Source organism: Blennius ocellaris, assembly GCF_963422515.1.
Source record: "Blennius ocellaris genome assembly, chromosome: 1".
Taxonomy (NCBI): domain Eukaryota; kingdom Metazoa; phylum Chordata; class Actinopteri; order Blenniiformes; family Blenniidae; genus Blennius; species Blennius ocellaris.
Genome location: NC_137650.1, coordinates 9,878,072 through 10,022,250, shown reverse-complemented (window position 1 = coordinate 10,022,250; position 144,179 = coordinate 9,878,072). Strand labels below are relative to the sequence as shown.

Here is a 144,179-nt window from a genome sequence, read left to right as displayed (position 1 = left end):
TGAAACATTTACTAGGTAGTATAATTACAAACTGCTGACATATTCACTGATTATCAGCAGTTACACTTTGTGAAAATATGACTCGTATTAGATGATGCACTCAAATTGAGCTTTGATTGTATTAACGTTTGTGACTCTCCGAAAGTCTGAATACTTTAACTCCACACCTGCTCAGGATCCATTTATACGTTCATTCAGTGGTTTATAAAGCTGCACATTTTAAAAGATTCCCGTGGCCTTTCCATTGTTCTCTATGCTTTCACTGCGGTCCGTGTAAACTGAAGAGTAAGAGAAGGCTGGAAACATAATTGAAAGGTGATGTTTTTCAGAGGAGTGAAATATTGCCCTTTTTATTTTCCAATCTGTTCTTGAAACAATGGCAATGAATGTCATTCCAACTGCTATTACCAATTTCATCAATTTAAACCTTCATTTGTACATTGTGAGAGGTGCTGACATGGCCCCCGACTTAATGTCAATGCTGATTTTGATGGATTATGCTGGAAAAACTCATGTTTTATGGCACGTCTTTGTTGTAGGTCATATTTTCTCTTATTTGTGAAAAATGTTAATGCTGCATTCCCCATCTAAAACAGCGTATAGTATTATTTTACACTACACAGTCTTAATTTCAGATGCCTCTCTCACAGTGGATCTATTTGTTTAAAGTCATAGCCCTTCTCTATTTCTCTTTTTTTGTATGCAAAGCCAGTCAGGGATATTGATTGGTACTGAAGTGGTATATTAATCTCTGCTTGTTTAATATACACCCACTTGCAGCCGCTTGTTCTAAAAAAGATATATCTTTGCCGAGACAGCCAGTCGAATGGAGGAAAAATGATGAGGGAGTGGCTAGCTAAATAGTAAGACCATGTAGTGGCTGTCAGCCGGTAAGAGCGGCTCTGCGCTCAACGATTCTGAGCTGAATAGCTGGAGGCAGGGCATCAGAATCAGGTCAGTCTGTTTACTGATCAGCCCTGAGCCTCCCGAGAGCCAGTGGGCTCACGGTGCTGTGCAGCGAGTGTTTTCAGAGCCGCAGTATAGGTGCCCACCGCCCTGAGCCAGAAGCAGCAGAATTTATAAATGCAATGACCATATCTCCAAAAAAAAAAAAGTTGATATTCAGGCCTGTAAATATGATGTTCACTACATAGTATCTGCAGTGCTGTAGGCGGCCATCAATCCAAACCGCTTGTTCACGTGCAAATGTACCACAAGTGCATTATTCGGTCCAAATTATAAGAACACTGTGGCGCCGCAACCTGTTTAGCATCGTAGCGCTGTCGAAATGTTTGACAGAATACAATTGGTATTGTGATATGCAGTGATGAATTTCACATTAAAGTCAAGTTTATGTATTGAAAGGTAATAAAAAGCTATAGGCAACCTTTCTCGGTGTACAAGCTGTGATGTGATTATACACACTACGAAATAGTGGAAACTCGAGGCAATATTTAACATATGGAAAGCATCAACCGCAGAAGAGGAATTCTGAATGGAATATTAAGTTTCTTGGTACGAAAGAATGAAAAAAGTTGCATATTTGTTGCTGCGGCTGCTTGTAGTTTACTTGGGTTTTTTCTTAAATGACAGGAATAATGTTAGTGATGATGATGATGCTGTTCAGTAGTGGGTTTTTTTCGTACTATAATGACTGAATAATTTGCAACAAAGCATTGCAGTGCTGTAAATGACACAAAAGTTTTATGCAGCCTTGACACACGTTCTTCAGCATATTAATACAGGATCAGGTTCAGCAATCATTTTGTCATCAGACATCAAGCTCATGAGTTGCAGAAGAAGCAACTCGAAGAAGAGCAACACATCTGTGAAGGAACCGATCGAGAAGCCGTATGAGTGTTCCAGATGTTTAGAAAACTCTTTCATGAATGTGTCACAGCCCAGTGAGAGAAGGGCTTAAATAAAGCACGTTGCCACCATATGAGGATTGTTTTAGCTTGTATTGAAAAGAGTAAATATTATTTCATGACAGACTTGGAAGAGTGACACGTTTACGTCTCACAAGGTGCTACAATAAATACTGTTATTTCAGTATTTAATTAACCGAGCCCACATTGGAACTGGTTTAACATCGGGTAAGAGCTATATACAAACACGCGGTGTTGTATAAACAGCATGTGTCCATGAGAGGCTTGGAGCCCATTTTATATTGTGAGTTCAGCACAGCTGCAGATAAAGGTTTCAATTTATACATTTTGCTGCAAGTTATATTTGGCAGTAATTGATAATACAGTGAACCTTCCTGGTAAAACAGTCGCATCAAGTAATCTCATAAGTGTGTGTGTGTGTGTGTGTGTGTGTGTGTGTGTGTGTGTGTGTCCCCTGTGTGCGAGAAGGTGCTGATTATTCCTATTAGATTCGTGTTGTGTTTCAGGCAGAGTAACAGCAGTGTCATCTGCCAATGTTATTTCATGCTCGGTTGGGTGTGAATCAATTTCATTCCAGGGAACAATTACTGAAGATTGCAGATTTTTTTTTTTTTTCCCCATCCTTCCAATCATAACATTTGAATCAAATCATTGTGCGCTGCTCAACATACAGAGCCAGACTCAAAACACATCAGCCGCCGCGATCATGTGATTTCTGTGACAGGCCATCTTGGAGAGAAAGGCAGTTGTTTTGCAAACAGCCATGTTTGTTTCAGTGACCGCCCCCCCCCCCCCATAATTTAAAAACTTCAGCAGAAATATTTTTTCCCTATTTTCCCTGGGTCAGTAAATACCTCTCCTGACCTCAGTGAACTCCGACTCGGAGCGTTTACATTGTAGGGGCAGTGAAGTCAAACAATACATGGGATTGATGAGAGATGAGCCTTACACATTTTCCCTTTACTCGCATAAAGAATGCTGGCCTCCTGCGCGATGGACAGGAAATCTGGATTTCGAGGGTCCACTTGCGCCGGCGCTGACAGTTATTTCCAGCCGAAGAATTGGAATGAGGCAGGCTGGGAGAAGGGCGGGCGGCATGTGGAGCCATGCGGAGCCATGCTTCAACAGTTAAAGAGGCTGATCAGTTTGAGGCTGTGCAGCTTCCACCAAACGTGGAAGGTGTCATTCAAGCCCAGCTACCTCTAACTGGAGGAAAAGGTCCATCCATGGATCACTGAACAACACAGACAGGCAGGCCCTCTTCAATTAGAAGTGGCTGCAATGCATCCGCCCCATCTTCCTCCAGCTTTTAGTTGGATGGATGTAGTGTGCAGGGTTAGGATCAAGGTGAATATAATTAAACCGCCAAAGCTTTAAGGACACACGAGTGTTTAAAGTTGTTTTCTTTTCTAAAGTGGATTTGGCGTGATTCCCAGTGAATTTCTATAATGCATCAAATCTCACCTGGTTAGACTTTGCATTTAATTTTTTTTTTATATTTTTCATTTTGATACACTCCATCGTTGTTAGTGCTTTCTCAACTTATACATTTCATTCTTATTTGATTCATTGTTTGTCATTTTTATTTAGTGATGGCACACAATTGATTGATCCTTATTCATCTCAAAGGAAATTCATGTGCAAATCATCCAACTAAAACATCCAACTATTGTCCGTCTTTGGTGAAAATGCTTGAACTGTAGCCTGCGTTTCCCGTTCTTACCCGACAGCAGCCACACCCAGTGTGTCTTCTACCGTTATAGCCCATCAGCTTCAAGGTTCAATGTGTTGTGTGGTCAGAGGTGCTCTTCTTGTTTGCAACCAGTGGTTATTTGACTTAGTTGGATTTCTTTAATCTTAAAACAATTGCCACACTTCTCTGACAGCAACAAGGCATCAGTGGGTATTTAGTTTTTTGCACACCATACTCAGTACAAACTGCTGATCGATTGAGATTTCCACATACTGCCATCGGTGTGGTTTACAAAGTTGGTTTAAATCCTACTTGCAAAATCGTGACTAGTCTATGTCAATAGCTGATTATGAATCTGGGCCAATTAAAATCACTTGTGGGATTCCTCAAGGCTCCATCCTTGGGCCTCTTATATTGGGCTCAGATCATGGAACAATACAACATCTCTTATCATAATTATATAAATGACACACAGTTCTATACATCAGTGTCAGTGAATGGCCACGCCCCCTTATACTGGCTGAGGAAACCCATACATGAAATTAATCAGTGGATGTGCCAGAACGTTTTACAACTCAACCCAGAGAAAACTTTAACCTTTTTTCTTTGGGGCCAAAAACGACTAAAGGTCAGTGCTCATCTTGACTCGTTGGGTACGACCGAAAAGTCCCTCCTCAACCCTTATCTATCAACTTTCACGTCACCCCGGAAGTGTTTTCTGTAGTGGCCACGATAAGGGCTGTCCAAATTCTCAATAAGCAAAGAAAAGGAGGCTCATTGCTTCCTTTAGCATAGGAACCACTGATTATGCTTCCCCACAATTCCTTGTGGTGACAACATTTTAAAGGGTCCCACTCATCCGAGCGTTTACGGAAAATCACGATGGGGCTTAAAAGGATTATGTAAGTTACCAAAGCAATACTCTGCATTGAACAACTTTAAATCATCTATAACCCAAATGTGCTTTTTGGAGTCCATTTTCAGAAACTTCTAGTTCTTTTCCCCACCACAATACAGGTCACTAACTTGTGCCACCATTGCATTATTATGACATCACTAAGTGAGAGTCCAGTCTGACCGCCACACTAACGTGATCACCTTTCAGTAACTACATTAGGAAGCCTCCTAACACCTTCCCTTAAGCCCATGATGTCATCCAGGAGGTTAAGGTAAAGTCGATAGATAAGGAGAAAGGAGGGACTTTTCAGACATACCCCATGTGACTCAGGACATCAACTCAAGCCTGAAATCTGGTGTGGTTTACACAGCGTCCCCAGAGTTGGAAACAAACAAGGTGAAGCAGCTTTTGGTTGATCTTGATCGATTGAAGTCAAAAATCATGGAAAGTCAGAAGTTCTGTTTCCCTGGATTGTGCCCAACCGAAACACCACTCTCAACATCATAACACTACAAAAGCAGCTGCAATGTTTTGTTGTGTATTAAAGACTTTTTTTTTTAATACTTTTTATGGCGGCATCAGACACATTTTCTGGGATATTCTCCATCTATGTAAATCCTGACAGCATCAAAGAAATACTAGTAAACCCTTCATGGTATTTCTATCGTCTTCTCCCTTATGTACCCAGGAATTGGCTGATGTCGACATGATAGTTGATATTTCAGTTGACTGAGGGTGTGTTCACATTTGTCAAGTCTGATCTAGTTTAAACAAAACCTTGGTATGATTTCTACAGAAATGTAAACATTCCCTTTTGCACTCTTGTGCACATCAAACAATTTGACGGGGTTGAAAAATACTGTATTTCTCCATCTGCCTTACTAATGTCTTGTGCCGCGGTTGCATTGACATCTAATGGAGGTGTGTACACAGTACGGACCACTAAACATGGTGTGACGGACTTTGTAAGCGCCATCGTCCTAACTTTTAACCCTATAATTATTGAACATCGCAGACAAACTCCTATCCTGTTTCAAATCATTTTGCTTCCAGGTTGTTCCCTCAGTGAGGTCTAAAGGCCTTTCCATGCTCTCTGCCTATACTTGTACACCGAGTACGCGTGACGTCAAAACCATCATACGCACCGACCCCCTCTGCCACCGTGCACAGCCCAAATTTTGTGACCGCGCGACCTGTGCACGCCGATTGCACATGCACCAGATCCTACTGGATGTTTGTGTGAGGAAATCCTCCGTCTCCCCGTCTGAACAATCACAATTTAAAAAGCAAGTAAGAGCCAGATGGCTCCAAACTCCTGAAATGACCACATGAACCACTTTAGGAAAGGTGGAGAATGTTGAGCAGCAGAAGTGGAGATATTTTCGGGATTGTTACGTTATGGAACGAGCACGAAAGTGAACCAAGAGTGTAGTATGGTTGCAATCACGTGCAGACTTGCAGCCTGCGCATGGTCTGCAGACACGCCTTGCCGAGAGCATGGGAAGGCTTTAAACTCGTAATAATCACATGAAAATCTAACAGGCATCAGTTACATGGAGGATGACACAGCATTAATGTGAATTAGCAGAATAAACATTGCAGCAGCTGTCTAGTATCTGTTTTGTTCACATCTTTTAGTTTAAATGCAAACATTCAACTATTTGCCTGATTGCAAACAATTGTCATTTAAAACTTCTATGTTTATGTTGACTCACATTGTCTTCTATGATTGGTTTAATGTGAGATACACAACAAACAAAAACATTCATTTGAACTTGTCCTGAATAAATTCCTTTAAATTCCCAGCATATAGATCACATTAATGCATCAGACAAAGTCCCATTTGGGAAGTGGCTTCGAACATAAGCAGACTAAGGGCTGTAAGGCATGAATAAATTGGGAGTTTTTAGCATCAATGCTGGGCATGTAGCTACGACCAATGCTGAGGTTGTATCTAGTGATATATCAATAACAGAGACGTGAATAAAATGTCTTTGATTGTTAAAAAAAAAAAAAAAAAAAAGATCAAAAAGCTAATAAATACTTCCAGTAGTTTTTTCATTTCTAAGACATGTTTTCATTGTTGGAATATTATTGAGTTATGAAGTACTGTTCAATCACATGCCGAACGTTTCAGTTACCAATGTCATGGATAAAATGCCTGCAATTAAATCTTGTCTGAAACGGAGAGAGGAGCCGTAAATTGTGACTCTGCCTGCCACACAGATTATCAGTGTTAGCATCATGTCTTCCTTTTGTCACAGAGGGACACCTGGGAGAGGGTATGCACACAGCGTACGCTGATTTCTGCCTTTCATGCCTTGTGAACGACTCATCCCTTTCCCGTCTGTATCATACAGATACTTAGCTGCTTCAGACGAGGCCACAATCATCAAGCCCGGACTCAGATTTTTCATTCAGGTCTTCTCCAATATCAAATTGACAAAGGGAGAAGCAACGGTTTCTGAGAAAGGTACAAGAGCGTGAAAAGCGCTGCAAACGGTAAAAGAAGCAGAGTCGATGGATGCAACAGTGGGGATGTGCTATGTGTTGTATTGTTCGGCACATCAACCTTCCACCCACACTTTGCAGATCTAAACAGACACCTTGCTTGTTGTTCGTTGTGTTGCCACAGCAATATTTCTATTTATCCTGTGAGACAGCTATACAAATAGATGAAGTGCAACAACATGACATTTTCTGTACTTCAATTACTTTGCGGGGCCGGGCCACGTGGGTTAAAAGCCAACAAACCATAACTTTCCCTGACATTTCCTCCCCCCACAGTGACCATTGATGGATTCTCCCTGACAAAGCATTCATTATCGCAGAGAACAGAGAGTGCACTAAAATCTCTTCTCTTTTCTTCTCCCCTCCATCCTCTGCCTCCCTGTCCAAATCGAGATGAACTCGGCTGCAGAAGCAGAAAGGGCTTCACACACACGCACGCATATATACACACACATACACACACACCGTCAGGAGGCAAAAGCATTGAATCGCTGCAGGATATTCACTGGCAATCAAAAAGTATATCCTTATTGGAGGGCAGCAATTATGGTGAAGTGGGCAGAGGGGCATATCAAATGGAAACAACTGTTCTGTGCCAGCTCACATTTGATCCCGCTACAATGAGAGAGCTCGCTATGGAAATGAGCTACAATGGTATGCCAGTGAAGATTAACTCCCTTTTATCATTTATCTCAGAGTTCAGTGCACTGAAGCTCAGCGGTCCAAGATGCATCGAGTCACCACACGTGACAGGCAGAGCCACAAACCACCCCCCCACCCTCCCTAAAAAAATAAAAAAACCCTCTTCTGTAAAAGGTGCAGAGAAAAACGTAGCATGCAGACGGACAGCTTGGAAGGTGAAACACTATACATCTATATACACATAGATGTAAAGATGGAGTACAAACGGTGTAAAACCTCCCCTTCTGCTGCTTTGTTTAATGCAATCATTTAGCAGTTAAATGTACACAAGAGAACAATGTACATGTCCAAGATCGTGTCTCAATCAGCTTTTTGTACACGTGTATAGACACATGCACTAGCGCGCGTGCATGCAGCTTCTCCTCCCGGGCAGGGGACTGATTGTCGGATAGCATTAGCATTCCTGTCCAATCCTGATAGAGGCAACACAGGAATCAGGCTCACTTCAAGAGGCTCACATCACAGACAGAAACGCATCCATTCACGGTGGACAGGCTAATAAATAAAAGAGTAACCCCGTGGCAGTAACAAGCCTATAAAGTATAGCTATGTTTTACAAGTGAATGAGACGGACGGCCGAGAAAGATGGTTACCTTGCCAGAGTGGGGCACTCGGTACTTTACAAGGCTGAGAGGAGTGCAGCGTCTCACTGCGACGCTGCACTCTGCTGCAGATTCACTCTGCTTCATCATGATAGGAAAATCTTAGTGTTACAGCGTGACTTATCATGTTTACCCTGTGGAGATGACACACATTCAGGTGATGCACATTTTTTTTTTCCCCAAGATAGGAACTGAATTAGAGATGCCAATCACGTGCAAGCCGCCTTAATAAATCATTTGCTTCTTTTAAGCTTAGACGCACAAACATGTATTTAAATTAACAACACAGCATGATGTGGACCATGTAGATACATCAATCTAATCTTGGGTGACTTGTTGGGTACAGAAGTGGCCGTGTTGTACATTTGATTCCTTTTTAGTCCATAAAATATAGAAGAATAGTCAATATGTTTCTATCATAAGGCAACACTGATAAGCAAAAGACATTTTTGTTTGTTTAATGAACGTTTAATGACCGATAAAGCAGTCGAAACCTGGACACCATAATCCCGGGGCACTCCATGTGTCCCTTTACCTCTACTTGACTGGCCCTCAGGGTGCCACTGTGAAATCATGAATCAAATAACAATTACCGTTATTATTGGCTTTATTCCATCTAATATGGTCACATTTATCTAGGTTATTGGTCATTGATAAATGATTAGTTAGGTGTAGCACCTTGGCCAGCAGAGATAGCAACCATTGTCACCATTACCTTGTGAAATATGTGTTTCTTAGTGGAAATGCTTTTTAAATTTACTTGTTTACTCAACTTGAAATGTAGAAATATATCATATCTTATTATGATTTTCACACGAAGACTGGGACTGAGAAAAAGTGATGCAGATCAACAGCAGCTCAAAAATAAATTATATATAAGCATGCATTTTATCAGGCTTATTCTTATTGAGAATAAATTCTAATCAAATTATTTTTCGACCCCCAATAGTCCTGTTAATTTCTCAAGTGGCCCTTTGGGATAATTACTTGGCCTCCCATAATCTATTGGCTGGATTTCTGGCAAGACATTGTTTTGCTGTTGTTTTTGTAGTTTTCTTTCTCCAAAGATCCTTTATTCAGTTAGCTTCAATATGACTGGCATTGTCCATTTGTGGTGATTAAAAACTGTGGTCTCTATCCTGCGTTGTTTGGATCTAAACTAATAACAGTATTGTTTTCTTTACAATGTCAGAGCACTGCCGACCTTAAATCTGGTTGAAACGTCTCAAGGTGGGATGAGATGGCCGTCTTAACTACAAAGTTAACCTCCTAAAACAAAGTGCGTATGTCTGTCCGCCACTGACTGTGAACGTGTGCTTTTCAGTTTTTCTGTCAAGATGCTTCGTGTTTTATTTGTAGAAGAAAAGAAAAAAACCTTTTGGAATTTGGATTATCTTTGACCTAGATAAGAATATTTTTGAAACAACTGAACAGTCAGGACTCTGTCAGTCTCCTGTGTGTTTGTTTGTGTCAGTAAATAAAAAATAAAACAAAAACAGTCTTCATTTTCTTAGAGAGTGTTTCCGAGATAAAGAGCTGCTGCACCTTGTTATTTAAGGTTAGGTGACTGTTAAGAGGCTGATATGTGCGGCGTCACTGCAGCTTTCAAAGTCATCAATAAATCAGTTCTTATATTTGGAGTAAACACGATCTAGCGTGTGTTCTGACTGGTTGAGGCAGTGAAGAGTTCTCCAAGAGTTTGAAAACCACTAGTTTACTGTTTACATGGACTTTTTAATATGGATCAACAGCATGGGGCTTCTCGACATGTTTGCATATTCTATTAACATTATATAAATCACACAGGTACTTGGAGACCTCCAGCAGTCCAGGTTTTTCTCACAAATGTGTTCGTTTCTTGTTTGTAGGAATCTTCCCTCAGTGTGTAGCTGGACAAATATTAACTCTTAACTTGTGAAAACCAAATTCAACATATCATTTATACCTGATATTGAACCAAGCTGTTCCATTGTCTTATGTCAAATGTTATGTTTTGCAACTCCTTTGTAATTTCTTTGTTATATTTAGGATGCACCAAATGCAGCAAGCTCTTAAAGGGAGCGTGAGGCGGTGCCTTCATTAGTTTATGTAATGTCGGCCCCAAATGGCTGGCCATTTGCTCGAGGTTGTGTGCTGTCAACAGTATGTGTAACACTCAGTGTGAGGGTTGAAGTCAAGCCATAACCAACTAAAAAATACTGGAAAAAACACACACATGCACCATCAGGATCAGACTGTTGAATCCCACAAGAGGCAAACAGTAACTGCACATGAAAGTAACTGAACCAGAAGTAGAGAGAGGGATGTAGAAATTGCCACGAGGCTCCAGTCTGGCTGTCATGCCACATCCACGCCTGGTGGACACAACACCACTGAATGAAATGACTCCATGTCAGCCCCAACATATGCACGTCAAGCCTCTGGATCAAAACGCATCTGGTGGATGCAGGCTTTTACATTTACCCCGCGTCTGTTTCGCGGCGAAAACCTAAATCAGGAGAGATTGCATGAGACGTCCGGCCTCCCAGTGTGATCCACCGACACTGCAATCAGCAGCGCGCAATGCAAATATAAACACATTAGCTTCAATTAGAGTCTGGCCGGTGCCGTTAACCCATCAAATGAAGTACATGTCATGTTGGACGTGATCCAGCTGGTTGCTGTGGAGTTGTTGGCTCTGCAGCAGGATGGGGGCCAGTACTGCATGTGCCGCTCTGGACATGTCGATTAGTTTTCAAACGAGATCAATCTCAATGTGTGCATTCACGTCTGTGGTGAAGATCTGTATGAGCGCGTGCAGGCACACTGACCAAATGCTCACGAGGGTTGGCGTTTGATTCTCATGGTATAGAGAAGAGGAGTTTATGTTTGTCTACGTTGGTTTGGGGTCGTGTGTGAGGTTTCTGTTTGTATAAATGCATGGCCATGCACTCTTGTGTCACTGCAACCATGTGTCACATCTAACATATGCTTACAAGCTTCTCTGCCTGAGGACGGCAGACTGAGCCTTGGCACACGGCAGGACTCTGCGTGAGGGATAATCCGGGGGGACAACATGGATCTCAGGCCCCGGGGGCTTCGGGGATCGACCCGGGGCCTCACAAGGCTGCGGATCTGTTTGTGCCTTTACTGTCAGGGTCTTGTCTGCTCACTGGCTGTGTCGCCTCAATGTTGTAGGGTTTCATCATCGATGTGGACATGTGGGAAAAAAAAATGCAGCAGTATACTACACTAAAATGTGCGTTGAGTTTTATTCATCATTAATCATTATTTTTTAGTGATAACAGGGTTATTGGTTGATATCCTTTTAGTACAAATCAACTGTCCGTGACGGCGTATAACACATATTTACAATCAGAAATACAAAATTGGACATTCTTAAAACACATACTTGAACACTGCCTCATCCCAACATTCTTTTTGCAGTTTAATGTGAAAAGGCTCTTTTTTCCTACATTTAAAAAAGCAACTTCAGATTTCCATGCCCATCGCATTACAATTGTGAAATGACTTTCAATGAATAAACACGTTTTATATGATGATGCCTTTGTGCTTCAGTATTCCTACTCCTATTTCCACTTTCAAATAACAAATCTCTTTTTTATTTCTTGGACCCAATCTTAGAAGGTACAATCATGCAATTTTTTTTTTAACCCCAATTCCAGGTGTTTCTTTATTTCTCACCCAAAGCCTTTCAGAAGGAGAAATGTTGTTGATTTGAGGTTTTTCTTGTTAAGGTTTCCTTAATATTATATTGTGGGATTGATGTGACTCTGAAATCGTTTGTCAACATAATGTGCATAGAAACATCTAGTTTAGAATGTCGGATTTTATGATGTATAGAGCAAATGTTGATATTACAATGATGATAAATGTGCATTGTGTCCGGTCGTACTTTAGAGTGAATAATAATTTGAGTCTTAAAGAATGTGATGGGTCAAGCCACTGTGAAAAATTTTGTTGCAATAATGTCCACATGTCTGAGTGGAAGCATTCGACAGAGACACTGTCATCAGTAACAACTCAACTATAAGACGCCTGGCTCATATCCTACATCTGTTAGCATTTTCATGACACTGGTCACAGTCAGACTGCTCCCGAGTTACCAGGGCTGACATGGACCAGCGGCTCTTCAGCCCACGTTAGAACAGAAGACGCCTCCAGACATCCCAGTCCCTCTCTGCCTCTCTGTCCACAATTTATGAAGACACCTCAGGCTGGCTCATCCACAGCTCCAATCATACTTCTTATCTGTTTGGACCCTGAGGAGGAAACATTCAGGTTAGCTGTCAGGTTTAAGGCTCCCAGTCTATGATTGCATTACAGCTCCCGTCACCCGATGCCACAACTCTGATTCCACTCATGTGGTGATTTAGAAAACAGGTTGTAAGGCAGGAATAAAGGTTCACTTGAATCCAATGTGGAGCTTCATCCACACAGGAGTCCGATGATGAGGAAAACACAGGAAATTAACTCACATTTTAGCCAAGTATCAGCATGCTCCATCTTGTTTTTGTCAAAATAAACATTACAGTTGCAGTGGTTTACACAGATAAAGTGGTGGACGATGGTAGATGGGACCTGTGAGCTCCGTGCAGCCCTTTGCTGCTAATCTTAGTGCTTAAAAAGAAAGTTTGGTGGGAGCAGGCGAGTAATGGAGGGAGGATGATCAATAAAGACTGGCCATAAAGATGGCCAGAGTCAGCACAAGCTGGTGCTTAATAGATAACAGTTTAATGGACAGAGTACTTTTAGGTATTGTGATGGGAATGTGTATTTTACTAAATTTCAATGTGAAGCCAAATGTTTAGAACAGCGAATAATATGTCTGTCAACACCAGAGATTCTCAAACTGTGGTACGCAACCTCTCTCTAGTGGAACATGAAGGCAAGTCATATATATAATTTAATCAAAATGTAATTAAACCAAAGTTATCAAAATAGTACAATACCTAGAATGAAAAAATTAAAACATGAAATTCATATTTAAAAGTACACAAGTCCAGAGCTAAATGTGTAAGCCTGCGCAGCTGTATGTTCAGGTCAGCCATAGTGGAGAGATCAATATTTTCTCAGGTGGTACACATTGAAAAGTTTAAAAACCCACTTATGTACACAATCTCGACCTGGATCATACATTCAGGAAATATTACACCACATTTACAAAGTGCTTTGAAGCTTGCAGGGTGTGGTTTGGGTGGAGTTTTGCCTTTGTTGTGGTTGGATGTAGTTGGTGTGAAACGTTCAGCTCAGGTTTCCTGAACAAGACGTGGCTCAACTCCACTGATTTGTCAATAAATCTTCCATTTGCTGGGTCGGGCTCATTACCGATCATGATCCAAGAGTGATTGCTGCGGTTGCAGCACCCTGACAACCATTTGTAGGGCTCGTCATTATTATGTACCACGTCCCTCCAGTCATCTGCCGCCTGAACGTGGTGGGGTTGAAGGCTGAATGCTGTACAGTACGTCCTGTTCACGCGGCTGACCTGACCTGCTCGCAAGTGCCGCTGATAGTGATCCCTGTCTATTGTAATGAGGAAACATTGATTAATGTCTTGTGGTGAATCGCAAACATCATAGTTTGGGTCATGTTAATGGTTATACTATTTTTGCATATCCAATTGATTGAAAGTATTAAAGTCAGTTTTACTCAGGGGCCTCATACAGTCCAATTTGATCACAATTGGGCCACATTAGTTATAATATAACCTGAAAATGTTGACAGTGCACTTTTTACAAAAATTAAGATCCCATGTTTGTTAAAAATAAATAAGTGGGTTACAGAGTGCAGCGGAATCCAAACTAATACATGCATGGCTGTCATCTATACACGCCACTGTGATCTAGCAACTTGTGCGGGTTATGACCCGTCTGCCCATTGTACACAAGTGGTGTAGGCATTGGGTGGATGGATGGATGTTTGTGAGAGGGACAATATATCAACATCTAGCAGCCAAATTCCCCAACTCAAGAATGGCAAGGCAAACTTAAAAACAAATCATGGAATCATCAGTCCTCCAAACTGTTAAATCTCAAACATGATTGAAATACGTGACTAATATGATCTTCACTGAAGCTTGTTTTTCCAGAATATCACACTCCAGACATTATGCTATGAGAATGGAGTAGAGTGAAGTGACCAAATCCTGGATTCAACCAAAACGTGACAAAACAAACTTTTGTTTTGTTCAACAGCAGCACTGACATCACAACTTGACAACTACCCCCTGTGCTCCACCTCTGCAAAGACAAAGGAAAAGGAACCTCCTCAAGTCTTTTCTCATTGTCCTTTTATCCCCCGAGCTTCTGATTGGCTGGCGAATCAGGCAGAGCTCTGTGATCAACTCACAGGTGATTTCAATCTCTGTTCCAATGGAGCTGAGGAACACTCAACTGTTAAACAACACACACATCCTTTCATTTTTCAAATCCAAATAAACCTAATTACATTTTGCGAACATAAAAATAAATATTAAAAGAATATGCATGCCATGCAACAAACTTGGAAACCCCTTTTCAATTTTCAAATATTAATATTGATGTGAGGGTTTCACTTTCCTTTCACTGCCACATCAACACTACAAAGCCAAACTATCAGTAGACCAGTGGCTCCATGACAAACAGAATAAAAGTAGTAAAGTAAAGCCTGTATTTTTCAACAAAAACCATTGTGCTGTAGAATACACCTTAAGTGTTTTGTTGACATATTCAAAGAATCCAGCAGCATAAAGCTCAATCCACAAATGTCCACAATATCCCATCAACATGTACTTGTAAGTAGCAAGACAACACTGGGCGAATAGTTCTGTAAAATTCTTGAGCTACAGATCTTTCTGAGAGTCTATGTATACTTCTTTATATCCTCACAGCATTGTTTAGTTTGGCAGTTTTAGTTTAGGTTTCTTCTTCCAAGTATTTTGTACATTTTCCTTCATAGGGTTAATATTTGATATCTTTTTGCTTCACAAGTTTAGTAGCTCTGCTGGCTGCTTTTGGCAGGTGGGTCATGTTTGACATCTCCAAGTTAGAACAAAATAAATATCTATTGAGAGCCACCTGTACCTCATACATATTTTCTGTAGTATTGTTTCTGTTTTCTTTGATTGGAGTTGAGTCCCGTCTTGTTTCTGCCTTCCGTTGAGGCTTGAATTGATCTTGTTTCCAGAGTGCAATGAACCCTTCCCCAGCAAGCCCTCAAATGTCACAGTCGCAGCCTCAGCAGATCTCTTGGCCAACGGACACAATGTATGACGCGTGGGGCTTTTGCTGCTGTAATGTGCAAACATTACTGTTTGAGCCGTTCTGGCTTCGGCTCGCATTCGTCTCTCTGCCTCTCCAAACTTGGAGAGCGGCACCCAAAGCTGTGTGCAGTTACACGTCTCTAATCCTGTAATTACTGGCCCATCAGTGCCTAGTAAAACCATAATTGGAACCAGCTGTCTATTTGTTTTGTCTTTTCCTCTCCCAGTCTGCACCATGACCAATCTGACATTTGCAAATGCATCTCTGGACCTCCAATAGAGCCTGTGCTTTTTAACGAGTGGGGACGAGTTTCTGGTCCAAATTGTATTTGTCGACAACCATGAGCCAGCACAGACTCTGTGTGTGTGTGTGTGTGTGTGTGTGTGTGTGTGTGTGTGTGTGTGTGTGTGTGTGTGTGTTGGGGGGTTTTTTTTTGGGGGGGGGGGGGAAATCAAGTACGGCAACCTTGTCTCAAATATCCCATGATTCCACAGGGTGCAGCATTTGGCTGAGTATCAGATAGACAAGAGGTCCAGCTGTGCGAGAAGCCAAAACAACAGATCTGGCAGGAAATACGTGAAATTGATGATCAGACCGAGCAACAAACACATGCATGTGCTGAAAGGGAGATATGAAGGTTACGAGAAATCAAACTGACAGAAGAGCGGACAAGGCAGAGACAGAATGGCATTGTATTCATGAAAACATTTACTCATTTTGAAGCAAAATAATAAACACATTTGCTCAAAATAATGCTTGACTGCATTCATCATGGGTTATTTCAGATTTACAGAAGATACGAAAAACAAACTGGCCCAGTATACTGTGAAAAACAAAAAGCACCATTTGCATGAAAACTAATATCTATGAAAACCATCAACTAATTTTTAGAGCTCCATTAACTGTATGTGCTCATAAATCCATGTATCATTTTTGTCCGCATGCATATACTTATGATGAAAGACTTGTATTTTCCTGCCAGGATTCAATATGCATATATTTTTCAACTGGTTGATTCCTGGTAGTAACATCAATACATGTACATATTTCTCATAGCTAATGATGGGAAACCAAAAGTCTCGCTCATAACAAAAAAAAAAAATGGCCTTTTACATATACCCGGGTATTTGAAAAAACAGTGATATTTCTCTGCATTGGGCCGTGCATTTATGCATATACTCAGCTACGACTCACCACAAACGAATGATTCCTGAAAACTCCGGCCACACTGAAGATCTGGATAAACTCTGTCTCCAGTTGCATCTAAAGGGAGGTAGATGGAGATTTACGTCACAATTCGTGACGTGGTGTTTTCCCCTAGGATTCTGATTGGCTATTGAGGCTTCATGCTTCTCGCTACACTGCCCCCTGCAGGTTTGGCATGCTCATAGCAGCTCTGAACGAAGTGTATATGCGGTATGACTACGTTGATTTTTTTAATTTTTATTTTTTTGACATGGAGAGTTAAATGTCAGTCTTTGTAAAAAAAATACAGTCATGTGTAAACGTGGCCTTAGGCTTCTTGACTTCTTTTTTTTCTACTTTATTTTGAACATACAAATATATTCAAAAAAAAGAAGGAAAAGAGAAACATTTAAATTTAAATGATAAAAAAAACCCAAGAAAACAATGAAACAACACATCCCACTTGATCCACATTTGTATGTCAAAAAGGAGTAGGAAGAAATACAAAAAAAAAATGATTAACTCCAACCCCTCAAACACTCAGTGACATAATTTAACACCAGCACAGAAGTTTGTGATAAACTATGGTACTTTTAAACTATGGTAGTTTTCTCTATTAAACAAACAGACTGAGATAAACTGTTGTATTTGTCAAGTACAAATCCCTTATGTTTTTTTTTAAATTGACATATTTGATGATTGTTTTATCTGAATGCTTAATCTGTTCCACTGCTTTACTCGTCGTTAAAGTAAAGTCGTAAAAGTCGTGCAGTCGTACACACTTTAGGCACCACACTTCCTCTCATGTGTGATTGCCGCTCGACGCCCTGATGTCTTTCACCTGTGCCTGAGTGTGAGATTGTCTTCACCTGCTGGCTGAGGTACATAATGGCCGTCGTCTATGTGTTCAGCTTGTTGGTTTGTCTGTGTTTCTGTGTTCTGCATATCTGAGCTTTCCAGAGTCTCATCAGAATCTCCTGTTTGATTTTTTGGGGGTTTTTCATGCTAGACTGAGGCCATGTTTACACGTACCTGGGTATCTGAGTAAACTGTGATATTTCTCTGCATTTGGGCCGTGCATTTACACATAAACGTAGCTACGACTCACCACAAATCATGGTTGTTGAGTCTTGGCATGCTTATAGTAGCTCTGAACCCGCTGTATGTGTGGGTCAGTGTAAATGAAGATATTGTTTTTAAACATAGAGAGGGAAATATCCCTTTTTGAAAAAAAATGGGTACGCGTAAACGTGGCCTGAAATGAACTCCTCTTTCCTGACATCATTGGAAAGAAGATTTTAAATCTTTGGTGTGGAGCATATGTGATCAGCATTCTGGATCCCAACAAGATCACTGATATTTGCAACCAAACAGAAAAGAGCTAAAATGCTGAAACTGGCACTTTAAGTGACTCAGTTCTGCCAGCAGAGACTTAAGAGTTTAATTTCACATAGTGCCCCGTTAAATGTGAGGCACTTTGCACTGATATTTCCTGGCGCTCTGTGAGGTGTTCTTGTAAAAGAGGTTGAGTTAACATGTAAAGCACACTGGCACCTTCATTTTAGAAGATGAAGGCGGGTAACCTGAGAAGCCTCTGCTCAAACATAGAACTGTGTCTCATCTTTTATACAAGTTTTTTCCAGAATCTCACCCATCCAGCATTCCTTCAATATGATGACTCTCGGTGCATATCAACATAAACTGATGCAAGTTTATTTTCTTGCAGTGTTGAGACTCCAACTCGAGTATAAACACAAGCAAATACTTGATGTTTTGATTGTCCCCTCCAACCGCGGGCACTAATGGATGCTCCTCGCAGCAACACACCAACCTTCATTTTCATTTTGTTTTTGCTTGTGAAGGTCACGGTTTTCTATCCCTCCCCTTCTCTGTATACATTACATTTCACCGTCTATTGCTTCATTCCCATCTAATGACTCGCAGACTCCACTGTCTGATTTGCCAAAAATGAAAGCAGACATGACAGACTAAACGACTTCAATTCTACTCGGGGAGTACGACTCTGCAAACCCTCGGCTGATAAACAGCCAGCGGAGGAGCGAGTGGTGCTATCAAGGAAAATACAATCATGATGCAATAAAGCTGCACAAAAGGCACGATTAAAGTTGTTTATGCCATATAAAAAGAAGGCAGTTATTTCATTTCTGAATTGTGCTTTTATAAAATTGCAATTCGTCAAGAACCGCTCGTGATTCTAAGAGGTGTTATTGCTCACTAATGCTGCTTTGTTGCATCTGCTGTTGCGTTCAGGAGGAAATATGGGGCCACACAGATTCTGTTTAATAACATTTTCTTCACTTTATTGGAAAAACACGTTTGTTTTGACTGCTGATGTTATCAGTCGCACTGATCTTTAATATCTTCAGGAGATTAACTAACGTACATATTGGATTAGGATTTTTAAATAACCTTTTCATGAGAGTCAATACTCGAAAGATGAGTGCGTTTCTGCCTCTGTAAGGTGACCTGAAAGGTGCCTCCAAATGTATATTATTATTATTTCTTCAACAAAAAGCCTTTTTGATTCTTATTTATGCTCATAAGACAGAGGGTAATCTCAGTGCTGACCCTGCAGTGTCACAAAAGAAGTTCTGTCTTGATGCCCTGTGCAACAATGAGAGATAATTGTTCTGCTTATCACAAATTCAATGATATCACCCTTTAGGGTTTGCAGTGTTCCTTCACAGTATTAGGTACCTTCAGCCAGCACTGCCGCGGGGCTCATATTTGAAATGCTACAAATGTTGTAACAACACACAATAATTTAATAGGTTTCTGACTGCCAATCCCAGGAGCCAGCGCAAGACAGGAAGAGAGGGAGAGAAAAGCTATTCTAATGTGTGTTTGGCTCCTTTCCCTTGACTCGGCTGCAACTAGCACTGATAGGAGTGATGGTTTTTATACGTATCTCTCTCTCTGAGTGGCGGCAGATGTTCTGCATTCTCCAGCAGCGCTCCGTTCCAGGGGGAAATCAGGGAAAACTACGTACTATAAAATTAAACCACTGACACTTCACCGGCCCTGAAACCAAATAGGGCCCGGAGCATTGGCAAGCTGGAGCGAATCCATCATTTCTCATTTTTAGAGGGTTCCATCTGCGCTAACTTTCATTAACATGGGCTGTATCTGCAGTGAACTGCTCGACAAAAGATAAACACTTCACTTCGTATTCACCGGCTCCCATTGTGTTTTGATTTCGCACGAAAAAAAATAAACTAAACGTATAGAAACAGGTGAAGAAGCGAACTTTATCTGTGCAAGACGGCCAGCAAGTCCTTACATTCGTGTGCGTTTCCACTTGGTCCTTCCAAAGAGACGGCCAACGTTGAAAATGTGCACGCTCCAGTTGGAGGAGATATTTCTGGCTCTGCACTGTGCAGATGGTAGAAATGATTTCCTGGATGACTCATTTCAGTTTTATTGTAACTCCACATCCCAGAGATGATTTGTTGCTCTTTATAACGGGATCCAAAAAAAACAACTTGGTGGTTGGCAAAATCGACTCATCTCACACACACACACACACACACACACACGCGCACACACGCGAGCAAGCAAGCAAGCGTGGAAAAGTTTCAGACACCAAACATAAAGTGGAGACTATTTTAATGAATAACAACGCATTTTCAGTCATCGTTTGAATCTATACACGGTAAAGAAGAATAAACAAACCTCGTGGGCACAATTGCGCAGCGTTTGGCTGTGTGGAGCGTCTTGGAGAACTCCTCTGTTGATTTATTCTGTGACAGTGGCTCCTGTTTCCTGGTGGAATGGTGGCTGACTCCAGGATGTTGAGATTAGGGCTCCGAGGAGGCTGCACCATCAGCAGCAGGACTGCTGATCATTGTTGTGTCTAATCACGGTTCTTTATGACAGTGTGGACAAGCCAGGCGCTTCCCTAACGTCTTACATAATGACATCGAGAATGAGTATTTTATTTACTGTTTGTCATTTGGAGATGTGATTGATTGGGAACAGAAATAGGCTTCTGGATAATTCAGTTTATTATTTGATTGAGCTGTTTTGTTTGTAGATTTACTAGTTTCTGATGTTACCTGCCAGTGAAAAAGCCCTCTTTAGGCACATTGGATCAGACATTTCTGCAGACTTGTTTCACTGTATATACTCATCAAAGAGCTTTCCTTCCATCAACAGCAATGTTTGCTCTGAATTAACAAGACAGGAGCATACCGGTATGAAGAATTCTGCTTGTTTTTTTTTATTGCATTGAAGTCATTCTGAGTCAAAACAGATGCATAAATCTGAAGTTTAACATGGATTCCAGCTGTACTTCACCAGTTAATGCTGCACTCGTGTGCTTCTCCAGTTTTTACCATCTGTGAATCTGCTCTTTGGAGGACTGTTTATATTCATGTGAATTCATTCATTTGTAAGATTGCAAAAAAGAAACGCGTCAATTCTAAGTGATGAGGCTTCATGATGACAAGTGTAATTTTGTATAGTGACAGTAGTTCACACAAAATCAGTGAAACACAAGTTTTGTAGCTGAAGTCACCGTGCCTGCATTTTAACTTGAATTGTATGATTTCATCTGCCAGTGGAATTATCCAAAACCGAAGCCACAAAGCATTGTAAAACAGTCTCTCGTTGGACATGGATGTAGTACTGTCTTAGTCATAAAAAGCAAAGTCAACCACAGGAAAAGAAAGAAAGAAATCAGGCCATAAGCATGGTTCACTTGCCCAATGTGAAGGCCTTTAGTTTGGTTTATTGAAGAATATTATGAGAAAAATCAATCAGATGATGTATTTTCTTAGTGGTAATAATTAAAAATAAAAAGTTCTGTGGCTTAGGATGATCTTGTGTGGAGTTAAGCTCCATATTGGTTTGGTTTATCATCATTTTGCAACACACACAAGTTACATGTTTGTGAAATTCGTTTTAAATCTAAGAAAAAAGACTTTGGTTTAAGCAGGAGTTTTATACTTCACTGTCAACGAGTTATACTATCCAGCAAAAGCCCAACCTCTTGAAAACGCAGACTCATTCACCTTCTTTCCTACTTCCATGCTTTCAATTCTTTCTTTCTTAGCCCTAATTCTAAATGTTACTGCTTGATCTACTTCTGGATGCTGGAAGGAAGTCAAAGGTCTCAATACACATGAAGAAAAAAAGTTTTTTGAATAGAAGCTAATCAAAAAGCACTTTAACACAGTCTGGTGAATTTAAGGAACTTGATCATGAACATGAGTAGGGTTAAGGAAAAAAAAGAAAAATCACTTATTTTCTATATTCATGGTTTCTGATGTAAAGCCTTTTGAATGTCGTTAAGTCTGTTGAAGCACAAATCAACAAGGTAAAGCAAAGTGCTGCTCATCGAGCAAAAGCGGTAACTTTTGGTTTTCACTCATTATAAGATCTTATAAGAGCTATTTTCTAGTAGTTTGATACTTGACCTGTAGCTGTTGTTTTTGCACAAACGCTTTCTTCAACATTGAACTTGCAATGTTTTTTAATAAAATCATTCTTCACCCTCCACATATTTATTTCAAAACCATGTTTGGAAGAAGCTTCCTTCTGACGTGTGCATGTCAGAGCTGTGCTTTAAAAATGCCTCATTCTCCATTGTGGCTTCATACATTTATTTACCCTTTATTTTCAAAATAAATATCGATTGTGTAATGTCCTTTCACAAGGTCATTTGGATTTTAGTTACCATGTTAGATCATTTATATTTTGAGTGTTCTACATTGTAATCCGTTAGCCTCCGTAGCTGCCCCCTCCTTTAACCGCTGACTCCCGGCTGAACCAGGATGAGGGGATTAGACCTCGGGCATTATGGAAATAGTCCCGATCAAAAGAGAACCAGCAATGGTCAGACTGTTCATGCAGGTAGACTGGTGGAACAAAGCCTTTTTAATTACCCTTTTAATTGCCCCTTTAACAGTATGAATTAGCATTTTAATGATGGGTGTGTAATTAGGGTGGAAAAGGCTACGAGAGCTGCAGGCTGCTAATAATGCTTCTCAGCTCAGAGATCACAGCAACAGGAGACGAGAGCAGCTGCACCTGAGCACTGACACAGACACACACACACACACACACACTGCACCACTCGGCCAACAATGAGCAGATGCTACACGTATACACACATCAGAGCCTCTTGCACAAAAGGACACATACACATATCTATGGGCTGCATGCACACAATCACTAAGCAGCGACTGGGGTGAACAATAGGGGGACAGCCAGTAACAGAAGTAACACAGTTGGTGACAAACATTTTTGTACACACATACACACGCACACACACAGCTCCATGCCAAATCTCCAAAAGGCTGATTAAATCATTAAACCGATCATTAAAACTATTAGAGTGATTATATCATCAGTTACCACTGTGCATCAGTGCCCACACCTGATGATTTTCTTTGGCATGGTGCTACAATGGGGACAATAACCATACAACATGAAAACAATCATGCATGCAGGCACTCGCGCGTATCCAAAAGTAGGTTGTAGAAATATCCACTGTGCCACTGTGAGGACCTTGGCAATTCCACCGTTTCCATCCATCTCCCTGTAACAGCTTGTGTGCAGAGTGAAGGATGGTAAAGGATGAGAGCAGTTTGGATAAAGGCTTTCCAGCTAATTAAAAGACTAACGTAGCTTCCAAATGACCATTAGGATTCATTTGGCTCGTACGCAAAAAAAGGCAAAGATGTACATCTCCTCGCGAAAACGAACATCGACTCCTATAAATCAAGGTGCTCTCTGTGCCCGTCATACATTCACCCGTGTTTACACAGTAGAGCGAATTGTTGGACTGCACACAGGATGAAACATCAAAGGCATCTCAGTAATAGTCTGATCTCGAGAGGGATTGTAGTTCCTTTTCATATGAATATGTAATAAATCTGCCTGTAGGGGAGACAATACAGGCAGTAATTATGTGGTCTAATGGCACTAAATGGAAAAGTGCAAATATGGCGGTAAACCTATAAGAGCTCATATATCGTGAATCCAAAGCTGTCTTTTGTCGGTCTCACCTTAGACTTCAGTTTCCAGCTTTGGAACACTTGTTCAAATGATTACATTGAAATCAAACTATGGATGAAACCATTCTGACCAAGACACAAAAGGCCTGTGACTTCTGGCAGCCCCTCCAAGCCGCCCCAGATTAGCGCCTGCTATTATTTACGATAAGCCATTGACTTCGCGCTATAGCAGTGACACACATTGTTTTTTTTCATAGTCCCAAAAGACATGAAGCCTGACACACAGCCTGTTGTTTGTGAGAAACGTGTAATCAGAAACCCTTATCCAGCTAACCCCGTCGTGATGGCGGCTACCTCTTTCACAGGCAACAAACTCGCTCGCATTGAGCACTTTAGCCAGAGTCAAAACAGAAAGTAGAACAGAAGGCTGCCATTGTGCTGGGCTGCTTGTAGGAGACAAAGGAATAGGTCCTTGGTTTGCTCTGGACGGCTGTTCTAATTATTGTTTTTTTTTTCTCCCCTCCAGAGATTAGGTCAAATTCCTCATGGCCCATTTCCGTAAATAGGACAGCAAACTACAGACAAACAAGCACGCTGGTTAAATGGCATCTATTCAGCATCAACCCCCCCAGGAGTTTTTGTTTTTAAACTCAAGTTCCTATGATCAAATTCAAACAAACAAATGTAGACTCACATAGAGAGATACCAATAATGAAATAATCTTCAAATTTCAGCCTTTCATAAGAGTTTTGACTTGGGAACTGTAGAGCAGATTCCTCTTTGTTTTCCCTGGAGGCATGCAGGACTGTGGTATGATGACACAGCGGGCAATAATGCCATTAGCAGACTATTACAGTTTTTTGATGTGCGTAAAGCAGCCCCTCTACAGATGGTTTAGTAATGTTCAGGGGTATTAAGCCTGTTGTCATGGTGAACACAAAGGCTCCAGCTAACTGTCGGGGAAAATGATTGTGATAATAAGCCTTTCTTCCCCTAATGGATTTGTTTCCAGTGATGTCAAATGTTAAGCACCAAAGCGAAAAAACAAGGTGTCAAACCAAAGGAGAGAGTACAGTACATACATCCCAGTGCATTTGCTTCATTTCCCGTTTAATATTTCTTAAACATAGTAACATGCACAACTCTTCAAGGATTCTCATGCTTTTTCTGTCCTCGCATGCAGGCGGAAGGTCAGATGCAGCTGCAGGCTTTGTCTCACTTTGTAAGAGGTCAAGTCCTGATCCAAGACTTCTGGGATGGAGGTGTGATCGGGTGTGACTGCGCGTGACGAGAGCAGAACCAAGGGTTCGGGTTTGACTGTCGTACATCGTGAAGTATCCATGTTCTGTAACGATGGGCCGCTCTCATCGCTCCAACTTGTAGATGTGCATATTAGTGGAGAAGAGAAGGTGGGGTAATGCCACAAATACATGTTGTGAATACTCTAACATCATGTTGTGTCACTTAATTTGCCCAAACAGTCAATTGTCCTTTTGAAATGATCAATCTTACCCTTAATAAGATCACGCCATCATAAACATGCAGTTTTTACCAAAAGCATTTGCGTCAAACTCGAGGCCTGCGGGCCAAATGTGGCCCTCCACATTATTTTATGTGTCCCATGAGGGCTTAAAGGTGTGATTGTCTCAAAATAAATATCATATGGATCCCAATAGACATGCAATACAGGAGAGCAAGCCTTGGGGTGTGCATCTATTGGGAATATGTGAGCACAGGTTCAAACATTCTATAAAATATGGTAATTACATGAGCCTTTGTTGACATGGAAGTAGTTCTGCACTTGTGCATATCCAGATTAAGATGTTCCCCTGTGCCGACCCATGTTCCACCCAACAGTAGACAACCCCCAGCGAGAAACCTCACATGGCAGCCAACACCCCCACCCCGTTGACCATAGACATTCCCCACAATGCATGCTGATTGCATAATTTTTATAATACTAAAGATGTAAATTTGCAGTTTTGCTACAATCTGGCACATTTACAATTTATGTACAATTTGTTTGATTGTTCACTGTCCCGATCAAATGAATAAATAAATTATATATACATAGTACATTTGAAGATTGCAGTGTATCAACATTAATGCAATTTTCAACAAGTAGAATTGAGAAATACAAATGATCACAAAATGTCCAGGAAGAGAAAAATTGATGCAGATGGAGGCTGTTTCATGAACGATGAGAAGGCGAATACATGTTTGTGCTTCAAGGACAAAAAACGGTTTGTCTTTTGTGTTCTGAGGCGTGTCGGTTGTCAAAGAGACAATATAAGTCCACATCTTGACACCAAGCATTGAGGTAAGTATTCCAAAGTTAGACTGAACAGAGCAACTCGCAAATGTATTTTTTATATTCATGCAAATGCTTATTGAATATTTGTAATATGAATTGGTAATAAAGTAAGTTATTTAAAATTGAGTAGTAGTTATATACAATTGTAGTGTGTATTACAGGGTGACACCCCATGTAATATACACTACAATTGTTGCGGTACTGCCAAATATTGATAAAGTACTGTAAAATGTCAAATTACTGAGAGACAGTTTCCAGTGAACAATGGAAGAGCATCAACAACACCCCAGGCAGGCAGTCAGTCGCTCCCATGGCTACAGGCTCTACATTCACGGCATTCATTTTAAAACAACTTTCATAAAGCAAACCAATCAACCATCCAGCCAACATGTGTCCAAGGGAAGCAGGACAAGTAAACAAATTAGCTGAAAACTCAGTGTTTAGCCTCCTCATAGCCAGCCAACATCACCAATAATTATGTTACATCTTATCTTGTATCTTATATTGAATTATCCTGTAGTATTAGTTGTTGTTACAGCTATTGAAGTGTGGTTGATGTTCATTAGAAGTATTTTCAGTTGTGTTTATATATACTGTTTTGAAATCATAAATTCAGTCATTTCTGGTGTTTTGAACTATCAGTGCCAGTGTTTATATCATTATTCTTGTAACATCTTTGGCTTTAAAGTGACTGAGAACCTCATTCTAATATTCAACGCTTTTTCCATCTCTAGAATGGACATTTCCAAGGAAATGTTTAATATCTTGGATGAAAACCCCAGGATGGACCCAGTCCTGCTTCCCGAGGAGGGACAAGATCCTCTGACAGAGTATGTGTTTACACATTCTGTTGTTTTTAATTCATGCTGTATTCTTGAAGTTGCCCTCTGTTTATTGACTCCATCAAAACATCTCTTAACACATTTAAACTCTGAGAAATGTTTTAGTTTAAGAATACTGAAAAACTCCAAATACATTCATGTTTAAACTAAGAGAGTGAGAAAATATATATTTAACAGTGCATTTTTACTCAGCAATAGTTGTTGTTAGTTATTTAATTGTGGTTTATGTTTATTAAAATATTTTCAATTTTGTTTATATTTACTTTAAAACCAAACATGTTAACATGAATTTATGATTTAACAGCAGTGACTGTGAATCTCATTCTAATATTCAATGCTTTTTCCAGCTCTAGAATGAACTTCTTCAAAGTTCTGGAGGATCTTGTTGACACATATCACCCAGCAGATCCTCTGGCAGAGTACGTTTACACATTCTGTTGTTTTTATTTCATGCTGCACTCTTTAAGTTATATTTAACACTGAGTTTTTGCTCAGCATCAGTTGTCGGTTATTTAACTGTAGTTTATGTTTGTTAGAAGTGTGATCAGTTGTGTTTCTATACACTGCTGTGAACGAAATCATAAATTCAGTCATTTCTAATGTCAAGAACTGTGAGTTCCAGTGTTTGCATCATTATTCTTGTAACTGTTTTTACTTTAAGGCGACTGAACGTCTTCCTAATGTTCAATGCTCTTTCTGTCTCCAGAACGGACATTGATGAAGACATCCTGGGGTTCTTCAATCAATGCTTCTCACCAGAACTGGTACGGGAAGTCATGAGTTCTGAGCCTGAACCAGCTGCAGTCGTGCTCTATCAGCCGGACCGCGGTCCAACTGGTGGCCACTGGGAGCGGACGGATGTCGGAGCGGCGTCTCAAATGTCCGAATGTCCCATTCCACCAACGACGGCTCCGACGCTCCATCAAACTCCTCACAGTGTGTTGAGGGAACCTCTCAGACCGTGTATCCTGTCCCCCCTGCTGGTCCTCCTGTCCCTTCCAAGTCCAGGTGAGTTCACCTGTCCACTTCTGACTGTTTGTACCGACATGAACATCATGACATTCAGCTTGTTTCCCAGAGCTTTACTTCAAGCTCTGAGTCACTGCACAGCTAGAAAACCTCCGTTTATTGAGTCTCAGTGAGCCTGAGCGTGAATCACATGTTTGGGTGTAAAACCATACCATCCTATTACATGTCGATTTATGTTTGAACTCTTCCTGAATGCTTGCTCTGTACATTTGTTTTTGGTGTCTGCAGAAAACGAAAACGTGGCAGCCAGCAGGAAGGCGAGCGGCCCTACGTGAAGAAGCCCTGCAACGCCTTCATGGTGTTTTTGAAGGAGCACAGGGCCGCCGTGGCAGCGGAGCTCGGTCTGACGGGGAGCGCCGCTGTGAATGCGGAGGTGGGGAAAAAGGTAAGATGTCCACTGCTACATGTTGGAGATACAAGTTCATTACTCATGTTTAGAAGCTGGCTTGTCTGTCTGTCTGTCTGTCTGTCTGTCTGTCTGTCTGTGTGTGCGCGCTGACAATGTGTTGTCATCTCTCCACAGTCATTATCTAAACAACAGGAAGTCATAATCTAAACAACACCAGCAGAAGTATTATGACCTGGCCAGAGTCGAGGCTGGGCTCCACGAGCAGACATATCCTGGCTGGTCGTCTGCTTCCAACTATGTACGAACTCTCTCCTCACCTAAAACTCAGAAATGTTCTGCTTTTTTTTTTTTTTTTTTTTAAATCAACTTAGTTTTTATTTTCTGTTTTTAGGGGGAGAAAAGATGGCGAGTGAGACGTCCCAGCAACTCCGAGGCCACCAGCCCTCCTCTGACACCAGGACTTCCTGTTGTTTACTTTTGGCTGGACCACTTGGGTCAAATACATCCCATCCAGCCATTTGTTCAGCCCTGTGACTGAAATGTTGCCCACTGCCTCCCCACACCAACCATAAACCTCCGCAAATGAAAAAAAAAAAATTCACTATCATTGTATCATTCATTTTTATTACCATGTGATGAGTAGCATTATTTTATGTTTTATATTCATTGTTTAACCTGATGATTGTTGATGCTGAGTTGCACAAATAAACCGCACAAGTCCACAACAGTGGATAAACTTCATTTTCTGGTGTTGCTTCTTGTGCATTTCTGCTCAGAGTCGTCGCTTCACCGAAGATGTTTTCTTATCTACTTTCCTATTTAAATTTGAATGCAGCATAATCTTTGCTTGGTAAACAACCTTCATACATATGGGCTAAACCTTGGCCAGCAGGAAGTGAATTTGATGTCATGGTCCATGTGGGGTGAGCTGGACTCAATGGATGCCAGACACTGCCGTGGAACAAGAACCTTTATTCTATACAAACAGAAACTAAAAGTCCAAAAAGCTCAAAAGTCAGGTTGCAAAAGGTGTAAGGCACAGGGAAGCTGCAGCACAAAGGAGGAGTCCCCCCACATAAACATGAAGCTGCAGCACAAGAGGGCAGGAACACAGATTTACTGGAGGTAGGAGCTCCAACATAGAAACACAGACATGTTCCTTCTCGACTAAAAGCACCAGCTGCAGCTAATCACACTCAGGCACAGGTGAGACACATCAGGACAATCAGACATGAGGGGAAACCAAGGAGCCTGAAACAAGAGACAGAGAGAGACATGGACAGAAACACCAGAACAAACATGAAACATGACATATGAATTATTTAAATCTCAATCGGAATGGTCTAATTTGAAATTGAATCTATTGAATGTCACAATAAAATCATGTTGACTGCCTGGTATTTATCCCAGTACGCCAGCCAGCACACCACCAGCCACATCGTATTTACAATTAATATTTGTATCTGAGCAGTTGATGCCAGGTAACGAATGTAAAGCACTTTGCTGTCATAAAGGGATTTCTTCCCATCTGCGTTCGACTAACATTGAATCGTAAAACTGAATTTGAATGGAGAGAAGTGAATGTGAAAAGTGACTGAATTAGGGAGCTCTTTTATTATTTAATGAAATACAGTTTCATTCATGCATTCGCCTGTGTTCAAAGTTAGGATCATGTATGATCACATGCAGCGCCACCTGGAGGACAAGCTTTCGATCGCTGACAAGGATGCAAGGATCAGTTCAAGCCTCAGACTTTTCAATTAGAACCCCATTGAATTACATTTTTTATTTGCTAGTAATTCTAAAATATCTACCTCAAGTTACTTTTATGGATAAACAACAACAACAACAAAAATAATCCCACAATCCCACTTGAGCAATGACAGGCAATGGTGGAAAAGGACAATACACCTTTTTACCAGAAACAAAACCTCTGCAGATCCAGGCTCAGAGGTGACGGTTTAGCGGATCGCAAGAGAGAAAACAACGACAGAGTGACACGGAGAAACAAACAAGTGGCTGCTGACACCAGATATGAAGTCATTTTAATAGAACCAAGTAAAATACAATCATTCATCAACATTATTTGACAATCTGGCTCAATGTCCAATTAGACCTGCTGCCTTTCCCCCTGGTCTTTAAGCACACTGTGAATCTTCTGGTGGAAACGACTGTTGCATAGTCAAATGAGTATTTTCTACCACTTTAGGTCACATTGACCAGGTCTCTTTAATCACCAATATACGATTGCATCGGAACCCCGTCGACACAAAAATGCATTTAACAGAAGCCCCAACGTCAACGCGGCATCGCAGACGACTCGAGATGGAATCTGCTGCCTCGACACACACTTCTTGATCTGGTGCTGACGATGGCCTCTGGCACATTTTCCAAGCGGCTGCAAACTTGTTACTTAATGATCCAAATCAAATTTCATGAGTTGGATGTAACTGCCTTCTGGAAACGTCTCTAACACAACCCCGGTTAGGACTTTTCAAACTCTGGCCACCATAAGAACAATATTTTGGGGGGGTATTCTCTCCAAAGGAACCACAAACAGCTGAGTCGGCACAAAAATGTGCTGAGATTATCCGACCAGTTTGGTGCTGTTTTGCGTAACGTTTGTCTCCATGGGAGGCGTTCAGGTACGGTGTTGAGTAAAGTGTTTATTTGCATATTGGAAGGGTTCAGGAAGCCCCTCAGACCATATGTCTGTGTATGAGTACCTATGTTAGATATAGAATAGTTTATAATAGTTTATTATAATATGCCACCCCCCCAAAAAAAAAAAAATTAATAAAATGAATTAAATAAATGCATTAAAAAAAAAACTACTTCATAATCACCTCCTATATAGCATCCATTCTAAACAAATAGACATTTCATTTTATTTATTTTTAAAGATAATTTTTGGGGTTGAATAAATATTACTCTATAAATTAATAATTTTAAAATATTATATTTCATGAATGTATTTATTTTTGCTCTTTTTGGGATCTAATTTTTCAACTTTCCAAAGAGATTTTGCAACATAAATAACTGTAGTTTCGGGGAAAATTCTCTAAATTGGTCAAATTTAATGAGAATTAATTTCATGCATTTTTGTTCATGTATGAAATACAATTTTAGCACTTGTAATTTGTTTATATATACTGACAAATGTTAGTAACAAAGTACTGTGCAAGCGTACTATTGTAAATTAACAGCAATTATTTCACATGAAACAACTTTGTGCTTGTTTTCTTGGAGTTTATCAATCTGGAGGTCACATCAAAGAAATTCAATGGTCGAAGCAATTTGTGGCCAAACTGTTTGAAAAGTTTATTTTTTTGTATGTAAAGAAGCAAAATCCATCTGATCGGCTATATTGGTTGTTCTTGTGTTCTCCAATATTTGGAACAAAATCGATATAACTACACTCTAACTACACTGTAATTGACAATGATATCCACTGTGACACGTGTGAACCCGGTACCGGCCACACACACATCCACTTTCCCACACTTCTTCTTCCACCCCTCTTTCTTATCAAATGTGATATTTTACAGAGTCCACTCGTCCACGTTCACAATAGGAAGAGCTGATTCCGCTGAAGGTCACCCCGACATCCGAACTGAATGAATGACATTTAGAGTACAATTTCCCATTTTTCACCATTTCCTTTGAAAGGTGTCGTGCTACACGAGCAGACATGTTCACACTCAAACACACTCGTACACACACCCATCAGAAGATTTGGAGCTGGCACCGAGCCCACATGCATTTTTACCTGCTGTGAGTTATGCCTACTGTAATAACTGGCTATCTCCTAATGTCACGTTGAAATATGGGAATACTTTCACTGAACTGCATTGACTCCTGAAATACATCTTTGTGATTTAAAAGGGATTTGCTGGGGGGGGGGGGAAGCTTAATTATTACTACTCAGAAGATGTTTGGTTTGGTTTGCCTGTTGATTCGAGAAGAGGATGATAAACACTGGCATCCGTAGAATAATATGGAGATGTACAAAGTATAAATAATATGAATTACAGATAATAGTGGGGACACATTTCCAGCTGTTATGTGCAGTTCGCAGCATCAAACTTCGTCCATGAATCATTACTGACCTGCATGTATTCATTTCCCAGCATTCATATCTGGCACGTTTGCCTGTGTTATTAGAGGCTGATATTTATTTTCTAAGCCAGTTGCTAAAGGACATGTCTCTTTGTGCTCCCATCCAGGATAATCAAGTCATCCTTGTCCACATGGCTCCCCGTATCTGTCCTCCAGCGCCCTGACCTTTATCTCCAGCTAAATCTTATTTGGCTCCGGGACTTTATAGGGTTTTTCCACTCGTTCATAATCTATTTGCAGTGTCCTACAGACTTTTCATTGCTATGACATTTGACAAAAAAAAAAAAAAGAAAAAGAAAACTTAATCGTAAGATCTTTCAGTTGCTATATTCATTTGCGGTTGACTTCTACTGAATCATTCTGGAAGTCAGAGATGGATTATAAGATGCTTTGCTTCAGGGACATTTACCTCAATAGTTCAAGGCTATTCCAATATATGCTTCATTAGTTTGCTACCAGACATGTTAAAACACTCTGGAACAAAAAAAAGAAAAAAAAATGTTGGGATTGTTTATTGTCCAGTAAAAGGATCATTGTCAGTATCGGTGGCGCGACGCCGTCGTCCTGAAGCACCAGAGGGGTGAAACACAAGTCCAGAGTGGGAATAGATCAAACAAAGTTAAACTAACATGTACAACTGTCCACACACAGCCTCAAAATGTCTTCAGTTATATAGCTCTGTCTTTTGGTTTCTTCCAAAACCGTCATCAACAACAACAATCACAACAAAAAAGCTGTGAAAATGACTGTAAATGATTTGTAGTTGTAGTTTGATAAAACTGGGTCCAGTTATGTAACAATCTAGATTCTAGAGGGACTCAAAAGATTTTAAAACATGTTATTTATTTTTTATCAAAACCTTTTTAAAGCCTTTTTTATGATATGTTTTTTTGTTGTTTTTTGGTGGTATTGTTGCTTTGTTTTGGTTTTTTTTTTTTTTATAAACTGCTGATATCAGCGAGAGCGGCGATGTAGGCCTCTTGGACTTTATAGTCATTGGATTGTTTATTATTTCATGTTTGTAAATACTCGCTTTACATTGAAAATTAAAATGCAGTGAAGGGTCAGAATATAAAGTTTTAGTGCTTTTCCGCTCTCTTTCATTCAGGAATTTGAAAACTTTTATTCCGTGTGATATTGTAAATGTTTGTTCAGTACTGTATTGAACTGTTGAGGGTTTTATTTTATTTATTTTAATCATTACAATAACTGAAATAAACTCACTCAACTAAAAACTAGTCAACCTCCTGCTGAATTTCAGATTCAGATTCAGATTCAGAAAACTTTATTGGTCCCAAAGGGCAATTCATTTGTAGCCAATCTTAAAGTAGAACATTGCACAAACACATCACAAACACTCACTGTGTGTCACTTCCAACAGAACGGACAATAATTGAATTTAAGAGGACCCGTTACAATACGGTCTATGTTAATTAAACACACTCCCTTCAGAATTTAACAGTACAGTGACAGAGGGGACAAAAGAGTTGGAAAAACGATTTGTTTTCCGAAAGGGTACATAAAAACGGCGTCCAGAAGGCATGAGTGAAAACTCTGAGGACAGAGGATGGAGGAGCTGACCCAAGATACATTTAGCCTTCTTTAGAGCCCTCTCCTTCCATAGGGACTCTAGGTCTTTTTGTTTAACGCCAATGATTTTAGAGCAGATTTTGACAATGTTTTGCAGTCTATTTTTACCTTTCATAGACAAACACTTGAACCAGCAAACAAATGAAAAAGTTAAGAGACTCTCTATGAAACAGCAGTAAAAGTTGCAGAGAATGCTTTCATTTGTGGCCTGCTGTAGTGTCTGGCACAGAGACGTCCAAAGCAGAGTATTCGGGCAACATCAGCAGCACCAGGGGGGCTCCACGGGACCACTCACATGATTTTTATTCAACTTTAAAAACAAAACATTGGCTCATCAGTGTTATCGCGGCTCATGAGCGTTTTCCCAACATGATGCCCTTCACTGGTATCGCAGGTGCTGTTAGACATGGCTGCTTGTAAGTTGTCAAAGTAGATAAGCAGGTGAATAATCGCCAAGCCTCCCGGCTCTCAGACCACCTCTGAACAGCCTGGCGTCGGCGTGAGCGCACTTTGTTGGATTATTTGGAAGGTATTAGTGTTTGATGACAGAAGGGACGGGTTCAAATTTGAAGAAAGATTTAAGACCTGACTTTGAATGTGAGGGCATGACGATGTCGCAGGGTCACACCAGCTTCTGCTTCCTGAATAAAAGTGGTGCGTGTTGACGGAGACCCGAGAAGAACTCGCGTTCACAGCGTCACTCCGCCTGCAGGATCCAAAACATTCAGCTGCAAATATCCGAGCGCGGAGCAGAAGTAAATACAGGACTTGTCTGAAGTGGCTGTTCACGAGTCCTGATCTTAATCTGATTGAATATCTGTGGAAAGGTCATTTAACTGTCATTTAAAGTCAAAAGAAGCAGTGCAGTTGGTGCAAGAAGAGTCACACTGCCAGCTAGGGCGTGTTTGAGTTTTGGTCTTTACACTGTATTGCACTGGACACTGTGTATTCATGCTGGCAGGAGTACATCAATACTTAATGTGCAAATTAGTCCAAAACTGTTTCATAGTTTACATTACGTTTCTCTTATTCAGAAATTAACAGGGTCTCGGCTGTGGTCACTTCAAGTGCATTGTGGGCCGCAGACAACTTGTTGAAACACCTTTTTAGCTCCTGTATTGATTGAACTCATACCAAGTGTTGCAATGTTTTGAATCTTTATTGCATGAAGTTCTTATTGTGCAACACTTTGTTCCACTGTGGTTGTTTCAAAGTGCTTTATGGATCAAGTCGGTATGGTAACAAGTAATACAGAACTGGAACAACCTCCCAGAAACGTGCAACATACCTCTTTTCATCAAGAGATATATTTTGAGCAGAATTGAGTTGAAATTCCACACGAGTCCTAATTTTTCATATGACCCGTGAGAGTGAAGTAAATGTCCACCCCTGGACGATATGATATTCACCACTATGATATATTTTGTTGTATTTTCTATGAGATTAGATTGTATTGATTTATGCAGGGTCCGCACAGGTTCTCACAAAACGCAGTATTATTTGTGGGTTTTTTTCATCATCTGATTGGATCAAGCAGTGAGAATATGTAGCCAGAATTGTGCGGGACAATCTTCTAGAAATGAAAAGAGCAATACGTAGAGGAGTATGGAGTAAACGAGTATGTATTTAGAATTTCAATTCTTTGTTCTGCTTCTTTACACCTGATCAGGTTTGGGAGGAGCGTGCATTTGTGGGATGAGCAGCAGGGCGGAGAATGCAGGTTTGCACACGCTGGTCAAAATCCACTGTTCTACGACGTCATTGGCTCTGCTGGCTTCCCTCTGTCTGCTGGATAATTAAATCTCTGCTGCTAAATTGATCCTGTTCCTTCCACAGTGAGGCCGAGCCACAAATGAGAAAGTCTTTGTCACATATTGTTCAATCAGCTGCTGTTGAAGCGGCTTTCAGCCGAAGATCACATGCTTCAGACCAGTTTGAGGGTTTTTTGGGGGGTTTTTTGTGTGTGGATTTGGTTTCCTCTCAAAGCATAATATAAAACAACCCACACCTCTCTCATCAACCCGAGACATGTTGAAGCACCACAGTGTGAATAGGACGGTCTCTGTTGCCTGCAGTTGTAGGGTGGAGGAAGAGGAGGAGGAGGAGGAGGAGGAGAATGGGGGGTTGAAATCAGTGACATTCTTCAAGGCCAGTGTAAGATTAAAGAGCGGGGCTGTCGTGCCTCTGATCATATATTCACAAAAGATACCCTGTGAAGAACACATCTTTAAAGAGAGGCTGGCAGAAAATAAGACCACTACTTGTGAATATTTGTGGCAGCCCCTATTATACATATCATTTAAATGGTCCATTACTGAGTAAGGAGATTACACCCTGGAGAGTTTTTTTTTTTTTTTTTTTAGTTGCCCTTCTCATTTTCTGTTTGCCCTCTTCTTTTTTGGCACAGTCCTGTGAGCAGCTGCCTCCAGTGGCACGAGTTTGTCCTCTGTGATGTTTTATGTGTTGAAAAATCTTTGGTGTGGATTTTGGCCGCAAGACCTCTGTCTTTCTTTAAATTTTATTTTTTTTATCAGACAGAATCTCTCAACATTATAGTACAGAGCCCCCCCTCAAAAAAAAAATATATCCCAGATCTTTTTATTATAGAGAGTGAAGGAAAAAAAAAAAACTAACAGCCTTGGGCGCAATGTGCAACCAGAAGCATTTATGCAGAAATGAAAAATGTCAATAGTGCTCTCTTCCATAATATTGCCTATTTCACTGGCACATAACATTGGCCTGTGACTCATGAACATAAATTCCACACACACACACACACACACACACACACACACACACACACACACACACACACACTACAGTAAACCGAATAATGATGAATATAACTTTCATCTTGGGTTTGCTTCACTCGGTGTGGCCTTGGGTCCTTTAATAGTCATGGCACAGTGGAAAAATGTAATAGCTTGCTGTTCTGCATGTCCTTCAAATAAAATGTTTCCATAATGGATTCTCATTGGTCGACACGTATACTGAGCCATAAGCCTTGCCCTTTTTGTATCTTCCATGAGAGTTAATCAAAAACTCTGCTAGATTGCTGCTCCGCCGCCTCAAGAAACCAGCAGCAGCCGCTGAGGAGCATTAATATAATAATCCAACGTTTCAGGTTGCTCTTAATTCAATTGTCTCCCTTAACATTTCCCTGCGATGTCAATCAATGTGCATGCCTTGTCTTTAAAGCAACAGATGAGTTATCCATTCCGCCGCCATTAAAACATCAATGTCTCATTTCTGCTAAATGGCAGAGGAAAGATAATTGGTGTGTGTGCATGCATATTAATTAACTGATAATGAGACGATAAGGTCCTCCTCTCTGTCTGCAGGTGTGGAGCCACTAATCAATTGGCAGTGGAAATGGGGTAAAAAAGAAAAACACTTCTTTCATCCCACTACTGAAATTAAAAACCTATTTAGTGCCACGTTTTCCAACAAAGTGCTTTTCATTTATCTTCTCCGGCACATTATTCAATCACACTTTCCATTTGTATAATGGTAATATTTTCATGTAATTTCCCCCTGTGCTTCTGAGATGGGTATTTTTGATATGGCTTTGTAAAAATGGCTATTCCATTCCAGCTCCATTCACTGGCTGGTAATAAACTTACAACCTATATTTCAGATTAAATGTCTTCAGCAAATGGAGCCAGCCTCAGATGTCTCTCAGCCATGTGGGAAGATCACTCCTGCTCCCTGGTGGTGTCTTTGGGGTAGGCTTCCGCCGGCTCCTCGGCTACTACTGCCCCCTGGTGGCCCGTGTAAAGAACTTACGGTCTTTTTCTTTTTCTTTTTCTTTTTTTTTTCTCACCCCCCCCAAACACAACTCTTGGCAGCAGTTCATCATTTGCTGTGAAAAGCACTTGCTTTCTCTGATTGTCCCAGTTGAGCAGCCGTCTGATATGCAGAGTGTGTCTATCTGGAGGGGCTGTGTGAGGTACCCCCCACAGCTCAAACATAAGCTGACTATCTTAAAGGGTTCCTGTGTTAGCCTGCAGCACAATTGGACGCGTTTGAAAGAGTGTGTTGTAACTATCAGTCCTGACCAGAGGTGTGTGTGTGTTTGTGCACTGGAGAGGAGGAGGAGGAAATGCATGCATGCAAAAAAAAACACTAAAAAACAAAGACGGGCAAAGTACGCCGCGAGGGGTGTGTGTGTGTGTGTGTGTGTGTGTGTGTGTGTGTGTGTGTGTGTGTGTGTGTGTGTGTGTGTGTGTGTGTGTGTGTGTGTGTGTGTGTGTGTGTGTGTGTGTGTGTGTGTGTGTGTGTGTGTGTGCATATCTAAACCAATGCAAAAACAAATAATACAAAGGCAACACAGGTACAAGACAACAGAGCTCGGGATTGGAATCGGTATATTTACCACCAAACACTTTCTGGAGTAACATGAGAGCTGGTTTTCTTCACAAGAGTGTCAATGTGTGTGTGTGTGGTGGGCCACATGACAAAAAGGTTGATGGACAGTAGTGCAGCGTGGCCTCCTCCTCCTCCTCCTCCTCCTCCTGCTGACAGGCCCTCCTTCACCCTCGGACAGGCCAATCTGTACACACAGCAACACAGACACCACAGAGCCCATCTCAGTCACCACTTCGCCCATTTGTCACGTCAAACAGCCTCCCGGAGACGTGGCAGTCAAGTTATAGAGGTGATTGTATCAAAGTGACCCCTGTGCAACGGCCATAAATCGCTTGTTTTATAGGAAGCCGAGGTATCCACGCTCATTGATAGAATTGAAAGGAGAACGAGAGGACAGTCCACGTGATTCATGTAGCTTTAGGCCACGTGTCATCGTCTCACCTGGAGGACGGTTGCAGCTCAGCCGGAGCTCTCCGGCTCCACGTCGGTCGCCTCCTCTGTCGTCCCGCTGGTTTCCTCCGAAGACGCCTCCTTGGACGAAGCGGCCGTCTTCGGTCTTTCCTCTGGCTTCTCAGACGGGTCCACCACCGTGGTCCCCCTGCTCGTGTTGCAGCCCATGGTGTGGCTAAAGTGGAGTGTGTGTAGAGCCGAGGGGTCCTGAGGCGTGCAGAGCCTGAAAACGACTGGTCAACAACACCTGAAAACCAGTGTGAAGTGTTGTGGGCTCAGGTGCCTTTGTTCTCCATGGCAACCTCCAGACTTCCCCTTGTGTTGCGTTTGCTGTTGGTTTTGCTTTACGTGCCATTGTCTGCTTTTTTTTTTTTTCTTCTTCACCTTCTTGCAATTACCTCCCAAGCAACATCGGTTGAGAATTAACTGAGACGCGTGCCAGGACACGGTTACTGATAAACACTTGAGGATTGTGTGTCAGTCACAGAGGCTGCTGAGTAACTTTCCCACAAAAGGAAAAGCTTTTATGACCTATAAAAAAATTAACTGGTTTTGGATCTTTTTATTAAAAAAAATTTTAAGAGCTGATGCAAAAAACAATATCCAATTAACTTTGTTTATCAGGTATCAAAAAGGGACTCAAACAACACGTCACAATGTCTAATGAATCAGTATTTATTGTTTACAATGTCTTGATTGACAGACATATTTTCAAAAAAGACAATGCAGATACATAAAAAGTGCTTTTAGTTCAAAGACATCATATTATAAAAGGGACGGTCACATTTGTATTGAATAACTTACATTAAAAAGGTTAAAATCTCTCATAGTGTGACTAAATATCAGTTTCATTTCTAGGAAATATCTCCATGGGGATTTAGTTTGTGTGCGATGGCAACGATCTAATCAAGACGCTCTGGAATTCTTCACATAAGAGCTGAACCATGTGTTGTGAAACAAGCTCATCCTGCACTACTGCAGTCCATTTGGTCCCGGTCAAGGCCCACGTTTATCTAGAGAAAGTCCACTGACCGCTGTGCAGCCATGCCCTATTTCACATTCATACGCCATGCAGTATATTCTCACCCGGGACGTCCACAGTCCTTCACCATCAACCAGCTGGAGGTTAAGGACGTCCACTACGTACCCTTCATGTATAAAATGATGCAGAGAAGAAAAAAAAAAAAAGGAACATTTCTGCACTTTGAGCCGGCAGACAATTTGAACCCAAAGGAATTCTTCGAAATACTTGTCTGAAAAAATGAAAACCCTGTACTTTTCTAGTATTGTTTGACACTGTGGCAGCAGAGGAATTCCTGCTGGTTCAGATTTGGCTTGTTGAACAGGACGAGTGCAGCTCGACCTGCTTCCTCTTCACCACGACGCGATCGTTCACCACGTCCCTCAGCCGTCTGTGCCAGGCCGACTCGTCATCCAGACAAATCCTCTTGGCTGAGGGTCCGTCCTCACCCTCCTCCTCCTCACCCTCCTCCTCCTCCTCACCCTGCGTATCTGCCGATGGTGCGTGGCCGGGAGTGCCGGGAGGCCCCCCCATTCGGATCATGTTGTTGATCTCACACAGGAGCTATAGGAGAGGACAGCTCATATGATTATTTCAAATATTTCAAATGAACATCAGTTGTGAATTGTCGCGGCCGCTACAAACGTACATGTCGGGGGCTGCGGCTGATGACGTAGGAGATCGCAGGTTTACCGAGAGACTGAATCTCTGTGTTCAGACGTGAAATGAAGATGGAGTGATGTCCGGGCAGACGCTGCTTACGAGTGGAGGCCGTCTTCTCTCGGGGGTATGGAGACAGAGGAGGAGTGTCTCCCTGGACAAGAGCGGGACAGAATGTGTCAGAGTAATCTAAAACATCTCCCCCGTCCCGTCTTGTCTCAGGCCTTACTTTAAAGTTTGGGGCAAAGCGCTGTGCAAAAGGCTTCAGTTTCTTCATGTAGACGTTGTTGTAGAAGTGGATGATGTTGCCTCTCTCCTGCTGGCGGGTGTCTGGGTAACGTGCTGACGGGGTGTCGGGGGTCAGGACAGCACCGCTTCGGTTTCCTGTGATCAGCAGTGAATTAAGTCATCGCTCTTTATTGTGAGAGGCCTCTGGATTTACTAATGCAATGCCGGGAATAGTGTGACTGTCTCTGTTGGTTTGGGCCCCTCCGACCACCACTGTCACACTGCACACACCACGATCAGGCGACATAAACATTTTAAAGCTACTTTACAAATAATATAAATGACTTTAATACATTTTTAAATTTGCTTTCTGTTGAGAAGTTGGACAACAAACTTATTCAACTCTATACACAAATCTTGTTCCCAGTAGAATAAATGTGAAATTAACATCCAAATGTTTTTTTGTTTTTTTTTCACAAAATGTTTCTTACGGTTTACAGTTGTAAAATCTTCCATGACCCCTCCGGTGATCAGCACGTCTTTGTAAACCTGAAACCATAAAAAAAACAAACACAAATACCAAACCACTCCTTCTTGTGTTTCGTTCACGGCTTCACACAAACAAGAAACTTACACTTGTGCGTGTGCGTGGCAGCGAGCTGTAGTGCTTCATTATGCTTTTGAAAGGAATTTCCTTCTGGGTGATCTGTAAAGCAAAGACACAACAAGTTGTGTGACTGAATAAACATCAAGCGTTAAGTTTGTACCAGTGGTGCTGAGAAGAAGCTGAACTGCCTGACATCGTTTTTTGTTTTTTTTTAATAGCTAAAGTATCTGAGAAAAATTGTAAAAATTGTGAAAAATAGCGAAAAAGAACAACAAAATCCCTGCATGTCAAAACAGCTGATCAGCCAGAGGGTGAAATGTCTTAGTCTGCCATGAAATAAATAAATAAAATGGAAAAAATAACTGATGATGGCTTAAAATAAATAAATAAATAACAGCTAAAGTGGCTAGTAAAAGTCACTGAATCTACTAGAAAATGACAAAAACTGGAGGGAGGGTTTGCTGCAAAAAAAAAAAAAGACCAAATGGTTACAAGCACATGATAAGTGGCTAAAAATGAAATCAAATGTTTATCACTTTAAATTCTAATGAGGAATGTTCATAAATGCAGCCTGAATTTATATTTGCATGCAAAAAACGTATTCACACTAAATCATGAGCTGTGTTGTCGTCACTTAAAACAAATGTTTCAAACTTGACTGAGGTCACGTCTTCAGGTCATAAAGCCTGCGGTGCTCTGGTGTCATCGCTCAGTTATCCTCCCACAATTCTAAAACGTGCATCAGGTGAGGCGACTGAGTGTTGGACTGTGACGGACTGATGAAGAGTCCAGGACGAAGGCTGCCTCTCCTCCATCACAAGCTGAGACTCCAGCCGGCAGAAGATGGATGTTTTCCACCAGCTGGGCTGAAGTCACTCTTCTCTCTCTTTTGTGCACGGAACTTGAATTATGGCTGTTTTCATGATGTGCTGTGTATTTCTGTCAAAGGCAGGTGCTGAAGTGTCTTACTAACTCCATGAACAGACTCTTTCTGGTACGATTTTTTTTTTTTTTTCAGATGTTGGGATTGAAAAGAAGTGACGAATGGACGTTAATGTTAATTCAGGGCTCGCCGGCCTTCTCAAGTTAAACTCTGTTAAACTCCCCACCCACCTTGGCTGTGATGTAGGTGGCACACATGAGCAGCTGGTCCAGGTGCCGGTCGGCCATGAGGAAGGTGCAGTGCACCAGAGAGTGCTCGAAGCAGGTCCAGATCTTCAGCCGCAGCTCAGCGCCGAGGTCCAGGGCGGTGCACAGCTCCCGCAGGCGCCCGGCCATCAGGGCGTAAACCTGAAGGAGAGAGAGGGTGAGCGCATCACAGGGTGACGGCCAACGCGTGAGCCACTGAGAAACGCCACTGACCCTGCGAGCAAACGGACGGATGGATTTGGTTGGGTTCTCAGCTGACTGGGAGGACAGCTGCTCTGAGCTGCCACACAGCTTTGCACACAAACTGCCACCTGCTGGCAAAAACACAAGTTGACATGTACATTCACAGTTTGCAGCTGAGGATTCTAATGCCAGCGACGCTATGATGTCTACCTGTCGCTGGGTCGACTCTTTGATCTGCTTCCACTGGATCCTCCAGTTGTGACGGACGCATCACCTGCATTTGACACAAAACACTTGGAATAAAGAAGGATTTGATTGATGGCCACTTTAATTTCATGTTTTAGCGACAATCTCGATCCAATCCCAGCTGGAAGAACCGGACAACTTTCCAGTCCCTTACAGGACAAACAGTCACACACTCGCCTAACAGCATGTTTTAAATCAACTGTAAGAAAACATTAAGGTGACTCATTTATTTTTATGTGATTCAACACATAATAAGTTGAGTTGTTATGATAACTCAACTGAATTGAGTAAACATGAATAATTTGTGAACTGGCTTATAATTGAATGTTAGAAATGACAAAACATTCATTCATTCAAAGTTATATTGGTTTTTTTTATATTGTTAATCGCCCTGTAAATGGTACATACTTGGTGACAGTCGTGTTTTTCTCCATCATTCAAAGCAGGATTTACAGAAGTTGTATAAAATATACTGAAGGTACTTGTTGTCAAGTGGAGCATTGCTGATTATTAAGGGACACTGATTGTACAGCGTGCAGGCACTACAAAGCCATCAATTGCTCTGAAATGGATTTCCACTGTGGGAGGAAACTCAAGTACACAGAGAAAACATGCAAAGTCAAAGTGGATTTGTTGGTTTTTTTTTAATGGTGGTAATTGTCTTTTCTTTCTTCCGTCTTATTCCGAATAAAAGCACTTCTTGTTTGGAGATGACAGTTTCTGCCACACGTAGGCAGCAACAGAAACTGTTGTTTTGTATAATTTTAGACGAGCAGGATAAATATAAAATAAGAAATACAAATTTAAATGAAATGAGTACGTTAAAATTCAGTTCCAGCAGAGATGTGAACTTTCACATAAACAGCTGCAGTATGTACTCAAACCACACAAACATAAGCTATTAAAAAGAAGAAGAAAAACTGTTTTATCAGGTTATATTAATAGACTATAATAATAATATTGATATATACATATATGTAGGATGTGAGCTACACGTTTGCTCACTGCTCAGGCCCACGTGATTAATTTTAGAGGACAAAAGTTCCATATAAACACTGAAGATTATGACGGTGAAGCAACTTTGCACGTCCTCCTCGTGCTGCTACTTCCGGTTTGTTTACGTCTGGACAGTCTCTGGAGGTTTGTGAGGGTGTGAGGTCACCGACCTGCAGGCAGGAGGGCAGCCGGCCCTCATTGGCTCTGACGTCCTCCCACAGCGGAGACTCGCTGGCCCAGACCAAGTTCTCCAACACCTTCTGCTCAATGTGGAGCAGGTGTCCCGCCCCCGCTCGGGGGACGTTCCCCGCGGCCCTGAACACCAGCATGACCGCCTGAACAGCAGAGGGGAAGCGATCCTCAGTGGGGTTCTTGCCTCGCTTCGCCCAGCGTCTGCGTGAAACACACCTTCAGGAAGTCGTACGAGGAGAGCTGCAGTATCTGGAGCAGCTCGGGGAAGTCACACGGCAGACGGTTCAGGGTGACGGCGATCTCCAGAGAGCAGGCCACCAACAAGCGCTGGATCAGATCAAACCCCAAGATGCTCTGCAGCAAATCACACACAGATCAAAATCACAACTGTGGCAACACTTCATGGGATGCAGCTCTAGATGTGGCCACCAGAGGGCAGCAGACTCACTGAGGCTCTGGTTCCAGGTCTCTTGCTCTCCTGGTTGAGAACCTTCTCCAGGATGGTCCAGTACCAGTCGGTGGCGTCTGTGCAGCACCGCGCGGCCACTTCTGTGAACAAAACCACAGAGATTAGCTGCAACGTGTCAGGCACTACAGGATTTATCACGGATTATTGAGACGATGAAAATCCACGGTACCTTTGTTGCCCTCGTCCCAGCAATGTTGCAGGAACTTGTCCAGCATGTGTCTCAGTCTTGTGATCTCCTGGGTTGGATCTCTCCCACTGGCCCTGGATCAGTGTGAGTGAGTGAAGAGAACAAAAATCAACTGAAGCCACCAAGCAAACAAAAAAAAACGTGTTACATATCAAACTTGTGGACTTTCTCTGGTTGGAACACATATGAAAGACATCGGCTCCAGGCTGGTTTTTCTTTCACCACAACAACAGAAGTGAACAGCAGTCACTCAGACTTGTTCGATGAGCCTAACGGAGCGTGGCGAGCTGGTGACGTGGCGGTGTCCTCGCTCCGTTGTCGTCTGGTTCTACCCGGACGTGGTCGCTGCACAGCAACACGACCGACGCAGCCAGCTCTTGTGTACGAGTGAGTCACGGCGTGGGACTGTGGTGCCGACCTGAACACGGCCATCAGACGCTCGCCGGGGCCAAACGTCGACCTTCCCACGATGCCCCGCGGTTCAGTTGCCATGGTGACCTCCTCACTCGGGCAGGATGAGAATCGACCAAGCGCCTTAATGCAGGAAAGGACATTAGAGGCACTGAGACACAGAATCCGCTGGACATCAGGCGTGTTCACAATCCACTCGATGAAACTGGAGCATGTCACATTTCAGCCACATGTCACATTTCTTTTTTTTTTAATAACGAATCTTTATATTGCTCCGATAATTCTAATAAATGAAGAAGATACAATTTGTGTTTGACTCCAATAGCATATACAGTATTAGGAAAAATGACTTTTAGAAGTATTATACATGCATGAAATGGCGATTGACTTGGAATAACCTTTGAAAATGTATAAGAAAACCAATATTTTGTGAGTCATGTGGTTTTTTTGTTGATGTTGTTTTTTACAATGTAATAGATCATTTTAAGTTACACATACCGTCCAAGTATCTCAATCCTGAAGTGAACACACTGTGACTTTGGTCATTGTTCTGCCAGCAGCATTTAATCAGCAATGAATAAACAACAGTTTGGGTTGTAAAGAAAACATTTCAGCCTCTTCTGATGAGGCGTTCATTTAAAAGACTGTGTTTAGATTCTGGTTGCTTCCCTAAATTCTCTCTGTACAAATCAGGAGGACGTGACCTCAGTACGGATGTTCACTGTTCAGCACGGGCCCGACGACGTAACTTCACAACGGTAAACCAAGACTGACGTTACATCGAGGGAAATGTACAGTAACAGACATATCTACAGACTCCGCCTGTAACCTGAGGTGACGAATGTGTTCTGGATTATTTGATGAGCGGCAGTTTGAGTCTTCCAGTCGAGGGTCTGACTCTGAGTCATGTCAGGCTGCATGGTGGCTTGAAATATGCTTGAAATAATTAGATTGAAGAGACACACTGTGGCTGACATCAGTACCGGGCCTCTTCCTCTAAAATCTCCATATTTCAAGTCTAAACGTGACTTTGTGGGGGTAACTGTGATGTTGCAAGTCACTCAACTGACTGAGGTGTAATAAACAGATGATGATAAACTCAGTCCAGCTCCATATATATCTTCCATTGGCCAGTTGGATTTTAGCTACAAAGAGCTCTGCAGTGGTGTTGGTACAGCCGTTTAAATAAATCTTATATATTCCACTTTATCTAGTTCTAGGTCATGGATGTAGTACTAACTTGTCAAAAGTCTGTAATAATGTTGGTTTTTCTGTTACTGAAGCGACATCCCTCAACAATTTTAATAATAATTGTTTTCTATTTTGTAATATTATTGACTTTATTGCATTCAAAATGGCCAGGGTTATTATGCTATTGGCAGGTATGGCGATATTGCCCATTATTCTGTCACTGGTTGCTACAAACTCACCAGGCGAGGGCTGACTGCTGCTGAGTTGGAATATTTAGGATGCCAAAGAAGGCTCAAGTCTGTAAAAAAAAAAAAAAAAAAAAAAATTAAAGACAGAGCGGCCCAGGTTGTATAAGGAGAGAATTAACTGCAAACTACAGTGAATAAGTCATTTTGGGAATTATTGCAGTTGCCTGGCTTCATTTCTTTAAAAACAAAAAGCATTTTCAACTAAATGTTTTTATTGATCTTCTGTATAATTTTGAGATTCTCTTAAATAGCGAAGACATAAGAAAATCTAACATTTGCCTTTATAACCTTTTTTAACTGCAGGTCTGAAGACACTAGGTGTAAAAATGTTGGTTTCCATTTACTCACATCACATTTACATATTTATCCGATCTGTGTTTTTGTCGGGTAATCGGGAAGATAGTGTCACAATAGATGTCGAAAATCATAAATGAATGAGGACCACACAAAAGTGTATATGCTGTTAAGGATCATTTGTATTACTTATGGTGATATTTTACCAGATAGACGCAAAAGGCTAATAACATTTTTCCAAGAAGCCGCTGAAGCTAAACTCTGCTGCCGACCTTTCAAGTTAAGTCTGAATCCTTCAGGGATGCCAAACTTTACTCTAATACTGTATTATGGTAACGCAACAACTTCCATAATTAATTAAAATGTTTGTTAGAGTGATGGCACAGAGGCCGTAAGGGTATTTAGCACAACGTAACAGTGGTCTTATTCAGATACTTGTTAGCAGTGTCAAAAACATGTAAAATCTTTTAAAGTGATTTTATTTTTTGGAAATCTTTAGTGTGCTTTTGGCACCGTGTTCAAATCTGGAGCTTCTTCCTCTTGAGCAAGACAGTGGATTTCTACAGAACTGAACACACGGACCAGCGAGCCTGCCTGACCTTGTAATGCCACTTTGTACCACAAGATGGTGTCTTGAGTCAGAGAAATATGCTGCAGGTGCTGGAAACAAAATATTGTCTGAAAGGGCTGATGAACAAAAACTGAGACTCGGAGTGCAAAACACCATTAATGAAACCTAATGGAGCTTTAAAGTTCTTGCTTCAGTGTGACTCACTTCCTCCAGCTGCAACAAATGATACACCTCATCATCATGACTGATTCACAAAGGAAAGCCCACTCAGTTGGTTTACTCTCCTCTTCCAGAGGAGTCTCACAAATCAACATATATTTGCTCTGTTTTCACGGAAGCAGCTCGTCTCGTCGTCACACCGCTCCTCTTCTATTTGTTTGTTTTATTGAAACTCCACCATCCGGCACCAGATATGCGATCACACCCATTTCCTGTTTCCTCTCCACCGGCCTGCACTGACAGGAGCTTCATCCAAACACGCTCTGCTCTCGCTCTGTGACACGTGCTGCAGTTTCGAAAGTGGATTTAACTGCGGATTCCCGGTGTCGGACTGACAGTCTGTCCTGCCGTCCGTAAACATTGTGTCGAAGACTTCCTGACTCTCGCGGCATCGCATTGTCACAAAAGTCGTAAAACAAGGTTCAAAGTCACTCACCGGCGTCAGCGGCTCTCGGGAGCTGGTTGTGGTGTGTGAGCGTCTCCCAGCCACCGAGTCTAAACAGCCTCACGCAGCTTCACAGCAGCTCAGCATGATTCAGTTCAGCCAACATGAGGAAGTTCAGCCCTCTGGCCTCCCAACGCAGACAAGTCCTGACTTGTCTTCTGGGCCTGGTTGCTACGATAAACGCCATGATAAACTCCGTGCAGGAGGAAGAGGAGGAGGAAGAGGAGGGCTGGGAGTGGAGCAGAATGATCACCCTATATTTTATCTTCTTGACTGAAGATAGGGAAATGGATTGGATTCACTTTAGAACCGTTTTCTCTTTGATTACACGAGTTACCATTTTGGAAAAACAAAAAGAAAAAGTCGCTAAATTGTTTTGGTAACAGAAATTGTTTTTTACTTGCTTACCTGATCGTGTCATTTTTTGGCAATAGTTTATTGTTGTGACTCTTAAGCTGTTAATCCTCTGAACGTACGTCAGTTCGCTGACCGTGGAATGATGGAACACGCACATTATTTCAGTCAGTTTGACTCTTTAGTATTAAAGTATGGGGTTCGGTTTAGAGATACACTTCATCAGCAGCAGAAGCTGCGAAGAAAACCCCCCAACATGTGAACATCTCTTCTAACGCAGAGGCAAACTCTTGAGGGCCTAAACATACATAACTTCTCGCGACACTTTGCACAGTCATCAAGCCCGGCGACAAATGTGATCATTTGGAGGAATCACACGTGTGACTAGAAAAATGGCTCAACGGCGCCACCTGGAAAATTTGAAAAATGGAGTCCCCGGATCCCGATTCACCGAGAGCTACGAAAGTCGGCACACATATGTATCACCCCAAGACGCACAAAAAAGTCCCCTGTGTACATACCGAAAACTCAACAGGAAGTGCGCAATTTTGAAAATTCTATAGGATTTTTTGCAGATTTTGGACCAAATGATATTTTCTAGAGTTTTCAAATAAGCTGAAAATTGGCGTAGTGATAGAATAGAGATTGGTGAGCAAAGCGCATCAAAATCGCACCATAATATCTGAGGGCGTGTCCAAAAATGGACGTTTCACCACGAAACAGTAAGTGTAGTGTAAAAACAGGAAGTGACTTGTAAAAGAGCTTAACATCACTTGATCGGCGTGAAACTTGACAAATACCATCAGAGGCCGGCCGTCATCACAACCATATGATGAGCTTCACTCTTGACGCCATCTGAGGTCGTGACCTTTGCCATTCTTGCGATGTAACAGGATTCGCAGTGTAAAAGGCCTTAACTTGTCTTCAGGGTCAGAGCCCGTTATGTATAAATATTTTATAGATTATAATGTTATTATTTTACTGGTCCAGCCCTCTGCTGGTAAAATCTTTCTTTATGCAACTCCTGAACCCCAAACTGCTGTAAATAGTTCTAAAATAGCAACTTCAAACTTGATACAAATCATATTTGATTGTTTTCAACATTGACACAATGAAAATGTTGACTCCCACCAAATGGAAAAACCACAAGGCACAAGCAGTTTACTGATAGTCAGAAGAATATGTTTAATAAAAATAATTAAACCTCAATTTTCCTCTATAGAACTTCATAGAAAGTAATCCAATAAATTACAAATGACTTTAAGACGTGTTTTTTTTTCCTGCACTACATGAATTATTTTGACTACACAGACCACAACTTGCAAATATTACAACTGTCAAAAGGAAAATAAAGAGAGAGAAAGAGAGACAAAAAAACTGACCAGGGGTGACATTTAGAATCATGTTCAAGCTTCAAATAATAAATACAAAACCCACGATGCTTCGTTTTGTCATCTCAGTGATGAGAACTGGAAAAGAAATCGCCTCCCTGTACAGCAGTAGTGTGTTTTTCCTCTTGCATATTGGTCATTGTGTCTGAATGCAGAAGCAGCACTGCTCTTCTTTGTGCTGTACAGTAAAACCCGACAAACGAAAGCGGAAGAAAAAGCAACAACAACAAAAAAAAGTCCCATTTTGAGTGTACTTTCTTTCCCGTGTGTGTGTGTGTGTGTGTGTGTGTGTGTGTGTGTGTGTGTGTGTGTGTGTGTGAGAGAGTCAGTCCAACAGACACCGACAGCAGACGGAGAGCGGTGGCTGGGTGTTTGCATAAGGGCACTACAAGTTTTTAAAGAGAGCAGAGGTGCAGAAATACAAAATGACAGTGGCATTTTCTTTACGTTCACCACTCAGACATAGAAAAATACCGCAGTTAGTAATCATAGCAATATTAAAAAAAAAAAAAAAAGTATTTGCAAGCAGATCCACGACGAGCTCGTCTAAATAGAAGACAAACAGGCATACAAAGAGAAATCGCCTTTAAAGTAACGCTCGAAATCAGACGCGTGTTCAGTCTCTTGTGTTTTCTTCATGGAGGACACGATGCTACAGCTACACTCCAATGAACCACAACAGTTTGTGTATCTAACAGTCCTAGAGCTGGAGAGAAAGTCTAAATCCCCCCCCCCCCCCCCCCCCCCCCCAAAAAAAAGGTACTTCGGCTCGAGTGACCTCCAGTGTTTGTGTATCCTGGTTACAGCTCAAAGAAGAAAAAAAAATGGACACGTGCAAAGGGATGTAGAAGCGAGGATGAGACAGTGAGGAACAGGATAAGGGCACTTCTACTTCAGCGAAATTAACACAACCCCGCCCCCCCCACCCCCAAAAAAGTGACAAATTAAGTCAAGCTGCTTTATAAAAATGATTTTTTAAATTTTTAAATAAAGCCCTTTCCTGAAGCAAGCCCGTCTGGCACCACGTGTAAAAACATAATACTCAGTCGAAGGGAGAAGCTTCCTACAATCTTCGCCAGGCCTTCAGCTATTTTGTGCTTCGTGACGCAATGCGCTCCGTACGTACGACGGAAACACGGAGGACGTCGAATCCTCCACGTTTCTAAAGAACACTTGTAATATTAGCTCCTGCTAATCAGTTTCTCCGGCTTTTTCCTCCATTTTGCAACATTTAGAGCGGAAAGTGGAAGCAGTAGGTAAGACGTAGTAAGACGATCGGCCCAGAGAGACACACAAAACCAAAAAGAAAAAAAAAAAAAAAAAATCATCCGGAAGCTCTACGTTCAAATGAATCGAACAAAAACAAAAGGAAAGAAAAAAGGCCTCAGGCAGACATTCCAGCAAGGACAAGGGGACGGCAACACATCGGGGTCAAATTAAGATGGCAAAAAATAAATCAAGTTTCATTTTTATGCTTTGTATTTTGAAACATTTGATAAAAAGTTGATAAAAATGTTTTTATCTTCTGACATAACTTTGCCTCTCAATGCAAAACTCAACCTTGTTTGATTTGATTGAGAGGTTATGATCAATGAAATTTCTCATTTTTGTGTCATTTTGAATTACAAAAGTGTGTGCAACTAATTTTCAATGGTAGTTCTAACTCGGCAACTTTTTTGAACAATAAAAAACTTTACTTGACACGTCGACTGTCATTTACAATAGAAAATATTTTAAATAATCCCCGAATTGAAATTCCTTATTTCAATTGACATTGTTTTGACGTTGAAACCGTTTTTAACAGTTAAACTCAACATTTTGACTTGACTTACATCAAAGCTGACTTTTGATTTATTTTTCACCCCCTCCCAACACGTCCCCCTCTGCAGAGCCGTTGCCGGGGGCAACTGTGCACAAGGACAGCAAGAATAAAAACGCACCCGTACATTTGCACAGTGAAGCCAATCCATTTAGGAAGAAGTTGAGGTAAGACGCAGTCAAATCCGCCGGGGCTGTAGTAGCAATAACATCCATTAAGAATCCTTTCCAGATCACACAACTCTTGTCAACCACCTCCGAGGGTCAAAGTATATTCTCTTGTTGTTGTTGTTGTTGTTGTTGTTTGGCACACAGTAAAAAGGTTTTATGTAACTTCAACTCAAGAGCTTTTTTTTTTTTTAAATACAGACGCGCTCGTTTACTGCGGGGAGCTAAAGTGCGCCTGGAACGTGTGGCGGCATGTTTGTAAGGTGAGCGTGAGGACTGTGAAAACGTTTGTGACAATAAATACAACAAAACAAAACAAAAGCAAGATTTTAAGCTTGTTCGTGACTGGAAAAAAACAAAACAGTATTTGCACGTGTGTGAATGCACAGGGAGCTTCGGGTGAATCCAAACGAAGCCACAGATGGAGAAAGTGTTGGGGGGTGGGGTGGGGGGGGGTCAGGTTGGAAAGGCGGTGGGAGTTGTGCACTGGGGTGGAACGATGGCAGACGAGAAGAAGGATCTACAGCTTCAGTGACATTCATTAGCTGCCCAAGTTATTGCTGACATATCCAACGTATGACCGGCAAAGCAAAAGTGTCAAACCAACCTGTAAAAGTATTTACAAGAGAAACCAAAGTGTTTGTCAGCCCCCAACCCCCCCCCCCCGCCCCCCGCCCCCCCACCCCCCCCCCCCACGTGCCCTTTCGACAATCAAAATATATTAATAGTACAGCTCAACGAGCGTGTTGATGTAGTTTCACGTTTTTTTCTTTAATAAAATTAATCCTGACATAATTACAATAATGCCTTTTTTTTTGTTGTTGCAGTTGTACATAACTGTGTGGTACAAGTTCACAGAGTTCAGAAATCTACTAAAGTCTGACATGCAAAATGTCTCAAAACAAGACTGTACCTTGTGAACAAACACTGACGTTTTATTTCAGTTCCTTTTAAGTCACTTTTTCAGTTTTTTTCTTTGATTTTTTTTTATTTTTTAAGATTTTTCTAGTCTTTATTACACAACATTGTAGTTAGTTCTTGTATTTACACGTAGAGAAAATTGCAACGTAAGTGCTGTAAAATCCATATATATGTGAATATATGTATACATTTCTAGGCGATACATAAATAAATTTATAATTATATATTTTGTGGGATCAGTCCTCATCACTGGAGTCTGAATCGTCTGAGGATGAGGAAGAGCTCCCAGACTCTGACGAAGACGACTCCGCTTTCCCTGAACAGTCAGGACCACTGTTCTCTTTTTGTTCTGTGGACTCCTCCTCCTCATCCTCCTCTTCTTCGTCCAAAGCCTCGTCGAGCGCCTCGTCGTCGTCGTCGTCATCGTCTTCCTCCTCTTCCCCGTCCTTCCTGGCCCGTGGCCGCTCTGTTGAAGGCTGCGAGGCTGCAGGTGGGTGAGGAAGAGGAGGGTGAGGAGCAGCAGCAGCAGCAGCAGGCGGGTCAGTGTTTGAGCTCTGCGGCTGTGCGGCAGACACGGGAAGGTTAAGGCCTGGAGTGAGAAGCATCCCTGGGTAAATCATACTGGAGAGTAACAAGGGGTTAAGAGAAAGTGGCTGACTGGAGGCCGCAGAAGCGGCCGAAGCACTTTGTGTGGCGGTGGCGGAGGATTCTGAGCAGGAAGCAGAGGGGGGAGTCGCGCCCGAGGGCTCTGTCCTTTCTCCTTTGCTGTCCGAGGTGTGAGACGGGGCTTTGGGGGCGGGCGGCTCCACCGTCCCGCCGCCGGCTCCTTTCGTCTTCTCCTCCGAGCCCCCGGCGCCTTCCTGGGCGGGCTTCCCCAGCAAGCTGCTCATGCCGAGCAGGTTCGGCAATCCGGCCATGCCGGACAGCATCATGGGGAACATGGCGGCCAGGTTGCTGGCGGCCAGGTTGCCCGCGTCGGAAGGCAGCCCCATCAGGCCGGCGGTGAGCTGCAGGGACTGGAGGCTCTGCAGGTTCTGCTGGAAGGCCTGCAGGCTGCTCAGGTCCATCCCGGAGATGAGGCCGTTGGTGAGCAGGGGGTTCAATCCCAGGGCGGAGGCCGCGGGGTTGGGGGCCGACGCGCCCGCCGCTGCCGCCGCCGCCGCCGCCTTGGCCAGAGGGTTCTTGGGCCGTCGTCCACGCCGGCTCACCTCCTCGGGAACGATGGGCCCTGTCAGGATCCGGTCAAACATGCTCTCTGGAAGGTAACCCTGTGTGAAGCACGGACACACCGAGTGAGGGAGGATGGAGAGAGGGCACGCAAAAAAGAGGAATAACATTGTTTCAAACAGGAAATAGTCTAAAAGCTCTTTTTACCCAGTTATTACATGACATCTCTGTGCTTTGGTCTTTTCAATGTCCACCTGAACCTGACAGTGAATAATCAGATGAGACCATTCCTCCAGCCTACGTTGGACCTGCTTAGTTCATCTTTTTGGACAAATCAAACTTTAAAATAATATGCTTTCATACTGATATTTTCTTTATATAATAATAATATAATATTGACTATTAAACCAATTTGTCATCATCACTATCATGCACCTGTGCATGCAGTTTGTCCTTCATGCATCCGGACTCTTGACACTCTCTTCTTTTTTTTTTTTTAATGCATTATAATTTAATAAGACTCATTTTAATGCCTGTTGCAAATGTGCTCGATAATATTCAGGTTTTGTGAAAAATGCATATGTTCCCTTGTTAGAAAAGCTTCCAGCTTTGATGACTGTGTGGACAATCTGCGTGTTTGTTTTAGCGAGGAGCAGCTATAAACCCGGCCCGATCGGAAAACGGCTTTCGACAAATAGTATCGTGAAACAATGCTACAGCCTGACGTGCTTATTTGTTGTGACCCTTGTGCCACCGTGGGACTCACCGACTGTTTAACCACGTCGGCCCACTCAGGCGGGACCCCGTACTCTGGGTTCTCCTGCAGGAACCGGCAAAGATCCTTCAGAGGCGGCGCAAACGCTCCGCCGACCTGCAGGCGGAGCACCAGAGAAGAAATACCAACATGATTTAGTTTTAGCCTTGAAGTGGATTGGACATGACAATCTGTTGTTTGGATGGAAATCAACACATAAACGCACCTTGCGTGCGTTCCTCCTGTTGATGATCTGGACTCTCTCCTCTCCGGTGAGACTGTTCACGTCGATCTTGTTTGGGTTCCTGCAGCGGTGCCTTTTCTGTTTCGGCCGTCCGTCCTGGAAGTGGAACTGCAGTTGCATCTTATTCACCCCCTGGGAAGAAATAGAAAAAAAGACTTCATTGGCAAAACTGTACCTTATTTCTTGAGACTTCCAGCATGTACAGAATGTGACTTTCAGATCACACGTCTCCTCAGTGTGACCTGATGGGTTTATTCTTGAGGAGGAATGTGAAAACTCACTGGGATGAAGGCTCCCGTGTCTGCCACGAAGCCGGGATGCTCCTTCAGCCACTGCTCAAGGTCTTTCCTCTGCGGAGCGTCGTCTCCGGCGAGTCGCGTGCCGTCTTTGAGGTTGATGACGGGAACCCTGCTCTCCGTGTCGGCCGGGGCCTGACTGAAACCCGGCGCAGAGGAAACGGCCATGCCCACCTGGCCGATGCCGCCCCACCCCGGAGGCACCTGCACACACAGGTGTTACGTATCATCCCATACAGCTTCAGGCACATTTATACGAACAGCCTTTAACTTTCATGTTCTTGCCTGATCGGGAACGGCAGGAACTCGAGTCCTGTTCATGAAGAGCAGGTCCATTCCCTCCACGTTCTTCCTCCTCCCTCTCCGCCTCTTAACCACCGGCTGGCCGTCCAGCACTCCGTTCAGTCTCATCTGGCCAGTCAGACCTGGAGGAGCTGCAGCCGTGAACAAAACCGTCAATAAAGTCTCATTCAACTTGGAACTACTGACGCCCCGAGACATTATAAGACTCTTAATTTATTTTTAAAACATTTTCAGCAGCGAAAACTAATTGCAAACTCAATTTAAATGACATTTAACAGAGTTGATGTGGAACAATTGAGTTTTATGAACCGTACTTTGCTGCCATCTAGTGGCAGTGATGAATAGGAGGACAGAGCTACTTTCAAGGGGTCATATTTTGCACAATGGTTTTCTTACAGCAATATGCATCCCCATACCTAGGAATGTCTTTCATCTCTCTCCATGGCTTTTTAAAATTTTTAAAGCGTGTTTCTCCAACGAGCCAATCAGAAGTCAAACTCTATATAGTGTCATCGGGGGTTTAGCTAATCAAGGTAGGCTCCTCCTTTTGACCCTTCCACAAATTATGCAGCTCTGCTCTGGCACATGGCACCACGAGAGGAAGTACTGCCTCCTTTTCCCAAGATGGGCATGTGTGGGCGGAGCCAGTCCAGTTCACACAGACACAGCAGATTCTGAATGCAGCTCCTATGATCCAATATTGAAATGTAGGAAAACCAAAGGAAAGCTGGATTTGGGGGAAAACACTTTAAGTACCATGTTTTTGGGCCAATGAGACCAATGTGAAAGTGTTGAAAATCTGGATAATATGATCCCTTCAACATTGGGTTGCAATGTGGTGGCTGGCCTGAAATAAACGCACCGCTCTGGAAGCTGCACTGAGGTTTGGTGATGTCAGCCAGGCTCGTGTCCGACGCACTCTGCAGCTCGTGGAGCCGGGCCAGGTATTGCTGCTGGGCCTGCGGGCCGTCCTCGGACTCCAGCGGCCTCTTCACAGGTAGACCCTGTTTCTGGAAGGTCAACTTCAGACCTCCCTCCTGCCACAGACAGACAGACGCCAGTGTGAGACAAGGAAACCAACTGCAGAACAAAAACATCCAGAAGGAAGAACAAGGAGGCCTAATCATTTGACTCTCTATTGAGCTTCAGTGTCGCCTTTGTCAATTGTGCAAGTTAAAGATCACAGAGAAACTGTTCAGGGTCTTTTAATTTTATGAAACCAAGTCAATTTCGTAATTATTTCTCAAAAACAGCAAATAACGTTGAGGCGTTTTCTCGTTAGTACGACTGGGACACATGGACACACAGTGGGTAGTGCTTAGCAGGGCAGTGGGTGAAGCCTCATCAGTCTGGATGGTAGTTGGAAGCCATGCCAAATGGATAGCTGCTGTCTGCAAGTCTCCATTTCAGAGGAACCAAGCAGCAGGTGTTTGACGATTAAATAAAATGTTAAATTTGGAAGGGGAAAAAAAAGAAAAAAGACCTTTTATCTGAGTGCGACATCAAAGCAGGGGAAAAAAATAGCAGCGATTCTGAAGCCTGCCAAGTTAATAGCCACGTTGCCTAGAAGCATATTAGAGAACACCCACAGCAGAGGTCTCCGTTCCAATCAGATTATTAGCCAGACCCCTTCAGTCTAGAGAGGCTTCAAACTGAACCTTATTATATTCTCATGACTGAATGATTTGTGCTCATGTAATCACAGCCTGAGAGCCCAACTCAAATTGAGTGTGTGGGAAAAGAGAGGAAGGCTACTATTAAATTAATCTCTCCTCCTGCCAGGCAGTCAAAACCGCTAATCATACCCAAAGGAAAGCAGGAAGTAAAACCAGAGCAACATGCTGAACACGGCAGCTAACACCGGTCATGGCAGCGGCAGCAGCAGAAGTGGCAGGGTCCTACGATTAGGGCGAAGCGGAGGGAGCGGGAGAGGAAGGGGAGAAATCCACATACATCGTTGAGCTTTACTGAGAACTCCTTGTTTTCTGCAACATGCTTGGTCACCTTTGACCCCTGTGGCGATGCGGAGGGGTCCTCGCACAGGCTGTTGGCGTTATCCAGCAGCTTGGTGGTGTAGAAGGAGGCCACTGCGCCTCCGGGCTCGTACACGCGACGGGTTCCCGGCCACTTGCCCTTAAGCACCGCCTGGCAGATGCTGTCCAGGCGGTTGATAATCACGCGATCCTAAACACAATCATAAACAGCTAGCACCGGCCAACAACTGTTTGCAATAATTCCAATTGAAAAAAAATAACAACAACAACAACAAAAAAACACACTGGAGTACACTTGTGTGCTGCGATTCACCTTTGGCCAATAGGACGCAGCCAGCATGTATCCTCCTCCCTGAAAGGGTTGAGAAGAGTTGTTGGCGACGCCATTCTCAGCCACGTGGGTGTCGAGTGTTTCATCCTGCGTCGTGCTCAGAGACGCTACGCTGTCTTCGTCAAAGCCCTTCACACTTGTCGCAGGCACTGAAAACGTGGCGGCGGCAACAGATGGACAGACATCAGACACTCTCCTCAAACTTCAGAGTGGGTGAAGATTTAAATTCCGACATAAAAATGGCTCCACGATAAATAGTTCCATTAAAGAGTTAAAGGAACTCACCTTTCTTCTTTCTGTCTTCACCGTCACTATCGCTGTCATCCGATGAGGATGAGGATGATGAGGAGGACGACGATGAACCGGAAGAGCAGGATGACGAGGAGGACGAGGAGCTGGACCCGGAATGTGAGGAGGAAGAGGAGGACGAGGACGAGGAGGAAGAGGAGCGCGAGGACGAGCTGGAGGAGGAGCCGTCCGAGTCGGACTCGGAGCCGTGCTGCCGGTTCTCCCGGCGGCTCCTCTTGCTGGACTTCTTGGGTTTCCTCTCCGAGGAGTTGGGCGTGAGGGGTTTGGTCCGTGCCGCCGCCATCTGCTGCTCGCTGTCCATCGGCACGGGGACGGGCTTCTCCTCCAAGCCTGTGGGGGTCGCCGGCGCCTCAGTGGGGCTCCAGCTCCCTCCCCGCCTCTCCTTGCCCTCCTCCCCGTCGGAGGCGGGCTCCACTTTGGGCACCGCCAGGCACGGCTCTGTGTCTCTTTGGGCGGGCGGGGGCAGCGGCGAGCCCGTCAGCATGGAGCCGGCGGCCTGGTACTGAGTGTGCAGGAGCGGCGTGGGCGTGCGCGACTGCTGCTGCGCGGCTTTTGTGTGGCTGTAGTTGCGCTGGGCGGCCATGAAGCTGAGCTCGGGGTCTCTCAGAATGTGGTAGTCGGTGCGGCTGACGCCGTGCTTGGCGGCGCCGATGAGCAGGTCGCGGTCGTGAGTGGCCACCTCCCACCACACGGGTAGGTCGGAGCTCATCTGGCACAGCGACAGGCGCTCGTAGAGCAACGTGTGGCGGAGGACTTGCTCCCTCACCTGGCGGAGCAGCTCCACCCTGTAAAGGGTGCGCGAGGCCCGTTCCTCCGTGATGGGCTGGATGTTGAGCGACGGGTCCACGGCGGAGTCTGGAAAGAGAGCGCCGAGAGCGTGAGGAAGAACTCCAAAGACCTGTTTGTGTCTTGAGCTTAAATATCAGACTGTTTGTTTTTCCACAAATGATTAACCTTATCAGTGCCTCTGCCACCGCCGCTGCCCTGCCAGCTTGTCGCTTGTTTACCAAAGTGCTACTGACTTCTCCCCAAACCCGCGTGGACGGGGGGAAATACTGCGTGTATTCAAATGTATTTCACCGTGAGAAATACATAGGATAAACAACTGACAAAGCATATTTCATCTGGTTGTATTTTCGGGTTTCGAGTGTGGTTTGTGCGTCTGTTCTGTTGGGACTGGAGAATACTGGAGAATATTCTCACAAAGCTTGATGGAGGGGTGCAAAACGAGCCAACGAAGAACCCATTACAGTTTGGAGCACATTCAAGTCGCACAGGGTGGATTATTTTTCAATTTGATTAATATTGCAAGATGTTTGCCAGCTCAATGCCATACACCTTAAATCCAGTAGATGGTGGTAAAAGACTACTAGAGAATAAACCAAGGCTTGTACAAATACAATATCTTAATCCACACATACAGCTCCCAATAGGCTGCAAATAGAACCACATTACCACTTTATTATTGATATTCTGAGCATTTTGGGATACATTACACAAAAAAACCCAGCAAATTTGCGGGGAAATGTGTTCTCAGACCTGCCGTTTAGTTTTTCTTGGGATTAATTAGCCGTCACTTAAATGTGTTAAAAATGGATTGCCTGTTTGTTTCATGTCATGTGTATGAAAAGACGATCGGGCCTCTGACCTCCCTCTTTGGGTGGCAGGCGGCACACCCGCCGGCACATCGCGGTGAAAGCACACAGGTACTTCTGCAGGCTCTCGTCGGTCTTCTTGTGCAGCCGAGCCATGGCCCTGAACTTAGTCCAGTCGAACCGCCCCAGGTTGGGGTCGAAAACGACGCCAAAAGTGGAGACGACGCGGTAGAAGTCGGCTTCTTCTCTCCTGGTCCATCTGGGAAAATAAAAACACCCATCACTCCATGCTCTGCTCTCACAACGATCAGACGTTTCAGACGTCATCAGGAGTTTGTTGCTTCACTGATTTGCGTTCTGACCTTTGCTGGCGTTCTATCTTGGCAGCCATCTTGGGGTTGAGGGTGTCGTTGAGGGTCGGGGGCAGCGGGCAGAGCGGAGCAGACAGGATCATGGCCTGCTGGGACTGAGACTGAGTCTGATGGATTTGCAGAATCTGCCGGCTCTTGGTGAAGCGTTGAGAGGCGGTGATCAGACGGCGAAGCCTGGCGGTCAACACGGAGGGGGAGGGCCAGTAGCCAGTCTCGCCTTCCGCCACTGGGACGGCATCTGAATCAATAGAGTGTGATCAGACTGAACAGGCCCACGTGTTTCGCAACTTCAAACTTTCCAGATTTGCCCGCAGGAAGTCTGTGGGTATAATTACCCAGATTAATTCATCTTGGGATTACAAACGTGTAATACTCACCTCCAGCGTTGTCGGTGACAACCAAGTCTCCCGGCGAAGAGGCGTCATCCTGCAGGAGAGAACCGAGTGCGTTTGTGGTTAAAGAATGTTGCGACATCATACTTAAACCAGATATCAGAAGAAACAAGTCCCATTATACCGAAGCGTCCTTAAACCCTTACCTCCATCTCGTCCTTTAACAGTGCGGGAGCGGGCTTGTATTCTGGATCATCCACATCCCTTCACCAAACACATGCAAAGAATATAATTGTATAATAATTGTAATGGCTCAAGATTGAGCCTATGAGGTTATAACAAAGACCACTCTGTTTTTTGTGTTGTTTTTTTTTATAGAGCCTCGAACTGATGTTGTGCACCTACCCGTCCATGAAATCATTGCTTCTCTGCTCAGCAGCGATGGCCTTCTCATCCGGTCGTCCAACGCGGTCTAGGAAGCACAGTTTGGGATCTGCACGAATAGTGTTGTACTTCTCATAGCCTGCCGGAGTACAAGAGGATGAGCAAGATTAACAAAGAATAATGGATGACGACTGTTCCAAACGGTCAAATAGGAGCTTGGTAATGTTCATGTCAGGTATGAACTTTATACTTTATACTGCCATCTCCTCTCAAGGCACTGAAAACACTGGAGTAAAGCCATACATATGCTCAAATACCACATTTTCATTTAGCACACATGCACATGTAAGATAAGTGACAACGAGGGCTGATGCTTCTCACCATGCTTATAGATACCCAGCAGCAGACACTTGTCAGAGATGGCATCCCACCACAAGGCTGGCAGCTCGGAATGATCCGGCTCCGGCACCCAGATTTTTACCTCACTGCAAACAAACGAATGGGGGGGAGGTGATTTACACACATATTTGTATGTTATATGCTGTTTGCTGATGTCAGCAGCATTTTCACTTGTTTTCATTCAGGAAAGACTAAACAAAACCAAAAAAAACCAATATATATACACATTATAGGTACTGGTTTAAAAAGTACACTCTAATTTTAGCTGCAGAAAACACAAATGCTGATATATTTCAGCTCGTAATATTTTACATAACCAAGATAACCATCTTTTACATTATAATGTCATTTTTTGAGATACACCTGTAGTTTGTAGGTCACCTTGTTTAATCCTCTTTAATAGTCTACTGACTTTATTGGAAGGATTTTTTTTTCTTCCGTGTGGTATATTTAGTTGCTTTTCAACAGTATAGCATAAGAGGAAAGAAAAAAAGACCTTCCTCTCTTTCACCAGCAGGTGGTGCTCTACAACCTTCCCATGAAACGTGTTCATCTGTGAGTTCCCTCAACAGGTTGATACAACCCTGTAATGATCACACTCAAGACCCACAGATTAGGGTCAGTGAGGAAGAGAGCGCTCTGAAGTCCTGTCCAGTCAGATCTGTCTGATCTTCTCTCTCGCACATTAAAAGCTACATCCGAATCCATCCGACTTCGGTCAAGCGCTCCCCTTCAGCCACAGTGATCGTGTCCTGGTAAGCGGACTGTTATATTAGACAGCAAAACTAAGTAAGCATGTTAAAAAAATGTGACACTCCGGGGTTAATGGACGTGTGGAGTGCAGCTCACCTGGAATCCACGCCATCGAGCACCTGCTGGGCCTGGCTTCCTATCACCTCTTGTTTCAGGTAGTACAGCATTCTGACCCTGAGCAGCACCCTGCACAGAAACCCCCCCCCCCCCGGCTGGTTTACAACAAAGGCCCGACCACACACAAATGCTGAGCGAGCAGAACGAACACACACACACGCACACACACGTGCAGCGACACACTGAGCAATCGAGTGAAATGTGTGACAGCGAATTACGCTCCTTTCAATAACAATAAGGATTCAGTGAGGACGTTTTCATGAATTCACGTCAAGAGGAGCTGTGCATCGGAGACGTGAAATATGCACGTCAGAAGGCCCGGTCCGTTATCTCAGTGAATTTATTGTATCGTGTAAGTCAACAACGTTTTATAGATCTCACAGGGAGCCGCCAGCGGCTCCACAACTCGGCTCTGAGGACCCAACGAACAGACGAGCGTGTCTCTCCAGTCGTCATTTGGTTGTACCGTGGCAGTAGATGAAGGCTGGGAAGTGGAGGATGACAAGGTAGAGAGAGGCTGACTCACAGGGGAGACATTAGCTCTGTGATGCATGGTCGCACATCACAGGCAGCCGCCTGTGTGCGGAAAAACAGTCAAGTGGTGGGAGCTGTGGTGAGCTGGCTACAATCTCTGGTAAGCCTTGAGAGGGTTTCTGATGATTAAAGTGCAGTGCATAATCATTTATATATTATATATATATATGAGTATAAACTGTCTTTTAAATCACTGTCACGTCTGATAAGCACGTCCATAATGTCCTGGGAGATTGAGAAAACGCTCCCCACTGATGCATCTTAAATCTTTATCTGCGAGCTACACTTGTGAAATACCATAGTACTAAATATGCCTTGTCCAGGTGACACTTTTAGTACCTAGAACTCTTTGTATTAGAGCACGATTGTGCGCCAGCTGTTGGCCTGAGAAATCCCACACGTGAGAATGAACTGGAAAGTGATCAAGTGAGTCGTGACACCGTCTCCTCCTTTGAATTTGCAGCCACTTGTCAAGCAATTATCACTAATGCTACTACATTCATCCATCAACATGTGAAGCCGTGGCCTCTCCTGCAAGGCTTTCCCACAATACGGCTCTTCTATGAAGAGCACTAAAAGAACAGTGGATTGCCTTTCTGATGCATTCCGTGCTTCACCGGCCATAATTCAGCTAAATATTGTTATAAATGAATCCTTCCTCCATGCGCCGACAGGGCGTGGAATAACTGGAGGGCTCACGAGGTCGCTCCGTCTGTCTGTCTGTGCATCCGTCGACGTGATGGATGTCTGCCGTGACCAGTCTGGACTCGTGGCTCTGGTAAATCAAGAGTCGAACTTCCGTTTTGCTCCCTCTTCCGCCCTCTTTCCTCCCCGTGTGACTGGAGCCGCCCAGGAGCAGCTGCCGCTTCCTCTGCCTGTCAGCACAGCCCTTCATCACCGCTGTCTTCCAGGCTTTTGTTAACTCGCGTGTGTGTGTGTGTGTGTGTGTGTGTATGTGTGTGTGCGCAAAGCCAAGATGCGGTTTTGCCCAGAGAGGCTGCGGAGGATCTCGGCACAGTCACTCGCAGTTTTTTTTAAGAAGCACAAAAGCGAAGTATGCCTGGTATGAGTGGCATGCTAGAAATCCTCCACATCCCGATCGCAGGACCAAACTCATCTGAAAGCAGCGTAACGGGGATATTCTTCTTCACGTTTGCAGTTCTGACTCCACACACCATGCTTTGCAAAATTCCTCAGCGGATTGAATGATTACAGTTTCTTACTATCGTATGTACGAAGACGCGTCACAATGTGGCGATGTTATTATTGACAAATTGGTGAGAATCGTTTTCCACTATTTTCTGTCGTTCACATTTCAAGGCAGGAGCTTTGTCCTGCATCCGTGGCCCGGTTAAGGAGGCCGCTGAACATCCCCCCGCCTCGCTCACACACCCCCACCAGTCACATTCCAGGTCCTCGGACTGAAAACGCACAAGTCAGCAAACCCCCGCTTGACTACACGTCCCCGACTGCCCAGCGTGTCACATATCAGACAATCCCTGGATTCAGCACTACTGGACAAGGAAACAATGGAGAACTTTCTGTGGAAGCTGCAGTGTTCTGCATCCAAAGCCCCTTTTTAGTCACAAGCCCCAGGTTTACAAAAAAAAAAAAAAAAAAGGAGTAAAAGAGCGACTATTTGCTTGGCTTTGTAGCTCACCGGATCTTGTTTTTATAGCAGTCATCTTTTCCCCTCTGGCTGTAAATAAGTGAGATCTATGACGGCCATTAGGTGGGCCGAAGTCTCATGAAGATTCTTATCAGGCAGCTCGTCCCGATGTGATGCACGCCCGTTAATGAATCAGCACGCTGTCAGCTCCAATACACGTTTTAGTGCTTCCTAATTACCGTGGCTTGGCGCTGCAGCGCTTAGAATTTGAGCCACGTGCAAATTGTATTTTCACATACTTAGGCTTCATTCTATTAAAAATAAATGGAGACAGTCACTGTTAGAGGAGAATAATGACCACCTGCCAGTTGTCATAATAGCATAAAGGTTTAAACACAGACCCTGGAACACACACACGCTGTCAGCCACAGGAGATAAAGCAACCCAGCAAAGAAACTATTAGACACCGTTTGCGCTGCAAACAAACTAAATGATGATTAATACAGGACACATTCTCTCATTTTATCTATGGCTATTATTAGACAGGAATATATATTTGCTGTGCAGGGTAGCAACGTAATCTGACTTGACGTGAACTCGATTGAGTGAGTGCATTGGTGAGGCTCTGCAGAACAAGTGTGAGAGAAGGCCTACTTGTTGCAGTGATGTTTGAGGTGCTTCTTGTAGCCATCGTCCTGAAGCATGTGCTCTGGGTTGTGTTTCCTCAGCCACTCGGCTTTGTGGATGTCGAAAGAGCTGGACTGGGTCTTCATCTTCTTCCCTTTTCTTCCCCGAGGGACGGGGGCCGACAAGCCTGGTTAAGAAAAAAAAAGAAAAAAGATAAGGACTCTATTAGTGCATAGACTAATTCCTAAAGCCTGCTCTCTCTCTCTCTCTCTCTCTCTCTGCGAGACTCACCAAGGTGGTTCTGCAGCTCCTTCGTACGTCCGTCCTCAGTGGGGGCGATGAGGTCCCACATGAAGCTCTTGATTTTGTCGTCTCCGCGGTAGTGGACCAGGCAGTACGCCAGCAGCGCTCTGCAGATGGACTCCACATCTCGCTCGGTCAGCTGCTTCTTGAAGCGGCCGTGATTGAGAATATCTTTCCAACGGCCCCATCTGGAAAATCAAGAAGAAAAAAAACAAAAAAGTGAGAATACTGCACATCGAGATTCTTTTTATTTATTTATTTGACACATTCAATGAATTCATCTCACCCGTATACCAGCAGGTTCTTCTCCACTCGGAAGCACTCCGTGCGGCCGTAGCTGTTGAGGCGATCGTGGTTTCGTCTGAGCTTCGGTTTGGTTTCGTCACTGTCGCTTTCGCCCTCGGAGAGTTCGGCCAGCTCATCCTTGGTGGCGCTGAACGGCCTCGTCTGCTTCCTGACACGGGGAGTGTCGATCACCAAGCTGTTCTGTGTGGGGGGGGGGGGCAAACAGAAGTTTCAGAGGCTACTTTCCAAATATAAGGTATATTGTAAAGAGTCCTGTTTTATCTCCTTCTGGCTCCTCCGTCAAAGCCATCAATACAATGCTCAGCCAGACTTCGTTTATAATATAGTTTAATATGTCTATGTAAACACATCCCTCATAATATGTTATCTGTGTGTCTGTTGTAGATTTTCTATTATGGCTATATGTGAATATCTGTAAAAGTTATGTGACTATACGTATGTCCTCGTATGTAAGGGTATTTGTCTATTCTGGAATAATATTCTATAATTAATCCTGTGAAAAAATAAAAGAAATGTTTATTGCCAGGTATATTTATTGCCAGGTATGGGTGAGCAAACGCTCACCCATACCTGGCAATAAACGTCTTTCTGACTCTGGTTCATAAGCTGAAGGAGACCTGACTGGGTCACTTAAAGTCATGGTGCTGGCCATTGTCATTCTCAAGCTCTTTAGAGGCTTTAAAATAGCCCGAGGACACTGGAGACTATAAATACACTGTAAGTATGTTAATGTATGTTACCCGTGTCTTGTTACTGGTTTCTAATAAAATGCATACAAGTGTTTCATCTTTGAAGTTCAAATACACGGTTGCTTCACTTACTCTGCCGTTGACCATTTCCATATCGATGTCGGCCTTTTTGGCCCACTTGTCCCAGAAGTTCGGATCGTCCAGGGAGATGTCTGTCCGGTTTCCGGACGCTACAAAACTGGCCTGAAAGCCGACATCATAACATGTCAAGCTATAATCACGTTGTCCCTTCACCTTATTATGAAATGGTTAACCTAAAGCAGATCCAAAACATTTGCATCTTTCATTATTCACCTTTGCAAATGTGGATCCCCGTCCCTCGGACTCGATGGTGATGGTCTTCGTCCTGCGCTGGAGGATCTGGTCAATATCCTCTTCGCAAAACTTGGCTCCTTCGTCTTCTTCGTCCATGATGGCTCCGTAAGCTCCGCGCCGCAGCAGGTCCTCTATCTCCTTCTTGGAGAGCTGCTGCTGCACAGCCTGAGAGGCAACGAGAAGCAGTCAGAGTCTGGGTCAACAAAATATCCACCCATTAAAAAAAAAAATGAAAAAAAAAAAAGTCATGAGCCAATTGATTTTGAATTCGACCTTCAGGGTCGGAAACCGGCAGTAAGTAGCGACACCACAGTGTACTTACAATTTCTATACTTTCAATACTGTCATTGCATAATAGTCCATTGATATATCTAACTGAAAGCCATTGTGTCCATGTGTCACATGACACCATAGTACAGTATGCACCAACACTAATTCACCAAAGAAAAGAGGTCAACCCACAAGATTTCACTATAATTTTCCATGAAAATTGTGGGAAAACTGTTTTGAAGTGAAGTTTTCTCTCTCTTATTTTTTTAGTGGAGTGGAGCCACAGATAAATGATCTGCAAATATATCATTCACTGTAGCAAATTACATATCAATGTTTTATTAAATTGGATGAATTGGCTACAAATCATCCAGAAACTAACTCGATGCCTCCACTCCCCTTCCCCCCATCTATTTTCTGTCTCCTTCTGTTGTTTTCTTTTCTTTTTTCTCATACCCAACTATTTACGTCTTAGTTCTCCCATCTAATTCTTTTGTTTTATTTATTTTTCTTATCTAGTTGTGTCTTGTATTAAGTTTTTTTGATTAATGCGGGGGAAAGGGACCACGGACCATCACAGACTTTTGTTCGGATGTAGAAACAGATTGGGCTCAATTGATTCAATATTGATGCACGTTGTTCTTCTGTTGTAAAAAAAAAAAAAAAAATGGGGAAAATGCGAATAAAAGGATTTAAAAAAAAAAGAATCAGCTACAAAGTTGCTCTTTGAACAGCTGCAGAGAAACACAACTTCTTGATGTCAAACACGAGCACCTGCAACAATAAACGATATTCACAGAAACAACCTGCTTGAATCCTCACTGCAAACACACATCTGAGCTCAGCAGCTGTTTTAACATGTAAATATGTTCAATAAGACCCAGATGTGGAAAACTGCAAATACCTCAACCCTCCAGTTCAGATTATTCTCACGAGGACACGAGCATGCAGCTCAGCATCCCCCTACACACTTCACACACTGCTGACAAACTCCTTCACAAACAGATTACACTCTAATAGGATCGGTTACACTTCAAATGGAAATTGGGAGATTGACCTTCACGTTTTGGGGTTTGTTTTCCCGAGCGTCACGCCTCATTGTTGTCTTCGAGAAACAACTAACTTCATGTATTGTAAAGATAATTAAAACTAATGAGAGTGTTTTTTCTTTCTCAATATTGCTTCTTGAAGAGAGGACACAAGTCAATTTACTAGTAATACTGTGACGATGGTTTGATTAAAATAAACGCAGCGTTGCAGTTTTTCACATCACAGCCTGTCTCAAGCGTCGCTAAACTACTGAAAAGAAGAGCTGCTAAAGAGATTTCAAATGATAATAAACTAAAAAAGTGCAGTAATGTCACATTTCTACCTAATTTGTGCCAATCGAGTTGTGGTCAATAGTTCCATCATAATATCTATAGACTGCTGAGGAGAAAATATATATATCGTCATTTCCAGACAGAGCGCACCTGAATAAAAGCTGCACCCACCGAATTAAAAAAATACACGATACACCTGAATTCATCACCCATGTATTGGCGCGAAGCTCATAAAGCCTTAAAAATTCATAAATTAGCTGCGTCATGAGTTAAGCCGCAAAGTCCAACGGGTAATTACGGTAAATGTTAATCCACCAAACTCTCACTCTTCAATACTGAAGTCCGAATGAACACTTGCGTACAAAATATAGAGATTGCTGAGTCTTCTTGAGATATTGAAATCAAAATAATGACCTGAAAGGAGGTCAGAATGACCTTCTGCTACTGTGTGTGTGTGTGTGTGTGTGTGTGTGTGTGTGTGTGTTATCTTGACACGTTGTTGTGTGTAGAAAACACCAATCTATAGTGATAACGGCCATTTCATGCTAAAGTAAAAAAAAAAAAAGAAAAAAAAAGGGAGTGTCTTTTTCAGATGGGCTAAATTAATGAAATAAACATCAATTGTGTTTGTTGGATGGCTGAAGAGCTTGCATCGCGGGCCATTTGGACGCCGGTCAAACGTACCCCTCCCCCGGTGCTTCCTCCCAGGCTGTTGTCTCGACCGCTCATGCTCTGCAGCACGGCCTTGTCCAGGCCCAGCTTGAGGCTGGCCCGGTCGAACATTTCCCGCTCGTAGGAGTTCCTGGTGATCAGGCGGTACACCTTCACTGCCTTGTTCTGACCGATCCGGTGGCAGCGAGCCTGGGCCTGTGAAGAAACAGGAAGGAGCTCGGGAGATGGAAATAGCTGCGAGTGCTTCTACGCCTGCACTCTGACTCAATGACACCTGCTTTTAAATGATGGCCTGCTGTGATTCGACAGGCGAACAGATGACTTATATATAGACAACTGAACAGCGCCAGTCGAGCTGGCAGATGTTAAATGAGCGGATGGATCGATGGTAATTCTACACATTTATCTCGATTCACGCAGGAAAATAAGTCCTGTTTGATTCCGCAAACCTAAATTTCCTGCTCAGTGTTTTTATTTTCTCTCTTTCGGAGCACTGCTTGCATTTTAAAAGCTATTTTTGCACAGAGGCATTTTTTTTCTTCTTAGAAGCACTGAATGTTGAAAATTTAAATGTCACAATACAAAAATAGTAAGACATGAAGCACTTTTTATCATTTCAATAGTAAAGGGTTTTTCTGCTTTATTTGATTTGTTTAATATTACATTTGCAGTTTATATGAAACATCTAACAAAAAAAAAGTGCAGCAGAGTTTGAAGATAAAAAAAAGAGTGTGTGTTTGTCTGGATGAGCGCTGGAAATGTTGGTGTTTGTAAAAGTCCTAAATGGGATCCAGGTATTAAGAAGTTTGGGGACCACGGTGCTGAAAGTTACCTGCATTCACTGTTTTTTTATTCTATTTTATTCAATCACTTCTATCACACAAGATTTACTGCAGAATGACTGCAAGAGGTCTGCAAATAGGAAATATTGCTTATCATCATGTTAATTCCTTTACTTTAGTAATTGATCCAGTATTATTGTGAACAATCTAATGTGGCATATCCTGAATTGATAATAACTATTGTTTCTGTTGTTGCATGACTTTAAATGTTTTGAGATCTGTGGCTCAAACATTCCCACCAGAATCAATAAAGTTCTTTCTTATATTATAGAGATGTATTTATAAGTGGGACATTAAAATCTTCGACACAATGTGTGTAAACAGTAAGACTACAGCTAAACCTGGTACACAAAAGAACAGTGTGTAAAACATCTGTAAAAAAAACAATAATGTAATAACGTTGGTCATTTTAAATGTAATTAAGTCAATAATGTAATAGGATATGAGATCCTTTATCACAATAATAGTTTGCCAATAATATAATACATTATTACATTAAGGAGTAGCATTTAAAAATCCTTTGAACATGTAATAACGGCAAACTGATAATACATAAATATGCCTACAGTTCTTTGAAAAATGAACTTTTTTTGCAGGTTTGTGTGTCAGAGATAGGAATAGTGAATGGGACAGTCTACATGTTCATTCATTAAAGATTCATACTATGCAAGATTTTCTCATTATGGTTGGAATTATTTAAACTATTTTATGACATTATTGGCAAATTATTACATTACTGGCATCTATTATGCCATTGTTCATAATTACATTATTGGTTGCTTCATATGTCAGGCTGCTTTCAATTTGAAAAGAAGACTTTTTTCTTTTCTTTCCTAAATTAAAGTAAAACAAGGAAGTTGTGACACTCGGTGCAGACATGTTGAGACTGAACGGTATCAAAGCTGCCGCCACGGTTCGCCGTGTCCGTCCTACCTGCAGGTCGTTCTGTGGATTCCAGTCAGAGTCGAAGATGATGCAGGTGTCTGCTGCCGTGAGGTTGATTCCCAGACCGCCGGCCCTCGTGCACAGGAGGAAAACAAATCGGTCCGAGTCGGGCTTGCTGAAGCGGTCGATGGCGGCCTGCCGCAGGTTGCCGCGCACACGTCCGTCAATGCGCTCGTACAAGTACCTGCAACATCAAAATATAAACCTGGATGGATGTACGTGACGGAGTCTGAGCCATTCCGAGGCACTTTGCTTATATTCGTACCCTACTCAACCACTAGACTTGTGATTAATATTGATTGAGTGCGGAGATTACGTTAAAGCTTTTTATAACCATTTGAATGTATAATTCAAACTCATGGACTTTCCCCCCGATGGTCTGATCTTCTTTTCCTTGACATACAGAAGGATAAAACTGTTTCTACCAGCAGTGGTTATGCTCTTTATTCCTCGTGTCCATTCTCATCCCCTCCCACAGTCCGACCCCCTGCCCTCCCCGGGGTAATTCACTTCCAGTCAAGAGAAACCTCACAGAATCTCCCGCTTGTCTATTATGGTGGAGCCCTGAGGGCTTCTGTAACCCGCTGCTGAACCCTGTCTGAGGTCTGCGCTGCACAGCACCACACATGTTTACAATAGTTTCAAGGTTTGGGCCACTTCTGTTAGCAAGCCGGAAGAAATAAGAGGTGAAAGGGAGGAAACAGAGGGCATCAAATAAAAGAAAGAAGAAAAAGAGACAAGAGGAGTTTTTAGAGATAAAAAATGAGAGTCAAAGACAGAAACTCATGATCCTTAATAACTAAATTCCGAAGCCTAATTCCTGGTTGTAAATCTTCCTCTCTGATTTGTACGAGACTTTTGGGCTTCACCCAAGATGCCGCCGATTGAGACAGAACCAGACACACCAGAAACGATGAGAGTTCATTACTCTTTGATTCTCAAAGATATGTTGTACTTCAGCTGGGAATGGGTTTGTACACAGTAGCTCCACGGCTCTGATTTCAGTCCAAACCATTGTCAGTCATCATTATCCGACGCTCCTGGTGAGCGGCCAGGAGCGGCTCCAAGCGGGGACAGAAACAGGAAAGAGGTAGAGACTGACTACAGACAAATACACCCGCAGAGACCCTTTTTTTTTTAGTGGGGGGGGGGGATTTAGTATTTATTGGCCTGTAAACTTGGAACCACATGCTGGATCCAATGTTGCTGAGTTAGAGTGCTAAAAAGAAGTGATTGAAATATTTGTGCCTCCTGAGAACAAAATGGGGCGAAGCACTGACTTCTACTTTGAAGTCAAGCAGAATATCGATGGGAAAATTGTTTATTGTGTTGATTGGATGTGCCACGCGCCGACCGCTGCTTCGCCGTGCCACACAAATCGGGCTGTTCTGTACCTGACCATGGGCCCCCATTTCAGTCATAAAACTTCTGCTCATGCACCGAAAGTTAAAGCTCTTTTGTTACCTTCGCTGAATGAGGTAGTCTTCCAAGATATCCAGGCAGCGCACCATCTGGGAAAAGATGAGAACTTTGTGGCCTCCTGCCTTCATCTTCGGCAGCAGTTTGTCGATGAGGACCAGCTTCCCTGCCGACTGCACCATAGCCTGCAGGTGGAAGTCGAAGGCAGTGGGGCTGTACACTTCCCTGAAGTCTTCTAGGATCTTCTCTTCTGCCCCTGACGGAGGAAACGCGAAACACATCAGCAATACTGCGAATCACAAGCTTCGCATGTATGCATACTTCAATGAATTTCATTCACTTATGCAGATTTCATATGTAAAAAAGAAGCTTGTTGATAGCAGATGTTTAGTACTGGATCAGGCATCCGAGCTTCGCTCGTGTCTCTGTTCCGGTGAGCTGCTGAACGGCCTCCTACCTTTGATGAGGTAGGGGTGGTTGCAGCACTTTCTCAGTTCCATCATGGTGTTGACCAGGTTGGGCATGTTTGCCTGGCCAGCTCCTTTGGACAGGAACGAGAAATTCTTCTCGAGGATGGCCCGGTAGTACTTCTTCTGAATGTTGGTGAGCTCCACCTCGATGATGGTCTCCTCTTTGGGAGCCAACTTCTTCTCCACGTCCTCCTTCAGACGACGCAGCATCATGGGCTTCAGGATGGCCTGGAGCTTTTGTACCTGGGGGTCAACGAGAGCACGACACAGTTACAGTGAGCACCGCACACGACGCCGGCTCCCAAATACACCGGTACAGCGGTGAAAGATGCGAAAGAACAGAACAAAACCAGCTCTGACACATATTGTGAACAAGCATGTGTTTCATAACCACACTGAGTGGCTGAGACATAAAACTAAAAGTAGATATCATGTAATATATGAAGAATGGCCGCGTTAACAACATGAGACTGTGACAATAACTCATCAGCAGTTGCTTGTAGATCATTTTCATTTATAGCTACTGTACAGAAAAGCGGGATTGTGGGATACTATTTGCATAATTTAGATGATTCATTCAGACGTGAAGCACTTCCAGTTATACATCAAATGTAGCTCTTAAATCATGAGGCGCTGAAGCTACAAGCAGACCGCTGTACTGTTTTACTTACCGTATTTTATTTCACGCAGTAACACAATTCCCATATCATGGGTCGTGCTGCAGTACAGCATCACAGCTCAGTAACTGCTACGCGCCGAGGATCGGGCCGGCTTTGCACAACCAGCGTCTTGTACCTTTGTACACAATCTGCACAACAAACTGTTGTGCGGTGAAAATACTCCTCCTGTGTGCACCAGCAGCTTTTACTATGAAAAGGATTACACGTTCCCATTGGCTTCTAGATTTAATGCCATGTGCTGAGGACTGGCTGTTCCAAAGATTTCAACTTTCAGCCTCACACTTCTGTTGAGATTTAATGGTCTTTCCTTTGAGCATTTCTGTAACTCTGCTGGCTGGGGATGAAATGACACACCGCCCTTTGCAGAATGAGGTGTGGAACGAACTCTTTTGTGTGCAGTTGCCTCGATATGAGGTCCAACAATGAGCACCGTAATAACCTATTATCTCTAATCATAATCCAACATGCGCTGGACCTGTGTGTCTCACTGCGGCCTACTTCAAGGACACCATCCACACCACAAGGATCTTTAAATGTATGCAACACTATACGACCATGTCCTATTTCCTGCTATTACATATAATTCAACAACATGGAAAGAAGTCTTTATTTGACATCTAGGCCATTAAAAAAGAAGAAGAAAAAAAGCATCAGATCTCTGTTGACTGACTCGATCATTTTCCAGCATGTCCTCTCTGACACTAAAACATACCTGCTCTTCAGTCTTGAGGTCTCCAAACTCCTGCATGAAGGTGTTTTCAGAGGGGAAGCGTGCCGGCTCCAGGAAATGGAGCAGGCTGAAGAGCTCTTCAACCGTGTTCTGGAGAGGAGTGCCCGTCAGCAGGACCTTGTGTTCCTGAGATGATGAAACGAGCGTTCAGATTCGATATCAGTACGCGTCTCGGTCTGCTTTGCACCGACAAACGTCATGGGACGCTTCACTTTCCCAGCTGAGGGCTTATTTACCAGGTTCATGAGCTTGAAGCCCTCGAGCAGCTTGCAGTTCTTGTTCTTGAGACGATGGGCCTCGTCGATGATGACACACCGCCACTCGATGGCGTTCAGTTCAGGGCAGCCTCCCAGGATCATCTCAAACGTGGTGATAACTGCCTGGAACCTGTAGGCACCTCGTATCGCACGGCCCTGGGAACGAAGTGTGGGAGAGATGGTGAGAGACTTCACAGGCAACACGTTTATGTGCGGCAATAAATGACATCTGTTTGACGCCGAGCAATTCCAGATGAAACGACAAAACCTCTTTATTTGGTTGATGACACACAACTTTGTCAAGTTAGTGCCGCACTGATCACTAGGTCATCACAGGGTTAACGCACAAAGATCCACAGTCTACACTGGAGAAGACACAAACACACACCTACGGGCACTTCAGAATCAGCAGTTAACTTAACAAGCATGTCTTCGGCTTGAAGAAGACGCCAGTGAAAACACATCTCTCTTTGTTGTAACAGGCTTTTAATACACAAGTTAAGCAGAATGTGTACTATTCCAGACCGGGGCATGCAGAATTTTGACAGAGCATCGGACTTTAATGTATCTGTGTCATTGTAAATGCATCATAAAAATAAACGCTATCGATACACGCATATCTGAGCAGTGAGGATGTAAGTATGCACCTTTTTGCGATGCAGCAGTCTACAGTAGAACCAGCACCTGCTCGTGAGTCGTCATGCTGTTTGTTTGTTTGTTTATTTGTTTGTCTGTCTGGGGAGGCTTTGCATTACCCCGCCTCTCCATTTGTATCTATTGCCTTGACAACAGCCCTCCAGGGATACTCAGTTATCCAGTAACCCCCCCCCCCCCCCTCCCACAGCCAGCCAGCCAACACTGCTGCTGTAGAGGAGCCACTCTCTCTGATATGCCTGAGCAGCGCTGACAGAGAGCGAGCTTCCCTTGGGGGCTGCTGTGACATCACAGGCTGCCTGGGAGACAGCCTGGTGGCGGCATCGCTCTGTTCTGCTCTCGCCCGCCTTAATTCCTCCTACGGTTCGTCTGAATACTAAGAGGTCCTAACTGCCTGCTGTGACACATCACATGGCCTGCCAGCCGCAGAAAGCCTCTTCCCAAGGCTCACTAACTACCTCGCAGCCTACATATTGTCGGGATTTCAGCTTTCTGGATTCTCAACACATCTTTATCTCAATGAGAACAAGGTAGGCCTCCTGAACAGATGTGTTTGTTTTCGGTCTTACAAATTCCCCCCCCCCATGTTTCTTTCCTTCCTTCACTATCGTCCAACTCCCTACAGGTGGATTTGATCGTAACCCCGTGGTGAGTGATCCGGCTGCATAAGCTACCGAATTTTCAACTGTATCTGGGCTTTGTGGTGCACATGGTAATCAAGCCCTGCCTGGCTTTTCAATAGCCGACTCTTATTGTTGTAAACGAGCCTCCCGTTTTGAAACGTATCATTACATTACTCACAGGATTTCATGTTGCTGACACAGTGCTGCTGTTGTCTAAAAGGCCTTGTGATTATTTTAATCGAAGTGAATCACTGCTTACCACTCTAAAGGTAAGCCTGGCAGTGGTGCTTCGCTGCTTCAAACAGGAATGATTGCGGGTGTCAGAATGAACCAAAAGGCCTCTCAAGCCTCATGAGCCTCTTTGTGTTGGATAAGTGAAACAGGCTGGACGTCACCCCCGTCTATTAGCAACCGATGCTTGTCTGGCTCCTCAAGGCTATTCTCAAGCCAAAACAGCGACTGTGCAGACAGATATCTTGCACACAAACACACATAGACACATCATTTAGGGGTAGAACCAATTGTTGCACTTACATCTGACAAATTACCGACTTTTTTTTCCTTTCTTTCCTTCTACACTGCTCAATCCCACTTAAAAGTTAAGGGTCACTAAAACCAGACTCCAGCTGTTTACTAATCCATGACATTACAAGCCCCGAGGGACAGACAGTCACACACAGTTACAGACAGAAGTCCTTGGTAGAGCAGAGCAAGCTCTGCTTGAGGAAGAAGGAAGGGTGGCAGTCAGGCAGCTTATCAAGGCTCGCAGTTTGGCATTGATGGCCTACAGGCCATGCAGGATACAATGACAAATGTGAATACCTCAGCTGTGCCCATGGTGTTCACGCCTCAACCAGGAAAGGTCACAATTTAGAGTCACCAATTAGCTTCAAATGCACATTTGGGACTTTGAGACAAAATCAAAGTATTCAGAGAAAACTCACGCACAACAAGACCATGCTCGCCACACAGAAAGGCCTTCAAGTGCAAAGCAGACTCACACCACGGGCTGGCTTTTGTGTTTTTCGAGAACAAAAAAAAAACCCTCCCAAAAAAACCAGTGTTGTATAATATAAGGAATATGTTGGACTCTGCCCAAGCAATAAATATGTAAATCACATTAAAGCCACCACATTGAAATAGGAGAATTGGAAGGTGCCTCTATCTCATAGCTATTTCTAAAATGAAAATATATCAGTTTTTATGAGCTCGTCATCTCTAAAACATGCACATAAAAACATCCATGCGCAGCGCTTATTTACCTGCGCATCCCTGAAATGCATCTCGTACTGCTGGAGCATCTGCCTGCTGACCATGCTTCCATGGTAGACGATAACGTTGAGGTGGGTCCAAGTGTGAAACTCGCGCTCCCAGTTGGCGATGGTGGAGAGCGGGGCGATGATGAGGAAGGGCGCCTTGATGCCGACACGGTGGATCTCCTCCAGGAACGTGATGGACTGGATCGTCTTTCCCAGGCCCATCTCATCTGCCAGGATGCAGTTCCGTCTGTCGCCAGGCAAGCCGCGGGGGTCAGAAAGGAAAAGGTGCGGAGACAGGCGGGGTACAAATAAATAAAAAAGAGAAAAAAGCGAGAAGAAAACAAAGACAGTTGTGAAGCCACAGGGTTACATTTGTGTGCAAATATGACGACGGAATCCTGGTTTGTAAATCCGGGTGGGTACGGATGTTTAACTCCAACTGCAGCACGGAGCATTACGTTTCCATATTTCCGGGAGAAGGTGGTGTGAATTTATCACGAGGAATTTTTCGTAGCGTGTAATATTTCCTCGGCTTGTACACACAAAGTGGAGTCGCAGTCGAATCGGGACGCGAGCGAAACAAGTAAATGTGAAAATCCCATGATACTAAAGAAATACACGGCAAACAACGGAGGAGAAAACATCAGCAGCAGCAGCAATAACACACCAAAGATATGAGATACAACATAATGGCAAATGCAAGTGCTTTTGGCTGCGTGGTTTACTCCGGCAAACCATTTATTCAGCTGTCCAGTGGGTGGGGGTATTATGTCTTGATGCTAATTGCAATGTGCAGATATTCCCACTGGCCTCTTAAGCAGCTCTCTACTTTTGATGAATCTCTCTGCGTAGGCATACACAAACTCCTGCATGCTCGCACATAACAAAACCAATTCCCAGGGTTAATGCGAGCGCACTGACACCGTCCACGCCAGATGTACTGTGCACCCCTGCTTTTTGTGAATGTGGGCGAAGAAAAGCAATTGCTGTTGCAGCAGTGTGCACCTCGACAGGAAATTTGACTCTCCTCAAAGGGCCCAACCAAATAACGTGAAGACCGCCCAATCTCGGTGTGGTACACACGCACGCACACACACATACACACAGGGGATACAGAACAGGATATGTCATTCATTATTCATTATCTGCAGTCGCAAATGCAGCCGGAGGGTTCCTGTTGAAATACAAAATGTTCGCATAGGGGGAAAAAAAAGAATCAATCTAATATACTGATGGATGTTTCTGCTATTTAGCCTTCAATTATCATCACAAGCAGGAAACTACATAAGTCCTCAACACCTCTTAGTATAAAGCAAAACAAAAGCACCACAAACTGCATCACAGCGCAATTAATTCATCAAATCATGCAAAGCTGAATATTATCACTATGACAAATCGGTATAAGTGGTTGGTATGGACTGTGGCTTATTCCTCAGTATGTACAGGCCTTACGCAGGAAGGTCCTTTGGTTTAAAAATGTCTCCCTGTGGATCACTGGCTCCACGGTGGGCCTGCACAGGCATTCACACGGTGTTTAAACTGACCTGTTGTACCAGTTGAAGAGGAGCCAGTTGACTCCCTCGAGCTGGTAATCCCTGAGGCTGTTGCCGTTCCTGTATTCCCTCGACTGTTCCCTCTTCTTCCACAGATTGGCAGGAGGCCGCTCCTGAGTGACACAAATTAAAAAAAAAAAATGTTTCAATGCAGGCAGAGGAGTTTAGGTTTGAGTTAACGTTTAACAGTATACTCCTAATTTCGTGCAGGATCGTACTGCTTCCAAGAATCAAGACTGACTTCAGCTTAAATGAATCGGAACAAAAATACACAATTTATTTGTGTATCCTTCAGTGTTTCTAGTGCTTGTCAGGCGTATAAAGAGAAAAACTGTCGAATTGAAATGGACAAAGGGCCTGTTGAACCAGCAGAACTGATCAGGTGACTGAAAGTGAAAGTATGAAGTTCCTTGACAGGAAAAAGAATACCCTTCAAATGACTGATTGAAGGTGAATAAAAATCTAGTTAAATCTCCACAATCCAAAGCGTTTTCAACTCCGGTGTTTATCTTGCCACGCCACGGAGCTGTGCGAATAAAGAAGAATAAGGAGAGACGGAGGCACCAGCGAGCTCACGCTCGCATAACAGTAGCATCTAAATAATGCAGTGTCAACTACTGTCGTATACACTGAAAGGCCTTAAGTACTTGTAGAGGAAAAAACACTGTAAAAGACTGACCTGTTGAGAAGAAAAAAAAAAAAATAACAGCGATGCAAAAAGTGGATTTGGCACAGGAGAGCGAATACAGTGAGGCCAGATGGCGCGGTGCAGAGTCTTAGTAGTTTAATTTACAGAGTGTTTGAGGGCTAAATTAAACTTCTAACATGTTTAATGCCACATGGAAAACATAAGAGTTAAACTTAGGTCTGTTTAAACTCAGTGTATTATTTGTTCACTTGCGTTCAAAAAAAGAAAATCCTTTAATAACAACAGAATGTAGTCTTTTCAAGAGAGGAACTGATCACTGATTGCGAACTGACTGACGGCAGACGTTTGTCTTTTAAGCTTGTTCACTCCACTGAGCGACTGCCACCGTCCTCAGAGTTTTGTGCTGATGCTGCCAATTAATTTCACCATACAGTCAACGTTTGAAGGTGCAGTGTAAAACATTTGCTCAAAAGAGAATCTGCTATATCTACCAGTGAGCACCCTTATTAGCACTTCAAACTACTGGCAACAAAAAGAAAACAAATATATATATTTATATATATATATATATATATATATATATATATATATGCACCGCGGTGTATGAGCACAATGGAGGGAAGAGAGAAACAGGGTGTTAACTGAGGAATGCAGGTGGGGATCAGCTTACCACCCGGCGAGAGTCTGGCTTGACTGCCTGCAGCTGCTCAAACTCTTCAATCTTGCTCTGATCCACGTCGTCTTTCAGCTCCCAGGTGCTGTCTTCGTACGGCAAAGAGCACCACTTCACCAGGTAGTACACCACTTCCTGCAGCAGGTAGAGGAGAATTAACGCTGGAAAAGACGCAGAGCGAGGCCAAGCTTTGCTTTTATAATGTTAAGAAAGGCTGCGAGGAAGCCCATTAGGATGGCCTTGGGGCATTTCTAAGATACAAAGGCACTGCGAGACTGGAGAATGTACTGAAAGGAATAAAACCACACGGAGAGGAGGCAAAAAAAAAAAAAAGAAAGAAAGATGCAGAGGGAGGGTTTGGGTGAGGGGAGTGTGGTGGAAGCATGTTCAGGAACACGAACCACATGCATATTTCTCATACATGTAATTAGAAAATGAAAGAGGATTCCCTTTACCTCGCCGGTGTCTTTGTCCTCACAATACGACACCTCCAGCACTCTGTCTACCTCGACATAGTCTGGGTTAAACGGGTCCTCCTCCATCTGAGAGACGCACAGAGGAAGACAAAAGAGAGAGAGAGAGAGAGAGAGAGAGAGAGAAATAGGAAGGGAGAGAATCAACCTAAGTGCCCACTCACCATCTGGAAACGGAGATAAACATCAGTACTGAGCCCATGAATACATTTAAATACATGACGTCTCTGCCCACACAAACTAAAATACAAGCTGCTTCATACATTCACGCGTGGCGGTTGCGTATCGGCGACACCAGGCCAGGTACACGCTCGGCGAGAAAACCCGGAGCCGCAGCTCGTAGCGTTTTGTCCACGCGGGGACCGTTCACAACAGGTCACGGGTGCACAGACTTACATCGGCGAAGAAGAGCGCCCTCTGTGCTTGTTTTATCTTAAAGCGTTTGATCTTCTGCTGAATCCTCTTGTCTTTCACCAGCTGCTGCTCCGTGGCCCACTCACAGTGTAGGTAGGAGCTGGCAACACACACACACACACACGTACAGGCAATCAGACACAGCAGAGAAATGGTGCCTCTGGACAACATCTGGGACAAGTAGTGAGCCGTGCTGGTGTGACCGCAGGCTGCAGATGTGGTCACAGAGTCTGTGACATTTTTGATCCGCGTCATCGTCTCGGATGAGGAGATGTGGCTGACGACGAATTGTCTGACACGCATAATAATAATAAAAAAAAAAGGTCTAAATACTCATTTTCAAAATCTCTCAAGCTGATGATTTGCATTCAGAGCTGATTTTTTTAATTTATTTATTTATTATGATTTAACAAGAGATGATAACACAAGTAACAATACCGAACGCTGTCCCGAGGACATCTGTGATGTTTGCACAATTTTCACAAAGCCTTCAAGACATCTGCCTTCTCTTACTTATTTTTTCTTTTCATTATCTAATTATAGATTGCATTTTTTTGCTGTTGTAATTTAGGAAGATCAGTGAAATATCAATTTCTCAAAAAGTGTCTGCGAGACTGAACAATAAACTTACTAGTTTTTGTATTTGACAAAAAACTCCTCCACTTCCACCACCACTCCCGGTGAGACCTGCAGAGTAAAAGGTTAACATGATCAGCGAAACGACCCTCATTTGGTTTACAACACTGCCACAGAGAAAAGCGACTCGTCTTAAATAGCGCACTGCACAAACGATCTATCAGACGGGGTTGATGAATAGTTCCCCTGAAGTAAGCAACTTCATTTCAAAGGCAATTCTCATCATAATTGTACAGCAATTTACTTTTCAATCAATGAAACCAGTGACACTCAATATTAATTACCTCCTTCTTAACCACACGAGAAGACATGATTTTGTCAACAACTGCAGCGTCCTCTTCACTGGGATTCTCCTGCAAAACACAAAACAATTAAGGCTTAATTACACTGATCACCTATACTGCATTTTGCTTCCGTTCTCCTTTTCCTGTATGTTTTTGCAGGTGGTGTGTGTGTGCGTGTGTGTTTTTATGTATGGATACAGACAATTATGCAAAAAAAAAAAAAAGTGGGGGAATGTATGTTTGGTATAATATTGCTTTGTTCTTTGTAACTGCTTGTTTGCGATTTAAATGATGATGCAGTTATCAGGAATATGCATTTGTAGGGTTAGCAGCAGACCCGAGAAAGTGATTTGTGGTCATGAACAATCTGGAAATTCTTCTGCGCTCATATATCGTTTGCTGTTCTTGATTCTTCTGGTGCCTGAGAGGAAGCTCTCAATACGGGGATATCAGTTCCCATGAGACCCTCCCCAGGGATTTAGGCTCCACACTAGTGTGAATGTAAAATTGTTCGATCTCGTGCTCATCATGCATTAACCAGTAATTCATAGTTGTATCTATGTGTACTTGTATAACTAGTCCTCCAGTCAGAATCATCAACGTGTGGTTCGGTTTTCTTATCTGTTGTTTTAACTTGAAAACTAAATATTAAAACAAAAAAAGTGCACATAAATCACTGTCTGTGATCAAACTCTGTCCTCCACCGCAGAGCGAGGCTTATCAGACTTCCTCCATATTGTGAGTGAAGAGGATGAATGACCTGCCAGCAGACCTGACCTCAACTCAACTTTGAACATTTGAGGGATGAGCTCAGGAGTGTTATTTGTGTCTGAGAGACCAAAATGAGGAAGAGGAGGAGGAGGAGGAGGAGGAGGAGGAGGAGGAGTATTGATTATGGCTCCTCCACCTTCCTGCTTAACTGTTAAATTGCCCATATGATTTTTTTTTTTTTTAATTGATTTCAATAAATAAAGAGTCATCAGCTATGAGAAGCTGTTTGGCAGAGGAGATTTGGCCATTTTGTTTTGGAAACATGTCCTCAGTTCTGCTGCTCATCCAGCAAATGCATCCTCCTTACAAATTAGGCACTATTCGAAAACCAACGCTGTAACTTATTTTGCTGACAAGCATTGACGCAACAAAGGAAATATGCTTGTAATTATGTTGCATTATTATCTTATTATTATTATCTTGCAAAAAATCAGGGGAAAAAAAATGTTTTTTTGTTTTAAATAGTTTAACTATATTTGCCTGTTCGAGCTTGTTATGTTCTTTTTTTGGGAAAAATTAAATAAAAGATGTTTCCCCACAATTCTCCAGAGCGTAAAGCCGTCTTACAAGTTTTCCCAAACACAAAATCAAATCGCTACCAAACGAAGGATGGCGGACTCTAAATGCCTCGCTGCAAATTTGCGAGTGTGGATTATTTTTTTACAAAAGAAAGTGACGAGGGAGACTTGGAAAATGGCAGCCAGTGTGCAATATTTGTACAGTATTTCTAGAACAATGTTTTGGAGCAGGTCCTGTCTTCACAGTACGCCTCTCCAATTTCCTCGGCTGTTGCATCCAAGCAGTCGAAAACAGGCAGCGGCGATGCGTCGTCAAGTCTCGGTAATGGGCGTACTGCAGGGGGTCCTGGGCAGCTCGTCACAATGTGTTGGTGAGAAGAACAGCTGTTCTGCACTTCACAAAGCGTGTAGTCCCGTTACTCTTCGCAGAACGTGTTGGTGGTTTTTCACCGCGCGAAGTGAGGTCTGCTGCACAATATTTATGTGGACCATTCGCCACAAAGAACCCCCCCCCCCCCCCCCCCCCCCCCCCCCCCCCCCCAAGTCAACAAACATCGGAAAGATTTATCAGCAATGAAATTTATACGGCCACACTCTGCACTCCGGAGCGGTATTTTTCCCATTAATTCAGTTTTTATTCTCATTTTTTTTTTTTTTTTAATATACGTGGAGCCAGAGTTACTTACTACAAACAGTTGAAGAGCCGGTTCCTTGGACGCTGCCGTGTTGCTTTTCTTGGCTTTGACTATAACCTTGACTTCCTCATCCGACAGCCGGGCCTCGAGCTCTTCAGCGTATTTCTTCCTCTTCACCTGGCGATTGGATCGCCTCTTCTGGGAAAGACAAGAGTCAAAGAGAAGCGCATTTATGGAATCGATCCAGACTGAGCAGCCGCTATGGGAGCCGTTTATCCGCCGATGGATCGTCTTGAATTCATGCCTACTTGCGTCCTCATTACGCAGGCGAGGGTTCCTCGTCGCGGCGCTGAAACCAAGTGCTCCTCGCTGCGTATTAGTAAAAAGCAACAGTGTCGTTCCTGGATGCGTGTGCATTTACTGAAGTGACCTCAGCATGGCCGTAAACCCCAGAGAGAAGCGAGAAGAAACACAGTGTTCTTTTCATCAGAACTCATGATTTACTCTCAAGGATCTGCGTGTCAGGCCGCTCTCGGCGAACATAAATTCTTCTGTCCGCGCTTTCAGTAAATGAAGCAATAGTGTTGAGACAGTTTACTAGCAGTTATCAATCAGTCCGCTCGCTCATGTTGATCCTGAGTGTTTCGATGAAACACATGTAAAAAAAACCACAAGCTATTGAGCCTGTCTATTTTCTATTAATGTACTTTCTGCAGTTGATGGAAATCATGAATGACGAATGAAAAATTCATGTTCTCTTACATTTATTATGATGATACTGGCTCTTCAAAGCTGCAGGTCAGGACTTAACATTAGCCAGAAAGACCTTTTCAAAATTCACTAAACACTGTAGGAAATACACACAACAACAACAACGACCATGTTATTTAATCTAAGAGAAAAAAGAAAAAAAACAGGGCGAAAGAGTACTTTGAAACCAAGCCTCTTTCTTTTCCTTCCTGTCAAGCCTTTATAATTATCATATGCGTGGGCTGCTGTATCCTGCATCAATACATGAGCCTCTCCTAATGATAATATGTATGTTAATTAGGAATAAATGCCACTGAGCCAAAGTTAATTAGGTGTGCAGTATAATATCCCTGTGGAGATGTACCCTCACATCTCGCAACCCCCGAGCTGACCAGGAGCCGGGGAAGTCAGACCTGCCACATGCCACGACAACACGGCCGAACCCCCGAGGAGGCCGCACTTCTGTTCTGGCTGTCGGCTACGCTGCTTCCACTTCTGCCACAGGATCACCCTAAATGAGTCATCAGCAGACTCTTTTTAATTAAGGCCGGGGGCGCCATTTATCCAGCCTAATTATACCATAGGATGGCGTCCGAACAGGACTGAAAAGAGAGAGGGGGGGGGGGGGGGGGGGGGGGGGGGGCGGGGGGCGAGGGAGGAGACGGAGTGGCTTGTCATCCCTTCTCGTTCTGTCATGCTGCTCTGAGCAGATCAGGTCATTTGTCAGTCTGCAGAAGGAGAGCTTAACACAGAGCTGTCTTTTAACTCCGACGAAAGAAAAAGGAATACCTACAGAGGTGGCCCCTCCTTTTTGTTGTCAAAACGAGTCAGGTCGCAGAGAAAACAGTCGTAACGGTGTTGTGGTTTGGCTGTCGATCACCAGCAGGCAGCAGTAGTTTAGTGAACAAGTGAACTTGTAACAGGTAAACGCCACAGCCTAATAACCTGAAGTGGAAAAATGCTTTTCGCTTCACTGTCAGTAAACAGTTATCGACGTGAGCTTTGACATGTTCTCATGGTCTTTCACTATATTCCTGATCGGAGTCTAAATTATATTCCAACTAGAAAGTCAGGAAATAACCTGGCTGGATTGCAGATAAAACACTGTAATTTTCATTTAATTCTGTTTTCATTTGAAGGGCTTTAATTATTTGAATGGAGACGGGAATACCTGGCAGTCAGCTATCATTAATATAACAATCATCACTTTGAAATGTGTTCATTTTTGCAGATCCAGTGTGGACAACAGTTTGGAGAAATCTGTGCTCAAATGTAAGGATCCAAATGACAAAGTTGTCAGAAAAACAAGTACTGGAGTTAAGTACAGATGTCTGGATAATCATTTCAGCATCAATTACTTTACTTACCTCCGCTGACAACAACTGATAAAAACATTGTGTGTTTGTGGCCTAATTGATACCTGATGCATGGTAAAAGCATAAAACCAGACAAAACCTCTCTTACCTATTTGAACTTTTCTGTGTACTTTTGTGTGTTTTGCCAGAATAACCCTTAAATGAATTCAACAGTGAAGTAACACTCCATCCAATGATCACTGATTTGCTGAGCGCTGTAATAAAGGAACGTTTTCTGCATTCAATTAGAAGCTTTCGCATTTATATTCTGTATATTTCATTTATAACCGTCAACTAACCAGACTTATGGCGACATTTTTAATATTGTCTCGCAGGCTATTTGTTTTCAACTGCTGTTATTTGCCTCATAGTTTGGTAATCTAGGACTACATGTCCATTAATGTGAAGCAGCTTCAATCATTTCATTAGGATGTAATGGATACTCACAGCACGCCCTGTCTTCTTAACATAAATAATCCCAACTTCATGAGTCTTTAATTTTCGATTATATTTTCATGTGGAGAAAACATTGTGGCTGTAATTACTCCAGATTTGGAGAGAGAGAGAGAGAAAAAAACCCCAACCCAAAGTGATATTTCAATTTCACTGGCTGCTTTGGCAACTGAGTATATTTTCAGATGAATAATCACGAATAAAGTAGAACACAATATAATGTACAATTAAGGGTTCAAATTCCGGTGCTGATGGTGCTATTGTTAATGCTTTGACCTGGATAATAGCTCGCTGCTGTCAGCTTTGGCAACCATCAACACGGATGAAAACGTGAGAAAGCCGACCTCTGCGCGATCTAAACTCAAACTGAAGCTGCGAGGAGCCACCGAACGGAGCAGCGGGGGGCGTGAACTTCCGCCACAGCACAAATGCACTTTTGGAAGAACGGTAACGGGCTACAGACATTTACATACACATTTCACTGACGCCACACTAACACGTACAAATGTTCCCACCTGAAATCCAAGTGCTGCCTCACAGTTTGGGGTTTCATATTTCAGTTTGATGAAGTGCCGTGTCGTACAGGATTCTGAAGCATCGCGGCTCCAGATACAACGATAATCGTCTGTATGTGTTCATGTCGGTGGGGCCGAGTGTGAATAAATAGTGTGACTTACAGAGTCATCCTTGGAGCTGTGTCGAGGAGGAGGATCATCGTCCGACTCCTCCTCCGACGACTCTGGCTTTCGCTTTTTCTTCTTTCCAATCTTGATGACAATTTTCCTGAGGGAGAAAAAGGAAAAAAAAAAAAAAATCATGAATACAATGGCTAGAAAAACGTACTTCCAGGACGTAATATTCAGTGCCGTTTTGGTTTACAAAGCCTGAACAGAAAGATCAAGTCAGAAGTCTTGATAGATTGGTGAAAAGAGAATCTCATGTTTCCTTCTGGTGTCGGAAAGCGTCTGAACAGAAATATGCTCTTTAAACAGTGCGAGCACATCAACTTCTCTTTATTTCTGTTCCCAGTGCTGCATGTCGAGATCAGGTGAGACACAGAAGGCAAAGAAACACATTTTTGTAAACTGCTTTTAATACTGTGTTCACACATGGCGGCTATACAGTAGTTTGATTAAAACAAACTCGTGGGATTGCTTTGTTGGTGCAGTTCATTTATAGACGCGTGAACGCCGCCTTCATAACTCTGCCGCAAACCTCGAGGGCTCCGCTCGCTGCACAAAGAAGCAAATGTCACCACAGTTCAAACCCCGAAGACAATGTTTAAAGATATTCAAGCCAAACAAAACGTGACATATAGATTCAGATGGGCTTGATTCTTTATTGCTGTATGCACATTAGGAATGAATTCTGCTGGCTACCTTCTACAATTCCTATACGAGTGCAGGTTTTCAGCTGGTCAAACATCCATCCACTCACACAGTCATCCATTCTTCTGAACCAGTTTTTTTCCAACTGAGGGTTGCAGGATGCTCGAGCTTATCTCAATGGCAGGCCACACTTTGGAAAGGTTGCCAGTCCATCATGAGACAAAACACAGAAACATCTTGAACTGTGGAAGGACATCAGAGGAACTGACCTGAAATTGCCCATTGGTGTGAATGTGTGTGTGTGTGTGTGTGTGTGAGTGTCTGTCTATCTGTGTGTTTGTCAGATTGTCTCCAACTCCTTGCAAGCCGAATTAAAACGTTATGCGAGCGGTAAGAAACTGAAGCGGAAAGCTCAACACACGCAAGGAGAAAACATGCAAAATTCACACAGAAAGGCCCGAGCCCTAAACAGGGAAGAACGTGACTACCACACCAGAACGATCAAAACACTGCATTTAGCAACACAAGGCATTATTGTGGAAACTATGATACTTGTGTTTCATAAAAACATGAAATTCCTCATAATTTAAAATGCAGCCGAAGCGACAACGTGACCTTTTCACTATTATTAGTTCACTCCACTACAAGCGTATGCGTACACTCGGATGGGTGTGTGAGTGGGAGCTGCTTGGGTGAGAGGGTGATTGTATGTATTGCAGAAGCACGATGGATAGATGCCCTCAACAATTGGACATTCGATTGCAAACACCACGTGAAAAAGCCCTCATCAGGTGGGCGCCGGGCCGCAATAAGCTGGAGCAGCTCGAGCATTCATAGGTTATTTCTGCTGCACTGCAGTCCCTCAAACCCAGGTGCATTTGCAGCAGCCTCTTTATATTTTTCTATAAGAAAACCTCCCTGCGCGGGCTGTCAGCATGCAGCTTGTAACCCCAACGTACATTTAGCAGCTGCAGTGGAAGGATTGTGAGGAATGTTCACACTTATTACCGGTCCCACAATGACAGAGTTGAGGGCGTTAAAAAGTCCAGTCACTTGGCTCAAGCTTCCCGCCGCTCTGCCCAATCAGGCCGGTGTCACTGGAGTCCGCAAACACTGAATGTCGCTTCATACGACCCGGCTCGATGTGTGGTAAGACTCCCACCACATGAGAATGGACAATTATAGAGCTCAGACAGACTGTTAAGATACTGTAGATGCTAGATAGCAGGAACCGAAAAATATCAGCAGACTGTTAAAAAAAGAAGAAGAAGCTTTGAGTTTATTTTCTCATGTTTCATGCTTTCATACACAGTCACATATTATTTATCTGACCTTTCCCCATATATTTTCTCACCACATATGGAGGCACTTCCTATCTTGTGCTTTTCCACATTATTATCTCTTGCAAGCCACAGGCGCCAAATTCTCCAGCTTGGAGTGATCTTATACTAGTGATATATATAAAAACTCAAATGTGTTCTTCACTTATACTTGAAAAAAAATCCGCCTTATCTTCCTAGAAAGGAAACCAAAGCTCCACTACAAAGTCAGAGGCCTTATTTGGATGGACTGGTGCCGGAGCAGATACTGAACGTCTCCAGTTAACAGGACGTCCCACAGGGACTCGCTCAAACGACAATGCATTAGAGACTCTCGGTAACTGTGCACATTTCACACACTGACCAACACCTTATCCTGCTTGCCATTAAATCAGTCAACAAGCGCTTCAGGTACTGAAAGTCCACTGCACACAAACTCAGTCCCACAAAGACCATAACATCGACAGGTTAACAGTGTAAATGTACCCCATAAACAAATCACAGCCTGCATTTTATTGACAACCCCTCATCTTTTGTGTCTTCATTATTCATTTGTTTATCATGAAGCATAATGTATTTTCCTGATCCCCCCCCCCCTGATAATATGCATGCGTAACGATGGAACAATTAAATTAAGTATGAAAGAATAGATCGAGCAATCTGTTCAGTGTTTTTCCTATATTTTCCCGTAATGTTTCTTCACCCCGATAGCAGTCAATACACCAAACGCACAATAGACGAGAATAAAGAGAAGAGAAATGAGAGGCAGCCACATGCCAGTATCAAGTCCGTCTGATCGTTTCAGTACAAATTAAAGAACTGAACGGCACACCTACCTGCCCATTCAGCCCACACAATATACAGCACTTGCCTGGAGTCCTACACACAGATACTGCTGAATGTTGAAGGGCTGGTTGTAAAATACTGACAGAAGAAAAAAAAAAAAAGAGGAAAAGCTCCATCCACAGATGGAAAGAAAGGAACGAAAGGGAAACACAGGAGCCAGAAAGCATAAAGCCGAGAGAGTCGAAGGGACTGAAGACTGATGATGTGTTTCAGTTGGGCATGTAATTATCTGGCTTGTTTTGGGAGGATTTGGGATTATATTACATGTGAATAAGTCATCATGGAGTTCAATACTGCTGACAAGGGTCTGCTGCCGTTTGCCGCTCTCGTACTTTATCTCCGGCTTCGGTCAGACAATGAGCGTATGCGTGTTCCTGGCAGCGCGGCGTTGGAGGGCCGCGAGTGAGAGAGAGGGCGTTACTGGATGGATCCAAAGATCTAGTTGGGTCTTGTTGATTCCTCCGATGTCATCGAGCCGAGCTGTAATTATCAGGGCTGTTTTCAACTTCAGAATTGTCGGTGGGAATCGAGAGTTCAGTGAATAGAAGGGACGTCGTTTTTCTAGCCCACTTCACTACAGCCCGGACGTCATCAGACGTAAGCTAGAAGATTACCACAATAATGATTTTTTTTGTGGCAGAAACCTTCTTTTGTTCAGGTGTGAAATGCTTGTTTTACTACTTGACACATTATGAGCAACACTTGATGAGAGCAAAATTAAAATGTATCATCCAAGGCCTTATCTAAAGGGAGGGATTGAAGCGACGAGAAGCAGGAGGTTAAGTGAAGCACAGAGTTACAAACTCATTCAAAACCTGATCTCTGTGGAAAAAAAAAAAAAAAAAAACCCAGCCTGCTGAAGGGCTGTCCCTCCTACTGCCTCCCTCCCCCCGGATGATATTATATTCCTCAAATCCTTTTGACAATGACACTTTTTGGTTGCCACGCAACATGCCCTTGGGAGTGTTTTTTTTTGACAATGTGGGCGGTAATGTCCGTGGTGACATCACTTCCTGTGAAAAGCAACACCACTACATGTCCACATGACACTATGAATGGCTGCGAAATGTGCCAAGTCAAAGCAGCACAATGAGAGGGAGGGAGAGAAAAAAAAAACCCCAGCTGTGATGCCCAGAAAAATAGACGAAAAAGAAAACATAAGAGAAGCAACTGAACAGCGACCGAAACACAATGTTCCTTCTTGACCAAATAAAAGCTGGCTGTGATATTGGCTTTGCGGAACAGCAGTGTCACATCACCAGACAGCAGCTCGGCAGCTAACAACATATAACAGGGTGACGGCATCTCTCTGATCCCCATATGGAGGAACATGAACTGTAAAACAAGACACTGGAGGCCTGTACAATCATCGCTTGAGCCAGAGACAGGCAGTGCCGATGAAGAACACTGACGGCGGCTCCTCGGCCCCTTGGTTCGGACATCTGCTGCGTTCAAGCGCGCAATATGGGACGGTTGGAGCTCGGGATCAGGAAGAAGCACACACGCATGCACGCGAGCCGACAAAGCAAACGCCACATCTTAGTGGCGGCTCCAGCCTGTTCCACCCTGCTGTGTGTGGATACACCGGACCACCCAGGGGTTTACTAACATTGGCGCTAATGCACCAGCTCCCCGTGAGTGGATCGCCTCCCCGAAAGCTGAAATATATTAACCCAAATGACAGGGAGGAAAACTTCAGCTTTCAAATCAGCCTCTCGCCGAGAAAAGAGGCATTAAAGTGGGCTGCTTTAGTCGTCAGGGTCACAGTGAAGTCTCCCTGAGGAGAAGAATGTATAAAGAATGACAGAAATGATATCCACTGACCTGAGTTGTTTGACTGAACCCAACAGCTCGGCAGAGCTCAGAGGGAAATCTAATGTCTTCAGAGCCAGAATATAGCCGAAGCACTTGAGCTAGTAAAGTTACATACAGTGCAAATAAAAGCTCCGTGTCTGAGACTGACAATGAGACATTCAGCAACAATTACTGACAAAGTGAATGAGTCTAAACATGCGAGGTTGTTTTATGCAAACCTCTTTTGCAGCAGCCAAACGGCGACGCGTCAGAGGCAAGGAGTTGTGCAAATAATCTTTCTCTAACAAAAAAGCGAGCATGTGATACAGCCCGGACCAATCGCACAAATGTTAAAAAGCTTGTAACCGAATGGATTTGATCCAATTTTGTGGCCGCTGCCTAACGGCATAGGAAACTGTTACGAATACCGCACAAGTAAGAGCAACACTTAAATCCAAGCAGCACTGGTGAACTGAGATTCCAGTCGAGGCTCATCCTCTTGATTCGTACTCGGTTGGCCCACTTGTATCTAAAAACCAGCCATCGTGAACGGAGATGATTCAAAATCTGCCGTCTTTCGGGACGGAGCGAGGCTAAACTGGAGCCGTCTATTGTGACGACTGCTTTCTTTATTTTTCACCTGAGGATGAAATGAAATGGTGGTTTTTCTATCATTAAAACAGTAAGAGGCACAAGGAAGCTGCAGTGTTGACAGCCGTTCAATTACACTCGATTCTTGTTGACATACATTCACTCTCATTCCAGAAATAAAGAAACTTTTCTTTGAAAACATGTGAGGTGAAGATCGTTTTTTTTTTCCTTCCATTTTATTTCTGCAGAAAAATTCAACCTTGTTTTATTAATGAGACTACCAGCACCATTACTCTCAGTCCTCAACCTTCGAGAAGCCTTCACCCTCCACTCTTCCACTTCACCTTTTATTTGTACCCATTATGTGGACTCCCACCTGGAGGGTGTGGGCTGCCATTAATGTTCTTTACTGATGGAGATGAAAATGATTTATTTGCCTCCTCATCAGGATTTTTAAGAGGCCATCCTGCAGACATTCCACACATCATCTTGCATCCCTAATCAGACTCCAGCTGCCCCTGATCTGACATTCCGGAGTGAGCCGGGATGCTGGGCGACAGCGAGCGAGCTCGACTCCAAAAGGGCGAGTTGCTGCTCAAAGCTTTCTTGGCGCCCATCCCTCTATTGTGCCAACCCCCCCCCCCCCCCAATCCCTTGTCCCCCCAGTGTTGTCCTGCCCTACTTGGCATGCCGCCACTGGGAGTGTATGTGTGAGAGGTTTGGTTTTAATAGAATCACGATTGGATGGAGCTGCATAGTGGTGCTTCAGCATGTTTGTCTATCTAAAAAAAAAAAAAATGTGAACGTGTGTGACTGAGTCATCCTCAAAATTGCTGTTAAGTGAGCTGTGTGCATGTGTGTGTGTGTGTGTGTGTGTGTATCTCATCCTGCGGGGCTTATTGACACAGCAGTGCAGGTCCTTGTCAGGAAATCCCCCTTCTTATGAATGGAAAGCTATAATCTCAGTGCCACACAACTGGAAACTGTAGTAACGGCACCATCAAGCCCCCTCTCAAAGACAAACACTGTATCAGCACAGCACACATGGCCACACGGGATTTCTGCTTTACTCATTCTAACATTTCTGAAAATGGGCAGCTCGCTCACATTCTCTCTTATACACACACACACACACACGCAATCGCAAACACCCTTAAAATGGATATTTGCATGAAGACATGCAGGAGACCACAAGCACGTTGGTATATCACACGCGGGCACACGCGAACATGCAGACGTACACACCCTGTGAGGGATTAGGCAGGAAAACAATTAAAAAAAAACACACAAAAAAAAAAAAAACAGCTTTAGCTTTTTTTTTTAATAAGAAAAAAAAAAAAAAAAAGTGAAGGGGAGAAGAGATTAGACAGCCAGCAGGCAAGTGCAATAATATGAACAGCTATACACTGCAGCATATACACTAGACTTAAACCTCCATTTTCTATCATGTAATTGATCTCACAAGCACCATTTTGTTTGATATGTTCCTACTACCCTGCTGCTTTGAGGTATCAGCATATTTAGCACATGCCTGCTTACAGGAAACATTGGATGCACAGCTCCGAGCGTGATGGATAAACCAAATTCATATGATGGAGGAAAAACACAGTAAAGAGGAGGGTGTGTGGAGACTGAGAGAAAACAAAAAAAAAAAAAAAAGGGGGAGGGGGGGGAGACAAGCACGGTGCTCTCATCTGATGATTATATGGGGGAATTTTTCAGCAGGTACGCTTCCTAGAAAAAGCTTATTTCAGCCTGCAGAGATCCGCGATCGGTCAAGCCTCGCTTGAAAAAGTAACCCTTGCCTCTCCCCTGGGTGAAAAAAATGCTGGGGAACATTTTCATTTGTGCATATGGAAAACAGAGCGCATCTGAAATCTATCACTGCCTTAGTTCCACTTCATCACATCTGAGTCTTTTAGAAGATTAAAAATAGAAATGCCGGAATACACACACACACACACACACACATGGTGTACCTTTTAAAGAAATCTCTTGACCTTCCGTGGCGCATAAATTAAATTGAATTGTGTAAAAAAAAAAAAAAAAAAACACAAAAAAAACTGGTCAACCTTTCCTCTCGCTGATCGCGTATGTAATTTACCTTTCAATGACAAAAGGGCTTGGGTGGATCCGTTCATGAGTGAAAGCTTAAAAAAAAAACAATACAGCGGGTAAATTGTGATCCTACTGCAACACGAACATGAACTTTTGTGACTGGGAGGAAGAGACACGGATACAACAGATGCACTTTCAAAATCCTTCACAGAACAGTCTCCTACACTATCAGATTCGCATGTGATGTACTTTTACGCTCAAGGACATACATGAATAAAGACCTTTTTTGATGCACAACAGCTGCGGGACAAACACCTGCAGTGCTTTTTTTCCCCCCCTCCTCCTCCTCCCCTCTTTTAAACAGTTGAATCTGAATGAATCCCCAGGGTTACTTCCCCTTCCAGGAGCAACGCATAAGAGCTTCGATTTGTCTAAATGCTATTTGATCCACGCTCTGGCGTTGATAAATGTTCTACACAGTTACTCTGATTAAAGCCAGTCTATTATTAATAAGATTGAGACTTCTAAACTCGTCTCCACCAGACCAGCCTCCCATGTCTTGTTTAGTCCAAAGGAAACGTCGACTCAAATTCATGGAGCGCTTTTATGTTGAGGCATGTCCATGAAGATGCTCTCGATCGGGAGCCCTGATTATTTTCACCACATAATGTGGGAGAACGGCTCAAGGACCTACTGTACTGTATATGTGTTGGTGTTTTGTTTTTTGTTTCTTTTCTCGTTAGTGTCCTGTCCACCTGTCACGGCGGCTGGCGCATCCATATTTAAAATCAGCTGCTTTCATCCACGTTGTTCACCAATAAGACAGATTTTCCACGTGATCACATGACCCCCCCCCCCCCCCCCTATCAGTTGCTTTCCAAGCATCTGACCAAGTAACGCTGAAGGTGCGGAATCCCGGTAATTCGGCAGAAGCGATTCCAGCGGGAACGGACAAAAAAAAAAGGGCAGCAGTGACGGTACAGCGGCCTGCAGACACAGACCCTTGAGCACACAGACTAGTACGATAATAGTCTTATCTCAGGCCCCATTCTCTGCTTAAAGAACAATGCAATGGAAGGCTGAGCATGCCCTCAAACACTGAACACACACACTACCTCCAGCTTTGTGAACAGGAACACACACACACACACACACACACACACACACACCCTCGACAGAGCAGGGGCTGAAGTAATGACTTTAGTGGAAGGTTAGTACCTCTGCAGCCGAGAAGCATTAATATTTTATGGGGAAATCCTAGGTGGTGCAAGCATATGAATAGCCCTCTCCGCCCGTATGTATCTGTACGCACGGGCTCGTCTTCATCAAATTATGAGGCGGGTGCACATTCCAGTGACGTGTCAGGAGGCTGACAAAATAAACTGACAATCCCTTTTCGCTGCAGCGTCCGAATTCTTAACGTGTCAAGAAATTAATGGGTTATGTTTACAGCATGACAGGTCTGTCTGCACTCCATGCATGAGAGTGTGTGTGAATTGGACACCATCAGTCCCCCCCCCCTCCCCGTCATGGGATCATCGTCACTTCCTGCCGTCGGAGAACGTGAAAGAAATAAGTTCAAGGTGGACACCGCCACGCCCACCACAACCTTGATTCAAGTACATTTTGTTGCTTTATGCGCTTGAGAAAGAGGCCCATAAAAGGTCCATGATCAAAATATAAATGTCATCATTAAAAATTCACGGCAGCAGATGCTCCCCTCACACTGTTACTCACTGTAACAACCAACTCAGGGTTGGAATTGCTGCTGGTATGTTTGCTCCGGCAAGCTCGAAAACTTCCTCCTGTCTGACTGGCGGCCGAATGCCGTCACTCCCTGTTTTGTCTAATTTATTCACTTTGTTTCTTTTTGAAGGGGAAAGAAAAGAAAACAAAAGTGTGTAATTTCTCTGCTGAAGAGCGGTCGAAAAGAATGTGCTGAAATAGGAGTCTGCTCATAATCAGGTCATGTGCTCCCCAGGACATTATGGCAGTGCGTATGTTCCGAGTTTTCTTTTTTTTTTTCCTTTCTGTTTACATTGCAGTGTCGTAAGCCTGTGACTCCTCGTGACTCAAGGTCTCGTCTGGCCTGCCTCGGTAAAACTGGACTTGCTGGATTTGTCGCTGCACTTTAGGAGCACAATGCACAAAACCCTCGCTGTATTAGCTTGAATAAACGTGATGATTTGTGATTAAGAGGAAGACTGTTTGAGGTGTGTTCCTCCATCAACGCAGCCTGCATGGTTGTCAAGTGTTAAATTAATGTTGGTCTTTATGCTTCAGTCTCAAGGATCTCGTTTGAAAAAAAAAAAAAAAAAAAAATCTTCTCCACATTTTCACTTCTTTATTTCCTAATAGTATAAAAGCTCTTCTTTTTTTTCTTTTTGCACAAAGAATTTCAAGCTATGAATCTTCACACCTCAGATGAAATATTCACACACTCCCACAAGCCTCTTGTCTTATACAGACAGCTATATGTCATTACTACATTTGCACCATTTCTGCGCCGGAGAGAAACACGGATCAAGAGGGTCCACGTGTAAACCGACATTAGCAAGCGCCACATACTAACAGGATGTGAATGACACACATGTGACCGGCTCAGGTTGGTATCGCAGAACTCCGGTTTCCGAGGAGGACAAACTACTGTGTTAAAGAGTTACATTTGTCCTTCTTCATTGTGTCAATAGGACATTTGATGTGACTGTAACGGGTTCGGCTGGTCCAAGGTTCAGTCAACATAACGGCCGGCCAGACCACTGCACACATAATATTACTGTACTTGTGGCTAAGGTAGAGGTTAGAATTGAGCTTCAAAAGCCTTGTAAAGTGGTCTTCACTTCATACTGCGGTTTGGTTTCAGGCGAGAGCCGGTCAGAAACGAAGTCACTTTTTTAAGGTTTGAGTGTTTATAACTGTGCGTCATCGGGCAATTAAAGTGCATCGTAAATCACACAAAAGTTACAATTCACCCGTCAGACTTTACAAGGCTTTAATGAGGTTAATTAAACGCCACGTTATGGCATTAACACCAACTCCGGGCTGAAAGCATGTGGCTGTGTCAAGGAACTAAAACTTGGGAGTTGATTTCGGTTGTAAACAAAATCCCAACACAAAGACGGAAACGTGACGGAACTTTAAGCTGTGTTTCCCACGGAGGACCTTTCGAGCTAGAAAGGTAGCTTTTGAGGAGTCTGACAGCCTTTCCACCGGAGGGATCAGGATATAAATCTAGTTCAAGGAAGATTAATTTACTCCTCAAAAAATCCTTGCTCGGGGGGGGGGCTTCTACTCTCAATGTATTATAATGTCGGAGAGTGAAGCTCACATTGCTGAATGTTTCTGACTTCACCAAGCTGGCCATCCTGAGAACTCAGGACTTAAGACACAACTGATTGCTTTTTTGTTGTTGTTGTTGTTGTTGTTGCTGTTTTGTATGCCATATGACACATTCCTCAAAGGAATTCACTCCAGTTGAGAAGCGAGAGTCGTGCCTATGAGCAGGTTCAGCTGCTGACTTTCAAAGGTGTGTTCACACCTGCCAGTTCTGGTCTGATTAAAACAAACCCTGGTGTGTTTGCTCTATTAGTGCTGCCTATGGACGTGTTAATGCTGCTATGTGCAAACCCCCCACCCCCACCGCACCAAACAAGTAGAGCAAGACCGGGTGCAAAGCGCTGATATCAGTCCACTTCCTACACAACTCCAGGCTGGTTTGACTGAGCTCTGAACACGGCACAAGCGCAGAACGTGACAGGCGTCAGAACGGCTTTATCTGCGCTGTAGATCTTTCAGCGGAGCTGGTGGAGCAACGGGAATCTCTGCCAGATTTTTTTCCCCCCACTCTTTTATACATTTTATAAGCTTCTGGAGAGTTCTCAGTCGGAATAACTACCACCGGGAAGAATCCCACTTGCAGTACCGCGTGCGTTCGGCCCTTAGCACAGCATCACTGGGGGAGGTTGTGAACGTGATGTCTAACGTGCCTTATTTTCACCTTTTGGTTCAAGGTTATGTCAAGGTGAGTTCTGAACCAAGAAGCCATGGCACTTTGTGCAAAAGCATCTGGAGAAGGTGGATGAAGAACTCCATGGGTGAGACAGTGACTGTGATGAATTATTCTAATAGATTCATTTTTTTTTAATTGGGTCCAGACTTGGGAACCACATCACTTATATGAACGCCGCTTAATCTGAACATGTCATTAGCCACAAAGACTACAAGTAAACAGTCTGTCTTCTAATCACGATTATGAGGTAATGAGCGCTAAAAATGGCTGATTGAAACTATATTAGGTACGACGACGAGGCTCTGTTGCCTGCATTTTCATCTAACGCTGTTTTCAAATGTAGGCCAAGTGTGGTTTCTTGGGTAACAAAGCTCATTAACCTGTAACAACAGGGATTGTTATACATGACACGTTTGAAAGACTGACCACTGACTAGGTGTACTCTAACAGGCGTGTGTCCAACGTGTGGTGGATTGCAAAGTAAAAGAATTAAAAGCTAACGGTTTCATCAACTGGCACACGTTCGGGCTGTGCATGAAAAGACCAAGCATGCTAAAGGGAGCCTCCAGACTTTAGAAGTACGAAAAACAACAAGATCAAACAGAACCTTAATTTAATGATCCAAAATTAGCACGCATGTCGATGCTACCGGAGCAGCAATCATTTAGTTGAAGGGTGGGGAATCTTGGTAACCGAGGGCCGCAGTCCTGTATGTTTTCAACATCCCCTTGCTCCGACACACCTTGACCACGGGTTCAGTTCACCGTGAGACATCTGAGTTACCGTGCGCCCCAGCAGCACTGTATCACCACCATACGTACCTTTGTCATCTCACTGTTTCCCTAACATCAGCACTGACACAACTTTCTCATTATCAAGTACACACACACACACACACACACACACACACACACACACACACACACACACACACACACACACACACACACACACACACACACACACACACACACACACACACACACACACACATACACACACACACAGTGGGGAAAGTCCATTATGTTGTGCCGCTTTTCTCCTCTTGCCTCGCTCATCTAATTATTAATCAACAGAACCGCCAGCCAGATACTTTTGTTGACCATTGTCATTCTCACACTACGTCTGCTGCTGCTTTAAAAAAAACAATAATGCGAGGGATTTTTTTTTCTCCCCCTCCTCTTTTCTTTCGGCAGTACAATGTGACATTTCCATATTTAAACATTCCCCTGTTCCTTCGTCTCCCTGCCTCTGCCTCCACATCTGCACCAGCTGATATTTTAATAGCTGATGCTGGGTGTGGCTTATAGCTACACACTGCTTTTGGCAGTTAAATGTGGCGGTGGTCGGGGGGGGGGGATGGGCGACGGATTACGGTATCTATACATCAGCACTACTTGCCTAAACATACTTGGCTGCACTGTCTCACATGTAAATGCAGTCTTTGTTTGCTCCTCCCATGCTGACGACCGAGCCCGTTTTATTGTTATGGCGTGCAGTAAATTCGGTTGAACTTTGAGCTTCCATCTTGGCAACCACATGCAGAAAATGTAGGGTAGTGGAAAAAAAAAATGTCTACAAGCTAATACAGAAGCACGGGCATTCAGTGGAATTGAAGCTCCTCTGTGGTTGCAAATACATTAAAAAACACTATATCTCACAACAGACTAGACACTATTGCAACGGCAATGATGTCTATTCTTCCCAACCACTGAAAATCGGACCTTTAAGAAGTACACATATATGAATCACCACTCTGTTTAGACTATATATTTAGATTTATGTGTTTCTTCCAGTCCTCCATCCCTAAAATTCAAGAACAGTAAGAGAGAGTTAACCAGTGGCATATGTCACTAGCTCATTCTCACTCGTGAAACGCAGCAGCGGTTTAAGCACGAGTTGAGTTGAAAGGAACAAGATCAAAGCTCTACTTAGTGGATTTCTTTTTCTTTTTTTCTTTAAAAAAAACAACCCAAAAAAACAGTGCATTGCAGTGGCTTCAGAGCAGCACAAACAGTTGGGACTACATACCCAATCTTGGCCTTCTGCTTGGGTTTGGAGGAGGGGATGATGCAGGCTTTCCTGAAGGCCTTCTCTTTGGGCCGAGCCTTGCCGTTGCCTTTGTGCTCGCGGTCACGGTGGGACCTGTACTGTGACGACGAACTGGGGAAACTCTCTGGACTCATCACCCGAGGGATGTTCTTCTCCCCTCGCTGCCGGGCCTTGGCGATAGCCTCCGATATTATCCGATTGGCTTTCTCCTGCTTGTCCTGTTGGTTTGACTCCATCTGTTGGTGAATCCTCCGCGACGATTTCTTCTCCGACGAGGAGCTGGACGAGGACGAGGACGACGAGGACGAGGAGGAGGAGGACGAACTGGTCTTCATCGGGGGGCTGAGAACCCGCACCTGGTTTGAAGGACCATTAGCGTTCTTTCGAGGCTGAGGACAAAGGGAGAGAAACCGAGAGAAAGATAATGAGTATTTACAGTTATGATGCCTTTTCATAACTACCACCTGTGGAAGACGAAAAGCCATAATGGAAGGAAAGACAGACACGGAATCCTTGTATAGGAAAGCTACATGGTAATGTTTCTGTTGTCCACTGACTACATTTCTCCTCCAAATAATTACTTTTCTCCGCAGCATTCATATTAAACACATCCAAATCCTATAAATACACAAGATGTGAGGTGAAGTATTGTTCAAAACAGCTGTCTCTGTGTTTTGTAACATCTAACAAGTAATGCCAGAATAAGAAGCCATAAATAACCATATTCATATTTTTAGCCGCGATGAGCATATGCTTCCATTATAGACTCGAGCAGCTCGTCTAACAGATGAGTAATACGAGAAAATCTGAAAATCCGTTACAGAGCTGCCATTTTTTCACTGTACAGCAAGCGGCCAGATTTGTTAATCAAAAATGAAAGATCATCATACGGAAGAAAGGAAAACGGGTGTAAACAGGAAGGGGATGCAACAATGAGTCGGACAAAAACTCCAGCTCAAGTCATTGAGAAAACCCTTGTGGAGACCGAGGCTGTGTGAAGCGCCCAGACAGCGGAGCCCGCTGCTGTCACCGTCACCGACGCCGGCGGTGGGGGCGTGGACCTGTGTCGCTCTGCTTGATGCTCATTTCAAATCCCAGCCTCCTATCTTACTCCACTATCAGACATTTGCCCTGAGAAGTGTGTGTGTGTGTGGGGGGGGCTTTGAAGGAGCCATGTGACGGGGGGGGGGGGGAAGTCGGATACAAAAGCCGAGTAAGCCATTGAAAAGCAGAGCAAAACAGTGGCTGGATGTGGCAGGTTACAGTGAGCCTCGCAGACATAAATAATCCAGCCGGCCTGATACATGATAATACGTGAATAATAGATGGCGTGACTGCGGTTATGCCTACAGAAGCGCCTTGTGGTGGGCCTTGAGCCCGGAGGAGAGAGAGGGAACCCATAAATGGATGACCTAATCTAAAAATGCGTTGCGTATGCCTACATAGAGCAGGTGGGGCTGAGTTATTTTCCAGTTTGATTCTTTGGGAGGTTTTACCCCCCCACCCACCCCCCTGCTAAATAAAACGAATTAGCTTGAATCTTGCTTACAGAAGTGGGGGGATGGAACAGACTCACTCGCAATTCATTTTGGAAGGAAGTGGAGAAGAAATGGACACGCGCGCGCACGCACACACACATATACACATACACATTAACACGCACAGACACTCTCACACACTTGTACACACAAGAGCTGCATTATGATTTTCACGTGTGCGCTGCCGAGGCTATTAGGAAGAAATTTACTGGATCACGCTGGAATGTTCTCATTGAAGTTAATGGTGAAAAGAGAGGGCAGGGGGGGGGAGAGTGCGAGAGAGAGAGAGAGAGAGAGAGGGGTAGAAAGTAATGCTAAGAGTAGAAGAATGTGATCGCACGTTAATGAGAAAGAGAGATATGAAAACAGAATGGGAAAGAGAGGGAGGGAGGGAGGGGGGGAGGGAGGGAGAGAAAAGATAAAAATGCACCAAAAAACTGAGAGCATTGCAGCTGTGTAATACATCTATAAATAACTGAAATTACAGCCTGCCAGCACTGCAGTGATTTCAATCTCTCCAGCAGCACGGCGTCCCGTGAAAAACGCTGAGGACCATTAACGGCTGATGAAAAGGTAGAGTGAGCTCCATTTGGGCCGGACACCTTCCCCTTCGCTCACACACCCCCTTGTTTCCACATGTAGCCTGTGACTGACAGGCTCAAACTCGTGGAGGACGGAGACACACACACACACACACACACACACACACACACACACACACACACACACACACACACACACACACACACACACACACACACACACACTGATCATACACTGTACATAAACCGTAGAGCAGTTTTGAGAGCAGTGTTTACGGGAAAAGCGAGACACAGAACAAGGAGACAAGAGGGGGTGGGGAGGGAGAAAACACTGTATGTGAAGTATGCCTTGATAAGGTCTAGCACAAGCAAAGCAAATGTGTATAGAGGGAAGGGGAGGGGTAAAAAAAAAAAAAAAAAAAAAAAGCAGCAATGAGTTCAAGATGGCGGCAGTGCAGCATGAGCCAGTAGCAGAGGAGGTTGTTCAGTTACTGCCGGCCCCTCCTCCTCCTCCTCCTCCTCCCTCCCTCCCTCCCTCCCTCCCTCCCTCCCTCCCAGCTCTGAGAGCAGCTCACTTACCCTTCCTCTTGGCCTCTTCACTGTAGACATGGTGGGGTTTTTTTCCTCCTCTTTCCTCCCCCTCTCCAGCCGGCTAACAAAAGCCTTGCCCTTTCGCCGGGGTTTGTTCTCCCTCCGTTGCTCACTCACGACTTCCTCCAAAAAACACACTCACTCTTTCCCCCTCTTCTACAGTCGTTTTTCTCTCACTCTTTCCTGAGCTGTATGTGACTCCCCCCTCCCCTCCCTCTCTCTCTCTCTCTCTCTCTCGTCTCTCTCTCTCTCCTCGTTTTTGCCTCCCCTCCTCCTCCTCCTCCTCCTCTTTCCCGGTCAGCTCTTCTTCCTCGGGCAGTGCAAGAGCGCCGGAGCTGTTCCGTCTCCTCCTCCCCAGCGGGCAGGGCTCAAGAGGAGCGCATGGGAGCTCTCTCTCTCTCGCTCTCTCTCTCTCCTCTCCTCTTTCTCTCTCACCCTCGTTTGTCTCTTCACAGGGTGATGAGGGAGCAGCGCTGTTGGCGGTAGAGGAGGTGCGTGGCAGTCCAGGAAGCCGTCATTCTGCCACTGCGTGCTGCTTTCCGCCGCCGTCCGGCTCCTCCACTCTCTCTCCGAGTGTGTGTGTGTGTGTGTCAGAGTTGCCTTCCCCTGCCTCCTCTCTCCTCCCCTCTCATTGATTCCTCTTTCCGCCTGCCTCTCTCGTGTGCGCTCTCAGTACCTCTCCGAGCCCTCTCCTTCTTATTTCTGTCTCGGTCTGTCCGCTCTCCCCCTCTCGCCGCTCCTCTCCTCGTTCTCTTGGCCAGCCGGGAGAAGGTAGGCTACTCCTTGCATTGCGCACACACACACGCCACGCACACACCATACACACACAAAAAAAAGGGCTTTTGTGTTTTCTTGCTCTCCTTGTTTGCCTAATTGTCTTTTTCCTCCTTTCCCCCCCACTTATCTTTTCCTGGTTCTCCCTCGCTGCCCTCCCCTCTCCCTGGCCGAGGCGTGTGTGGCGAGCTCGAGACCCTGGCAGGCTGAGCGGCGGAAAATGAAAGCACAAAGCAGCAAAATGCATCAGCATGAATATTAGAGATGTCGTTAAAACCCAGACTCGTTTTTCTCTCTCTCTCTTTCTCTCTCTCTCTCTCTCTCTCTCGCTCTGCCCCTCTCTCACTTATTCACTCACTCTCTCTCTCTTTGTAAGGAAGTAGGCCAGCAGATGGTGCTAGCAGTTATTACATTAACTTTCACGACTTAACCCCCAAAGTACTGGTTTTCTCCCACGCCACAGATTGTCAACATCGTGGCTTTTTTCCGTCCTCGCGCTGGTCGCTGCCAGCGACGAGACGGTTTATTCGCGGAGCTTTTTAACACAAAGAATGAGAAGAACACACAATTTCACTCAGTCCCAAAGGCTAAAAATACACAAACATGAAAAGTTTCAGTTGGTAAAGTGAGCGAGAAGAAATAAACCCCGGCAGAGTGCCAGGTCCCTCACCCTGTCAGGCGCGCACCGTCTCCACAGGAGACACCGGCCACTTCAGTGGGGTCAAGGTCAGGTCACCCTGCCATGACTCTTGGAGACAAAAGGAAACCGAGCGAAGAAGCTGGGACGTGTCCAAGATATGCAGCTCTTCTCTTCTCGTGAGCCAGACAGCGAGAAGTCTTTTCAGAGAACTCCTGACGGAGAGCTCAGGGGCCATGTGCTCGTGCTGGCACATGGGATTGGGAATTATTCAGACACAGGGCTGGCTTGGAGCCAGGTACAGTACTCGGTACTACCGGGTCAGGCCTGAGTTACTGACAGATAGCCTATCAGCTTTTTTTTTTTTTTTGTTGCAGCCTGTAGTTACTGTGCAAAATCTGCTGAACAGACACCTTTTCCGCCCGATTCACTTCTCATGTTCCAGCCCAACCTCAGTGTGAGCCGGGTTCTGCTTCTGATGCCATGTCCCTGGCAAGCTGTCGTAATGGCTCGAGTGACGACAACTTTGAAAAGTAGAGCACAAAATGTCTGTTTAGGAGTTAGATCTGGTATTTAAAAAAAAAAATACAATGCCTCAGAGCAGACGTCACTACCTCCACGGCAAGAAAATACCTTACATACAACTACCCACAGTCATGTGGATTTGAGTAAACGTGAAATAATTTCTCTCTGCTTTTATAACCTTCAGGCAGTGACTTTTTTTTTTTTTTTTTAAAGCTATGCATGCCCCATATAATGTTACTTTTTATAACCTGCGATCGAGCTCCATCCTCAGTCTGCTACTGGCGACTTTCTTCAAGTGTGGTGTGAAATATGTGGGTGAGTATGTGTAGGTTACCGACAATATGGCTCTCCATTGCATGCGATGCAGAGAAGCTAAATACAAATTTGGTGTAACTCCCCGAATGGAAACGGCGCGAACTGCCTGGGAGATCGCTCAGCACCTCGCTGTGGTTCGTCTTGTTTTACACGCTGCAGCCTTTTGCATCTGCTGCGCACAGACAGCGATCGCTGCCATGTGAGCAGAGCGACGGCTGTCCTTTCCAAGTGTTTGCAGCAGCAGCAGCAGGCATCGGATCAACCAGACAAGCCAGGCCTTGGAGTTTGGACTTTAAAACAGACCGCATGCTAACTGGGAGCTGAGCAACACCGTCCTCTCCAAGCTAAACAAATCCTTTGTCAGATAATGCCCACTGGGGTATCGTCCCGGGGGAGGAGTGGAACCGGTCGTCGTCACTCTCACACACCCACGCTGCCATTGGTGTTAAGTCCAAGCTTTTCAAATAAACAAAAATCTCCTCTTGCCCATATCGAACTGTCACAGTTGAGATGAAAACAACACTGAGCCGTCCATTATTGTATCTGCCAGGGGTGAGCGGACTTATATTGTACCTGGCATCCTGCTTGACGGGAGATGACAGACCTTGTACGCAGTCTGAATAACATTTAGCGCAACTGACACCGACTTCTTAGCCCGAAGTGGCTGCCGGTGGTGGTAAAACACTTTCTCTTGTTTGTGTGAAAACAAAGATTGGGGGAAAAGAAAAAAAAAAAATCCAAAGAAGAGAGAATATCAGTCTCCAATGCACACATGCTTCAATGGTCACATGGCGTGAAGCCACGAGCTCCTTGGCAACGAGACGGTTAATATGCAAACAACCCTGGCAGCTCCGTGTGAGGGGGAGTGGCTTCTGTTTAGGACACATGGGGGAGGAGGGGAGGGGAGGAGCAGAGCTGGTGAAAGGAAGCGGATAGAGAGAGAAAAAAAAGTGTGTGTGCATGTGTGTGTGTGAGGTGGGCTGGCTGCAGAGGCACAGGTGCCTGTCTGTGAACACTCCATTACTTCCTCATCAAAGGCTCCGTATTAGTGAGCCACTGCTCTCGTTTCGCTCCCGCGCCACCGTGAGAGTCTCCACTAACTCACCATTAGGGAAATGAGAGCTGAGAGCTCGCGGTGCGCCGACTGAGAATGACAAGATGGCTCGCAAGCGCCGGGGCTTCGGGAGCCTGCAGCAAGCCGCCGCTCTTGAAATCCTCCGCCAGCTGGGTCATAATGGCACCTGATGTTGGTGACAGTTCCCCCCCGGTGCCGCGGATGGCAAAGAAAGGCTGTTTGATCCATTCGCCATCGGTCGAGGCGCCATGTTTGACCTGATTATTGGTTATTTCAGCTCTGAACTTTGACATTTATCAAAACGATTGAATTGAAGACTGAGCAGGTGGACAAACCCGCCGTCCTGACCGAAAGCAACATCGAGGACACCCGCTCTGTTGGTGGACATTTTCACTTCATATGGCACTTTCAGCTTTGATTTTCAACATAAGACTGCAACATATTGTTAATATTAAATGCCCAGTCGAACCAAAGTTAAGTGGCTTTATTATTGATGTATTTTTTGGGAGTAACACTCTTAAATAGGAAAAGGACAATACTACGATGTAGAAACTTGTCTTTAAGGCCAGGGTAACATGAAAGCACTTCTCAAGTGGCATTGGTTCTTTGGTTTATATTTATGTTTGTGTATAAAAATGTGCTTTCTAATAAAGATTTAGGTGGAGAAAAGAGTGGGTATGTTCCATATTTGAGCGTGATTCAATCGTGCTTCATGCCACCCCTCTGTTATCTGAAACTTTTACTGTAGTTATTGAAAAGAAGGCAAAAAGATCGACATACCCAAAGGTAAGATAGACGAAGCAAATACGGCTACTTTCAGCTCGCGGAATAACTTCACTTCATGCTCAATGATGAATTAAAAAAATGCATTTCCTATTTCATGGGAACTCTAACCAACAACTTGCTCACCGACTTGTACTTTCAGTTGCCCTTTGACTCTTGTTGTTTTGGAGCTGGCTTGCTGACTCTGCACTCAAAATGCAGGATTTACTACTTTGAAACGTGAAAGCCGGGAAAACGACTACTGTAATTAAAAACAGTTGCTTCACGCGCTGTCATGAAAATGAAAAGATCACAAAGATAAGCTGCAATCAGAGACGGTATCACTTTTTAAATGGGTGGCTAAAAAATCAAAACACATTTTCAAACACTGAGGGGAATAAGAACACTGATGCTCAAATTCATAGATTATTATTCTGTTAAAAGCAGAGCAGAGTCTCCCACAGGACCGATTGATTTGATTCGGTTTGTGACGGCTGCAACATTTGTAAATTACCAAATTAGTATAATCACGCATCTTTGTAATCTGTGCATAAAAAAACTGAAACGCATCAAAAAGTAGAACAAACTCCTCTGATCAACGACGGCACGATTGACTCTGATTTGTTCACACAGTCACACTTGGCAGATGCTCTTTCCCACAACTATACGTCACTTAAATGATATTTTAATCACGTGTCCGGCGAGGTCTCTTCACTTTCACCCTCAACCTTGACTTCACCTTTTCGTGACGTTTCACACTTCCTTGAAAACATTTTCTTGGTGTTGTTTACTGAAGACACACTTTGCCTGGGGGGTGTTTTCTCACACAAATAAAACCATCGAAGGCACCTTGTCAACCATCATCAGACGTCACGGCGATGCATCACAGACCAGAAGGCTCTGAATAGGTGTGTGCGTGCGTGCGTGTGTGTGTGTGTGTGTGTGTGTGTGTGTGTGTGTGTGTGTGTGTGTGTGTGTGTGTGTGTGTGTGTGTGTGTGTGTGTGTGTGTGTGTGTGTGTGTGTATGGTGGCGGGTGGAAAAAGAACGGGCCTCGCTAATTGGGCCTCCGGCTAAAGACCACTTTGGAGGCAGACTTGGAGTGTGAGGCAGCGGCGAAGTTGATAAATGAAAGGAGACAGGATGCAAAGCAATGCTTCCCCAACCAATTAAATACAGCGCCACGCATTAATGAGGCTTTATTCAGGGTCAAGAGTGAGAGAGGCTGAGCCGTGCATGCTGCGCTCTGACTGAAGTACAACCGGGCTCAGATAGAGGAGAGATGATTCAACTTTCAGTTCGAAAATAGGGTCTGATATTCATTTTCACAAAGCGGCCTCCATGACTGGCCGGTGACAAAGAGAGGGCCGAGTATTTCTGAGTAAACTGACCGCATATAGGCCCCGACACAAGGGATAGGCTGACCGATATCCCACTCACAGTGATCATTAATAGGACCAGTTCAATGACCTCTCAGTAATATTCCCCTTTCACTACATATCAACAATACAGTAACCCAATTGTGTTTTACAGACAGGCGAAACAAGAAGCATCTGTAAAATATCCCTTCATTGATCGAATACAAATTAAATGTTTTAATTGCACCATACGCAAGAGGCGAGCGGGGTTTTTGAAAAGTTAATGGTTTAAACGTTCCAATCTGTGCAGAGCAGCATACAAACTACTACAGACACAGAGCAGTGACACTATTGAGTAAAGCCCTTCATGTTCTCTCAAATCTCAGTATTTGTCAACCAAATGGTTCGACACTTTCTGCCAGCGGAATGTATTCACAGCACGAAATAGAAACACAAATTATAATCCAAACAACAATACAAAGGAAAAGAAAGCGTCACAAAGCCTGACAACTTGACTGAATGAAACTCTGTACCAGATCAGCAAACTCAGGAAAATACATGTATTTGATGTTGTGCAGGCGTTTTGTGAAAATATCTAATTATTCTTGAGGCATGTCAATATACTGTCTGATATCTTTTGCCATGTGAAGGAAGGAAGCTGCTCGTTTCTTCCCGCCCATCATCCCTTTTTGAGTCTATTAAAATCAAAATATAGAACGCCATACACACCTCCGTGCTGCCGCGGGTCAGTGGGATTGTTAAATTAGCTCAGAAGACCAAGTGAGCAAAGTGCACCTCTGAGCGCTGAGAAAACACTGCCTGCAGACGGTTTGTCAGCCATGTGTGCTGCTGCACATTTCATGTGTCTGACTGAGATGGTGAACACACTCACACACACACACACACATAGCTCACAGCGCTATGACTTTAAAGAACAGCAGAAACAGCGGGGACGGCTCCCTGCAAGCACAGCGATTTTTCCACCGTGGATTCAGTGGAGTCACAAAAGGTTTGTGAGCGAGGAGCGATCCATGTGGAGTCTGGCAGCCGCAGGACACCATCGAGACTGACTCACCCAGCGAGGACAGAAGTGAACACTAGGGGGTGACTGTGAGTAGGCAGAGCAGAGAAATGTGCCCAAAACCGCCTTCATACCTGGATCAATTCAGTGAAAATCCAAGGGTGTTTATAGAGACTTCTCTAATAAGACATTCACTTTTTTTTTTAAGTGTTTGTTAGATTTAATTGTGACTTGGTGGTGCTGCTGCCACCATGGCCAGGGCTTGAAAAATAGATCTTTTAAATAAACAAAATAAAATAAAATAAATTACCAGGATTGACAACTCAATCCACAGGTTTCCGATTTGTCTCCCCTCAAACTTGTGTGACTAAACCAGTTTTCGTTTGCACTTATTTTTCTGTCGTTCAGTGATCAGAACTGAAGCAGCGCTTGTCTTTCAGCGCCATTAAAATAAATGTCAGCCTTTACAAATGCCCTCAAAAACTTTCTCTAAAATTATGAACTCTTTTAAATTATACTCAAACAAAAAGAAGAAAAAAAAGACCACAAAGACAAGCACAGCTTTTCCAACTGATTGCATAAAAAAAACAGTTGTGACGTGGGTTTGAGGGTTGCGCAGCATACAGAGTATAAACGTGGCCTGGCTCTGTGTCAATCAGTCCCAAACACTGAGGAAAGCAGGCAGTGAATCTAAGTAGGGCATCAGCCCTTCTTGCATCTTTGAGTGTCAGGTCCAGGGCCGGTCGCTCAGTAAGATTTAAGATGATATTTTAAGGGCTGGCGCTGCGTGCACGCACCACTGAACCTGAGTCAAAGTGAAAGCAGGAGGCCGTCGCCGCACAGACACACACCTTTCAAAATTAACAGCTGACTCGCACAGAAAAAAACAGATCCATTGTGGATACCATTTCTTTTTCACTACTCTGAATGTTAGGCTTCTTTTGTGGTCAGAATAACCTCAGTGCAGCCGCGTCGTGACATCGACAACCCGCAGGTCCTTTAGGTTGAACAGCTACGAAACATCAGGGGCTGAATGTCAGATTCATGCAGAGACGACCGCCTTCCCGGAAATGCTGCTGCTGGAAAAGGTCTCGTGGATCTTCAAAGATAATTGCAGTTAAACATGTTGAATTTTCTTCATGGCTTCTATCGCAGATGCTCACATTCAACAGGGAAGAAAAAAAAATGGGACACTTGGTCAGATAATCGAATTTGAAAAAATAAAAACTGTGGAGCCACAATCTTCTTTTGAAGAAGTGAGGGTTTTGCAGGTGCTGTATGATTCATCAGTTCCCAGAGGGACAAAATGCATTTTTTTTTTTTTTGGCATTTTGAATACCCTAAGCGTTCTGCGTACGTTACATGACGTGTCACAGGCAAAAAGAAAAAAAAGAAAAAGAAAAGTGAAGCGTCCGCTGTATGGCTGCCTTTTAACTGTGGATGTACTGAGTAATGATGAGGCACTCTCTGAATCAGAGACGGCACAGCGGGTCAGACACCAGGCAGTGAAGTGAAGCTGAACTGAGCAAAACAAGCAAGCCGGATGATGCCATTCATTAATGGGAACATCGGTGCAAACTGAAGAGTGGAGCTGAGAGGAGGTCCCCGAGGATGCAAGAGAGAGTCAGACAGACAGAGAGAGAGAGGGGGAGAGGGAGAGGAAGAGGTGGGGGGTTTCAGCAAGGGGCGTACTGCCAGACCTTTACAACTCCTTCATTATTGAAGCAGTGCAAAGGGAGAAGACGTACAGAGGAACACACAGAAAGGCAACTCGGCACATCCGCACACCAGCAAGAACAGCACGGGTGCAAAGTCGACCTGCAGCCATCAGGATTTGATGAAGTAAGGATTTTTTTTTTCTTCCCCCCCGCTCTGATTTCCACATCCTGCTCTGTGTGGGGTGGATGTCTGTGGCGCAAATCTCGGCGCCAACGGTGGAGGCCGAATCCTGTGCCCCTTCCCCCCCTCCTTCAAGCACAAAGAAAGTGTCAAATGAACTGAATCACGACCATAATATCTATCCATTTATATGAAAGAAACTGTAAAAAAAAATCAAATCACAGTCTGGGCCGCAGGTGGCTGGAGCCAAACCGGCTCCAGGTTAAGTCAAGGGTCACCCGTCCATCTCAAAGCACACTCAGGATCGTCTCACTGTGAGGCAAGAGCCCATCAGCACTACACCAGAACACTATGCAGCCCAAGGAAAACATATGTATCATGAAATGTATATGTTTAATATATAAGTATTAATCACCTCCAACAAGGCAAAGCACATAAAACACATGTGACCGTCATTGGATGAAAATAATCCACATGGGTGTGTTGGGTGACACAAAAGTACTGCAAAAACAAAAAAAAAACACAATACAGCTTTTGCAATGGACTTTCTTCTCAATTTCTTTGATTACTTAAATCAGACAAAACGAGCCACTGCTCCCCACTGATGGAACCTTGTGCCGGAGTCAGAGCATCACATTAACTGTGGTTACAACTGTGTCATGTTGGACAGCGAGCTATCAGAAGCAGCCCCGGGTGCTTTATTTTAAAACTGTCACAAGCATGCCGCAGTGGAGAGGACTGATATTAAAACAAATAACTAAATATCAACCCACATGTGTCACTATTACAGCACCATCCTGTGTAGAGCATAGTAATACACATAGATCTGAAAAAGAGGAACTGAAATTAAAATAAGTGAAAACTGCATGCCGGGTGTGTTTTTGAGGGACGAACTGCAAAGAGGAAAAGTGGCCAACAAATAATGACCCACCAGTGAAACGTACGTTACAAGATATGCTCCTTGAACCGTCGTCATTGGATTCCAAAACATACAAAATGCAAAAGTTTGAGTGAATCAATAACGATGTCTTCTAAACTTGAAGCTAATAAAAATGACAACGCAACACTCCACGCCACTTTGGACATCAGCAACCATGGCGACGAGATAATGACTTCCTTCTGACACAAACCTGTTTGCTGAATTGACAAATCAGTAACCAGTGAGCCAACTGCCATCTGAGAACAATGAAACCAACATTTATAAGTCAAAACGATGAACACCGGGGGGGTAAAACTGAGCACAGATTCACAAGCCGTGACCAGGTTTGACTTCTGGTTAACTTCATTCGACTTTGACTGGATATGAGGATGTTTCGTTCCACGGTTCTCTGTCGCCGACCCTTCCTTTCACAGCGAGGCTCCCAACATTGTGTCAAGTGTAAACACAAGGACAATGAGGTCGAAAGACTTTGTTGCCTCTTGTCATTCCTGTGTTGCGCCCTGCACTTCGCTGACAAACAAGTGATTTTCATGCGGGCTTCCTTAAATTGAGTATTTCACAACGTGAGCCCGTCCTTCCCGGGTGCCAGTCAAAGGTCAGCAGCAGTTCAAACAGGGAGCCCCGTGTCACCGCCACCAAACAACCTTTACATTCCAGTCACACACAGAGACCTAAAAAAAAAAAAAAGCCCCTCCACATTTGACCGCTGGGCAAACACTCACCCACCCATCACCCGAGAGAAATATTCAAAGCCATTTAATCCCTGCGGAAGGAGGCAAAAGAGCGTAGGACGCAGAGACGAGCTGTATGAAAAGAGCATACTTTAAATTCAGACCTACTGTGCGGTTGGGGCTGGCAGCATTCCCACATGCTCCTGACACACTCAATCCAAGTACAACTCCCTCCTCCCTTCCTGCTCCCTGCTCCTCCCCACCCCTGTGACACCCCTCCCCACCACCTCCTCCTCCTCCTCCTCCTCCTCCTCCTCCTCCTCCCCCCACTCCACTCGGCCCTCCCCTTCCGCCCACAGCAGAGACCGCCTGACTTCCTGTTTACCTCTGACCCTTACTTATCCCCCGCCCCCGCCCTTTTCTGGCAGGCCTCCAAGCAGACAGGACGATCAGGGCTGGGTGAAGCACACCGAGCGCTTCACAGAGTGAGACACACACACACACACACACACAGGGAGAGGGGAGGGTGAGCCGTGCATGGATGTTGGGGGAGGTGATCCGAGAAAGTATGTGAATGACAGCCTATCACCATGTGGCCGCAGAAGCAGCAGGTTTCCCCCCGGGGTGTGAGTGTGTGTGTGTGTGCTCGAGTTCCCGCATTTGTATGTGCGTGTGGCGCGTGTGGGTGGTGGGGTGAGGGCCAGGCCGCTGAATGGTGTCGAGTTTCAGGGCTGATTATGGCACTGCCTGCCCAGTCTAGTTGGCCAGTTGGCTCAAGAGTTACATAAAGCCCGGAGAGGTCAGGAAAGCGACAGAAGCGAGCGTGTCACATGCAGAAAATGCCGTACTTGCCGCTGGGGCCGACGCGGCGAGGCCTCGCCGGGGGGGGGGGAGGGCAAGAGTCGGCAGAGTCGGGGAGAAGCAAGCCCTGTCGGATAATACGTCCAAAAGCGGCGATGCAGACAGGCAGCAGGGAGGCACCTGCTCAGTGTCACTGCCGGGGGGGCCTCCGGTGGCCACAGCAACCCAGGCCATCAGTATCCATCAGTCTCCACCTCCATCTCTTTTCCGTTGTGCTCAGCACGGGAGCCACTTGCTCTCATTTGTTAGGCTCCTCCGGTGTGACTCAAATGAACAGCTTGGCAGGAAAAAGAATGCGAGGCTCATTCAAATATGCTGTCAAGACACATGTATACAGGTGACGACAAAGCCTGCATTAGTCCCAACAGAGTGAAATTAACTGATGTTTATAATGCGGGAAGCACCTGACTTCAAAGAGAAGAAACGCTGAACAGTCACCAGGAAAACTGGCATTTAAATCTTATTTCCATTTTTAGTTGTGAGGACACTATATTACTATATCTTAGACTCGAAGGTTAGCAAATCAAGTCAAACTTTATTTGTAGAGCACTATTCATACAAACACAAAGTGCTTTAGGTGAAAGAGAAAAAATTATATAAAATAAAATAGAAACACGTGCATGAACGCACACACATACTGATATAAGGCTGACGATCCAGGAGAGAAAACACCACCCTGGGGAGCCGTCCACACCGAGAGGAGCCACCGCCTTCAGCTATGGGGGGGCCCTGCCACAGGGACCGCCCCGACCCACCACGGTCAGTGAACCACAGAGCTGAGCTCCCACCGCCACGGTGGGGACCGTCCCCAGGACAACGCCCCCCACAGGCAGACCAGACTCAACTCGCGACGCAGAGGGCCCCGGTGCACAGACACTGGAGTAAAATAAATAAGAGCTAATGAAGTGAATCAATAAATGAATTCATAAATATAACCTTATAACATTCGCCAACGTCAAAATGGTTATGTTTTTGTGTATGTATGTATGTATTTTGCTTAAACCTGGGTTAAAGCTTGTATTTGTTGACTGACTGAGCCTCATTTACTTTTTATTTTGAGATTGTTTAAATGCATTGTAACTCTGATGACAACCACAGCAATAAAGTTGCACTTTTGACAATATATCTGATGTCTGCAGTCATTTTTAAATGTGTTGAGAAAAAAATATCAAAAATCGAATCAAAACTCCAATTTTTCTTCTAAAAATAATGATAGATTTAATTGTTTTTCAGGCCAAATCGCCCAGCCCTACACAAAACGCATAAAATCTGCAGGGATGATTTGTCATCATCGAAGGACCAATCGATTAGATTGTGGGACGCAAAAGGCGAACCGTTTCCGAATAAATCCTCCAAAACTGGGGGAAAAATGCCCCATACACAGCGGTCGGGAGTGGCACCTCATGGAGGAGATCAACATCTGTTGTCATGGAGACGCTCCCTGTTCAGTGTTTTACACAGTGATGGGGCTACCTGACCTACCTTGTGAGCAACGGTATGAGCTACTAGCTATCATGTCAGCGATGCTCACTCAGTTCCTGCGCTCTACCGAGTGTAGTTCTAGACAGTGTTGGGAAAGTTCCGTTTCAACATGAACGAGTTCAAAGTTCAGGTCACAAATTTTGAAATGAACTAGTCCAGTTCTTAGTTCATAATTCAGTTTCAAAAATGAACTAGTTCATAGTTTTTTGGGTTTTTTTAATATGTTGCTGCGAGCTATTACCCTCAGAATACTAGCATTCCCCTCTTGTTGCCCCCCATTCAGTTACACGAGCAGCCAGCTGCAGCTTCCCACCCCGACACCATATTCTCCTAAACATACTGTTTGAATGGTCTTTTTAATGAGGAATTATTCAAACAAAAACAATGGACAGTAGTCATTAAGGTGCAAAGGAAAATATACCAGGTAGGTTCTACAAACAAATTACAAGTTAAAATAAAATAAAACCCTGAAGGAGACCATTGTGAACTGCAGTATACTGTGAACAACAAAGTCCAGAAGATGTGTCGACATAATTCTTGTACGAACACAAACACAACCTGAGGTAGGAGCCAGACTGAGGTAAGAAACTTCAGCTGTACCTCAAAGTGCAAAAACATTTACACATAGTTAATCGATTGTTTCCTGACTTGTTTGCCCAAAGAAAAGTTCTATAACTTGGACCAAAAAGTGCAATATTCAGCCCATTACTAGCCGTGTCTTTTGATGTTTTAGTTACTCCACATACCTTGAAAGGCTCGCCAGGTGCTTTAGTTCAATGTGCTGTCTCAGGTTTGCTGTTTATATTGTTGATGTAAGGAGTTGCTTCTTGAAACCCGGCAGGCAAAGTTCACACAAAAAGGTAAGATGTTTCCACCTGGATCATCACTGACCTTTTCATAAAATTATTTTAAGTAATCATACAAAGATGAAGTATTAATGGTGGAGGCAGAGTCTGAGGTAGTGCTGCTGTCTTCTATTTGTTTTTGCCACGATGCGTCACATGTTGAGGACGCTTGCGGCGGTGCACCTCTGTGGTGGCTGCTGTTGCCAGATTGGCTGTTTCCCCCCGACATGTTAAGGCCCGTTTACAGTGTGCTTTAGCCTGGTTTGCTGCTGGAAAGCTCTGTACATCTGGCAACCCTCTTAAACAACGTTAAACTGTGAGAGCGCCGTTCACAAACACCAGAATGAGCCCGTCTCCAACAAAAAGATCTTTCGTGTCTATTATTGACACAATTGCTTTCAGTTTTTTTCTTATTATACAGTTTTAAATGATTTTGAGATGCATCTCAAAGGATTTGAAAAATAGAAAGTTTCAACAGTAAAATGTCCACATATATGTTACCTGTCACACAAGGGCTGCAATATTTTAATCCTTTTCAAGTCTTATTCTTCATACATTTTCCTTATAAAAGTCTGAAGTCTTAACATTAAAAATGAAATCGGTGTGGCCAACAGCTTCCTTTCATTTGAATGTGATCAAACTTCTAACGTTTTGGTGCTGCCCCACAAATCTTGTTCTTCCTTGTTTGTTTGGTTTTTGACATATATATATATATATATATAATTACTTTGAATCACGACACATAAGAATGAACTATCCAACATAAATCAAATGGTATCTCACTATTTCTCAGGTCATTTCTTCTGACGAGCTGAGGTAGATATTGGCCAAAACACAGTCCTTTGGAGAACCCCTTGTAATAAAGGTTTAGTACAGAGACTACTGTGCTGTGGTGATATCACATTAACAAAACTAAAGTGAAGTATTCAGATTTGTTTCTAGCATAGATAAACCATATGTGTGTTTATACTAAACCGTTCAATTAAAAAGTAATTGCTTCGCTACGAAACATCTTCTGCATGGTCCATCCTATGAGTCAAATTATTGCTGTAAGCAGTATAAATATGCAAATTGTAAATCCTTTTTCTTTTTTTAATTGTTTTTAAAGAAATATAATTGACAAAAAAAAAATCATTGTGCAATTTCAAATAGCATCACGTCTCTCAGGCTCACGTGGGCTAAAAAAGTCCACCAATGTTGACCTGAAGTCGGCACCAGTGGACAAGTAAGGAGAGAGTAGCATGATATTATACAATTACTAAGCTGGATTTGCACCGCAGCCATTTACTGCTAATATAAATTTGTTGTCAGTGTTTTTCATTAGCAAACTGCGTTCATTGCAGAAGGGTTCTGACCAATCAGATGCAATCATTGTTTTTAAAATATTTGCTTTGTTCAAAGGGGAAGTTCATGACAATGACTGTGTTGAGTCATGTGTTTTTAATTTATAGCCTCGACCAGAGGCTTAAGAGTTGTTTCTACTCATAACCTAAACTAAACATCCTTTATGAATCTTTATATTTTCAATACAGGATTATTAAATATTAAATATTGGGTATTGAATATTGAATATTGGAGATGGGGACAGTGCAGAGGTGCGGCGCTGCACAAGACTGATGTAGGTCAAACGGTTTGACCCACATCAGCACATGGGATCGAAAGTTGGCACCCTTTGGTTTGACTCAAACCAAAGGGTGCAAACTTTCGATCCCAAGTCCACCTCGCTGACCTCGGAAGCCACCACCGCCGACAACACAGGATTGGGTTGAACCAGGATTCGAACCCGGGACCTCTCTCACCCAAAGCGAGAATCATCATACCCCAAGACCATTGGAGCAGCATTATTTGTTTAAATACAAATGCATTTTTACTCATTTCAACCTTCTGAAAATGGCAATCAATAGAAACCTGAGCAGGAAGTAGAAAAGAGGAGAAACTGTGTCTGCCTCAACCGGCAAGTCGAAGACAACACACACATCAATAAGTCACACCCCTCTTAAGAAAAATGCAGGATTGCACCATGTCAGGCCGTACGGTGGTGTAGTGGATTAGCACTTTAGCCTCACAGAGAGAATGTCGTGAACTTGAGCTCTGGATCGGGCCTTTCCTGTGTAGCGTTTGCATGTTCACCCTGTGCATGCGTGTTTTCTCCCACACACCAAGAATTTGCATTTGAGGTTCAAAAACAAGTCTAAACTACCTGCAAGTGAAAATGCAGGTTTTTGTCTTTGGCCTGTGAAGTGCAAGAGGTGAGCTGCCTGCACCTGATATCAGCTAATAACGGAAGATGGGTAGATGGACCAAAAATCACCATTCGCAGATATTCCGATTCCCGTAGTTCCAGACATGTAATATAGCAATATGGTTCAATTCATGTCTGTACAACCAGTTGAGGATATGTGGTACAGATTAAATCACCAGAAGATAAAAACATGTCTTCATCATTCACACTTAGGCAACAAACTCAATAATTATCATGTGTCAATGGGAATCGAAGCAGTTCTTCACTGCACTGCTAGAAACACTTACACTTGTTTTGTCTGCCACTTGAACAAATGCAGAGAGGGCAAAGCGATTACTCTCGAGTCACCGCATTAAGGCTGACGGACAAGAGTGCATGTAAGCATTACAAACCAGCATCCAGCTTGGAAGCCTCTCACTTCAGTGTGCCTGATTTTTTTATTTTTTTTATTTTTTTAACAAGGGTGAACTATCTGCTAAAAGAAAGCTGCGAGCAGTCTGCAAGTGTTCCCAAAAATATTAAAAAGGGCTCAATCATAGAGTCCAAAATCTAACTGGCGATTTAGATTAAGATCCCTTGCAGCAGCGCCTGTGGTGCCGGCCACCACAATTTAACCTGTGAATATGAAAAACCCTGACGCAAATGATCAATCTTGAACCCCGAGTGCTCGCCACAGCTGCAGCTGACCATTACCAACGAGCGTCGGAAGGACTAATTAGCCACATGCACTGCGGGGGAGTGAAGAGTGGGCCGCTATCCCCCGATGCCTTGCCTGTTCAGCAAACACACTATCAGCAGACTCTTCACACATCAGTGCACATGAATAGCACAGTCAGCCTGTAAGCATCAACACAGGGCTGGATGTTGACACAGACGGGGAGAGGCTCGCTCAGATGGCTCTGGTCTGTGGCCCCGTTTCAATCAAGGACTTTTTGCAGATGAACAAATGGCATGTGTGGATGAGCTCTGGTTCAGGCGGACCGCCGGTTTCTCTGCTCCCCCGCTGCCCGGTGGTGGGGAATAGCGAAGGTGCTCACAACACAAGTTGTGTTCTGGCTCAGGGTGAGAGGTTCCCTTTCAAAAGTGGTGCCACTTGGAGATTTCACTTAAATTTATCCTGCAGTCAGTTGTGTGTTTACGACTGATGCCGGACAAAACTTCTGTGTTGTCAGTGGCATTTTATTTATTTTTTTTGCCTTTGGCAGAGATGGACGTTGAAAGAAAAAAAAAGAAAGAAAAGAAACAACAACAAAAGAGGTCTTGTGCTAAACTGTGAACATTTGTGGTTTTAGTATGAACCACTCAGCATTCTTGACAGACATGTTGGGAAGAAGGCACACACAGATGTGGTGAAATCCACATGCCCAATTAAGCGTGCAGACCGTGATGAAACGTCTGCTGCCTGCGCTGCCGGTCATGTGTCACTCATGGGCCAGGAGGCTGCCTGGATGCTGCTAAGTTACGAGCCAACTGAGGTCCAGGAACCGCCTGAAGCCTGTTACAGCCAGCTAATGCATTCTCTCAGCTTCCCCCTCCGCCTCTCCTCTCCCTCTCAGCTCTTCCTCTCTGTCTCTTTCCCTCCCTTTTCTTTCCTGAGCTCTCTCTCTCTTTCTCTCTCTCTCTCTCTCGTCTTTTTCCATGAGCTGCTGCCCTCTCCATCTCCCTGACCCCCTCCCCCCTCTCTCGAGTGCTAACCACTCTTCTTCACCACGGTCTCTTCCTACTGCTCACTCACCCACTTGCTCTCTCTCTCTCTCTCTCTCTCTCTGTCTCGTGCACATGCGCTCGTGCACAGAGACGCACAGAAAAAAAAAAAAAAGAAAACTGTGGCAGCAACCACAACAGCGTGCAACCTCCCCCACACTCCAGCGAGGCAGTGTGCAAGTGCCTCTGGCTTGCCCTGACCCACATCTTGATATAGCCCTAAGTATGCTTACAGCTAAGTCCTGAAGACACTCCTGCCACTCTTAGCCTAATCAGGCCTGACCTGCTGTCAGCGTGCTGGGCAGATAGAGAGCCCTGGATGGACTGACCATTATCATTTTCAGAAGGCTCTCAGGCAGCCCGAGGTACTGCATCCCCCGCCCCCACCCCCACCACCCCACTGCTGATTGCAGGTTTCCTACTAGACAAGCACATGTTCTCTCTGGAATAGTTAGTTAAACATTACACGAGTGATTGGATTTTGTGCCATCATGTACCAGGAAGACTACGCAGGTTCTTGTAATAGCTGCAGCGTTATATTCAGCGTGGCTGAAACGGGAGACACGTGAAAACAACATGTTGCTGGTTCAGATCATTTCGGCGAATGAATGAGAAAACTGCAATGCATGTGTTAGAATTAAGAATTCCTGTGTAATGCACAGTTCCTCTGCACAATCGTGGCTACAAATGCGCTTAAAATATGGAAGCAAAATAGTCAAATTTACCTTTTGTTCTTTGTACTCAATGGGTGGTAGTTTCTTGTACTCCTGTGCTTTCTCCTGGCTGGAGTCGACCCACGAGCAGCTGGATTCCTCCTGTTGCCTCAAAGCATCCTCCAGCTGGGGTAGTAAATCAGGTAAAAGGTCAGGAGGTTCCAGGCCGTCCAAGTCTCCATCGTGAGCCTCGGATGGCAGGAGACTATCTCCCAAACCTTGGTATCCATTAGTGTTGATTACCCCGCAGCTCTGAGGCTGCTCAGAGGGCAGGTGGCTGGCAATGGTGGGGTAGCACCCCATAGAGTTACTAAACATCTCAGATGACTTGCAGTTTCCCTGGGTGGCTTCAGAACAGCGCAGGGCTCGGAAAGGACATTCCTCTGTCTGGCTCACAGGGGCCCTAGTGTGCTGTTGACTCATGAGTGCTGTGGATGAAAAATGACATGCTGTGCCTGATAGCTCAGGCACTGTGGAAGCGAGTGGTGCCGCGGTGGTGGCGGCGGGTCTACACACAGAGGCTGAGGACAAAGACTGCTGACTCAGACCGGGTATTTCTGGCTCTCCAGGGTAGGCAGGGTATGGAGCCGGTTGGTAAGCGTTGGTGGAACTGACAGAGCAGGGGGGCAGGGTGTGAACCATGGATGACGACTGCATGGGAAAAGGCATGTTGGGGTCTTCTGGTCGTGAACCAGAGAAGGCCTGACCTCCCCTGAGCAACTGGTAGCCGGCTTGTTGCTGCTGTGTTTGTAAGCAAGTCCCAGTCAGAGACGCATTTTGACCGTCCAAATACGACTTGTTGAGGAGAGACCTGGAGTGGAACTGTGCATGGTGATGAACCTGCGACTGACTATGGAGGACTTGTTGCCGGGTGTTGGATTGACCTCTCTGATGAAAGGAGAAATCGTGGTGGTGCTGCTGCTGCTGCTGATGTTGCTGCAGGGACACAGCCTGCGTGTTAATTTGTTGGTGCTGGTTCAACAGCTGTTGCTGATGGCTTTGCTGTTGTTGCAGCTGCTGTTGGCGCATTCTGCGCTGCTGCTCTTGCTGTTGACGGTGACATGGGTGGTGGTGTTGCTGCTGTTGTGCTTGTTGCGGCTGGACATGAAGTTGCTGGTTGTGCAGTTGCGGCTGCGGATGGCAGAGCTGTTGCTGCTGTTGAGAAAGAGGGTGGTACATAGTCCCATTTTGGTCATGGTTGCCCCACATCGGGCTGCTGCTGTTACAGAACAGCCTGTTGGACTGAGGCACTTGGCTCATGGTGGCACTGTGGTACTGGCCATGTTGCTCTGCAATCATGCCACCACCTGTGCTAGGAGAACCAGAAAATACCTGCCCCAGGGGATTCTGTGCCTTCATGCCAATGTAATGACTCATTGGCTGACTGTAACTGGGCATGGCTTGTTGGGCAGAAACCGGTGGCATCAAGTCTTGCTGCTTCCCTGAGCCAAGTGGCTCCACCTGGAGGGGTTCAAAGTCGGCGCTGAGGTTTAGCTCATCCACGAGCGATGGCGCCGCAGAGAAGCCATCCTCGTCCAGCCCGTCCAACCCTCCGACAAAGAGGTTGGGGTCGTCAAAGAAGTCCATGGCATCGGCCGGAGGGTGACAGGAACCTTTGAATCCAAGCTGGTCCCAAAGAGCCTGTCCACGGGGCTACAGCATGTCCATTATAGTGTGTCCCTGCCCCCCCAAAAAGAGAAAAACAGTATATTAAAATCCAATGAAAATATCTGATTTACTCTGTGATGCAAAACAAGACCAGATCTGTTTGTACACAAGCTATTAATCAAAACAATCCAGCAGAAACCTCACCACAAACAGTGAAAAAGGACATGACCCAGGCGACCTGACAAGTTCTCGGGTTTAATTTTCCACGTGTATTTTTATCATCTGTTTCCTCGTCACTGTTTCATCACGGATCTATGTTCGTTGGCTATTTGAAGTTAAAAAAAAAAAAATCCATGGAAAAGCCTTTAAAAATCCAGGTAAAGGCGAGGTCAGAAGGCTACTGGAGAAATTTGGTGCTGTCAGTAATCTATCAGCACTGCCTTTCATGTGTGCAGCAAAGCAGCTGGTGCTAACCAACCGCCAGCCACCAGCAGGTGCTTCTTCCTGTACCCCCACCCCTTTCACACTCACACAACACACACACACAAATACACCTCTACCCCCAACCTCCACACGCAATGAAGCTGGCTGCCCTGCTCCTGCAGAATGTGTGGGAGGTGCAGACAGCTGATATAATTTCAACAGCTAAGGACAGCAGCAGAGGAGGCCCTTTAAGTGTGTGTGTGTGTGTGTGTGTGTGTGTGTGTGTGTGTGTGTGTGTGTGTGTGTGTGTGTGTGTGTGTGTGTGTGTGTGTGTGTGTGTGTGTGTGTGTGTGTGTGTGTGTGTGTGTGTGTGTGTATTTGCATGCGTGTGTGTGCGTGCGTGCGTTCTGCAACCACAGGCCAGCAGAAGATGACAGGATGACAGAAGCATACCCAGGTCAGTCATTACAGGCTGACTTGCTATGCACTGAAGCACACAGAAGGATGACATATAGCAATGTGTTTTTTTTTTTTGGGGGGGGGGTTATTAATAGCTGATCTCCAAGCTGTTAAGTGGTTCAATACACATGAAAATGTTTCATAGATTAGAAATACTTCATACTACAGTTCCAAGAATGATGTTCGATTTGTACTTAAAGGAAATACAGTATTTCCCAGAAATGTCTCCCACGAAAGACAATTAGCGAGCTTCACACACACACAAATATAGCATCTCAATAGCAGAAATAAGAAGTGGTTCAGTAGAGAGGGAAAGTTATTCTCTTCTCGTCTTAATTTTAGGAAACCTTAATCACGCATGTACAAGCTAGCAGATACTCTGCCGGTGCAGGTCATGTGGGAAAGTTCCACTCCCATAGGTTTTACTTGCTTTTCGTACCTGGTTTTGCATTTAATTGAGGGTCGTACCTCCTGAGGATACCCTGTTGTCATAGCGACACTATGTGAAACTACCATGACACTAGACGTGGGCGGTATAAATGGTAATATGAATGAGCCCATTTGCTGGTTTCACTATACCAGCCTATTGCGGTAGCGCATGTTGATGATGTCATCAAGCCGTGCCTGTGTTCGGTCGAAAGCATGGCCGTAGCTGCAACCCTCTTACACAGGAGGAGGGGGAGGAGGAGGAGGAGGTGCTCGTAAAGAAGACCTGTGCAACATCGGTGATGGGGACCTGGTTTGGGTTTAAGAAGTGAAATGTCGAGCAGAAAAACATAATCCAGTGTTTCCTGTGCATTCACTTTGGAATTGCGGGCTGCCATTACTAAATCCTAGCCTGTGGCACAGTCCTGCACTGGGTCAGGTACTCGCAAGTAATAAGGCAAACTACAGACAAACTATCCTGAAACGAGCGGACACCCTGTACTAAGCAAAAGACTCAGCGTGCACGGACAGGTTTTAACTGTTAACACACCTTAATGAGTGGACAACCAGGCAAAAACGTACAACACACACGCTCTCTTAGCAAATTTAAAGCTGAGTGGACACTAAACTAGCTGGACCTGAGAATCTGAATATTCAGTCCTTGTGCCGTTATCCTGATATTGCTACCATCCCCACCCCCTCCCCTCCCCTCAATATATATATATAAGGTCAGTTTTAATTGCATTTTTTACTAAAGCTTTATCACACTTTTAAATGGAGCATTCTGTAAGTACAAACAAAGTAATAATTCAAACTAAACACCAATTACTACAACCTCAAGCACATTACACTGTGGTAATTGCTCGAGACAGAACTTATACCGAGAAATGTGAACCATCAAACTACTGTATGTGATACGTCTGCTTCCATAGTGCTGTATCTTTCTTCTGCAGTCATGTAAACAAGAAGCTAATCTGTCAACCCTCCTAATTCGTCTGACTGAAATTCATGCACATCGGCATGAAGGAATTCTTGTTTCCAGTACGAGCGGTGCCTCGAGCGTCAAGTTCACCACAGTGCAGCGTGTGGTTTCCCACCTTGTTCATTAGAAGCTCACGTGACTGCTCACAGCTCTTTAATTCACGCCTGTCATTTACAAAGAATGCTTCAGAGGACCATTTCCAACGCATCCAATGACTAATCTCAAGATTGTCAAGACGCAAAGCCAGCAAGCAGAAAGTTTTACACCACTTCCAATCCAGATGAGGTTTCCATCACTGACAAAAGAAGACTTTATAAACTTGTTTATCCTTCACATTCATACTTTGTAGAAGCAAAAATTATAACTAAGGGTTTCCAACATGATTTAATGTCCAAATTGGATTAAATCACAGATAATATATAACCGAAGTCCTCGTGAATTAAGAACTGAAGCTTAATGCCATTTTGTCTACAAACGAAGAAAATAGCTGATTGACAGTGTTTGTTCTTTCACAACTCAAAAAACAGACACACTATGTTTCAAAGGCTAGAGGTGGTATTAAAGAAAAGCATTCTGGATGGGTGGATGGATGTCATGCTTGTCTTTAATACCAACTGCAGAGCTTTTCTCTAATATCAACAGGTTTTAATTAAAAATACTTCCATATATGAAGAAATGCCCATCCATCTATAATTCTGCTTCCATACTACTGAGGGTCGTGTTGCGTTGAGCCAGTCCCAGCTGAATAACACAGGTACACCCTGCTTTCTGCAAACAGAGGGACAAACAGTAGCACGTATTCACACCTACAGACAATTACCCTGGACTGTGGGAGGAAACCGGAAGAGCCAGAGAAAGGCTGTCAGAACCAAACAAGCGCTGCCGAATCGGCCGCAGTCTGGCTGTGAGGGAAGAGTGTTAACCAGCACACTGCTGTGTGGCACTATGACAATGTCATTCTCACGAATACAGCCAGCTCAATGGTCTCATTTTATGTTGACAAATAAGTTAATGGACTTTTTTGATAGTGGAAGAGGAGCTAAGTCAACAAACGTCGTCTAACGTAATCTGTTTGTTTAAAGTACTTGTAGCAGCTGGGAAAACAGCATTCAACGATCTTAGGCCCTCGGCGTGGGGTGGAGGTGAGGGTGAGGGGAGGGGAAGGGGACATTTGGTGTCCAGGGTGTGTCCAGGACCGGTCGCAAATGCATCAGAGAACTACCACAATCACACCTAAAGCTGATGAGGGCTTGCAAATGATTCTTCCACATGTGCCTTTGTATTTAATGAGGAAACTGTAGAGAAAAAACCAAGCCAAGACTCAAAAATGGGTCATCTTTCTGTGAGAAAACAGTGCTAACCACTGTACAACTTTAAAAAAGCCTAATAGACATATTTAGCAAAATATCTGCAATATAAGCCGCTACTTCGTTCACTCGTTTTGAACCCTGTAGATTAAACAATGACGCGTCTAAGTTATTGTTTATTTTTTTTATGGGTTAATTCTTCATGCCCCAAATACACGGGTGATGCATTCAGGTGCATCTAGTAACACCGACCACTCCTTTTATTTCTTATCAAATTTGGTGGGTGGAGCTTATGTTCAGGTGCACTCAATAATCATTACCAGTACTTTAGATTTGCTTTGAGCTTTTATTGGTTCACTGACGAAAAATAACTCCAGCAAACCAAGACCTCATGATACGTCTCCAAAATGACTGCCGTTCACAAAGAAACAGCTGGAATTTGGGGAAAATGCACTACATGTAGAGCAAAAGTATTTTATTTATTGAAGTCCAGGGGACGCTGCAGCTCAATCTGATCTTGAGCGGGCCGGACAAGATAAAGGACAGTGGACTAACCTCCAGGTGGTTCCATTTGTTTCCATGTATTATGAAAAAGTTGACATTTAAGATGTTCAGGAACATATGTGCAATTACAACATCGTGCCATTTTCATTGCTGCTTTCAGCACGCGCGTTTTCACAAATTCACCCTCGCTGAACGGGTTGGATGCTAATGCTGCTTGACTAGCTAGCTACACAGTCGCTGGCTGAACCTGTAGGCTGACTGTTCTCCAGGCTGAGGTGTCTTATTTGCTATCACACTTATTTGCTTGTGCCTTTTGACACACTTTCCAATGTGGATTCTGATGAGCTTGGCAGACAACACGTTCCACTGCTCCGCCGACTGAAGGTGAAGTCCAGCGACATATGGTAACGCCGACTGCGATCTGCGTCTAGACGCAAGGCCAATGACGCTGCAATGTCACAACGATGCGCTTATGAGGAGGAGCTGGATGATACGATGCATAAACAAGGCTCCTTGTTGCCACAGCTCTATAAAACACAGACGAGCACCTGAAGGCCCCCATCTTGATTCTCTGCTGACCTCCAAAACAGATTTCCAGAAAGTAATTCAATAGCGGTTACTGGGCCAGTCATTTTAACCCATTTTCAACCTATTTTATCGTTATAATATTATGACATTACTGTAATGCAGGGTTGAGCGATACGTCGAAATATACGATATATTGAGATTTGCCGAAAATGCGACATTGAAAAAGGAAACATTGTTTATATTGACATGAAGCTTTTTGCATTAAACTTTTAGGAGCTACCTTTCTCTATTTCCCGTCCGTCAAACTGATTCCGCCACCTCTGGACCTGTGCACATCGGACAGGAGGCGAGCGTGTCCTTACTGGTTTCTGTCTTTGTGCTCAGAAAAACACCCAGAATGATCACATATGGGTGAATATTAAACACAGGGCGTGCTTTAATTACATATCAATTAATAATAGGAGTAAAATTCCCACGCACTGATGTATAATCTCACACTGACTTCTCGTTGATTTTCACGACACGCAATGCCGCCATGAAGTTTAAACTGACCCAATGAGGTCCTCAACCTTTAAATATGACAAACGTTTCAAGTCATGTCAGATGAGCCTAAAGATGTCAAACATCTGGTCCCTGGGCCAAAGCCGGCCTGCCAGAGGCTTCAGTCCGGCCTGAGACATGACTGTGCAAATTCAGACAGTGGAGTCGTTGTTGCATTTTCAGTTGCGGCAGCATTTGAAAGAGACGCTTCACTGTATTTTGCTCCAGGACACAATATGTATATTAGCATGATGTTCACATTGTTTTTATAATATTACATTTTCATGCATATACTATATCTATTTGTACTGAAACATTTACTTTTGCGGAGGCTTGTGCCTTATTGTATTTTTACTGCTCAGAACTGAGATGAGTTTGACATCGCTGGTTTAAAACCTTTTTTTTTTTTTAAATACATGACATTTTCCTGGAGTTTATTTGCAGCTGGTGGTTATTAAAAGTTTGTTTGTGGTTTTGATCCAGAACTGTCTTTGGGGTAAAACTTTATTGAGAAAAAAAATATTGAGTTTATACTGTATATCGCAGTTTTGAGAGACAGATATTGAGATGTGAACTTTGGGCCATATCTCCCAGCCTTACTGTAACGAATTAAAAAGAAAATGATAATTTACTAAGTTTAGTTGGCCATCCCTGCCCTGCAAACGTTTTGTTTGGCGTTCAAATCCTGTGCAACTTGTTCAGTTGTTTCCTGCTGCACTTCAGTTGGTGAGTTGACGGTTGTGGAATTTCTGACACTGTGGGAGAGTTACTGCAGGTTGTCACTGGACTGTGTGCCGGCTGTCCAGGAACCCGTCTTACTCTCATTTGCTCAGCGGCAATGACAAATATCGTCACAATCACCCGTTTTTTTTTTTAGTTGTGGAGCCGCTACGAGCCCTGTGATGGTCTGAGGTGTGGTCCAGAGTGAACCCTGCTGTACTGGAATTGACTCCAGCTTCCTCAGTGAATGAATGAATGAATTGATGATTACTTACACTTACGGGAAATTATTTGTGCTTTTCTTTCAAGGTGACACTAAAGTGGTGAATGTTAAGGTGTCGTAGCTATATAAATACATTTAGGGTTAGGGCATCGATGCCATAAAATTGATTCTAGTTATAAACATAGTTATAAACAGTCTGCGTCCACTTTCCTCCAGTCGAACTGGACCTTAACTCGTGGAATACACAAAAGCAGTTGTTGTTCTTGATCAGGCGTGGGGTTAGGGTGAGGGGTTAGGCGTTAGGGTCCATAAATCGCATGTTGCTCCCACTTTGACAGGTCCTATGAAAAACCAGTGGTTGCAAAAGGTTCCTAGGTAGGTGTAGACAAACTGGGGTGGGGGGGGGGTGCATACATATTGTGGGCATCGGTCAGAATTCAAGTGGTATGATGTGAAGAGATATTGGTGATGTTACATTGAAAACTAGCTCGCTCCTTGCTCAAAACCACGCTGTCAGTGTGAGTTTGTTAAAACACTCATCATGCAGCTATAGAAGAAGTTTCTTTGGGGACATTTAACTGTATTTTGCACCAGAAGGTTTCATTAAAATTTGCTTTATGTTGAGATTGTAGTCATTTTCGGTAGTAACGTATGAAAATATAGTCCTTTTCACCACGAATACTCTGGACAAAGAAAAAACTCTTGAGTTTAAATTTAAAGGTTATTATGGTATACTGGTCCAACCCACTCAAGATGAATTTTGGACTGAACTGAAATGGTTTGGATGTTTGAACAGAAGGTACAGCTTGCTCACAAATCGTCGTCCTGCTTCATTCACCACCTAATTAGTAAAGCGTCATTCCTCACATACAAAAACTGAGTGCAGCACATTCTGTAGCCAGGGTCGGCGTTAACCTTTAAACGCCACCCATCTGGCCCTGAGGCGCAGACCTGCCCTCGAGTCGCTTTCCAGCTGTTTCCTCCATAATCATGACGCTGGAAGTGTCGAGCAGACACGTGTAACTCATGGCCACCGTCAACAACCAGTGTGTGTGTGTGTGTGTGTGTGTGTGTGTGTGTGTGTGTGTGTGTGTGTGTGTGTGTGTGTGTGTGTGTGTGTGGTGTGTGTGTGTCTGTGTGTGTGTGTGTGTGTGTGTGTGTGTCGCCATTCTGTCCTGGGACCCCAAAAAGTCCCACAAAAAGCCACTTCTGCGCGCCAACCAATTCACAGCAACATTTCCCAAACAGATAAAACCGTGCAAATACAAATCTTTATGAAATACCGCAATTATTATTTTTTGTGTGTTTTTTTTTTATGTTTTCCTTACTGAATATAATTGTTTAAGTGTTCGCAATTGTGTTAAATGTAAGTTGGCGTGATGGAATAAGACAGAGCTGACCTCTGAAGTGAGCAGCATCCTCCTCTTCATCTCTCCCCCAGAAATGGCTTCAGCCTGCTCGAAGAGCTGCGTCTGATCAGACGAGGCGGCAATGTGTTGCGCGACTTTTACGCGCAACTGTACCGGGAGTGGAAACCCCACCGATGAGTCAAATTACCCATGGTGTAAATCTGGTTTAGTTTTGTTTTTTGTTTTTTTATATATATATTTTTTGGTTTTGTTTTTTTTAAAGAAGTGTGGAGCGTGCGTCCACACGCGCTCCTCCACTTCGCTTTCAAATAGGTGTCGTGACGGTGCTCAGTGAGGAAGACGAGGAGGAGGAGGAGGAAGGGGGAGGAGAAGAAGGGGAGGGGGGGAGGGGAGGGGAGGGGAGGCCGGAGATGGATGGAGAGGTCGTCAGTGATGGTGTCCATGATAATCCAAACGATTCGGTGCGTCCTCCCACTTTAATTCCAGTTGGAAAGCCGAGGTGCGCTCCCGACTCGGTCGCTGTCAGTTCAGGACCACCGAGGAAACTACTTGGATATTTCCAATTAAGAGTCAAAACTCCGGAGGATCGGAGCCATATCGCTCGAGGGTTGGTTTTTTTTTTGTTTCGTTTGTTTTGTTTGTTTCTTTGCTTTTGAACATGAGGGAAACGGAACAAGTTTGGCAACTCCGGCGGTGTCGCCTCCTAAACCGGGAAGATAAGAGCGTAGAGCGAGGCGGTGTGTCATCAGACAGCTGAGGGCGACCCCTCCACCGGATGACCGTCCCGAATTTGACAGCTCCGGTTCTGAATGAAAAACCCGAGACGCTCGAGACGTGAAATAAACAGCGACGACCACAGCGGCAAAGGAAAAAGTGTCGTTTCTTACCTGGAAATTGACGAGAGGCGCAACTCCTGACGTCAACGCAGCGCGAGTGTTATCGGCCAAGTTGTGAGTGTGTTGTTAGTTGTACTCCTGCTGGCGACCACGGCGCAGCGGCTCTGCTCGCTGCCTGCTGACGTGACCGCGATAACACCGCATTTGCATATTAGTGACTCCGGCTGTGATTGGCCGCGCGACAATTCCGCGCGACGCGCCCTGCGCGCGTGGATTCCCCAACCGGATACCCCGGCGCGCGTACCGTGGGCACGGCGGGGGTCCGACCGGCGCCGCGCCGCCGCCGAATAATCCCGGTAAACACGCGAAAAGTGGCCGTGTTGACAGAGTGCATAAGATGGCCGCGTCCGAGCCAGAGCCAATCCGGAGAGGTTTTACTTTCGCACATGGAGCGGAGGCGCTCCTCGCTGCGAACGTGACAGCAGCGCGAGGGCGGCGCGCCACCGCTGGTGAACAGCGACATCTGGTGGCCGACTGCGGTTTACCCACCGCCCTTGAACCAACAGTCCCCCGGACCATTCATGAAGACTGGGGGAATGTTTTTCACTGTTTTTGAGGAATGCTCAAAGATAAAAAAAAAAAAAAAAAGATTTTCGAATGATATATTTAAGAGTATGTCTGAGATATTTGATTTCAAGATTCCGCTTTGTGTCAAACTTTGTATACTGGGAATATATCTTAAACATTTTGTAAATAGTACAAAACAAACTGAAGTGTGGGCTTTTGGACTACTGCTACTGCATACCAGGAGAACTATGGCCTCGAGCTGGAAGAGCGACTCTCAGATTGGAAAGACTGACCTCCATTGCCAAAGAAAAAATGGAGGAATTCGTACAACTATCATGGAAACCATATATGAAGGTTATAACATCTAGAAAGTAAAAACATTATTGTTTTCTTTCTTCTCATTGTTACTTATATCTGCATGATACCCGGATATGTGTGTATATATATGTGCATATATCGTCTAATTTTATCAGGGTTCGAATTACAACGTGGCTTTCGGGGAGCCCTATTTTCCGATCAGACCTCTCAAGTTTGTAGAATAGGTATGCGTGAGATGTTTTTTAGTGTTTTTAGAGCTCCCCCTAAATTTTTCAAATTAGGCTTTCAGGAGAGCTCAGGTCCCTTTGAGGGGAGCCCAGCTCCCCTTAGCTCCCCCGTAATTCGAACTCTGAATTGTATTCAGGTTAACCAGGTGTGAATGGGTGAGTGTATGGGTGTTGTACTTTGAGTTACGCTATGCTTTGTTTATCCTTATTAGGAAACTTGAAAACCAATAATAAACACTTATAATCAGCGTTTTTGTTATTCTCAACTTTCAAAAAACGTCAATTCTGTCAGACTTTGTGTGCTTTTGTGGTTGTTGCTGTTTAGCACAGTTTAAACACAAATAAGAAAATAGCAGTGAAATGAAATCACAATGCAAGCAGAGACATTGCTCAGTACACAGACTTCAGCAATGACTTTATGACTTTACCCAGTAAACATGTTGACTTATATAATAACGGAAGTGTGTTTTGTCTGTTTCCTTTTGTTATTCCTATTCACTTTAATTCCTTAGATTAAAAGATGTGATAGATTCAGATTGATGAATTAGCACAATGTGCACACACAGATGCCAGTAGTCAGAAAATATCCGATTTCAATAAAGACATATTGATTGATTGATTGATTGATTGATTGATTGATTAAAATTGAAATTGATTGGACGCTAAACTTGCTTTAGCCAGAAGAAGCTGTCCCTTACTTGAGAATAATTAAAATAACAATAAAAACTACATATATAGAACAGCAATGAACATGGATATGTATGCAAATGATAAATATGAGAACAGAAAGGTGTGTAACATGATGGAAAAAATAAACACAAGAAACAAGACAACTGGCATGTACTGTATTTCTGAAATGGTTTATTTTGAGACAGTGTATGAATACGAGATGACGTGTGTGACACAAAGAAAAGATTCGACATCTGCAACTGTCAAATTCTAGTCCAAAATGTTCAATGAAAATAAAGTGCAAACAACTTAAATTATACACAGCGACAACTTTCAAATATGACTGTAAAGCGTCACATCTATTGATGCACATGAGCTGGAGCGGAGCCACTCCTTCGTTAAGGTCATGTAATTTAATATTTATTATCTAAATAGATTTATTTTTTAATTTTTTTAAATTTGGTAACCTCATGAATTCATCCTGCAACCTTTGTAGGGGTCTTGACTCCAATGTTGAGAATGACTGGTTGAGAGTTTAGAGATTCCAGCTTGTGTTGGTTTGTGACGTTCAAATCCCACTGCACACGTTTGCCCAGTGGCTCCCGGAGCAACGACTCCCAACTGCCCCCCAAAGCAAACAAAAACAATGTTGCATGTGTGTAAATAAAGGTCTGATGGGCTTATTTGAAGTCTTCAAGCCTAATAACACCTCCTCAGAGCTGTTACAAACTGTACAAAGAACACACAATGGAAGAGTACTAATACATAAGTTGGATTACACATCATTAGAATAAAAACAACGACAATAGTGAATTATCCCGCCAAAAAAGTGGAATATAAATTGGTGGTTTAAAAAAACCAAACAAACCCAAAAAACAGATTATATAGCATTTAAAACAGTCATATAAAGAAAGTCAACATCAGGATAAGGTTTGAAATGTCCCATCGGTTGTATTTTTCTCTTCAACATCTGGTTCTTTAATGGTGTTAATAAGCTTTTCAACAGAACCATGAGCAACTGCAGTGGACCAAAATACAAGTGGCACTATTTTAGCTTCATCGTCTTTCATCCAGATTTCACAACCATTTTCTGAATGAAACTAGGACATTTCCAGAGCTTTACATATTGTGTCCCACCATTATATATTATTTATAACAGTTTAGGTTTCATCCCTTGATGCTGTTCCTCTTTGAATATTTTCTATAATGAAAAAACAAAACAAATGGGCCAATAGACTAGACTATCACCATGTCTGCCCGAGGCACTGTGGATGTTTCATTCAGTCAGTCACAGTTTTACACTCGGGCTCATGCCGAAACACTTTATAACAGTCTCTTAACTTTCCAATGAAACATTACACGTCTCTGGCGTGTTTGCATATGAACTATTGAAATCCTATTTCAAACCGTTTTCAACACTGGTTTCAAAGATTGGCAATTTATTGACACAGAAAGAGAGAAAACAAATCACTGTAGAAGCGACTAAAAGTCGCCACTTAGTAGCATGTCTTTGTCTCAAATCGTAATGTTGCAGGTTCTATGAATGATACGTTTGGATTCACTATAGCAGAAAGTTGATGTGAATTCTTGACTCATTAACTTTTGCTGGAACCAAGTGAGACAAATGAGTGTTTCAATGTCATTTGAATAAACGGTCGAAAAGTAAATACATTGTCAGTTATTTACAAAGCGTTGCTTGTATTTCATTTTCAATATGTTTTTTTTTTTTAAATTTGTGCTTCTTGATTGGTTCGAATTATGAGACGCTGCTTAATTGTTGTGAAGTGAGTTAGAATGAAACCAAAGGAAAGAAATAACGTCCTATCACGTGAAAACACCCTTGATGTAAGAGAGTTTAAAAAAATTTTTTTTCTTGTATGACAATATTTCTACGCAGGTTTGTTTGTTTTATTCCAAGACTGAGTCAATTTTTTTTGGGAGCAATTTCATCAAAACTGTGCCACTCCCTTCAGCAATGGCTTCAAAGTCATGTCCATTAATCTATGGATCGTGGTTGTTTCTCCTTCTTACTGAAAATGATGTAACTACGTTAGTATCGTTGGATGTTTGATATAGTTTTTGCTTTTTTGTGGAAGATACTCATAAAACCATATAAATGGTAAATGCGTTCACCAGGAGAACAATATATAAACACTGTATTTCACATTACAGTGAAAATAAGCACTTGTTTGAATAAATAAAGTGTAGCCTCACATTCTTTTTTAACCAATTGTAATATTTGGGAGTATAGTGCAATTAATAATGCAAGTAAAATCCAGATACAACATTGCTTGAAGTTTTGGATGACTTATTCCCATAATGCATCCTGATGCAGTGCAAAGACAGTTTCTAAGAATATTTACTTCTTAAATAGTTTCAGTAAATGTAGAACTATTTACTGTTACACTAAATTAAGTCAATTACAGCCATTTTTTTTAAAAATCTTATTAAAATAACTGCAATTTTCTAAGTGAAACTCAAATGCATCACTATTCAAGTAGAATAAATGTAGTCATTTCTCAAATTTGAAGTTACTCAGTATGGATCAGTCTTCATTATGCACAAGACATTATACAGTTTTACCTTTATTCCATTACATTTCCTTTGAACCCAGATTTGTTCTGCTCCTGCAGCCCACACCGCACACGTTCAATCAACTACACAAGACAATAAATGACAAGGTAAACAAGACTTTTTTCTTTTCAAATATTCATTTTTATTGATTTCAGTGAACATGAGTTCAGCTGGGTCATCTATGTCGTGGAGAAATAACTCGTTCTGTTGAGAGCACGCCAAATCTCACACACAAGAAGAGGACACCGCTTTTGTCACGTCGTCGCCTTTCTCTCCAGCTAAAGATAGGTCTGACATGTTTGAGCACCGTATCCGCCGTCATCATATGATCACGTCCTGGTGAGATTCCCCACACATCCTCATTCTTGTTACCCACAATATTTGCATATTGCTCGCCGGCCAATTAAGCAGAAACTGGCTTTGTTCGGGAATAAAAAATATGCAGCCTGTTTATTTATCCCATTAAATGCTGCTCAGACACCAGTTAACAACAGAACCTTTATCGGAACATTTCATTTTCCTTTCTAATCCTGCAGTAACTTGGACTCCAGCATTTTTGGGAAACTCGCAAGAAGCTGAAAAGGGAACTCTAAACGTTCATGGAAATCAAAACCCAAGCATTGATGCAGATGCGTCTATTAAAAAGTCCAACTGATTATTTACATAAAAACTTTAATAACCAAAAAGATACATAAACATTCGGATTTAAAATTCAAACAAAATGAAAACAAGCATACTTACTCAGCATGTCACTTAAAACCATACTTGCCTGCTTTGCTTTATATATATATATTAGGAACTATGTAAGACGTATATGTGGGTTACACAGTAGAAAAACGATTTTTGCCAAACAGGAAATATAAAACAAATCTTGCCAGCCTAACTGGGTAATGTAATGGACACGGGGTGGATCAGGATGTTGAGGATTTCACAGAGCTGCGAGTGACAACGTGCCAAATCTGACAAAACAGTATTGAGCCAATTTGAACAGGAGGAATCGGACATGAAATCTGCACCACTCGTTGAATCAATGCAAACTGCTCTGCTCACACATTCCACCGCCCACTGGGGAAAGAAGCCGTCACCTAAGCGAACATGTGCGTGGATCAGAGAATCAGAGTGGTGATGCGCTTTGGTTGCATCCCAGCCTAAATGAGGTTGCTGAGACATCCATTTGTCGTCGATTTACATATCATACATACTTGGTTTCGCTTATTCTAAAGCCATTAGAGGAGATGCCTACGAAAGCTTTTAAAGCCGAGCGATAACGTGGAAGGGTGGATAGAAAGTTCTCCCAAACTGTTCCCAGGATCCATAGACGCCGGGCGGCGCTGTGGCTCCCTCTGGTGGCCGCGGCGGGAAAGTGCAGGCTCAGCTCGGGGGAGGATTGTCTTCTTTGCTGAAGGGTTGGGTCGAGCCGGGCTTCACCCAAGACAACCCAGACACCGGCGTTCCCTTGTGGTGGTCCTCAGGCCGTCGCTGAGGAGGCAAAAGGCTTTTAGTGCTTTCATAACAAGCGCAGGCCCACTGATGGTGCCGACAGTCAAACCCACAGGCTACGCCTGCGTGTAAACCAAAATGACACGCCTTTGTTTTGAAAAGACTTACTTTGTATGCAAACATCCTCTCTTTTGCCTCGTCGTGCACAGCAGGGTTCCACGGAGAAAAACTAGAACCAAGAGAAGAGGATGAGCGACGGCGTCTTTTGTCGTTCCGTCGAGTCTCATAACGTGGAGCCAGAAGGTTGGAGAGTTTTTAAGACCACTGGAATAACAACACGTAGAGCGTCCACACACCTTATTGCGTAAGGATCATCGATCTTGGGCTGGTCAAAAAGATGACTGTTGCATAGTTTCACGCTGTCCACCACTTTGCTTTTGAAAAGCTGCACGTCCTTTTCATACCTGCAATAATGGGGACAAATCATGGTTATACGCCGTTAAAACAAAAAATCTGCATTTTGACTTGTTGAGAGGAGCAAAGGTCACTAAAGCAGTGACATTAGGGTTGCTCGATTATGGAAAAAAAAATCAGAATCACGATTATTTTTGGCCGATATTGAAATCACGATTATGTCTTTGAATCTGGATCAGCATTTATTGAACATGTTGAAAAAAAGACTCCTGGTAAATATATTAAAATATCTTGTAATGTAGTAGTAAACTGTTGTACTGCACTCAATCTTTTGAAAAGAAATAAATAAAATACAATAAGACATAGATATACTTCAATAAATAAGTCCAACATAAATACTTTGTGGTGATCAGTAAAGTTCATAATTCACCCAGTTACTGAGGGGTGGTGGGGAACTTTATTTTGTAGAGCGGCCGGGTTTCCGGGAAGTATTTTGGGGCGACACAGTGTGTGTGCTACTCTCTCATGTGGGAGAGGAAGAGAGAAAAGAAACGAGTAACTCCCGCTCATTGCCTCGACAACATCATCCTTTTTCCTCCATTATATGACTTTTAAGATCGTCCGGAGTCAAAATCATAATCACGATTAAAACTGGATTAATTGAGCAGCCTTAACCGACATTAAATGCAAGCTATATTTAATACACCAGGATGATGGGTCTCAACAAATCGGACGCGATTAACTGCCAGATTGCAGAAAGGGATGGAGTCTGCAAACATCTCATCTGATCTTCCTGCTGCACAGTTGGTTCAAATCAATAAGAGTGGTGGTGACAAATAAATAAAACAGTCAACAGCAAAGTGTGACAGTACTGCTACTTTAGACATACTAGAATATATAGTAGTTTACTATTCCGAGGGTACTGCGGATGTTAAAAGTAGAAATCGTAGTCTTATAGATGCCCTCATGACTTTGTGTGAGTTTCATGTAGATAGAGGACTCAAGATTCCAAACGAGGAACTAGTAAATCCTTAAAAACTCCGTAAATGGAGTTTTTATTTCCGAAACAAGTTTGTTTACAACTGAAAAAGGTTGGGTCATACAGCCACCAGGACACATTTGAGAAAAAGAGCATTGTGCACGCTTGCTTATAGTTATAGGAAAAAAAAGCAGATTTCTTTCTTTTTTTTTTTTTTAAACTAAACTGTCACAACACGGTTTAATATAAGGCTATAAAACAGATATTACGAAAAGAAGAATCTCAAACTCACAGTACAGCAGCCTCTGGATTAAGTGGGTCTGTGGTGTTGATCTTATAAAAAACGGTGCGTGCGTACATCAGGACTTGCCAGATGTGGTTGTGATTCCGTCTGTAAGAAACACGGTTTGACAACATCGCTTATAACAGGTCTTGCATTCTGTATACTCGTGGCACTATAACACACATTCTGCAAATACGACTGAAGTTAAGAGTTCAATCTTTGACACAAGATCTGAGAAAACTACTTGTGGGTATAATTCATGTGAATTAGAATAGAAATATGGCAGACGCCAATTCTTTAAACGTAGCATTGCTGTAAAGCATCACGTGAATATAGCCAGGGAGTCATTTTAGCATGAAAGAAATGAACAAACCTCCATTTGGTAAAAGCTCTTCTGACGTCAAGCTCTCCAGACACAGGGTCAACAAGCGGATGGAAGACTGGGATGTCGAAGACTAATTTCTGATTGGAAGCACAGGGGAGGTCATTAGAGGGTTTAAACTTGCAGCGTTCATTTGTAAACATTTACAGAATGTAAAAATCATAATGACTTTTTTAAAAAAAATTGTATCCAAGTTGAAACACTAGTAACTGTCTGGACTTACAGGACACTCCCCATCTGGATAGTTATCTGGAATATACACAGTGAATTTGAAGACGCCATCCTGGTACAAGCCACTTCTGATGAAAATCACTCCAAACCACACTAAAAGAGTGGGAGACATGACATTTTAGACTTTTTTTTCCCACCTCCTCTTTGGGAAAATCGGGCAAGAATAAAACAAAAAAAGAGAGTTGTATATTCAGGTTTGCTTCCTGGTGAATCGTGCAGATGAAGGATGAGCTCTGATGAAACGTTTCAACTTAAAGTCAAAACATTTCAGTGGCACATTATTCAGGCTACTTACTTAGCGCAGACTTGTACGACGGCTGGACATAAATCCCAGGGAGCTTCTGTTTAATCACGAGTGTGCTGCAAGAAAAATTTTACAACAAACATGAAAAAGGCATTAATGGAGTGACTGTTTAAGCACAGAAACTCATCGAATGCTCATGTTACAAGTGCATGAAACGTAAAAATGGCATTATGTGAAGCGCTTATTGATAACTTTAACCTGGATTCAGCATTGATACTTACAACTCAGCCAGCAGGGAGTATTCCAAGTAGAATGGCCCATATGAAGCATGTAAGCCATTGGTTGACTGGACTGGAGTCCCTGCAGAGGTGGGCTTGGTGATGGGGGTTGCATTCTTAGGGATGGGAGGAAGCTGCTTTTTGCCAAAGGGCAGCCGGGCTGGGCTGGCTCTCTGCTCTCCGTGCCCACTCTGATCTTCGTTGTCAGATCTCTGCTGCTCAGCAGAAACGGAGAGAACGGTTATAAAAAAAAATGCAGACCCATCAAGAAGAGACAGACTGAGTGGCGGCCTTTGGAGAGGGCTCCCCTTTGGCTCAGAGCAGTGACCATGTGCTGCGACCGGCCTCTCGTGTTACTCGGCCCATCTGGTTTCACAGCTTATCAGAGACACGAGCACTATTCAAGCATAGCCATCATTGTATTTTATGGATGTAGTTGAGAATGACAAGAGCAGCAATGTTGTGGCTTCGAGACAACATTGCTGACGACAACAAGTGTGTCATGAGCGCATGCAGAGGAGAGCACACTAATGAAACTGATCTGCACATTCAAACATGCCTGAAGCGACTCTGAAATAGTTCTGTGACTAGGCAGAAAGAAATCAACACCGAACCTCGAGGTCATCTTGCCTCTTCTCCACCTCAAATTGCACCTACATGCCAAATGTTTCCTCCACTCACAAACTCACTCGTTAAAAGATGTACGTTGTCGTACCGCTGTCAAAGGACGTTTTATGTTTCAGATGTTCCTGAATTTTAAACGGTCGACAGTATATGTGAAAACGAGTGTGTGTGAGACCACACCCCAACTTGAGTAATAATATATCTAGTTCAGCAGGATTCCTGGGAAAACACTGCATTACAGAACAGGTGCAGGACTGAAAGCTGCAAAACTTAACAAAAATAAGGTATAACCAAGTATTAAAACACTGATTATTTAGGTATTGCATTGTGACATACAGTACAAGTAAAACACTTTCATTATTCTCACAAAAGACAAACCCAAAGGCAGTCAGTGAAGCCCGTTTTGTTTGTATAGATCACACTGTAAACAACCGTATAATTGGCTTCTAATTGACATTGCTGAACTGCAATTCATGCAGGCATCTTGTGATGTAAATGGAAAATCAAGGCTTCCACACATTAGCAACCTACAGCCGGTTGTGTACGGTCCAGTGACACAATGCTAATTCTTCTCAGTGGCTTCAGGTTTACCTTACGACTTGTGTTGGCAGACATGCTCCAGAAGGGGTTTAAGTTCATTACTCATTCATAGGTTCTGTTGGGTGTCCTTTTTTTATGTAGGTCCCACTACACCTGCTGTCCGGGCCATAGGCTGTGCTGGTAGGAAAACAGAAGAAAAGTTAGAGGGATGATTGTTTCTGCAGCACCTAAGGGACACAAACAACAACACTTGCTCACAACCCCCTATTCAACTCGAATATAATGCTACGACTCAATCGGAACTGAACACAATTCATCCCCGAAGAAAGAGCACAAACAACGCAATGCCTTAGAACAATATAAGAAGATTTACTGTGACAAATGGCTTTAAAACACACGTCTGTTTCATTATCATATGGGTCAGCTTTGAGCTAACTAGGCTGTTGCATATCCGCAGTGCTACCTCAGCCAACATTAATATACGCTATATCACAAAATCCAACGTAACTCCAGTTGACAGTTGTAAATCTGATTACTTATACTTCCACGGTGATGGTACTCAACTTAATGTCTCCACACAAAAGCTGCAACCTGTTTTTCTTGGCTTACTCAACAGTGAGCACAACATTAGCTCAAGAGCTAGCTCGGGCGCCGCTAACGGGTTTTTAACTCTTTAATTTTAGGTCCCGCACGTTAGGAAGCATCGGGACGTTACTCACCGTGTCAAGTTAAAGTCTGCGGAGTCCCTTTGAATGAGTCGTTGGTGTATTTACCAGTTTAATTTGAGCAGAAAGTGCTCACCATTCCTGTAGATGTCATCTAACCCTGCTAATGCTAGCCAGCCAGCGACTCAGTTTGACAGACGGCCACCGGAGGGGCGTTTCTAATGCGTGGACGCGGATTCTGATTGGTCGAAAGGGGAAAACGTTCTCGCAGCCGATTTGTTGGTTCTTCTGTCACATGACGCGCTGGAGCGCTTTAAAGAGAAACGTTTGTGACGGACATCTGCATCTTGTTGAGATTTAATCAACAAGTACACAAACTTCAGGAATTACTTCATGAATTTACCCATTAACATCTTGAATCTATCTTAATGGAAGTGTTAGATGAAACATTGGCTTGCTGTGTGTGTGTTTGTTTTAGTCTATTTTTCCTTTCTAGTAGAAGATATATGACAGGTGGCAAAATTAGCATGATGTGGACCAAAGTGGCACGCACACACACACACACACACACACACACACACACACACACACACACACACACACACAGACTGAATATCTACAATGTCTAAAAGAAAGTGCAACCTACATTAAATAGAAAAGATAATTTACTTTTTTTTAATTCTTATTCTTATTCTTATTCTTATTATTCTTATTATTCTTATTATTAGTGTTTAAAGGAGCTCAACAAATGAAAAAATAAAATGTGAAACAAGGTGATAAATTAATGCCCATGGCATTGTGACCTCAAAATGACCCCAGAAAGACTCTAAATGTGATAAAATGACCTAAAGTTAATACCAGCAATCACACAGAAAACCACACATGTGAGAAAAAAACAGCTTGAAATTAGCAACTCTTCCAAAAAACAAAAACAAAGCACAACCACAAAAAGATATTTTATTGTCTAACATGTAGACAACTTTTAGTTGTGACCACAAAATGCCATATCTAGTACTGCATTTACAGCCACAAAGAGTGACACAAATGATCATTGATTAATAAAAAACACAAGTGTTGGAACCTCAAACAAAATAGAGCAGTAAAGCAAACTGATTAGTTCTGCAAAACAAAAACTATTCCACAACAAAGTCATTAAAAAAAAGATAAATATTGTTCCAAATGTCACAAAGTAAATAAATAAATGAATAACTAAATAACTGCAAAGCAGGCAAGAAAAGGTGAACTTGATGGATCAGGGAGAAAAATAACCCCAGGATAACCACAGGATGGTCAGGACAGAGGGAATGAAAATATGAAATACAAAAAGGGGGAAAATACACAGACATTTAAAGTCACCAATTAACCTCTTGCAGATGTTTTTTTGGACTGTGAGAGGAAACTGAAGACCCACACAGGGAAAATAAGCAGACCTTGCCCGAATTCAAACCTTCTCATTATGAGGCGAGAGCACTAACCACAACATCACTGGTGATTACAAACAACATAAATTAAAGGTCATTGACAACAAACAGGTGCACAAAAATATCTGTATGTGATTTGAAATTATTACAAAAGCTATAAAGAGAAATGTGATGAAATGTTGGACAAAAATTGTACATACACAATATGACTAACTGAATTTCCAGTAAAGTGGGCCACAATGGCGGTATCCACTGAGCATAACTCACTATGACGCATTATAAAACTCTCCAGGTAAGAAAGAAACACTAAATGCCCATAAAATTATGAAAATCTATACTCACAGATACATATTGTGTTATTTTATAGATTTCATCTTTACATTTTCCATTGCCTCAGTTATTATTATTTTATCAGATTTTCCTAAACCTCTCATTTAAATGCATATTTCATTCATAAAAAGATAATAATGAAAAATTTGCATTTGCTCTTCTCTTTTCACCCAATCAGCGGCATTCCATGATGGAAAACCTAGTTTTGCAAACAAAAGTTCTGTTTTATATATGTATATATAAAATTAAGCTTTTTTTTCTCTTTTGTTTTTACTTTAATCCCATGTTTGTAAAGTAAACAAACACCATTTTAATACCTTTACCCATGTCAATTTTAATGAGTTCTTATACTTCAACCCTTGATAGAATACTTATTTGAATACTTTTGAGAACAAAAATTTTACTTTTAGGGTTTTAAAGTGAATGATAATGTTACTTTAGCCGATGAATTTAGTATAAAATCCATGTGTGACATTGACCACTGACCATCATCCCACTCAGTCCACAATCTGTCACACTGTTGTTGCTAGATAATCGTGAATATACAATATTAATCACTAAAAACAAAATGTTTTTTGCAGAAATGTACACTGTTGTGATTTATTTCACTTTGTAGAGTTTCACAGTGCGTACAGTAAAACATTTTTGTAATTGAAAAGACATTTTCTTTAAACAGGAGCCAGAAATGTCTCAGCAAACGGACAAAGGAAAATAGTTTGGTTGTAGTGCCAGTGCCCTTTCCAAGTGCTATCCATCTCAGAACTTGTTACATATACAGTGTTTTTTTTTAATTATTTGGGTAAAATGTGAAGAAATAAGGACTTACTAAATATAAAACTGTTGGGGAGAAAATACTTTTGCCACTTCTGCGTACCTAATTAATTTGATAAATTCTGAAAAGACAATTTATTTATTTTTTTTCCCCTTTGTGTTTCATCTGGATGTTTGAACGATTTCACCTTTGGTGTCGGCTGCGTGTCAGGTCAAATCAATGTTTGTGGCTCCGCTGATTAAAACACTAACTACTTTTTCTTCGACCTGTCAATTCAAGGTGTGAAATCTCATCTCTCTGCTGTGGAAACGCTGGTGCTTAAGTATTAAAAGTGATCAGCGTCGTAAATAACAGTTTTGATCGAATCAATTACGGGCGCTTGGGGGCATTGCAAATAAACATGGAAGTACACTCTTTTCCTCTGCCTTCACTCCAATGTTTCGGTGTACTGCACAACAAAGTCCCCCGAGGTTAAGACTCATCCAAGCCATCTGTGTCGCACGTTTCTTTAGTTTTTGACCACGCTTCATTGGCAGTTCATTCAGTTGATTGATTGATTTCCCAACAATTACCCCTAATTATTTTTCTGGGTGAGAGAGAGAGGGGGGGGGAGAGAAAAAACTAATTTAATGCATGGGTGATCGCACTAATTGGGAGAAATGACATTGTCCAAGTTTCAGAGTAAATACAAATTATTGACTTCATTATTGTTATCTGATTGTATATTGTCCCAAGTACACTTCAGTGACAAAGGTAATTAGTGTCCCGCTTCTTTAATGGGGCGGCCTACGAGTGCAAGGTCACCACCACTTTTTTGACATGTACAAATCAAAGACCACCTCAAAACAAATAAGTTGACGCCTGCTTTGCCTCCATCGACATTGAGGCAAACTGTCTGACCCAAACAAGAGTGCAAATATCCACACCACTGCCTTGGTAATGAGCTTTCTTTTGCTTTGCTTTGCTTCTTTTTTTTCCTTGGTCACCGCCATTGATTCTTTGTCTAATCAATTATTATGACCTTGTTTGGTC

At 43.5% G+C, this 144,179-nt stretch overlaps 3 protein-coding genes across 7 annotated transcripts; all 3 read right to left on the bottom strand.

The window, feature by feature from the left end:
- Window positions 1-39,495: 39,495 nt before the first annotated feature.
- LOC308131035 (retinoblastoma-like protein 2) lies at window positions 39,496-48,198 on the bottom strand. 2 transcript variants are annotated; one of them, XM_080497591.1, is made up of 14 exons: window positions 48,074-48,198; window positions 45,122-45,237; window positions 44,686-44,777; window positions 44,496-44,596; window positions 44,264-44,401; window positions 44,026-44,190; window positions 42,824-42,887; window positions 42,644-42,744; window positions 42,395-42,571; window positions 41,309-41,380; window positions 41,166-41,223; window positions 40,676-40,830; window positions 40,436-40,600; window positions 39,496-40,350 (listed from the first exon to the last, which is right to left on the bottom strand). In XM_080497591.1, exons 2-14 carry the CDS (start codon window positions 45,193-45,195, stop codon window positions 40,090-40,092), a joined length of 1,623 nt encoding a protein of 540 aa, XP_080353717.1. In that variant the 5' UTR covers window positions 45,196-45,237; window positions 48,074-48,198; the 3' UTR covers window positions 39,496-40,089. The 2 variants fall into 2 exon arrangements, with proteins under 2 accessions (XP_080353717.1, XP_080353718.1); XM_080497592.1 differs by having other exon boundaries at window positions 42,644-42,741.
- A 4,365-nt stretch (window positions 48,199-52,563) lies between these two features.
- chd9 (chromodomain helicase DNA binding protein 9) lies at window positions 52,564-130,358 on the bottom strand. 3 transcript variants are annotated; one of them, XM_080494887.1, is made up of 39 exons: window positions 130,241-130,358; window positions 120,276-121,943; window positions 99,810-100,219; window positions 86,511-86,616; window positions 83,327-83,473; window positions 81,352-81,420; window positions 81,063-81,118; window positions 80,414-80,531; window positions 80,000-80,086; window positions 79,542-79,679; window positions 78,214-78,335; window positions 76,673-76,916; window positions 74,113-74,289; window positions 73,859-74,002; window positions 72,454-72,709; window positions 72,042-72,252; window positions 70,566-70,761; window positions 68,803-68,985; window positions 66,506-66,691; window positions 66,284-66,394; window positions 65,443-65,642; window positions 65,145-65,344; window positions 64,881-65,040; window positions 62,063-62,152; window positions 61,196-61,299; window positions 60,836-60,953; window positions 60,637-60,694; window positions 60,476-60,524; window positions 60,090-60,336; window positions 59,781-59,986; window positions 58,109-58,987; window positions 57,806-57,972; window positions 57,452-57,682; window positions 56,361-56,535; window positions 55,481-55,629; window positions 55,181-55,399; window positions 54,882-55,031; window positions 54,668-54,772; window positions 52,564-54,002 (listed from the first exon to the last, which is right to left on the bottom strand). In XM_080494887.1, exons 2-39 carry the CDS (start codon window positions 121,848-121,850, stop codon window positions 52,971-52,973), a joined length of 9,075 nt encoding a protein of 3,024 aa, XP_080351013.1. In that variant the 5' UTR covers window positions 121,851-121,943; window positions 130,241-130,358; the 3' UTR covers window positions 52,564-52,970. The 3 variants fall into 3 exon arrangements, with proteins under 3 accessions (XP_080351013.1, XP_080351014.1, XP_080351015.1); XM_080494888.1 differs by lacking the exons at window positions 120,276-121,943; window positions 130,241-130,358 and adding an exon at window positions 102,490-102,640; XM_080494889.1 differs by lacking the exons at window positions 120,276-121,943; window positions 130,241-130,358 and adding an exon at window positions 102,490-102,640 and having other exon boundaries at window positions 57,503-57,682.
- Window positions 130,359-134,675: 4,317 nt separating this feature from the next.
- On the bottom strand, window positions 134,676-140,812 carry aktip (akt interacting protein). 2 transcript variants are annotated; one of them, XM_080507439.1, is made up of 10 exons: window positions 140,679-140,812; window positions 140,011-140,131; window positions 138,799-139,010; window positions 138,569-138,633; window positions 138,266-138,366; window positions 138,034-138,122; window positions 137,670-137,768; window positions 136,341-136,448; window positions 136,153-136,213; window positions 134,676-136,023 (listed from the first exon to the last, which is right to left on the bottom strand). In XM_080507439.1, the coding sequence occupies exons 2-10, from the start codon at window positions 140,056-140,058 to the stop codon at window positions 135,916-135,918; spliced, it is 891 nt and encodes a 296-aa protein (XP_080363565.1). In that variant the 5' UTR covers window positions 140,059-140,131; window positions 140,679-140,812; the 3' UTR covers window positions 134,676-135,915. The 2 variants fall into 2 exon arrangements, with proteins under 2 accessions (XP_080363565.1, XP_080363564.1); XM_080507438.1 differs by having other exon boundaries at window positions 140,011-140,136; window positions 140,679-140,807.
- Between the last annotated feature and the right edge of the window lie 3,367 nt (window positions 140,813-144,179).

Coding starts and splice junctions, on each gene's coding strand:
- chd9 (XM_080494887.1), bottom strand. CDS start 121,850: ATGGACTTCTTTGACGACCCCAACCTCTTTGTCGGAGGGTTGGACGGG. Junction 72,253..72,453: donor CCACCCCTACCTCATCAAAG/GTAGGAGGCCGT, acceptor TTCCTCCGTCAG/GGGCAGAAGAGAAGATCCTA. Junction 56,536..57,451: donor TCTCAGTAAAGCTCAACGAT/GTATGTGGATTT, acceptor TGTCTGTGGCAG/GAGGGAGGTCTGAAGTTGAC.
- LOC308131035 (XM_080497591.1), bottom strand. CDS start 45,195: ATGGCAACTGAACCGCGGGGCATCGTGGGAAGGTCGACGTTTGGCCCC. Junction 42,888..44,025: donor GGCTGCCCTCCTGCCTGCAG/GTCGGTGACCTC, acceptor TGTCAAATGCAG/GTGATGCGTCCGTCACAACT. Junction 40,831..41,165: donor AGATTTTACAACTGTAAACC/GTAAGAAACATT, acceptor TGCTGATCACAG/GAAACCGAAGCGGTGCTGTC.
- aktip (XM_080507439.1), bottom strand. CDS start 140,058: ATGAACTTAAACCCCTTCTGGAGCATGTCTGCCAACACAAGTCGTAAG. Junction 138,367..138,568: donor GTCGTACAAGTCTGCGCTAA/GTAAGTAGCCTG, acceptor CCACTCTTTTAG/TGTGGTTTGGAGTGATTTTC. Junction 136,024..136,152: donor AGAGGATGTTTGCATACAAA/GTAAGTCTTTTC, acceptor TTGCCTCCTCAG/CGACGGCCTGAGGACCACCA.